Raw genomic sequence first — 141,865 nt, 5'->3', positions numbered from 1 at the left:
TTCCTCTGTAAAAGTTGAAGAAGCCCTCAAGCTACAATCATCCTTGCTATTATTTACGTTAGCGTAATTGCTCCCAGCTAAAAGTGGGTCGTTAGCGTTTGCGTTCTCCTTGTCACCCATTTGACAGGTGGACTTTTACGGCAGACGCTGCTTTGACAACTCGGTCACAAAGTTGGCAGGCCCGGAAGCCAAATTACACAGCAGCGCATCTTGATTGTCTACTTATGGTACGCACACATTCCAAACAACAGTCATCTTTAGTCATTAAAGGTGTCTTGGCAGTAAGCTAATGACTTGATCGCAAACAATCGTCTTAAAGGAGACAAACGCATTATTGGCAAAAATGGAAAATGATGACTTTTTATCAAAATATTGTTAACTTTAATCTGGTAAGATTGACTGTTATGTGATCTTTTTTTATTTTAAACAATAAGACTTTTTATTCTTTATAGACGTTTAAGACGTTTTGTTTTTGTATGATGACTTTTCTTCTGACAGATATTTAACTTAAATTTAATTTAAAAAATTCATACGTCAGCTTCACATTGCTCCCCAGATTGACTACTACTTTTGTATTTCTTTGGAAGAAAAGACATGAAGCTGGTAAAATTCCAACTTTTTTATAAAAAAAAGCTGCGTCATTTCCCGCCATGGTCAACAGGCTGCGACAGGCCCCGTGCGAGGAATCGCAGATGGGAAGATGCGTGGCTATGGAAAACTGCTGGTAAAAAAAAAAAAATTGAAAGAAAAGCCAGACAGGTTCCTGCACGCGGCCCTCGAGCCCTAACCCTCCTCACTTAACACCTTTACAAAAAGGAACCATTGAAGTTGTTTAGTTTAGAAAAAAATGGTCACTTTATTTTAATAAAAATGCGAATTATTTTTCTCAAATTATTTACAAAAAAATACGCTTTTTAAGTTGAAAACACTTTGTCTTACTTGTAAGCAATATAATAGCAAGTAAATTTGCATAAACACACACTCGCTCGCAGCTTTCATACACACTGAAGCATCGACTCACTGCCTGGATTCAAAAACTGAACAAACTGTTCCTCTGGGAAGCAAGCATACACACACACACACACACACACACACACACACACACACACACACACACACACACACACGCACATGCACACGCGCACACTTGTATATGTGACGTCAAGTTTGAGTTGCATTTGTTTAGCATTTGTGGCCTCCTGCTTTGATGTTGCTTACATCGGAGTGCAAAAGGCCGCCATTTGCTAGCAACAGAAAGAGACAAGCCAAAGACAACATCCGGGGACGGTGTTTAGTCCAACGCGGCCACCTATAGATCTTTTCTGCAATGACAAATGCTCGCAATTGGTGACATTTTGTCGTTAATGTATATGCCATATACGTATGTCTTGGGTATATAATGTAACGAAGTCAGTAGCTAAGCTACTAGCTAGCTAAATAGCGACTTAATCCACTTGGCTTTTGGCTCCGCTGAGTTTTTGGAGAGGTTTTTTTTCCACGTATCGGCTGTAACTTTACGTGACCTACTTGGCCTTCACGTTGCCTGCGTGCACACTTTGTACTCAGCAAACCCACAGCTGTTTTTCTTTTGGCTTCCTGCTCGTCACTTGTTGCATGTGTCAAAAGTCAAATGTACTCTACGGTCACACCGCAACGCCGCGCTTTGTTTCCGCAGAATTTCCTGCGCGTATTGTAGGTGAGAACGACAACTGTGGTGTTCACATCCAGATTCATGTTATTTGTGAGAACCTGTTCTCAAAATTCAAGCTTTGCTTAGGATTTGAAGTTAAGGTTTCAAGCCTTGGTTAAGATTTGAGTAAAGATTTCAAATGAGGATTCCTCACCTGGGACTGGTTTTTCGTTGATGGTTTTAAGCAGTGGGTTCCAAATGAGGTTTCAATTGGAAGCAATGTCGTTATTTTGAGGTAGGGTTTTAAATTAGGGTTTCAAGCTCAGTTTAAGGTTTCGTACAAGTGTAAGAATGGTGGTGAACCAGCGAGGTCTGTGGGTCTTGTTTGCGTGAGATTTATTCCCCCCTCGGACGGAGCGAGAGTTTCTTTTCTCCTGCTGCGTTTGGTGCCGTAACGGTGAAGATGTTTTAGAAATTAAGGTCTTGGGCCAGCTGGACCAGGCCGGCGTCCCTAAAGCGCCGTGAGTCAGTCTTTCCGCAGTTCTTTCCACCAGCCGTCCAGTCGTGATTCACTTTAATTGCGCAAGCAAACTTTCTGCCTTGGCTTTCCAAGGGAAGCGAAGAAACAGATTGGTGCTGCTGCCTTCACATTTCTTTCTTTTTTTTTTCTGCCACAACCTCCATCGAGTAGGGCCACCTACAGGCAAGGAGGACTTAGCTTAGGTTTTTAAGTATACTATATATTTCACCAAAAACAAAACCATTGTAGGGGGAGGCTTGGTCTGTGTGTGTGTATGTAGGGGGTGGGGGCTCATGATGGTTGGGGTCTTGTTTACCCCGGCCACCCCTCAGAGAGCGTCTCCTGGGCCGCTTCCCACTTCCTGCTGCCTGTCTGGTCGGCCACCTCGGCCTGACACCAGGAGCGCATGCCAAAAGACTTATTGGCCCACTTTAGAGGAGCGATGGGAGGGGAGGTGCAAAGTTTGGGCAGGGGGGGGAGGGGCTGCTCTAGGTGGGGCTAGAACTGGTTTTAAAGGGCAATAAGGAGGTCAGGATTGTTTTTTTTTTTTTTTTTTTTAATAAAGCTCTCAGCCTTCCCGTTCATCACCCCCCACCCCCTCACTCCCATCCATCCACTCTCCCCTGAGTGCTTACAGCTGCATGGATGGAGTTTGAAGGGAGGGAGAGGGAGGTGGGGGTGTTGGGGGGAGGGCGTTTGGGAGGAGGGGGGCTTCTTGTAGCGGAACAGACCCAGCACAGAGAGCCCCCTTCATGAAGTCACATCTGGACCTTTCCCAGAGAGCTCAATGGAGCGCGCAGTCTAATGAAAGTCTTAAGTTATGTAATCGAGCTCTTCCACGATGCACGCCAGACGGCACTGTTGTCGGCACAGCAGCATGTTGGTGAGGTGGGTTGGGGGTGGATGGGGAGCAAGAGTATTTGAAACCAGATCCGCCTGTTGTGTTGACTCTTGGCTAAAACCATCGAGGTGTTAACTGAACTGTTAGGTAGTTCAGTCCAGAATTGAACACCACAAAATCCAGAAACATCCACTTGTTATACAACTTTTAGTTTTTACTTTTTGCCTCGGTCATGATGACCTAACTTGAAGTGTCATACAATTGTAAAGAGAAGTAAAGCAACGTTTGTTTGGGGCCTGCATCTGCAGATGTGCTGCGGGGAGGAGGGGTGTTACGCAAGACTCAAAACTGGGGCTGGAGGAGTGATGACTTGAGGGGCGAGCCGCCCCCTCTGCGTCCATATGCTCCGACTTTGCTTCTTGTGTCTAATTGCCAGCTAATGTATATTTGTTTTTATCGGGCTTGTCCATCTCCTTTATGGACGGAAAGGCCAGGCGGCTGATGGGTGGCATTTGGCATGGCGCCACAAAGTGGGGGCCGCCAACCACGACACTTTATACGCCAACAGGTTTGGGCAAGGTGTTCATTTCAGGAGCCTGCTTCCTCGCGGAAGGTAAATCAAAGCTGCGAAACAGATGGATGAGCATGAGGTGAAATAATCGGATAATTCGACATGAAAACAATAAAATGACTTACGGTTAGCCAATTTTTAAATATAATAAAAAGAAATCAAAATAATTTCAAGAATCAAACAGTTTGTGCATCATATTTTCCTGCTTTAATTCAGTACCTGCTATGCTTGCTTTGGCCACCAGGGGCAATGTTGAGTTCTTTCCACACCAACTGGGCAAATTTTGGTTAGTTTTGTAACTTGTGATTTGATTCACATTATTCAACCTGGATTGGCGATGCATCCCGTCAAGCAAGATGGTGATATATTTTTGTAACATGTTGTAATTGGACAATTTTCAAAAAAGGTGTGTTGCTGAGATTTTCTATGACAAGCAAGCTATCTCATTTACATTCGTTAACAATGGTGATTAAGTCATTAAGCATAGCAAAGCATTTTCGCTTCTGCCTTTAATCGGGCCACTCGCGCACACACAAGCGCTTGGCGAGCTGTTGATTTAATAAAGCCGCTGACGTGACGCAAAGGCCTTTTGTGCGCTCAAATTCTTTCGGTGTGGCGTTTGTGGCCCGGTTCAGCATGTTGCAGCAGGAGAGGAGCAGCAGGCCCGACGGGTTTGCTCCTCTTATCTGACATCCGTAAGAGCATGGATGAGCATGACTACGAGGAGGCCTTGAGAAATCTCAGCAGTGAAAGAAAAGAAAATCTAGGCCGAAAAAAACTAATTAAAAAGAGTGGGAGGAAAAAGGCTTCTGATGAAATTGCTTCTTTGCTAAAAAAAAAAATATACAGGTGAAATGATTTTTTCTGTTAGAAAAATCAAACAAAAATCTTTCTTAATTTTCTTTAGATTTTATTTTTTTTCCCCGCAAATATTTTTTCTTTTTTAAATTTGAATTTTATGCTGGTACAGTTGACTTTTTTTCTCAAAAAGATTTTGACCGAGTCTACTTTTTTTCCCCTCCCAAAAAAAACACCTCGGTTTATTTTTTTATTTTTTACTATGATACTTGTTTGGGAGATTAGCGTCAAATGGCAACTTTCTACAGCAATATCCTCCCCCGAGGGAACCCGACATGGACCGTTAACGTGCCTGTCCTGTGCACGCTTCCTCAGGTGCAGGCTTGTGTTCTTGAGTGTGTGTGAGTGTGTGTGTTAGTTGTGTTTCCTTGTGAGTGAGTGTGAGATCTGCGGTTTCTCTCGGTCCTTATCTTCGTCTCTCGCTCTCTGAGGCTCATCCAGCAGATCATTGTGAAATACACACACACACTCACACACACACAGACAGGAGGGATACAAAGTGTGCTTTGACCCCCCCCCCCCTCCTCACCAAGGACACACTGGTGGGTTGTTGTCAAGCCAAAAGCATCAAATGCATCCTTCTGGTTTGTGTGTGTGACTTGTCTTCCTGCTTCCCTCCAATTCCACAGTGACGATGTTCTGCAGAATCTTGTGTGATGTCATCAATCACAACGGACAAAATGGCCGAGTGCAGATCAGTTGTGGTCATATTAAGATGTTTATCCGGGGAAGGGAAATCCTCCAAAAGTTACCTGCGGTCCATGAGCAGCAGCCTTGAGCCACTGTGCATTTGTTTACAGAACTTTGTGTTTCCGCAACCTGTCAAAGGCCCATCGTGCCCCCCACACACACACACACACACACATACCCGCTACGACCGCCCTTCACATATGTTTTGCCTTCCTTTCTTGCGCAGGTCAAGGGTTGCCAATTAGCCGCGGGGAAGAAAAGCACACGTGACACCGGATCCCCGGCAGGGACTTAATGGCGGTTAACGCGAGGCCCGCTTGGGCGGGCGGAGGGCCACGTCGGCTTTTGAGCCCCGAGGATCAGGGAGCGGTCGGCGCTTGTCTTGGTGCTGATCTGCAATCAGTCTGCCGATGATAACGGCTGACATTTATTGCCCGCAGACCCAATTGTAGCCGTGGGGTTATTGCACCCTAGGATAGGGAACAGGTCAGAGGTCAGAGCAAAGGCGGCGCAGTTTGCGTGCTTGTCATTCGCTTGTACAGACTACTTTCATCAGATTTTCTTGCCGCCATGTTCTTTGCATCTGTACCGTCTTTTTCTTAGGAATAGTCTTTTGCCTCCCTGGCTGTCACGGGCCTCCCGCACAGCTGCCACTAGCCTTGAGTCGCTAATGCCACCGACTGGTGCCGTATTCTAATTTTTAATACTGTCCACACGTATGTGCATGCGCTCATGAATAAAGTACGTACGGCGTACATCATCATGTTGGAAAGTGACGGGAAGTAGTCGTGCAAGTTTTGTGTTTTTGATGCTTCTCAAGGCGAGATGTAGACAAAAAGCCACTTCCTGGTGTCAAGGTGCACCTCGCAAACAGGAAGCAGGCGTCTTTTATGTCCCACGCGGCGACCCAGACAAGTCACGTGACAATATGAACATTACTTCGATGTCATCACGGGTACACGTAAATATTTTTCTTCAGTTTTTGCGTTTTTATTTTTTTTTACCTTATTTTGAAAGGCTTGTTTAACATGGCTGTCCTGTGAAGTATTTTTTTCCATTTTGTTTATTTAAAAAAAAATATTTTTATTATATTGCTGTATTGTGGATGCCGTGAGGTTAGCGTGACAACGTAGGAATTCCTGGGAGACAGGCAATGATTATGAGACATGTGTGTGCGTGTGTGAGGAGGCATGCAGGCAACAAGGACAGGCCTTCATGGGTCAGCTGTGCCGGGTCAGCACCCTCCATTGTGCAAAGGGGAAGGGAGCGTTCCTGTTGCTGCTCTTTTGCCGCAATCCGAGAGAAGATAAACACGCGCCAGCGGATGGGAAACCAAAGTGGAGAGATGAGTGGGAATACGGCCTTAGGTACACCTAAGCAAACCCATTTCAATTAACCAATTTGAGTAACAGGAATAGGAACGGGCCTTACGTGGCCCCTGAGCCACACTTTGCCCACCCCAATGATCAAGTGTCCCGTGCGTGTCGAGTGATGTTTGAGTTAAGAATCAATAGTGTCCATGTTGATTCGATGCTTACTGGGAACACCGTTAGCTAAACTGGGCTAAACTCGCCATCATTGATCGCCGATCAATATGCTAACGTGTACTTTAGAGTCGAGAGTTTATCAACAGACGGGTCAGTCGCCTCCACACCACTCGCCAATCAACTAGCGTCACTGTGAAACACCCTACAAAGTCTTGTCACAAACTTAATCATAGTATGTTTTAATGAGATGTGTTAGCATGTCGGTTTCATGGTGTTAGCATATGTTGCAGTCATGTTGGGAGTTGGCGTACATTGTGAATATTAAGCACATTTTTGTGAGATGTCAGCCAAGAACATTTTAATTGGATATGTTAGCATCGGTCTGTGTCAAGAAATAATCAAACCTGGAACTCGAGATGAGCTGTTGGCATGTCGCCGACCGTCTGAGCACATTTACATGCTAGCTGTCTTTTATGCGAAACATTTTCATGGAAATATTTCACATTTCACTAAGTCTCAGACTATTGGCACACATCTTTATCATGTAAAATTTTATGCAAATCCAGTTTTGGTCCAAAAGTCCCATCATTTTTAAGATCTTGCTTTATTTGTCCCACACGGGGAAATTCCATTTTCAGCATTCCAAAACAACGCTACCACACCCTTTCAAATTTTTCCAAAAATTACGGGGTTTATTGACTTTGAACTGCAATCAATACTTTACAAAAAAGAAACAGGCGACAGCACAGGACTGTAGTGACAAACATGGCTGGAAAAAATTACATTCAACATTTTTTGTCATTTAACTTTGTTTTGCCCCCCAAATCTGCTTTTCTTTACAAAACGTGAAGGCAACATCAAACTTGTTTTTTTCCACAAAATGTGTGAAGGCAATGGGGAAAAAAAACAAGTCCTCCACCGTCCTTAGCTACCTGGAATGTACGCAAACGAGGCACTTGAACTCAATCTCCCTCATGCTATTTGGTCACAGCAGACTGGGTGAAGAGGAGGAACGTTACCCCCAAAAAACAAAACATAAAACAAAGCCAAAAACTCTGAAAAGCACCCGAGTTACTTCTCGAAAGCACTCTAAACGTGTGTGGGTTGGGGAAAAAAAAATTCTATGGATTTATTCCGGTGGAAATGCAGTTACAAGGGAAGACGTAAAATAAATAATCAAAACGGCATTTTTTTCCTTGTCGCAGTTTAAACTTATTTTGACCAAAAAACAAAAAAGTGTTGTTGCAGAAGAAGTACAATATATTAAACTGTGGAGAAAACAAAAGAAAAAAACAAAACCGACAAAATGTCTTCACAATCTTTAGATTAATATGGAAGATCATAATTTAACATAAAAGAAAATATATTCTATTGTTCATTATCCAGATAAATACAAAAATTAAACAAAAAACAAGGAAAAAAACGCATATGATCACCAATAAATATGTTCTGATAAGTTAAATAAGCAGTGACAAGCAAAAAAAAAAAAACAACCTTCGGTTTGGAAAGTTCTCAAATAATAATAATAATAATAACCATAATAATAACATTAATAAAAAATAATTATCAAAAGGAAGAAAAGAGAGCTTGGAGATCTTGTCAAGTGAGGTGGCAAATGATGATCAGCTTAATAAAGATAAAGGAAAAAAAAGCCAGTGACCAGCAACAGGATGAGAAAAAAAGGGGGAGGGAGGGGCGGGGGTGAGGGTGGGTGGAGACCAACTTCCAGTTCAAAAGTCCTTCCTGCAGACTCACCCTACATCACAATTACATAAGCACAGTAGTCCATTCACCCCCACGCAAAACACACAAACCCTGTCCCCGAGGCACTTTTCCTTTGTATTGATTCTTTTTTAACAACTATTCAGGGTTGTGTGTTTTTTTGTTTGTTCTGTTATTTAGGTGGTGTGATAGGGGGAGGGAGGGGGGTGGCTAGTGCAATACAGTCCCCCGGTTTTGTTTCCCAAGGCCACTTGTGCTGCTACACATTCAAGAGCAAAAAATATTCAAAAAAAAGGTGGCGGAAGAGGAACAAAAAATATCGAGGAGTTAAATCTCATGATTTTCGGCTCAATTCCTTTCAGGTGTTTTTTGCTAAATTTATTTGGCACAGTGACACATGGCAGGGCACTTTTTTTCTTTACTCCCCTCAAACTGGCTGTGTGGAGATAAGCAGGAATGAAATGATTTGTTGACGGTCCTTAACCTTTTGGGGGTTTCCAAACTGAGGCTCGGGGAGCTGGAATTGGTTTGTAATGGTTATTTTTTTGGGAGTTCGCTGGTTTTCTAAAAATTATTCTTGATTTACCTATGGGGGGGCTTTGTTTTCCAAATTGAAGGAGGCTACCAAAATGGGTCGTAAGTCACTAGATCTCCCAAACTGAAGTCGAGGGTGTTCAAAATGAATCTCTGGGGTCTCAAATGGTTTGTTGTGTTTCAGGGGCCCAAACTTGGTTGATTGGTGTGCTTTAAGGCTTCCCCAAACTGAGGCCTGGGGCCAATTTTTCCTGGATCGTAGATTGTCAGAGTAAAATGATGAAAATGTTTTGGGGCGCGAGTCTCGGGTGTTTAACTTCCCACCCCCTGTCGCGGCTGACTGCGTTCCGCCTGTGAATTCCGAAATTCCCGGGGCAACTTCAAACCCCCCGTCCCGCATACCTTACACACAGGACAGCAAGCCGTTAAAAAGGCAGGAAAAAGACAGCCTCGATGGCCGGTGTGTAAGGAGGCAAACGTTGAAGCGGGGGGATCCTGTCTTGACTAACTTCATCCTTGCGGCGGAGCGACACCAAGGAAATGGCGTCGCCTGGGGCCTTAAGTCCCGGTTTCCTCGTGTCAAAAAATATAAAGGGGCAAGATGAGGCGTGCCGTCTAGTCGTCAGAGATGGAGAGGCGGCTGAAGATGGGGAGTCGACGGGTGGTGTCGAGCGTGGGTGACTCGGAGCCGCTCAGGCTGCCGCCGGAGCTGCTCTGGTAGCCCTCCTGGTCCGAGAGGGAGTCCTGCGGGCTGGACGGGGACTCAAACATCTGGGGCGACTCCAGCATGGGTCGGAAGTAGTAAGGCCCGTTGGTGGGGGAAGGGGGTGCCCCGTTGCTGGCCTCGGGGGCCAGGGGGACGCCACCCAAGCTGGGGCCGAACAGGTTGGCCAGCTCCTGGCTGGAGTAGGTGAAGGGGTTGCTACTGGGCCAGTCGGACACGTCGTCAGGGAAGAAGATGGGCGGCGGGGTGACGGATGTCGGACTGTCGCGGAGCCCCGCCGAGCTAGGAAAGCCCGCGAAACTGTAGCTGTGCTGCAGCCGGGGCCGCTCCATCTCGCCCGAGGAAGACGAGGAGGAGGAGCAGGTCGATGGCGACGAGCCGTTGCTGGACTTGAGCGGCGGCCCGCGGCGCTCGTCGGCGTTGTGGATGAAATGGCAACGGGGCCCGTAGGGGCAGAAGCCGATGGTGTGGAAGGTGCGGCACAGCTCCGTCTTGTACTTGGGGTGGCGGCTCAGGCTGCGCAGTTCGTGGATGCCGTGCGCAAACTGGCACTTGTCGCCGTACTTGCACGCGCCGTTCTCCTCGAAGGGCCGGCACAGCTCCGTCTTGTAGCGGCTGGAGTTCACCTGGCTGCCTGTGGGACTGGCCGGGCCCAGGCACTTATGCAGGAGCCGCTCGCCCGTCTCGGAGAAAGACCGGTCGCGCAGCCGCAGGTGGTTCTCCTTGTTGCCACCGCTGAGCCCCGTGATGAGCGGCGAGTGCTCGGCCACCTTCAGGCTGTTGAGGAACTGGTTCTGGTTAAACTTTGCGCTGCCGCTGCTGACAGAGTGTCGTCGCTGGTACACCCCCGGCGAGCCCACCGCCTTCCTGTCCAGCAGGGCGCCGGAGACGTGGCCATGTGGGGCCGCCAGGTTGCCGTTGTAGCTCAGCAGTTTATTGTTCTGAGAAGACAAACACCAACTTCCATTAGCCAATTTTTGTTTTGCTACATGTCAAATTTGGCCATAGCTTATTATTCAACCAGCGTGAAAGTTTGGTCTGATTTTTAACTGCAATTGTGGCACTAGCCCACAAGGGCGGGGTAGCGCTATATCATGCGCCAAAGTCATTACTAAAACCCTCGAAGAAGAGGACTCCAAAACTAAGTGATATTAAATGCATTGTCATAAGTCCATAATAGTAGAAGAATTACATAACATTCCAGTCTACGAAGTACACAAAAAACTAATTTAAAACATTCATTTTTTTCCAATTTGTGTTTTGACTTTTTAGGGAGAGCGCTGCACTGATCTAGTGTGAACGAGTACATTACACCAAATGAAAATCGGAAGGCCTAAATGTTCTTAAATGTGTCAATGAAACAGCTGGAGACAACATTCAACGACCATTTAACAGGCGAGTCACGTTCAAGTTGTTTCACTTGGCTGCTGAACTGCACACACGTGCACTTTTGTTCAATTTAGAAGCTTCCTGGACTTCTAGTTTATGTTACTTTGTAATAGAAGAGCTAAAACGGGGAAAAAATAACAAAATGCATGAACTATATCACGTTTTTCTTCGATTTGAACAAGCAAAAAAACAGTTAGCGCTCTTCTTCTTTTTTTTTTTTTTTTTTGCTCCGGACGAAGCAGAGCGGATGCAGGCCCGTATAGAAGAACGGCAGCTGGTTTGGCTGCTTGCCCTGGTTAGGAATGTGTGGCTGCTCTCAGTAGAATAGAACACGAGAGCTGAGAGAGGAGGCCAGCAGGCAGGCCCACAAAAGAGGCGGCAGCGCTTTACAAAGACAAAAGTGGCCATCCCGCTGCAATTCTCTATACACTCAGACAAGCACGGGGGGGGGGGAGCTTAGGAGGGGAAATTGGAGGGAAATCTCACACACACACGAAACTAGACACGTTCCTAACTTTCTTGCGGTGGTGGACACATGCTAAAACAGTTTAATCCACGCCAGACAAATCTGAGGAATGATTACGCGAGCATGTGGCCGACTGCTCAACCCAAGTGCTCGTTCATGTGTAACGAGCACGCCTAGCTCTACTTTTTAGGTTTAAAAACCATCCATGGGACTGGAAAACAAAACAAGAATACTCCAGAACAGGGAAAGCACGCGTCAAATCGGTTTTAAAGTAGAGCACGAATAATGAAATCACAACGAGGGCGGTGAGCAATGCATTCCTCCACACAAACAAGCAGGGAATGGGGGAAAAAAGTTACCTTATTGATTGCTTCGAAGTCGAAGAAAGGCGACACCACGGCTGTGGTCATCTTTGCAGCGACTAACTCCCCCAAAAGTTGCTAAACCAACACAAAAAGCCAACCAAACCCGACTGTTTGGAAGTTGCGCACACGACTTGTTGCCCGACCGAGCGCGTGTGCGTGATTTGCAGATCCCCTGCGTGTGCGTCCGTGCGTGTATGTGCGTGTTATTGACCCTGCACAACTTCCCCCAGTGGCCCGCGCTCGCTCCGAATTTGCTTTATAACACTGCAGCAGGAGGAGCCTCGGGTGCGGGGCGTCAACTTTCTGTTTAACTTTTTTCCCCCCTCGCGTCTCCTCCTTTCTTTTTCGTCGCCACCCTTCTTCGTCTTCCTTAACTACGAGCTTTAAATTTAGATCTGCACGCATTCGTGAATGCAACGGAAACATGTTTACGGTACGCCGTGAGACAAACTACAAATCACCGTAGTTACACACAGCATATCCACTTATTTTAATTGGTGGTGTTTATTTGTGTTTGTCAACTTTTTGAACATGAGAAGTTTGTCTGAATGGAGTTGCCGTACTCCTCTCCCAACAGACTTTTCTCCTCTTCAGTTTTTCTTTCACTTCCTGTTTGTACACGAGTGAGTTCATTTTCTGCGCATGCGTGAATAACGGAGGACGTATTTACCATAAACCAAACTGTTCATGAGAAAATTATAATCTAAACTAAATAAAATCTAAATATAAACAAAATATAAAAGCAATACTAATAAAACTAATAACCAAGATAACAAATAGATGTAATTAGAAAATCAAATATCATACCATCAAGGCTTGCTGTTTTAATCCCGTTTCAAAACTCAATTTCCTTTTAATAAACGAAACGGTGCTTGACATTTTGTAAGAGAGTATTTCAGATGTCAAGTAAGCCAAGGAACTCTTGTGAGAAACTTAATAGTCAGTAAAAAGTTAAATAAATCTGCACACTGTGCAAATGTGAGTATAGTATTAAATTAAACCACGCAGTCGGTGCAAATAATGGATTTATGGTGAGCTTTAGCTGTTGTTTACTCTTGTGTGGGGACCCACAGTGCTTGTCCTCCCCCATCACCCACAGCTCTCTCTGTAATTAATTTACTCTTAATTGGCGGACTCCAACATCACTGCTGGGACTTTCCAGCCAAGCCGGTTGGCGGTTAACTCATTTTCAACTTCTCTACTTCCCATTTCCCACCTTTCTACCAAGCATCCAAACAGTCCTTAAGAAAAGTGGATAAAGGTTTTGAAGTATAAAGTCACAATATTACCAGAATAAAGATTTGAAAATTAAAATATCAAAACAATCAAATTATTTTCCCCTCCTCCTAATATAAACAAAATAACGTTGTCTTTTCCCTCTCCGCAGGCATTTTGTGACCCTGCTGACACGTGACATGGGTGTCATTCCATCAGACAGGAGAACCTGATCCATGAATGAGCTCACCTGATTCAACCGCAGTCACACAAGAACACTTTTAATAAGATACCAAGACTGTGAGTGAAACCTACACAATTCTACCGCGGTCCTTCACACCCCCTCCCATCCTGCCCCCCCCCCCCCCCTTCTATGACGACGCAGCCAGCGGCCATGTGCAGAGTCAATGGCAGGATTTAGTTACAGCATAAAAAAATGGAAAGGGGGGTGAGGAGAATGTGGGGGGATGGATTTATGGGGGTTGTATCTGACTACACTGGATTGTCCTGAGGACGTGAGCAACGAGGGGTGGGCAAAAGGTTCCCTTTTCGTTGCCCACACAGGAGCGACAGAGGGAGAGGGGGCACAAGAGCTTTGTGGACTTTGTTGTTCTCCCCCAGCTCCCTCCAACATCCTTCCTTGATTTCCACAAAGGTGGTAGCTACTGAACGGCCATTGCTAGCAAGTGTTAGAGAACGTAGCACATTGCTTTTTGACCAAGGCTGGTTGTGCGCGCGCACTCTTGTGTGTGAACTTTAGCAGACGAAAAGGCTTTTACGAGCCGGCCCAGAGTGTTGCCGCAGTCGAGCGTCTTACCAGAAACCACGTCTGCACTTCAAAGGCCCACTCGGCCATTGACTGGGTGCCATCCGGCCCCTTTTGAAATACCAGCGTTGTGCACTTTACACAGAAGTGTATTCATTTATTTAATTAGATTTATATTTGTATAATTTTTATATATATAATTATCATAATTATAATTATATAATTTTTATAATGTCTTTATAAAGCAATTTATCTCTTTCCATACACTCTACCTCGAGCTAATTTTCGACCCGGTTTTCGAGAATTTTGCGTATTGTTGCAAGGGAGTGCACCAACGACGGAAACTTTGCACGTTTTTGACCCAGCGCTTTTGTTTACGTGTGGTGTCGTGCTTTCTTGATTCTGTGCGACTCCCTCCCGAGGTTTGGGAGGAGGCACCTGTTTCCTGACTCAAAGTAACACACACCAAAAAAAAAAGAACAAATCCGCCATCTCTCTTCGGGCATTGCGTCAGATGTCCTCTTCCAAAACGCCATTGACGCACAACAACAAGCGGCACGTTTAGACTTGAGAAACTTTCTGCAAAATCCGACAACTCCGCGGCTAATCCATTTGCGGGACGCCCTGAGGCAAAACTTGGAATGATTGATGACTCCTGTCAAAGGGAAAAAAAGCTTACAGTAATGAAGGCGTGTTAGGATCACAGTGAAGACGATTCTTAAAATTACACCAGGAAGTCGTAAAAATGCAAAATCTAAAGTCAGAATATTCAAAGAAAACAATCAAAATATTTTGAATGGAGTTGCAACGATTAATCGACAACTAATGACTAATCCAATCGATCGATAAATATTTTTAATGAGCAATTAATCCTGACATAATGCAGTGTATGAGGATTAAATAATGTCTGATAGCTTTTACATGGTTGGTTACAATAAAAAGTTCTCCTAATCAATGTGTTTTTTTATACCCTTTAAGATTTTCTGGAGCATGGCATCAATTTGACACGCTAATCGGACTCACTATCGCCGTCCAGATTTGTCTTTTTCTATGGCTTTACGCCTCGTGAACTCCTTGCCCTTCGACTAGCAGCCCCAGCAAAATGTGGCGCAAGCATTTTCCCGCCAAATCGTATCGGACCGAGCACCCGGGACCAACTTGTGTTGTCGCTATTCAACTGCACTGGCTCGCGTTCAATGCCAGCTCCCGCTGTTTGCCGGGAGGGCTCGGCCCTGGGTTGTTGATAAATGACGGAAGTGGAATGACAGGCTTTTTATCTTGGCGAGCTGTAGATGAAAGAGGGGTGGGGGTTGAAGCGGTAACACCTGGCTGCTTTGCACTGAGCGCTCAACAGAGGGCAGCTTTCTGCCTGTGAGGTGTTTTCTCTTTACACTCTTCAAGTCTTCCAACATCTCATTTCTTTCAATGGTCCAAAAAGTATGACTAATTCTTATTTATTATTAAGAATAAGTTAAATAATTGGATGAAATACATTTGAAAATTATCAACTGATAGACTCCAGGTAGTGTAATTACACAGAGGTGGGCCAGGGGAAAGCACGGAGCGTGCCGTCCGTGGCTCTCGGGCCGTACTTTGCCCACCGCTCGCTTAGATGCTCATAAGTAGCAGACGGCCGCCAAGATTAGACATGCGGGTCAAAGTGGCGTTTTTTTTTAACTGCTTGCGTAACGGCGACACACCAAATTAGTGGCCCTGCGTGACGCACACACACACACACACACATCATCTCCAAAGTGCACCTCGCCAGATCCCACTTTGGGCAAAGCGCAGGCTCATTAAAGAGCGTCTTGAAGAAGAAATACGACCGTGCAGAAGATAAAATATACTTTGCGATGCGCTGATACAGATGGAACACACAAACAAGCCGCCGCCATGGATTAGTTCAGCGTTACTTCATCTTCTATTAAAAGTTGTGTTTATATAACTTCCACCTTTTTACCCAGCATGTGAGCGTCTTTCGAAACACTCCCCAGTACAGCTGAGTGTTCAACACTAAATACGCTGATTTGACACATTTGGCCGCGCTGGTGACGTCAATGTGTTGTCCATATTTTTATTTTATTTAACATTGCAGTGGTGCCTTGAGATACAACTGACCTGAGATTCACATTTTTTCCAAGTACGAGCCAATTTTGGGCAGACTTTTTTTGGGCTTTGATACAAGCACCGCATGGTGGCAACTTACTTAACTCACTTCACAATGAGCAGCAGCTTGGCAGACGTTCAACAATTCTTGAAAAAAAAAAGGCTTCAAGCTGTTTAACACCACGCCCAGTTGAAGTTTGCTGCCAAACTAAACATACAAGGAGAATTACATGTTGTGTCATTTAAAACACATTCCATTGCGATTCTCCCACTAGCTTAATGTTGCTAACACTTGATGGAAAAATTATTAAGCAGCAAACATATGAACAGAAGCAGACAATTCTCAAAGGAACATATTCTTTATCCTCAGTAGAAAACATTTTATCCCATTTACTGAGTCAATGAGAGTAGTGGAGACACTTCTGTGTTTGTATGTGTATGTAGCTTCAACTGCTCCCCCTGGTGGCCGAGGCAGGCACAACATAAGGAACAGCATAATGAATTGGTTGAAGAAAAAGCTGATTGAAATCCATTATCTAGACTAGATCAAATAGTCACAAAATGTGACCGGGAATTTCCAAGCTGAGTTTTGTGGGTGGTGTGAGCAGCGTAGCGGGGGAACGGCAATACTTCCATCCATCACTGTCGAAAAGATGTGGCGATAAAGTGGTCAGCGGTCTCGGGTCCATGTGTCCGACTCATGTGTAACTCAAATCTCAGAGTGACCACACAGAGCCAGTTGTGAGGCCGCGGAGAATGGGAGACAGATGGACAGGCCGGGAGAATGCTCTCCACTGTTCCCACGTCGCACAAAGCCCATTGATCATCTCATTCGCAGAGCGAGGAGTCGGGGACTATCCCGTTTCAGCCGAATGGTCCAGACACCTGGACCGACGCTCAGGTCTGGCCGGTTCCCAGCGGAGGGAGCCCAAAGCTGTGGCGGGGGGGAGAACTGGACATTTGGCTCTTGGAGCTTAACTATCGTGTCTCATACTTTTTGTTTCGCTAGCTCAACGATACTGACTAGTTTCGTGTGGTTGGGGGCAATCGTCAGGTTTGGCGAGCTTCGTGGGAACGCCGTCCGCAAGAGCGCTCGGCGGGTGACCACTAACAATGCTGCGGCCGGCCGTATGGACAATTAATGATGGTTTGCCCGCATTCTCTGACTCGCAAACCCCCTGCGTCCTCCGGGGCCGATGTGACTCGATGACCACAAGACTCCCGAAGGAGTGTTGTGAAAACACCAGGCGAGGATAAAGGCAGCCGTGACAAAAACAAAAACGATAAATGCACAAAACTTGGACACTCACGTCTGAGATTGTTGCTAGCACCGATCACAACGTCGGTCCGGTAATCTCCTGATTTCTGTCAGAGCTTTTAGGACCAGAATTCGACACCTTATTCCTGTTCACCTGCCACAAAAAGTCCAGTTAGGAAACATCTGATCTTAAGGCTCCCCCGTCTGCTCCCAGACGGCCACGTGATCCCAAGAAAGCGCACCAGTTTTCCATTCAGCCAGGAACAATCAGGAAATGAGCAAAAACTCCAGCTGGTGAATCGAGATCATGGCGAACGGCCGAGTAATTTCCTCCCTGGGACAGACTTCATTTTAGGAATAACTTTCTGGATCGTGTTTGTTTACCAAACATCAGCTGAGTTTATCACGTAAATAATAGCACTGTGATGTCACGAGACTGCAGAACACCAGCACAGTCGTGTTTATGTTTGAAGCGGGTAAGCTAACCTTGTCACAGATCCTAGCAAGCTAGCTAATCAGCTAGCCGCACATGTCTTCAGTACATAGACTTTTTCACGACATTCGGGTTAACCTATCGAGAACATGAAAATAAATATTTATTACATCAATGAGATCAATGACACAGTAATAAAGTAATGATGCATTGTGCTAAAAATGTGAAGATTTGACGGAAATATCACCATTTATGGAGGCGGCTTTTCTCCACCCATGTTCTTAATTACGGTTCTCGACCAGCCGTGAAAACGACAAGGCTAATTCATCATTGTAGAACAATGACCGTGTTTTTGTCAACACTCGCCATTTCCAATGCATCAAGGCTGCGAAACAAAACAAGTTTTAATTGAGAACAAGTGTTATGATCGGATATGTCGTTTAATAGTGGTAATGAAGGAATGTATTCGCAAAAACAAAAAGAAGCTTGAACACGCACGCAAACTGTACATGGGATGAACTGTCGCTCTGTGATCATGACTAGCAAGGATGCGTTTTACCGGTGTTCATTTCCGCAGATCACACAGTGGCAGAATATGGAAACACTTCTTTATGCTTGTTAAACCTTCTCTGGTTTGGCTTCTCCCTTTTTTTGCCTCATACAATCTACAAAGGCCAATAAAAAAATCAATGGCTTTCCCAGAAATTACAGTTTTTATTCACCCCAACCCCTCCTCGTAAACAACGGCATGCTTAGCAAAGACTCGACCAGCCCGAAGCCGCAAAGCCAAGTTACTTGCCAGCCCATCGTGATTCGCCCTCAACCCAATTGGAAGCAGCAGCTCCTCGTGTTTTCTTTCTGTCGCTGCCATAAAAACAAAAAAATACCCCCTTACAAGGGCATGACAATTTTTTTTTGTTACCCTTGCAAAATTAGCCGAGCCATCCCGTCCGTAATCAAACGTCAGGAAAAACAGGAAAAGATCAAGCCTAATTTTCAACAGGAGCTCGCAAGTACCTGTATGAGTCAAAAACAAAGCAATGAAATGGATAATAGGATTTGTATTTACTTTGTGGAGGCTGATGTTAGTTTAGTTTTAAGTTTAGTTTTAAGATGGCATCAAAGCGTTCGGCACATGATCATGTGTTTTAGGCTTAAAATAGATTCAAGGCAATTATCTGCAATTTTAAAGAGTCACAAGTTTTTGAGGCTCTTCACTAAGTTCTGATGAAATGTCAAGCAGCCTCCTTGCCCGCCGCTTTACTGGGAATTCACCTGCTTCAAATACGTCCCGTGCCGCATACACGCACACATGAAAGAATCATGGCGGCTGTTTTGATGTGAGTGGGTCACACAGTGGGTGGAGACAGACAATGTCGTCTCGGAGCGGCGCTTCCACCGTGGGCAGCTCATTTAAATAAAGACTGTAATGACAGTACAGTACGCCGCCCACCCGGAAAAAGTTTCACTTCCAATATGACGCCCAGAAAAATTTCCTCTGCAAAACAATGGCCCCGCCCCCACCGAAAAGTTAGCTTATAACTAAAAAACAGTGAAATTCTACGCGAGCGACACAGATGCAGCCGCGAGGTAACATCGAGGTCTGCTAGTCAACATGATAGATGAGGAAAGGCTTCCATTTTGTTTGTGCAACCCGACACCGGGCATCTGCCGTTAGACGGCGGGATTAACGCGGCCGTTTTGGATACGGCCCATAGAATACAGCGTGGCGGAAAATTATCGGCGCTCCTCGGGGGGCTAGTATTTTTTGAAACGCGCTACGCAGTCAAGCTAAAATTGATTATGGAAATTGGTAAAGGACATCAAATGGAATCTTTTAATTTCGGGCCGACCAAGGTCAAGCAAGCCCGATTTATTTCCATTATTGCCATTCGTGGTTATCGATTGGAATATTTGACAAATTTAATGAACAACTGATTGTACACCATGACAGCAAGTTTGCCGATCAAGTAATCGATAAAACAATCAATCACGACATAGACACGATTTCTAAACTACTTAGACTGCTTCCACCGAGTACGCCAAACAACTGATTCACCTCTCGTCAACTGACAAAGAACAAGATCCGTTTCCGGAGTTTCCCACTCTATTTTCTGACCCAAATGGACCAGATTGGTCAAAAGAAAAAAATATATACTGACCACGACTTTAAACATAAGTGGCGAGACACTACATTTATTTTGACTGGATGTTATTGTTAACGTTGTCGTTCTCAAGCACCTCGTTTCTTCATCCGTCACAATCACAACGCAAGTTTCCATCCAACTTGAGTTTCATGTCGGTGTCGTTTATGTTTTCTGGGCACACTGGCCTAGTTTTCCTTAGAACAAGACGAGGGCACGAGAGTGCGATGGAGGTGGGAAGCTTGGCAAAGCCTTGCAGTCGGGAATACAAGCCAAACTGATGTTCTTAAAACTCTACGGCAAAACCTGCCAAAACATTTGTTGCTCGGTGGACGCGAGTATAAACTTCGGTGCTTGTTTTTCAAGACGGGACAGCTGAGGAAAGACAGAGTGTTGGCGTGGGGGGGGGTGGATTGAGGCGGCGACGGGCCCATGCAGCACCAGTTGGGAGAAAGTGCGGAGTCACGCTGCAGGAATGTTGTGGGGGCGGTGGGGTGGGGGGGAGGATTATTGGAGTGACTGCCCCATTTTTCACAGCCGTAATCAGAGCCAGCTGTCAGTGAGAGGGCCCGGAATATGAAGGCCTTTGGAGCGGGGGGGGGGGGTAGTATAGATGAAGGATTGGGAGGGGGAGGAGGCGAAGTGAGAACTTTGCAAAGAATCTGGCGCTCGATCAGACCAAGATGCGCTTTTTCAGATGCTAATTTCGGCAGAGTCGCGTGCGTATGCCAGAAATTCAGCAAAATAGGAAAGACACGAAAGTGATCACGTGATCATGGCAAAAACGCGAGCCAGGTTACGGGGAGGATGTTGGAGGAGGGTGGGGCTTCCTGTCTTTCCGATGCTCCTCAGACTGATGTCAAGATTGCACAAGTTTGTGTGTTTTGTTTGGGTCGGCTGGAAACATTTGAAAACGATACTGTTATTGTTTCCGTCTGAACGCTTAAAACCCTGTGAAAATATGCTCAAGTGGTACTTTGTCACTCTAAACATGTTTAGAAATGGGCATGACTGTTCCAGGCCTGAAAACATAAACTTTTGTAAGTAATACAGATGAGGTGAGTTTTTCAGCAGTTGACATTTTAGCAACATACACTTTGTTTTTTGATGAAAAAGTCACGAATTTGCGATTTTTGCACTCAAGCCGTAGCCACGTCTAATATAAAAATATTGCTTTGGCGCCATCTTGGGCCAAAGAACTGTTGATTAAGGGTAGCCACTTTATTTCCGCCATAGCCTTGTCTAATGAAAAAAAACATCTTTACTGCCATCTTGTGGCCGCTACAGGCAAAAACGAATCTTTCTGGGCACCCTCTGCGAATAGCGGCGGTTCTCTGGATGCGGACAATTTAGCTGCTTGAGTCCATTAAAAATGACAAGTAAATTGTTCCATTGTGTTGGTTATAAACTGCAAACTCAATTTGAATGGGTTGTCACGGCAACAGGGATTTTGCTAATCCAGATTTTTTCAGTCCCGCCGTGGTTTCCGCACATGTGCGAGCATGTTAATGTTGCCGCTAGCAGCCATGCGGCGCGTTCACACTCCTCCGAGCCCCCAATGTAAGCTGCTGACGGCATGTTTATGTTTAGTCTGCCCGTAGGCACGGGCCCACTTGCGGACGGACTCGCTCGAAGGTAACGTTAGGACGTAGGACCTCACCTTTCATCGTCTCGAAAACATCGGCACTTGGCAGGGAGGTTTATAAATAGCCGAGCTGTGCGTTTTATGACCTCTTTTCGAAGCCGCTCCGTGTCACCCGTGCGCGGATTATGGAAAAAGACTCCGGTGGGAGTGGGCCGTGCTTGTTGATTTTTGCCTGATTCATGGTGCGCTAAGGACTTGACCTCGTCCAAGTTAGAGTTCTGCTTTTCACGTCGCTCTCCTGCGTAACGTCCCCACGGCCGAGAGGCTTCCGCAAAATTTGTGTCACAGGCTAATGAACTTTGCAGCCTTGACGCGCCGCATTTCTTCAAATAAATCACGCGGATGGCCGATCGAGGTTGTCGTCGGCCGGCCACTTTGGTAGAAACGAATCATTCGAACTTTTACTGTATTTTAGCGCTGACGAGGGAGTACAAACAAGTGTTTCACGGTGACCCATGAATGGTATAAAAGTCAAGCTTCAACGCTCAATTAGTTGTCCGAGACGACGCCATTTAAGCTAAGCTACAAGTCTATAAGTCAGAGAGCAATGTTGCTTTCTGGTGGCCGCTTCTGGATTCATCAAGCCGTACTTTGTCCAGCAGAAGCTAACTGGAAGAAAGTGTCTTCTTCATCTTCCCAGTACAAGCAATTCATTAGCCAATACATCGAGCCTCATTGCAACACGGCTTTTTCCATGAAAGTATTAATGACTGTTAGCCTCGATGCCCCCGTTCCCCCCCCCCACTGTTGTTTACCAGCCTGTCCGCAAGTGGCCTGTCACCTCTTTGAGCACCAGCCAGCCGAGTTCAAAGTCCAACGGGTTCAAACGGCGGATGATTGTTGTTCGTTATCGGAACGTTGAGGGTCACCCTGACCTAATGCCAAAGTGGCAGACCTCAGAAGTTTGTAAAAGGTGCGTTCTTAGTCCGGCCCAGAGTCTTGGATTCCTCCTGGGGGCCCTTTTCCCTGCTTCTTTGGTTGCCTGGCATGACCTTCTGTGTGGGTTTCGGCGTTGGCTTCCAATCAGCATTGCTCAACTCCCAAGGGTCCGAGGTCAGATTGCAAAGATCACTTTTTATTTAGTCAATCATAAATCTGAGCCGGATGTTTACAAGTATTTGTTAGGAATTACTGATTCATGTATGTCTTAAAAACGTCCTAAGTTTGGCTTGCTGATTTAAAAAAAAAAAAAAGAAAACGTCTTTGTGGTTTCCTTTATGGGCTCTAAGGACAGTGACTGACGTGAATAGCAAACAATGATAAAAAATGGACGCCCCCAGACTTCCATTAAATCATCAATCAGCCTTACAATATTACAGAGAAGCATATTTGCAGATGGGCGGGGCTTGATTAGTCCAGAATCTGCTCCCACCTCTGCTTGAAATGAGCTTTAAGGGCAGCAGTGGCCATCATGTGCTCCCTTCCTTCGCGTGGACATTTTTGCAAGCAGGACGTGAGCTCATTTCCTGTCTTATCTCGTGCATGTTAGAAGAGGAAGCTCGATTTTTACTTTCCCTGAGACCCGCGTTCTTGCGGGTATTTTCACTTTTCCGACTGCTTTTAGTTCAAAGAGCACTTTTTTTGCACTCGGTGAAGGCGTTGCACCGAGCAGCCGCAGCGGGCCGCTTTTCGCGTGTTCACCGCCGACTGTATGGAACATGCAGAGGAGGCGAGGAATGTGCCGCACTTCATGCTTTCACCCCCTCCACACACAATAAGTTCCCCTTCCACTTGGAAAAAAATAATCCCCCTTTGTAGTTTTGTTTACTTTTTAAAGCTTCAACTTCATTCAAAAAGTACTCAACTCTTGCGTCGTCACGATACCAAGTAGCAATACAACTCGTACTTTTGTAACCGAAAAAAACAACAACAACAACACCAATGCCCCTCAAACCCTTTGCAAACGACTGCTCATGGACAGGAAGGGGAGGGGCTTGATTTAAAATAAAAAATGGCGAGAGTCATGTTTTTTTTTTTGACGTCTTCCCATGTCCTGATTGGGACATGGACACGGTCCCGCTCCGACATCTCAAAACATCTGGAACCGGGCGTCGGCAGTGTCAGGGGGGCCTTCGCTTCTTCCCAAAACGCTCTCGTATCTTTTTGTATAATCCCCCCCGAATCCCTGACGGATGTGAGAAAAAAGGGGACGAGATTAAATCTCGCTGGGTGATGCAAGGTGTGTTTTTCTTTTCTTTTTCTGTTCTCTTGTAAAAAGACAGATGTTGTTGTAACATTGCGACTTGTTGTGCGAGATCCAAGCGCCTCTTCCGAGCGTGACTCATCCATCCAGCTTGTTTACTGCATAACACTAATAACCAAACGACCGGCTCCAAATCAACTATTTGAACGCAAATTGGACTCCAATCTCCACCGGGTGGATAAAAATGTCCTGGAATAATTTCAACAACATCAAAGAACTAATGGAAAATTTCTTGTTACGATTACAGGACAAAGATGACTTTGGAAATATAAATGCTTGGTGGACTGGATTACAAAAAATAAAAACATTTTACGATCTAATACTTAGCAGGATCAATCCAATTAATAAAGTAATTCTTTTAAATCGTATTATTTAGGAGTACCGATACTTTGACCGATACCGTTTTTGAGAAACTGGTGCTCGTAGAGGCTGCCGATACCAGCCGCCGATAGTTAAGGCCTTTGCCTTAAATCAGACATGGAGTGCTCCTCAGCAGTAGTTGGCGCTATTTTGGGGCACATCGATCAATCATGCCATCGTGCGCTTCCCAATTCCATCTTGGTTCCGCCGTGGCTAAAAGACACTGGAACCTGAAGCGGTGCACGTATAGAGGGGAATGGAGAAACAGGATCCTTCCACGGGGGAATAGCCCAAAATAAACCCCGTCTGTTCTCTCTCGTTCTCTTGTGTAAATAAGATAGCGCAGCGGGCCCAGCGCGCCGCGGGAATCGGCCAATCGGCTCGTGTAAACATCAGCCATTGACTTTTGGCAGGCCGGCGGGCCGCTCGGCTCTCCGGAGGCCGTCTTGTGCACTGGAATTCATAAATAAATCACTTTTTTTTTTCTTTCTGGGAGGATTATGTGTCCGCAAATCTCTCGTCCTGCCGGCCATCTCCCCTGAAAAACAAACAGGCCAAATAGCCTCCAAGCGCCGCCGTACAGGAAATGAGCCCCGCTCGCAGGGTTGGAGCTGAGTCGCTGTTTTACGACGCCACCTTGCCATCATAGCCAATGAGCGGTAATCATGGCACACAATAATTAATCGTCTGACAATCGAAAAACGGCCCCTCAAACATCATCATCGTCCAAATGACCAATTAGTTTGCCGGTTGCATTTATTTATTTATTTATTTATCTCTGTTTAAGTTGACTTTTGGTCTTGCGTGTGATGTCGTGCTTTTGTTTTGGTTTTGCGTCACACGCCCTTTAATTTCTCCTTTGCACCAAATAACTCACAGCCGTGAAGGGTTTAGCGCTGAGGAAGGTGATTCACAACCGGGTGACTCACTCAGCACCTCCAAATGTCCAAAGAAGTCTTGAACAAAATATTCTAAACACACTCCAACTTTTATGTTTTGAGTGGAAGTCAGACATGGATAGTTTTTTTTTTCATGAATGACTTCACAAATGCATTGCATGTTGACAAAAAAAAGTCACCAAAAAAAAGTCACCACCCCTCACCCCTTTTTCCTCCTCCGCTTCTTTAGGTCTCTTTCGGGAAACGTAGTCGATGATTCACGATTTAAAAAAAAAAGCACACACACGTACACACAAGCTTATGACACACGCTTGATCTTGGCCTCCTCTGGTTTTGATTTGTAGCCATTCAGGAGCCCCACCCCCCCTTTAAGCCCACCCTCAATGGCTTCCAGCTGGATGTTCTCCTGGGTGAGGAGGAAGAGGAGGAGGAGGAGGAAGGCTCGGCTGGCAGCAAGCCTCGACTTGCTCAATACCGCCCCTCCCCTCCCTGTCTTTATTTATTTAATTGGTGGAAAAAGCCATAAAGTTGAACTGTTTAATTTGTGGCTGATGTCCAGTGTCTTTAATGACCACGCAAGGTTAGGAGGTGAGGAACGCAAGCGCTCCCAAAAGACGCTTGGGAAGCCAAATGTCGTCCTAAAATACCCTCTCACGTTTCCTCCGCAGATATTTCCTCCTTGCAGATGCCAAAACAGCCCTTTTGAAATCAGCCTCCAACAGATCAAGGTCAATATGCAGCGCTTTCTTTTTATAAATCTTTGTTTACATTTTCAAATGATCACTCGGACAACATTTAATCTCGGCCTTTCCCGTTATCTCTCTGAGCGCAGCACTTTTTGCGCTTGTGGCGAGCGGCTAACTCGAAATGCTTCGCAAAATCTTTCTTTTCAGGGTAACACTTGCGTATCCACTTTTTCCCGAACGTTCAGCAGAATAGTGGAAGAGGGTCGGCCGTGGCAACTGACTAAGAAGCGGGACAAAGGACAAACGGAAAACAAATTGGAGACGGGTGAGGCTTCGTTGCCTTTGTGTCATTGTGCGAAACCTTGAAAAGTGACGTTGAGCCTAAAGAGATTGCGACGGCTAGCTAAAAAAAAAAAAATGCGCCAAACTTGAAATAAACCACATTGTCGCACCTTCAATATGTTTTTTGCGGGATCATCAATTGCCTTTAATTGTCTCAAAAGTCAACAGTGTGTCAGGTGAACTTTGGACAGGCCAACATGAGTTTTTAAGTGACGCCAAAAAAGTCCTTAAAGTGAGCCTACATTGGCACAAAGGCTCTTAGTTGACTTTGTGTGTGTGTGTGTGTGTGTGTGTGTGTGTGTGTGTGTGTGTGTGTGTGTGTGTGTGTGTGTGTGTGTGTGTGTGTGTGTGTGTGTGTGTGTGTGTGTGTGTGTGTGTGTGTGTGTGTGTGTGTGTGTGTGTGTGTGTGCGTGTGTGCGTGTGTGCGTGCGTGCGTGTGTTTACCTTGCAAGAGTGACGGTGATGACAGTCTGATGTCATCGAGGTCAGGGTTGAAAGCGGGGAGGGAGGGGCTGAGGGTGCCTGCAGCCTGCCGACGGGAGGACGTGACGCTTTGTTACTCATGAACACTGTGTGTGTACGTGCGTGTGTGTGTGTGCAAGGAAATCAGGTTGACGTTTGATGGAAGGCGCTTTGTGTCTTTGTAATTAGAACGGCGATGAAGAAACTTGTTTGACACCTTGCACAATGATGCGACTTCTGCGTTTGAGCCATGTGTTTAGTTTATGCAAGGCCCCAAAAAAGGCCCAAATCGGCAAAAAAGGGATCGCTAAAAAATCCACTCTGGTCCCGTTTGATGAGGCCGTAAGAAGGATCAATGACACACACTGTTATCTGCAAGTCACACAGCATACCATTGAATCAATTGCGTCGATTAGATAGCGTGGTTGCTTGTGATGCAACGTTTGAGCACTTAGTCACATGGCCGCCGCTCAAACGACCGGCCTTAAGTGAACTTGTCTTTTTACAAGCTTCTTTTGATTTTTGTTATTTTTTTTCCAGACATCATATGCCTCTCCTCGTTAAACAAATATGTAGGTTAGCCGCCACGATAGCCGCCGGAGCGACTTTACGAGCACACGGGGCAAGACCTGGCGCGTATGTGCGACTATCTTCACACATTTCTAACGGTGTCCTCAGGCAAACCTTTGGAGCTCACTCAGGTGAACTCGCTCAGGTTGTTTTAATCGGTGCACAGTCAAAAGTTAATTTTCAAGAGATAAATTCTAAGATTGAATTTGTATGTACTTTAAAGAAAAGTCAGATATTGGCTGAAACAAAAATGGATCCTCGTCGCATGTTTTTGAAAAATTTTCAAAATATTTTTGTGGCTCGTTGCACTTTAGAGAAAATAAATCTAAGAAAAGCCATATTTTTGAGAAAAGTAGTATTCACAAATTTGTTTTAATTTTTCTTTATTTTTGCATTTTTCTAAGGCACAAATCCAATAAAAAAATAGATATTAAAAAGGAGTATATTGTAAATGAAAAAAATAGTCCTTGTTTATGAGAAAAAAAATGAAGAAAAAAAGATTAAAAAAAAAAGTCAAGGTCTGAGAAAAATATCTGACATATTTAATTTTAAAAAGTTGTACAATTAATGGCAAAGGTTATGTTTATAAATTTTGGTCCCCGATTGACTGACGAGTCACTAGTCAACTAGGCTAGAGCACCTCTACTCTCCTTTTCTGGATGAACTTGGTCGGGCATTGGTGACAAGGGACAGGTGTTGGTCCTACCGGTTGCTCTGTCTTCCGAGGTCAGAAGGTTAATGGAGCAAAGTGGCGCCATGCGGCCCTGCCCCAAATCCTGGCAGGATTTGGTAAACAGCAAAACTGTCACTGCAGATTAATACACTGAGGAGTCAGAACAGGCCCACGGTGGGTTCGGGGGGGGGTAATGGCCCCCAAGTCAGCCATGAAAGTGTCTGTCTTCCCCATTCTTCTCTCCCTCATCTCCAAAGATATGAAGCGCCGGAGAAGCCCAACCGTTGGCTCTCCTCTGCAGGGGATCTTTGGGGATTCTTTTTCGTGTCGCCAAAGAGGCCCGACTGTTGGGGGGGGCGGAAGGGATGCCCCCAAAGTAATGAAAGTCTATCGACAGCGCATCCGCAAATCGTGGTTGGCTCCAATCCAATCTCGGGGCTCAATTTTCAGCCTGTGAATACTTTGTTTGGGATTGGGCTGTAACATCTCAAATGTTCAAAATGTGACTCATTTCCGGCTGCACTTGAGCTCCTTGACTGCATGATTTGAACGCAGGCAAACAAAGAGACGAGTGTGAGTCAAAATGGCAACAGACCTCCGCTTTCACTTCCTTTGCCCTTGCGACATTGGTGGCCTTTAGTAACCTCTCGCTCGCCTCACATCACAACATGTGGAAATAAAATCCAATCACCCTTCAAAGCAAATTTTGCATATTCTTGTGTGTTTTTAGTGAGGTAGTCTGGGGCAAGCAAGAAAAAAAAAATATCTCGAACGTATATATATTTTTAGGGTTATTTTCCCGCCCCCGCCTCGAAGCAGGTGCTAGCAGGATTCTTGAGGCACGCTGGTGGAATCATTTCAGGCCCGAATGATGGCAACCTTCAGGCAAGCCTGTGCGTCCCTTCATGGAGTCTGTCAGATCAATATTTTCTATAGCAAGTGACTGGTCTCCCACCCCTCCCATTTCCCTCTCCTCCTCAATAGGCTGATGCGTCCATACAAGTCTGGATCCTCACAGGGTTTCCATTGTCCACTGATCTGGCCCTCTGCCAAGAACACAGCCAGAAAACTTTAGCGCCATCTCATCTTTTCTTTTGCTCAGCTCATCCCCTCCTTCCTTTTCTTCCTCACGCTTGCGGTTATTTACTCGCCATTGAGAGAGATCTGCAGAGGGCGGGGTGAGCGGTGTGTGCTTGCTGAATCACGAATGTTGAGCGGAGGTAGTTTTATAGTTGAGTGACAAGCATTCACACAGAACACAGCACATTCTGGGCTCCAACTTTCAATTGTCAAAATAATTCCACGATCGGAAATAATGGAGGGGGAGGGGGGGGGGGGGGTAAATCCAACTCTGTGTCACTGCTGTGCTTTGTTGCTGCCCCCAGTCCATGATTTGTGTTTTCTTGGAGGACTCTTCCAGTCCTCACTTCACTGCAGACTTCCATGTTTCTGGTGCCCACAGTCTCCATTTTGCTGCGACCTAAAAAATATCCCGGCCCAGGTTCACTCCCAAAGCGAAACTATCTTTTTATTCTTTTTCTTAAAAAATGCCATCCCGTCGTCAGCCCTGCTTCCCGGCTGCGCGGGGCGAGGTGTGTAAATCCCGGCCCCTCAGAGCGAGCGAGTGAGCGTCGGGCCCCGGAGAAAATAAATCTGTCCGGGGTTCACGGTGAGTTCAGCCAAGCCGCAACGCTCCCGCTCGCTCTCCTCTTCGCTTCGATCTCATAGCCGTCACTCGGCAGATCGCAAAATCCGACGCCGCTGATGTCTTCAACGACGCTTGCTCGAGTGATGTCATCGATAGCAAACGTGGGAAGCGAGTGGGATGGTCGCCTCTAAGCATATGTTGTGAGTCTTCAGAGAGCCGTCCAGTTTCTCCGGGTTTGATTCAAGACCTAATCCAGAAACCAGAACGCTCCCCTTCAACTCGAAGCAAGAACTCAAAAGTTGCTAAAAGTCATTGCTCAGTAACTTAGCGTCAACATTTTAACTGAACCTAGGATGGTGTCTGGTCTGCCTTCATTCTTGCTCCCTCAACGTCAAGAGTTCTGGACCAGTTAAGTGGAATTAGATCATTTCCAGAAGTGGGTGGGAACATTCAAAAGTACATTCTTTTTAATAAAATGTCCTTTTTATAATAAATCTGATTCGCTGTGAAATGCTGAAGTGAGGTAGAATGGGCGTGTCGAGGCTTGGCCGCTCGTTTCAGCTCTCAGGAGATGCTGTCATCATTGGTCATTTGCGATGATGCAAGTGTTGCTGGGAAAAAATATACGCACACAGGCCAAAAAAAAACGTCCTGCCTCCTGTGAATGAGCAGCAAGAGGGTGTCTGACGGGTGGACGGTGTCATCGTGAGTGTGTTGACAAATCCTTGCCTCTGATCTGGCTGTTTATCAGGAATGGACAGATAGTTTTGAGAAGGAGGAGGAGGAGGAGGATAGACGCTCACTGAGTACTTCCAGACACTGGAAATTTCTCCCCAATCCAAAATGGACCAGAGTGCAAAAGGGGTGCGAGGCCCACCACGACAAACACAATCAAACAGGCTTGAGCCCATTTGCTCATCCAACCGGCGCTAATTTCACCTCGCATCCTCCGATGGTGAATGCCCGACTGTGTTGGGCCCGGCGTGGCCCCTTGACCCGCGTCATTCATCCCTGCCCCCCCCCCACCACCACCACCACGCAACAGGCCCCCCTAATCAGCTCATTGGGAGCAGATCAATGGCACTGATGACAAGCGCCCGAGCCCGGATTGCGGCCCAAATGAGGTCCAAACAAAACGCCCTTATTAAGCGATGGCCTTGGAGCAAATAACCCCCACCCAAACCCCCGGGTGAAAAGGTCAGGAGGTTGGTGACCCGAGGCGGGGGCGGTTAGGAGGTGTCCGAGGTGGAGAGGGCGGCGGAGGTCGAGAGGGGGGAGGGGACGGGAGGAGGGGGGGGGGACGTCTCTGGTGACCCTGCTGGTGGGCCAGCTGAACAAACAGGCAAGAGGGGAACAAGGCCGGACTTGAGAAGCGCGAGCCGTGCGGGCCGCCTTTCAGAAGAGCCCGAACAGAACGACGCACATACCAGAGTGCCACTGAACCCACACACACAGAGTTGTAAACAAGCCCGTGGAGGAGTCGCACATGCGTGCGCAGAAAGTTCGGTGTCACAATGTTCTCACGGGGCCATCCGACGACATCCATCCAGTGTCAGAGAAGAATTGAAAGAACAAGACGTCCATTATTGTCATTGGTGACGACATCATCAAGCTTCAGACTCCCTGAAAATTGACCATACGACAATATTTAAAGTTTTGCAGTTGTGAAAATTGCTTTTTCTGCATTTCATAACAAAAACAATTACGGGTCAAAAACAACTTTGTGACTTGTTTTGGAGCAAATACTGTAAATGTCCCTCTGCATCGCCACAACCGAGATCCACCAGACCCCCACCGGCAGGGACTTCCTTCACTTGACAAGAAGAAGAAGAAGAAGAAGAAGGCCTCTTGTGGCCGTCTGTCTTCAATCAGCCCACCAAAACACGAGCCCCCCACCCCAACCACCACCCTCCGCCCTTCTAATCCGCACCACATGGATGACAAAACCGGGAGGAATTACCGGGAAATGATTTGGACTGGAACTAAAGCTGTGCAGAAACACGCACTCCAAGCTTTTTGCCCCCCCAACGTCCATTGTTTGTCCATCTTCTAAGTCATCCACGCCGAGACCTGATACCTGGGCCCATTTGTCACTCGTGTTTACGTCTGGGACGGGGCGCTAACCCCCAGGGGGGTGGGTGCGGGGTTGAGGTTGGGGGTGGGGCGGGGGTGACCGAGCCTCAGTTTTATCGCATCCCTCAGAGAGTCAGCAGAATATTCATTTCAAGTCGGAGAACGACAACATAGCTCTGAACTTACACGATGTGTGCACCGTCTGGGCTGATATTGGAAATTCTGACGTGGGACATCATGAAATATTTTGAAAAGCTCTCAGGTGGCCGTTCGTCAACGGCATGAAATGTTTTAAAAAGCGCTCATGCCGAGCATTTCAAAATGTTTTCAAAAGCTCTCATGTAGGGTATAATTAAAAAATTAACACATTTATCTTGTGTTATTATTAAATGGAAAAACTAACATGGACATGATTCATTCATTCATTCATTCATTCATTCATTCATTCATTCATTCATTCATTCATTCATTCATTTATGTATTTATGTATTTATTTATTTTAAAAGCTGGTTCTCATGAGGACATTATTAAACAATTGCATCCTTCTGTGAGCGACATTATTAAACGTTTAAATAAAACAATCTGAATTGTATTGGAAAAAAATCATGACAAAAATAAAATATAAATATCAAACTACGAGTATTCTTAGGAAATGTTCCTTCTTTCTGTTCAGCAAAACAAAAAAGTGCCAAATGTGTAGTTTCATTTCCAGTTCTGCAGTTCAAACTAAGTGAAAAGGAAGTCAAATGCGGGCCTCTGTCATCATGGTTACGTGCTTATTGACAAGAGGCTGGTTGGGGGGGGGGTGTTATGAAAAGCCAGCATTGCTTGTCTTGGACGGATGAGCCGGCAATGACCTCAAAACCATCACGAGCTGTGCAAGCATAACAAAAGTGGCGCCTGGAAGACACAAAGCCACAAAGTCTCAGTTGATTAGCGATGATGCTAACCGTGACTGCTGATTGCCTTTCGCGCAGAACCGCACCCGCGTGAAAGCGGCCACCAATGCAAAATGTTTGAAATTTCCAAATGAATTGAAATTTCCAGGTCGACTTTGTCCCACCACTTCCGACACAGACTTCGGCATGCATTCCAGCACAGTGGAGAACCAGATCAAAGTCTGTGTTTGGATGTGTGTGTGGGTGTGTGTGGGCGGGGGGGCGACCACCTCCACCTAAACACGGGGATCTCCTTACCACAAACAAAGAGGCTGCGGCGGAACAGGGGCTGTATTTGTCACGGAAAACATGTAACCTGGGCGGAAAACGTAGAGCCAAAAACATTCATTAACTCTTAATTACAAACTATGCTCACTTTTTATTTTTCAAAACAAGACACACACGCACCGCTGGAGTGCACGTAACTTTGCCTGACGTCATGGGCTGCCGGATAAAAAGTTTGAGTCTATGATTCAGGCTATAAGCTAAGCTAATAACTTATTAACTAAAATTGTGACATTCTCTTCTCGCCCCACCATAAAGCTAAAGAAAAAGCATCTCATTTAAGTTACGTGTGACTCGTTAATGGCAACATGTGTTGATAATTTGAGATATAATAACTTGATAAAACATTTTGTGTATTGTGATTTTTTTAGCTGTTAGCACGCAGAGGCTGACCTCCTTTGCGGGCCTCACCTGAGGAGTCCATCACAGAGCACAAGTGACTCCTAGTGGAAGTAAGGAGAACTACACCACGTTGTGACTTGGATTTATTTTTAGGGCTGTTGTTTGTTGTTCAATAATGTGGAATTATCATTTATTTCCTTGCAATTAGGCTGAAATATTTAAAATTTTTCTACCTTTTTATTTTTTAGGATTTTTGTTTTAGAATTGTCATTCCATGTTCCTCAAATTACCCGAACAATTTCATTTAATCATTTAGGGATTAACACAAAAAGACGGGCGGATGAAGTGCACTGATTTCTGGACCATAACCTCGAGATAAATGAGTGGCATACTAGACTGTATTTTGTTTTTAAACAACACAGTGCTATCTTTTTTTCATAAAAACGCATACGTAAAAAAATTGGTGCACATCTGCGATCCAGATGTGTACTGTTCTACATGCTACCCGGCTCAGGATGTTTTGGATTCCTGTCCGGGGAACATGTGGGCCGGGCCGGATCGGCCTCCGTTGGGATCCCGAGCTGAAGATGTTTACCTCCCAGTGTTGAGGGGGGGGCTTGGGCACGTCCGCTGTTGTGCTAACTCAGGCCAGATGTGCAGGAGCTGAATCAGGTGGTGGGAGGGAAAAAAATTTTTTTTGTATGCGGCATTTGGACACTTCCAACCTGGGCACCTCTTTGATGGACTGCGAGCGCTCAAGATTAACTTAGACCTCCAAGTCTTTTTGGGGTAACATGGTTTCTGATCGCAGTTCTCACGAGAAACGTCCTACCGTTGACCCGCCTTGTCCACAGCTGGCCAAGTCCGAACTGATTTCTAGCGGACGCAGTCTGCCACCTGCTCCTGCGAGTTCCTGGACCCTCTTGAGATGCTTTAACACACACATAACTGACACAGGACGGGGGGGCTCCATTGTCTTCCAATCAGTCTTGAGAACCAGGACGCCCTCCGAGCCTTCAGTCCGGTTGAGGGGATATCGACTGACCGTGGGGGTGGGTGGCGGCTTTGATCACAACGGCCGTTGCTGAATGGGACGTGGCATTGGAGGGCGAGGGTCCGGCTGGGGGTTGCCACGCTGGTGAGAGTGCTGGATTGTCTTGGGCCCCTTCTGCCGCTTACCCTCACCAAAAGGTTGATGGCGAGGTTGCAACCTTTCGCCCGCTTGGTCGATGGGGGTGGGGGGGGCTGGTTGTTCGTGCAGGCGTGGACAGAGGATGATCTAGGGAGGGGTTAATACAGGCCCAAATCATTCTTTAATATTGCCCATCTAATATTATACAAGTTGAAAATATGTGACATATGTTTCTACATGTGTTGCGCCACTGTTTTTGTTCCAATATCTTCTGCTTATAGGGTTGTAACAGCTATGTGGTAGATTTAAACGCACAACCTGTTCTTGACTGTTTTCTCTTTGGACAGAGGAAGTAAAAGATAAATGTTTCCTAAGGACATTTGTTTAAATGAGTTTATCAATAAGAAAACGTGCTTTTATTACTTTACTACTTAGAAATTTACTTTTGTTTTGCAATTTGCTGAGATGGTTGACTGACATTTTTTTTTTCAACTGGTTTTCAACGGTTAGTTTGTTCTGTTCATCTTGCTCTTTCTGCTCTGGCGGCCTCTGGTGCTCAACTTGAAAATGACGGATGCTTCCCATGTTGTCCAGTAGAGAGCAGCATGGGATAGAAGATAACTAAACACAGGATAATACAATAACGATAACTGAATTACTCAATATATTTGAAATATATTTTCAATGATATCGAGTAGGATATTTGACGAGCACCCAGATGACTTTTTTGTTAAAACTGTTTTATGGCGGAAAAAAGGCCTGAGTGTTTCTTTCGTCACCCCCCCCCAAGCTAACAGGACTTGTTAACTCCCTTTTGCTTCTCTTTTCCCTTTCAGCTTCCTCCGTGTGTGGTCCACTTTGACGAGCAGCACCACAATGAAAAACCGCAACGAAGGTCAGCCCGCTTCCTCTCCTCCTCCTCATCTTTAGACAGCAAACTTGTGAGAGTCTCTTGGTGACACCACTTTTTTTTTCCTTTATGGAAGGACACATGTAAAGGACATTAAAGGAGGTTCGCGTGTGTGTGCACATATGTGTGTGTGTATGTGTGTGTGTGTATAACTCATGGTGTGTTGTGGTTGTGTGTGAATCAAGCTTCTGACAGAAGCGTTGCAGGCTTATGCTTAAATCACAAAGTCCACCAAGTGATGACTGCTGAGCTGACCAATATATGAACACAAACGGTGCAGCTACACATGTAGACATTCAACAAGACAGTTCTCACAGTCATATCCTTGGTGAGCCGATACTGATGCATAGATACTAGGTACAGATGCGCATGTGCAGTCGGCGTTAACCTACATAACGTCGCACGGGTAATTGCGTTGAACTGTAACCGTCCGCGGTTTGCGGGTGAAACAAAGTGTGTGTTTACATCCCGTGGGAGCAGCCAGCCTCTCATGCAATATCCTAGAGTGGGAGGGGAGGGGCCAAGACCGCGAAGAAGAGGGTGAGGGGTGACTCCTTGCAGAAACCTGATGCCGCTTCGGGCCCTTTAAAGGAGGAAGATGGTCCTCTCATTGAAGGCCGGGAGGAGCGTGTGTGTGTGTGTGTGTGTGTGTATGTGTGTGCGTGTGTTAGTGTGTGTGTGTGTGACTGCATGATGTGTGCTTGCACGCGGCGGGCTCACACAGTCAGCAGAGCACGGCCAGGCAGGAGCTGCTTCAGGAAGAAGAATAATGAATGAATGAGTGGACGAAGGAGAGCGCTGTGGACGCCGTGAGCGTGGCCCTGTGGGTGGAGTCGACCAGCAAAAAGGTAAAAAAAATAACAGGGAAGAACTATTTTCTCACAGGTCAGTTTGCTACCGGTGTGTTGCACATGCTCAGTGTTTATTTCTTGTGGCCGTGGAAATAGGAGTTCAGAACTTTGGACAGATTCTTCGAGCGCTTATTGTAGCGTTTTATCGTTTTTCTATGCAGCACGCCCCAATAAGACAAGATTCTTTTCTTAAAAAAATAAAATTAAATGAAGAGAAAAAAGTGTGTGAAAGGTGGTCCGAGGTGTGTGTTTACACCTCACAAGAGAGGTATGTCAAGGGGCCAGTAGGTTTTTGGCTAAAGCCTGTCATTATTAACCTAGAAAGAGATGCATGCTGGGAAAGGTGCAACGAGCGGCAGGTCACGGAGGTGACGGAACAGATAAGAGAAACGGGACGAAATAGAATATACTCAGTATTTTTTAATGGCTTGCGTTCTAATAATTGGTCGTGAAATTAAACAACAAGCCTTGAGATAAGTTTCATTCATTCTTGTTTATTTCTTAAATCATTTTTCTTCATTAAAACAAATGGGAATGTCAATAATCCGTTCCGGCCCGACAACAAACAGCAAATTTTTTTTATTGTGATTTATATTTTTTGAATATTTGTCACTTTTTGGACAAATCCAAATATATACTGTATATATCATCATGAAAAAAAATGAAAAGCATCTAAATGTTTCACTTTTCCGCATTTCATGTTACAATCTTCTCAAAAACAATCTGACTTTGTTTTGTCCCTTGGAAGCCAAAATGTAGTTTTGCACATGTGCCGTGGCGACCCACATCTGCAGCCTCCGAGGCCTCGGGCGGGATGGGGGGTGATGCGAGGCGGGATGTGGGAACGTCTGCTGGGGATGATGTCATCTCCAGCAACTAATCACTGACATCAGCGCAGCTGCAAGCTCGGCAGCGTGTCGTCGCTTGTGCGTGTGTACAGGCGTGTCTGTTTTAAATAAGTGTGTGTCTATTGTCACATTTTCTGCCTTTTTATGGATTGTTGGGAATTTGTCAGCCAAGTTAGCATCTCAGTACATGTACGGAATTAGCTGGTAATCCTCCGTTATTATTTTGACCTCTTTTCTGGAACTCCAATCTGTCTGTCTGGCTGCAGCCATCCGAGGCAACCTCCTCCTGTGGATCCTCCCATCCTCTCTGGGTGGCCCGACGCAAATCCAGATCCCTGGAAGCTCAAACGTAAAGTGTACACCAACTCGAGTGATGTAGCATGCCCACGTGTCAAATGTTTGTTGATACACGGCACAGTCGGCAAAAGCGACGCTCCTCGCCTCACTTCCAAGGTGGCCTTTGGGGCAGCTCAGCTTGACTTTTCCACTCAGTGGAAAGTTTACTCCGGCGTTTGGCTCAAGTTGCGACACCCTTGCGATTGCTCAGGCCATTTGTTTTCCTGACCTGGCATGTTGTCGCCGAGGATGTCCAACGTGGCAAATGGGGCCTTCTGTGACGTGACAACCTTTGTAATCCAAGATGTGTTGTTTTTGTTGTCAGAATTCTTTTTTTTATCAAAAAATGGTTTCAACTGGAGACATCTCAGTTTACTACCCAACCAAACAAATATCATATTGTTGATTCAACGAAAGCACACAACTTTGCGTTAGAAATGCCCTTGCTAGCCCTTATACCAGTGGTGTAAATAGAAGAATGATCAGCTGCTGACTCTAAATTTGAGTAAATATAAAGATGAGAAGTTGATTGTCGTCTGTTGTCTGTGAAATTTCCTAAGCTTCGCTGACTGTATACGCTCAAGAACAATTAGTTTTCCGTTCCTCCCCAAGTGCACGACTTTACATCAAGGCCGCCAGCCAGTCGAGCACCAAGTGGTCATCTCGGGTCCAAAAGCCTCCGCATGCATGACTTCTGTAATTTGTACGGCCAAAGCCTGCATTTACGAGCAGGCTAATTGCAGGGAGCACTTTCGACCGCCGGACTTTGAACGTCTCGTCTGTCGCACTCGCTTTTCTGTCTGTTACTGCTTAACTTTTCTTTCGTTTTCGCCACGTTTGGCTTTGTCATGCTTTGTTTTATATTGAGGTTGAAGTTTGGTAGCCATGCCTATAATGAGTAGACCCACAAAAAAGTCTCCAGAAGCCATGCCTGAAAAAAAGAACAGGGACACAGCCATTTTGCTTTGAAGTCGCAATTTTTACAGAGTCCAACATATAAAGGCTTCTTCTAAAATCAAAGTCAGCCCCTGAATTCTGTTTCACAAAGCATCATGAAATCCGGTAGCCATGTCTATTATGAAAACATGCACAAAAAAGCCTCCGGAAGCGCTATCTAGCTAGCTTGCTATAGCTAGCTCATATTTGTAGCTAGCTAGGTAACCATACTTCACGTTGCTAAGTGAACAAAAGGTCTTCATTCTGATATCACAAAAGGCCTTAAACCTTCTCAACTTGCTTCCTTCATGTGTCCTTCTCTTTGAGGTAAAACAAAAACAAGTGAAGTGCCCCATCAGTTTCCTGCTCCAAGGCCTTTGTCCATTCATCCTCAAACATTCTTGCCTCTTTTCTCTGTGCCCCCACACCCCCACTTGCCCTCTTATGGGACTGTCATGCAGAAAGACACCATTGTGCCAGACCGGAGCAGCATCCAGTTTCAGCCCTGCCTTGTAATTAAGAAGGGATTGCATGTGGAAGGGAGGTTTGGGGGTTAGTAGGCAGAGCTGACCCGCTTTGGCCTGGGAGCCAGTGAAGCCTCCCCCGCTGACACAACCTCCCCGCTGAGGTTTTGTGTGTGGCCAAGCGAGGCGAGGGAATGGAAAGAAAGTTTTGAACTTCACTCCATCCAGCTGTTTTGTTCATTTGCGCTCGTTTCCCGTGCGGCGTGTGTCACAGGGAGGAAGTTTTTCAAATTTATCCGCCACACTTTTTTTTTTGCTCACTGAATCACCAGGATGGAAGTGAAATGACTCGTCTTGGAAATGAAAACAGACTCTAAGTGTCCCGTGACTCCACCCAAGGACGATCTGCGAAAAACGGCATCTTGCGCAATACAAACAGACCGAATGACCTGAAAAAAAAGTCAACTGTCATAAACAGCAATGAGGGCAGTGGCTCCTCTCGCCAGTTCTTCACCATAACCGCCACCTTGCACAATAGAAATAAACACAGCTCTCGCGCTCTCGTTTCAGTCCGAGAAAATCGTGGACATGGCTGACGTGATGGAGAGCGGCAGCGGCGGCGGTGTCGCGGGAGCTCCCGGCGTGGATTGGCAGAAGCGCTGTGCGGCTCTGGAGATGCAGCTGCTGAGGTTCCGGATCCAAGCCGGGAAAATCCGGGAGCTGCTGGGCGAGAAGGTACAAGAGACTGAAAGACTTCTCGGCTTGTATTTGGATGGAATTATGTTAATAAATTTAACAAAAACTATTTTCAAGCTAAGATGTTCTTTTCTGAACTATAGTAATGTATACATTTGAGATGAACCCCAAAATAGCATGTATGACATTAATCCACAGATGAAAGAAACTCAGTCTGGCTCAACTTGAAGCCTTTTTTATTTTTCCGTCACGAGCAAGTCAAAACGCCGCACAGACCGCAACAGCGCTTTTAATTGTGCACAAGGAAACGCTTAAAGCGCCTGAGTCAGCGATCATCTCAGCTAAACGCGCAGCGTCCGGTCATGGTGTCTCACCGGAGGTTGGCTGCACGCTTTTAATATTCAACATCTGAGTCATGGTGGTGCTTCACCTCGAAAGTCAGGTGGGGAATACTAGCAAGGAAAACGCTGACTAAGGGAAATGCAAACTTTGCCCAGCTTGTATATTTAGTCGTCCTCTCTATTTTTATTATACTTCATCAATGTTAAAAAAAATGCGATTCCAATGTGTGCGTGTGGTGGTCTGCTGAGTGACGACCGTTGTGCCATGTTATTGCTTTTTTCTTCATCTTCATCTGGTCTCTGTTGCCAAGTTAGGAGTGTTTTACACATTGACCCACTTTGGTGTGGAAAAAAAAAGCGAGCTTAAGAGCGAGAGTGAAAAAAGAAAATGTGACATGGAGTTTATCTCCCTAGTGAGCAAGGCAGAAGGCCATGTGAGGAGTTCGCTGAATAGAGTGATGACATTCTTACACACACATACACACACTCGTGCCATAATTTGACTTTTATTTATATATATAAAAAAATACACAACTACCACGAGGATACATGACTGTAGTATATTTTGTGTTGTACATAGTAGTGTGTGATATAGTTTGTGTGTCTGGAGCGTGTGTGTGTGCGTTACAAAAAAACTGTTAAACACTTAAGTTTGCACTCTGATCAGCAGCAGTCACGTAGCAGAACATCTCCGACGGGCAACAATATGCGATTAATTACTATTGATGAGGTCATTTTCACGTCTGTTGAACTTTCCCACACGCTTCCCAATGGAGAGAAAGAGGGTGGAGGGGGAATCGTGCTGGGTTTCTACCCCGACACGTGAAACCATGGTAACGGACTCTTTTGTCTCGTTGACAGATGCAGGAGCTGGAGCAGCGGGCGATCGAGGCCGACCAACGAGCAGAGAGCGCCGAGAAACAGGTAGGACATCTTTTAACGAGCTTTTCAAAACAGCTCGCAAATTTATTTCAACTATCTCGGCCATCTCAGATCCACACCATGGAAGAAAAGCTCAAGTCATCAAACATCCATAGCTGCGAGTCCGAAAGCTTAGTGTACAGGAAGTACCAAGACCTGATGGCCCGGGTCCAAGAAAAAGATGCCACCATCAAGAAATTAAAGATCCAGCTGGAAAAGCAGGTCTTGGAGCCTCCCCATGGAGCCGTGCTTCACAAACCGAGGTCAACGCGTCCACGCGTAATGTCATGTTTTCTCTTTCTCCAGATCTTAGTCAGAACCCAGGAGGCCAAAATAATTGAGGAGAAGGCAGCCAAGATTAAAGACTGGGTGAAGATGAAGCTCCAAGAGGTAAGTGAGAACGGCAGAGTCCCGCTCTGGACATGAGAGGTCGAGTTCTAAAGGCCCTGATTTATAAAGATTCCAAAAACCGCTGCTAAGTTGGCATCAGATGGAAACGGAAGTGTTAGTGGAGACCGCTCGGAGCGGGTCTAAGTTGTGGCGCAGATGATGTAATGCCATTCAGATGAATTTCATGGAGGTGCTTTGCTGCTTATTTTTTGTAACTGAATAATGTTTTTTTCACGATGTGTTTTCTCTCCAGATGGAGCAAAAGAACGAACACCTTAAACAGGCCAAGTCGAAGCAGATGGAGGAGATCGCGATGCTGCACGACAAACTAAAAGGTCGGCAAAGAGATCTCACCCCTCGCTTTGTTTTGCCCGCAAAGCTGACGAGCGTCGTGTCGTCCCTCAGCTCTTTTAGAGAAACCGGCCACCAGTCCCGCCGGATCCCCAAAGTCTCAGCTCAGACTCGCACCTAAAAGCCCAGCGGTGCCTCGCTCGCCCTCCACCAACAACCCCTTTCCCAGTCCCGCCCAGTCGGGCGCCAGCATGACCTTACCCAAGATCCGGACACCACTCACCCCCAGGGACAGCATCCAGCTGGTGAAGAAGCATTTGAGCCAGCCCCAGCACAACCTGGATCGACTCCACCAGCTGGTCAGCATCGACATTATGACGCCCTCGTCCACTTGCTCCACCCTCACCACCAGCGCGTCGCCCGTCTCCCAGCCAGTCGAGGAAACGGACATTGACGACACGCTCCTGGACAGCATGGACGGCGTGGTAGAAGGATCCGAATCAGAGCATGACGGAGTCCCCCTTGTGGGTCTCGCAGAGGAACTGGAGAGACTGGATCCTGATGTTGTGAAACCACCGACGCCTCCCTTGCGTCGCTTCCCTTCCTGGGTAGGCAGATCGGTCAGCACTTTGCAGCTTGAAGTGGGCGTGATAATAGAACTGATTGACCACCTGTAGGAAAGTCGAATCTATGCCGTGGCCAAGGCTGGAATGAGAGTATCTGAGGCATCACCTGGAGCCAGGTGCCAAGGGCGAGGTGAGTCCTAGCTCCTGATCAATTACTAATGTTTTTACAAACCCCCAGAATTCTTCAGAAAATACCGATAAAACGCTATTTTACGTTACCGACGAGGGTCGGGTGGAAATGTGGAAAACGTTATCGGAAAAAATAGAAAATTCCCTAAAAGTCAATATCTGGCGTGGCACAAGCATATTGCCTGGGGGACAGCGGCCCCGTGGCCCCCCCTCTAGCTCTGCCAGTGAACCACTGGCAAGTTAGCCAACCATCTGACGCACGACCTGCCGCTGTCCAAACTTTGTCAAGCAAACAGATCACTACCACTCCTCCAAGTGAGTTTGTTCACTCAGAACACGCTGTGAGTTCTGATCCATGGGTGGCCGGCCAGTCACGCGTCATTCAGCAGCCAGTCCAGATCCGTCGTCAGGGCCTTTAATGTGACTTCCTGCGGCCTGGGAACTGACACACCTGTGCAGGTGTGGGCTCATCTTTGGCCGGAGACACTCCCTTCCTCAAAGGCAATGAGATAGCTACTTTTTAATCACGCTCGATGAAAGCAACAAGGCCTGGCTGTAATTAGGCTCCTCATTGCGACGTCCTTCCTTGTATTTAGCGGCTTGCGTGATCCCCGGCGAGGCTTGCCAGCGCTGCTGTTGGGGTTTATGCCAATGCTGACTCGGCACATTTGTTTTTTATTTGGTCCCAACTGGAGCCTGAAAATCAGATTCATTTCTGGCTGTCCTATTTCGATTTAATGTCAGTTTTGTGGTCCCCATTGGCATCAGCATGCTTTATTTCCGATGGTAACAAAGAACAATCGAAAACTCATCTGAGTGGGTGATGTCACGTCACTGCCTACAAGCACACATGGTCGATATTCCCCTTCCGTAGGGTTATCTGTATAAAAGGCGCAGGTGGCGGATTAAAAGTTATTTTCTCTTCCAGACACAACAGAGCTGCGTATCACATTGAAGGGTGTTTACGGTGTTGCTTTATGTAAGCCACAGTCAGCTGCTTTGCGTCACATTTAAACCAGACAGACTTTAAAACTGCTGTTTATCTCGGCACACTGTCTGATTATGCTAAAAACAAATGTAGGGGATTTGTGATCAAGATTAAAATAGAAAAATCCACATTTGAAATGGCTTCAGGAAGTCAGCAATGAATCAGCCACTACAACTCATTTTTCTCTTCAGAAATGCAAATAAATTTGACATCTTAACTTGTCTTAACTTATCTTAACATCTTAAAAAATATTTGTGTATTTTATTATTTTTAATTAATTGAAGACAATTGTACATTTGAAACTTGACGGCTAAGAAAAACAATATTTTAGCATTAAAAACATCCATTGTGTCTATTGTTCTAATCAACTTTGATTTTCCTTCAGGTTCCATTTTGCCCCAGTGTCCAGCGGCCAGTCCTTTTGCGCAGTTGATTTACAAGAACATCAGCGTTCCGGTCTACACCACACTGAAAGGGGTGAGTCAGCCCTTCTGCCTTTTAATAGCACAAATAATTGTGCCTCCATCTAGTGGCCAACAGTGGAATTACACTCAACATAAAGGCTGAACTAAATAGTTACATTAACTATATTAGAATTATATAAAAAATACAGAGTTGTGGAAACTTGGCACAGACAAATTGAATGAATAACAATTTCAGAGAAAATGTAATAATATTGTCACTTTTGTGTGTGCTTAGAAAGCCACTCAGATCAGCGCTGTGCCTCTGCGGGACAACGACGACTCGGGTTCAGAGGACGACAGCGGCTCCCTGGCCAGCTTGCGGACCTCTGTGCTGAGTCCAGACAAGCGGGCCGGCGTTCCCGGCAGCCCTCGTGCTGTCAAGAGAGGTACGAGGAGTCCTGCTTCATCACGCCGAGCGATGCATTTCATTGGACATTCCTTCCAGGTGTCTCCATGTCCTCCATCAGCTCGGAGAGTGACTACGCTATCCCGCCTGACGCCTGCTCCCTGGACAGCGACTACTCGGAACCAGAGCACAAAGTCCAGAGGACCTCTTCTTACTCTTGTGAGAGCACCGGGCCCGTGAGTATCCTATCTTGTTTTTCTTTCATTACTCAGTTTGGTGTCTTGCTACATGTTAGCCAATCAACTACTCACGTGTTAGCATTCAGCAAAACACGTACTTGAATGATGTGTTGCGTTCAGGAGACCCTGGAGAAATCTGGCTACCTGTTGAAGATGAGCAGTCAGGTGAACGCGTGGAAGCGGCGCTGGTTCATCCTCAGGAACGGCGAGATTCTCTACTACAAGACACCCGTGAGTAGGCATCTCTGCGTACTCAAAACCTTACTCAAGACCTTTCATATGAATATCTGTGCATGTGTGACGCTTCTAGAGCGACGTCATCAGGAAACCTCAAGGTCAGATTGAGCTCAACTCGTCTTGCCGAATCGTCCGTGGAGAAGGAGCGCAAACCTTTCAAGTAAGCTTCCTCGCGCTACTTCGTTTCCGGATTGTGTACTGTACATTTGTTTGCATTTCGGTCCTAAGGTGCCCCAAAACATGCCACATTTTTTCCCCCTGACATTTTTTTAGTTGATCACAGAGAAAAAGACTTTCTACCTGACGGCGGATTCGCCTAACATCCTGGAGGAGTGGATCCGGGTCTTGCAGAACATCTTGAAAGTTCAGGCCAGCAGCCCAGTCAGCGTGGGGCCCACCTATGACAAGCCCACTGTGACAGGCTGGCTCACTAAGGTAAGCGCCACCACGACGCTGTACAATGCTTTTGAACGGGAAATAAGTCCTTCATGCGCTCACATAGAAAAGTTGGGGGGAGAAAAAATTAAAATTTAAATGAAATTTATTATTTCTTCTTTCTCCCCAGGTCAAACATGGGCGTTCCAAGCTGGTGTGGTGTTCTTTGGTCGGAAAGGTCTTCTACTACTATCGCAACCAAGAAGATAAAGTAAATGATAAGCACTTTATTTACAATTAAGCTAGTTAGCAACTAGCAAGCTAAGCTAACAGTCCTCAGTGACTAGAAATGGTGAAACTAACAGCAGCATATGGTTGGTTTTGAACTTGTAAGGGCCACGCTAGTTTGCTAACATGCTAACAATCTTTTGGCTAAACTTGTGTGGTTCTTGGGCAACTTGTGGTTGTTGGTCTTGAAAATGCTAAACTAGCTAGGAGTTAATATGCTAGGAGTATAATTTTATTGAGTTAAATATTGAAATAATGGCGTCCACTTCTCAGCTGCCACTGGGCCAGCTGCAGCTGCGCTCGGCGTCCGTCCAGGAAGTGGACCGCTCGTGCGACTCGGATGAGGACTACGAGGCAGGCCTTGGCGGCGGCTTCCTTTCGTCACATTGCACCCTGGTGGTGAAGCCCGGCGACCAGAGCCCCTCATACCTCCTCGTCGGCACCAAACAGGAAAAGGTCAGTTAGCCAATTCTAAGAAGCTTCCTAATGCTAACGCCGACTTCATGGACAGGATGCGTGGCTGTACCACTTGAGCGTGGCAGCGGGAAGCGGCGCCAACCTGAAGGTGGGCACAGAGTGCGAGCAGCTTATCGGTAGACTGTTGGATGCAGATGGAGACACAGGTGACTGACACGCAAATTGATAAGCTATCGCATTGGAGGTTTGGGATTTGTTTTTCAGACTACAACCTTTGTAAATGTTTGGTCTTGTTCCATCAAATCGTCTTGAAGCCGAGCAGATCGCGTTGCTTGAGTAACACAAAATACTTTGCACAATTCTCACTTGTTGCTATAAATGGAGAGACGTTGAGTCAGCACCGAGCTATTTTGACGTGTGTGTCTAAAGCCGGTAGACGGTGTTAACAACCGTCTCTCACTCGCTCGTCCCATCAGCTGCTGAGTGTTGACGGCCGATTGTTGTTTTTGTTTCGTTTTCCCAGAAAGCAGCCTGTGGCAGAGTGACGCTTTGAGCTTCTCCAAGGAAGGTCTCCGCTCGCCGCTCACCACGCTGCCCTCGGACGCCCTACAGACGGAAGCTCTCAAGCTCTTCAAGGTCCAGCTTCTCGCACATATCAATTATTATGTTCATCAAGTTAAAACACACAAAAAATATATAAAATCAATTCACAATACATATCAATAAAGCTGCTAATATATGTTTATGTATATATATATGTACGTATAGTTTTTCTCTAGCAAGATACTCCTGCTACATAAAAAAATGGCTGCACTTTGCTGCTCCCTGCTGGAGGCAGCAATCCTTATTTCATCTTGCGTGTGCAGTCATGCCAGCTGTTCATCAACGTGCTGGTGGAGTCTCCGTGCGTGGACTACCACACGTCGTTGGCACAGAACGCCCTGCAAGTGTGCCTGTCGCACCAGGAGCTCCACAACGAGATGTTCTGCCAGCTCATCAAGCAGACCAACCGCCGCACGACGCACGACTACTCTGTCACGCAGGTTTGACAATTTATCGTCGCCATCTTCTTCTTCTCCTCCTCAGATATTCACCAGTTTTGTTTGTTTTGTCAGTGCTGGCAGCTGCTGTCGTTGTGTGTGGCGCTCTTCCTCCCCCAGCAGCACTTCCTGTGGTACCTCAGGCAGCACCTGCACCGAAACGCTGACCCCAGGTGAGCCCGTCCTTCCTTTCGCCGCCATCCGATGGAAGCAACTCTGAGAGATTGTTCTCCATTCCGTCTCCCCCGCTCGTAGTAGCGACGTGGGCAAGTACGCCGTGTACTGTCAGCGCTCAGTCGAGCGGACGCTGCGCAACGGCGAGCGGGAGGCCAGACCATCACGCATGGAGATCGTCTCCATCCTGCTGAGGAACCCCTACCACCATTCCCTGCCCTTCAGCATCCCGGTGCACTTTATGAACAACACGTACCAAGTTGTGGGTTTTGATGGCTCCACCACCGTGGACGAGTTCCTCAACACGCTGAACCAGAGGATCGGCATGCGGAGCCCTCAGCTGTCCGGCTTTGCGCTCTTTACCGACGACCCGTCCGGAAAAGACCTGGAGCACTGCTTGCTGCCCCCCGCTAAGGCATGCTCAACTTCCTGAAAATACAACAGCTTCAAATGGATCTTGTTAAACCACATTCTTTTTTTTTCTTCCAGATTTGTGATGTTATTTCCAAGTGGGAGCAGGCCCTGAAGGAGCAACACCCAGCGAAGAACGAGGGAACGCGGATTGTACGGTTGACTTACAAGAACAGGTAGCACATTTCCAATACAAAGGTCGTATCATGTACAGTGAATGCTATTGGTAACAAATTAATAGAATGTAATATGTTAAAAAAGAAAAAAACTGAATTTATTTTAAATAAATACAAGTGAAAATGATTTTTTTTTTTTAAATTCATAGCTAAATAGAATCAAATTATATAATTTTCCAAGATAAGAAATATGTAGCTCTAGAATCTTGACCTTGCATCCAGTTGTGGATGTAAACATGGCCGTGGCATGGAAACAGAAGTTCCGAACCTTCAGGGTTGTGCCCTCCCCTCCCCTGCAGGCTTTGCTTCCGCTCTCAAGTCAAAGGCGAGACGGAGCGCGAGCGCCTCCTGTTGGCTTACCAGGTGAATGACAACGTGCAGCAGGGCTATTTCCCCGTCAACAAGGAACTGGCGCTGGAGGTGGCTGCCCTCATGGCGCAGGTACACCCATACTCATCACGTCTTTTTGAATGATGCCTGAATAAGGAAGAAACTTTTGGCAAATGATATTTTAAAGGTTGAGCACGGCGATCTGGAGCGAGCGCCCTCCTCACCCGCCTCCTCCCCTCAAGCCAAGTCTCAGTTGATGCTCCTGCAGGCATTGGAGCGCTTCTACCCCAAACGCTACAAACACAACTGCAGCGCCGAGCAGCTCAGGTCAGTCTGACACATCACCGGACACTTCATTAGCTACACCAATTTAAAATGAAATATAAAACAATTGAGTAAAAGTAATCGCATTTAAGACTTTTTATACCAAGCATGCACATATTCTTAGTTATCAGTGATTTGTTTCCAGCTTTCCTCTCGGTGCCGGTTTAATAAATTAGTCATGATTTGAGTGTGCATATCACAACGTTGTTTTCAGGGAGCTGAGCGAGCATCTGTCGGCCAAGTGGTCCGCGCTACGCGGCTGCAGCGCGACCGAGTGTGTGAGAATTTACCTGACGGTGGCGCGCAGGTGGCTGTTGTTTGGGGCCAAACTCTTCAACGTCAGGGTAGCGCTGGCACATACTTTTAAAACAAAACATTTTGGGTTTAGCTCGCTTTTAACGATTTTTTTTTTTTGCAGGCCGTGCCGCCCGCCCCTCACGAACAAGGCCCGGCCTGGGTGGCGGTCAACGAGGACGGGCTATGCGTGCTGGACTACGCTATGGTCACTTTCTAATATCGGGAAAATCACCAGCCGGACGGAGGAGCTCGCAAATTAACACCACTGTTTTTATTTCTATTTTTATATTAGCACACACTGTCCTCATACGCCTACCAGTCGATAATCACCTTTGGCGGCTGCTGTGACGACTTCATGGTGGTCGCCAGCCAGCAGAAGGAGCCGGGAGGCGGGACCAAGGGCGTGACCAAGCTGCTGTTCGCCATGACCAGACCAAAGGTAACCTGTTATGACGTAGACAGTGGCGCCGCTTCCAAACAATATCCGTGACAGCTTCTTTAACCGCCCTCAGATCCTGGAACTGACTCTGCTCATGGCCAGCTATATGAACCACCGGACCCCGGCTGCCCCTTCCGTCTCAAAGCAGCAGTGGGACGTCGACGCTCGCCACTTTCCCGCCATGAACTACACCACCCAGGTCCCCACGCTACTCTGACCACCGTGGCGAAGAGTGCCTCGCTCAAATGGCTTTTCTTTGTTTTTAACCAGATACCTAATGAAGATATGTCACAAAGGTACAATCATTAGGTAAGCTAGCTAGCTAGCTTGGATTAATTAACATTTTTCTCACTGCACGGTATCAACTTAGCTTGAAATTCTGATACAAAAGTAGCTTCTATGAGGTACTATTTCTTTGTCTATGTTCTTTCTTAGTCACCCGTGGTATGGGGGGCTTAGACTGAGAAAATGTGTGCCATTCTCAAAAACGCAAAACTTTTTGAATTAATGTCGTAATTTAAGAACACTTGTTTGTCATAAATTGTCAGTTACTGTTTGTGTGTCCCATGAAAATAAAGCGGTACAGTTGGCAAAATACGCTCTCATTTTGTGTGTCCAGTTTCAGCTCAGTCATTTACAGATAGATGTACTTTAAAAAAATGATGTCATCCACCTGACGCATTGTCTTTTATGGAGTTTTATTTTCCACTGTCAGATGTTACACCAAAGAGTGATTTCTATGCGATTTAGTTGGATTAGGGGGCCAAATTAACGTAGACATGAAAAACCTTATCCATGTGCGTTTGTTTATAGCATCCTGGTTTTCACATCTAGCTTTAGAATAGAATAGATCTTTATTGTCACTGTCACACATGTACAACGAAATTTAAAAAGTGCCAACCGATCAGTGCAAAAAAATTAAAATAAATAAATAGAATAAAAAGATAAAAAATACAAGCTAAAAACCACACAGAAGAACATATTTTTCTGACTTTCAACTTGCCAGTGTTACGGCATGTAACCTTTTATTTATTTTTATTTCAAGAGACACGTTTCCGCTATTGCTGTGTTTTCACATGTAACAACCCGTATGCATTCTCCAAAACAGGACCTACGGGCGATAGAAGGATTAATGTTTTAACTATTAATTACTGCCTTATGATTAGTTGGCTGACTCTCTCGTGATAAAAAAGTAATTCACAAAAAGGGGTGATAAGTGTTATCTTATGGTCATGTTTGTCAAGTATTGATCACTGGGGTTCGGTGTGGGGATGTGGGACTGGGTCGGGGGGTGGGAATCCAAAGTTGAACTACAGACTTGCAGCAAAAGGAGGTCCAACAGGACACGAGAGGCGTTCTGGTGCTAAATCCAAACAGGCCCACATCCCGCCCTGCGTGCGGGAGTGAGTGTGAAGCAAAACGAAAACAGATCCACGCGAGGCGACACATCCACGAGTCAGGTTAGTGTGCCTCGCTAAAAAGTGACGGCTATGACGTCATCGCTCCGAAACCTGATCATAGCCTAGCTAACTAGCTAGTTGCTAACGCCGAGCGTGTTCGCCTTTGCAGATCAAGCGGGGGAGAAAGCAGCCGACATGACTACGACAAGCCCCAAACCGCGCGGCTTGGTCCGGGAAGCCACCCACCAGATTATCGCTGGAGGCTCTGCAGGTAGGAGAGTTTTTAACAAAAGTTTTTATAACTATTATGTAACTAGGCTTTGCTAACTTTGCTCTTGCTCGTGACCTGTTGCACATGGAGTGACGTTACAAGTCGGCTTTGACCACAAAGTGTTAATACTTTAAAAAGCACACAATTATCATAGAATTGCCCCAGGGCGTCTGAGTCGTCGTGCCGAAGATGAGGCATCCAAGCCAGGATAGTTCTTTTCCGTTTCCTAACTGTAGCATACCGACGTCACTTTAGCGTCATCATGCATGCGTGCGGCTATTTGTTTAATTGAAAAACTTTATTGTTAGACGTGGTTAAGGTCATAACTTATTTAGTTTCTGTTTGTTAATGGAAACGCTATTTAAACAGGCAATTTGAAAGTATCATTAGGACAAAATAAGCACATAAGGACAATGATATCTTGAATACATAGTAATATTCATTGTCATTTCGTTTGTTTGTTTGTACGAAATAACTAAGTAATCATTTCGCCGGAATTCTAATCATAACCAATCTATAATTACTTCACACATTTAGTTCCATTGTTTTACGGCTGCAGGACAAAAAGGAGTCACATGGCTTGAAAAGCATAAAAAAATAAAAATTAAGTCGTCGCCCCAAACCAACTAGAACGTCAGCACAAGTGTATTATCTTGCTCTCTTTTTGAACCCAGCGCACAAAAATTCCGTGTTTCTCCCAGAAGGCCTGTTTAAAGAAAGATATTGCGCAACTTGGTCATCTTGAGATATTGAAAACATGTGCTCGTGCTGACCCGGAGCAAAGCGGGGTGGGATCCTGGTGCAGGAATGGCGTACTGTACATGGACGCACTCACGACCCAGCGGGCAAAACCTTGAAATGCATTCAAACAAAGACGATTGAAGGTTAACGTCCCTGAGGTTCATTTTTCAGTGGCACAAAGTCAGAGTTCAAACTGTCATCACGCATGACAGTAGTATAATAAAGCTTAGAACTTTACTTTGGGATTTTTCGTGTTAGTTGCTGTTTGTTTCATTTGGACTTTTTCAAAGTTCAGTTTAAATGACTTTTTAGAGCAAGTGTGTTGGTTAAGCAGCGCTGCATGTCTGAGATAATGCACCGTTTATCAGCAAAGCCTCGCTGCCACTTTGGGGGGGTGTTGCGAAATCTGTCTGTGTCATCAACAACGGAAACTGACTGAAAGAGAAGAGAAAAACAAAATATCAACTTCTAAAAAATAAACCAACTGGGCAGGACTGAGCCTTGCTGCAAATTGAACCAAAAAAGTATCTACCGTAGCGCATTTGCGCTTCTGTCTTTGCGCCACAAGATGGCGGCAAAGACAGAAAGGAAAAATGAAGTTTGCGTTTCACCTCTCAGCCCAATATCTCAAAAGTGTTTTTCGAATAGTGTATATGAAATTTGTTGCCAGCTTCGCTGCCTTTTGATTGTATTTGGCCATTAGATTCGTTTTACATTTTGCAGATAGAATTTGCGACATTTGCTAAGCCTACAAATACTGAGTTTTCCCTGTGAAAAAAGGCTCTATAGTGAACTAAAGCGGGCGAGCCTATAATTAATTAATATATATAATATTTATCAGCATTAATCAAAAAAGGTGGGTTGTGAAAAATAATAAAAAGTAATGTTTTGTTGATCCCATGAAATATTCTTGTCCCCCAATGGCTCGGTTTAGCTTTGTGAATTTTTACTTTGTTGCTTTGTCTAAGAGGCCTATTTGGAAAAAAGTCAGATCCACTGAACAAAAATGCAAATCTATGTTGCCTTTGGTGAGCATTAGCAGTGCTAACATGATTGACCAGTTTTAAGTCACTTTCAGTGTCTTCATGAGAAATGACTTGCAAGGATTATCATTACAAATGTTACTGTTTTACTTTTGCTTTGAAAAAAAGATTGATAAAGCAACAAAGGTTTTTGCTAGCTTGAAAGTAGCTCACCTTGTCTCCTTGGACAGGTGAGCTGACTGCATAATATAATAATGGGGCCTGTGGTGGCCATTTTGAGGCCTGTTTTGCAAAGCGGTTGTTTCCTTGCTTGCACAGATTTTTTTTGCGTTCATCTGCTTCGTTGTATTCACATAATAAGACAATCTGTAAGCTTCACTATGAAAAAATGTTATGTATTTTATAAGGCTTAACGACCAAAGAGCATTACAGCATTTTACAATGGTACATTGTGTGTGCCATCTCAGTGGCCTAGTGGTAGAGTGTCCGCCCTGAGACTGGAAGGTTGTGGGTTCAAACCCCGGCCGGGTCATACCAAAGACTGTAAAAATGGGACCCATTGCCTCCCTGCTTGGCACTCAGCATTAAGGGTTGGAATTGGGGGGTTAGATCACCAACTGATTCCCGAGCGCGGCACCGCTGCTGCTCACTGCTCCCCTCTCCCCCAGGGGATGGATTAAAATCACACGGGGATGGGTTAAATGCAGAGGACAAATTTCACCACACCCAGGTGTGTGTGTGACGATCATTGGGACTTTAATCTTTAATCTTAATCTTGTGTTGCATCTTTGTGTTTTGGTTAGTTTGGCTTCCTCTTTTTGGACTTCACCCTTTTTGTTTGAAGTTCGTTTTTATCCATCGTATGTAATGTAGCATGAAATGTATTCAAAAGACTTTTGTTTGCTTGTGGTGTTCTTTTCCAAACTGGTACCTGCATATTAGAGAAGTCCTCTTTTAGTTGACTTTTACTGAAAAAAAAAATGTTTTTTAAATATGTGTATATACAGTGATCCCTTGCTACTTCGCGTTTCGTTTATCGTGGCTTCACTACATCGCGGATTTTTTTTCCAAATTAAAAAAACATTTAAAAGTTAAAATAAAACTTCTAAATTGAGGAAACATATGTCTACCCTTTAGGACAACGTAGTATTGCTCCAAATGTTCGTTTACATTCCTTTAGAAGTCCGTTTTCGCGTGTTAGCACGATCGCGAATCAGCATCTTTCCGCTAACTCGTTAGCCTGCCCAGTACTTCTTGTTGGTGACCGTACTTCGCGGATTTCACTTATCGCGGGTGGATTTTGGAACCAATTATCCGCGATAAACGAGGGATTACTGTGTGTGTGTGTGTGTGTGTGTGTGTGTGTGTATGTATATATATATATATATATATATATATATTTTTTTTTATTGGCCATAGTGTCTCTTTGCTTTTTTTACGTTTCTTCGTGATAGTTATTTATGTCAATTGTAAAGGCGTTTTTTATTTTTTAATGTACTTGACTTCATTCCCCAAATGTCCATAAGGTGGTGGTAGATTCACAGCAGTCGAAGTTGCTGTTTTGTAGAGGTTCGATGCTTTGGGTCACGCTCATAATAATATCCTGGTGATATCACAGCCGTGTACTTGTTAAAACAAAACAAGTGCTCTTATTTGTCGCAGGGTCTTGAAAAGCTTCCAGCGCTAAACCTAACATACCGTAGAACTACTTCTGAAGTCTGTAGTTTAACATACGTAACGGGATCCTGAATAAATTTACATTTTTAAATTTGTAAAGATTTAGCCGTCAAATTGCCTGTTGCCAGCAGGTTCTCTTTTCATTTCGCGGTAAATCATGTCTCGGCATCATTTCTTCAGAAATAAAGCTTATTCATCACTTTTTTGGGGAAAAACTCACTAAAGGGGCTCGCTTTAACAAAACAAAAAACAAAATAAAAAACAATAATGGTGTCTGAAAAGTCCCAATTACTTGATTAGCTGAAGGGAATGCTTTTGTAAACAAATTCATCTTTGTTCACTGCCGTGTTGTTTGTGTGTGTAGCGGACACTACGAAAAATCGACTTCAAAAATCCAAAATAATTCTGACAAAAACATTTAAAATAATTGATTAATCTGGATCATCTCTCAGCCCTAGAGTGTGTGCGTGCGCGCAAGAGTGTGTGTGTGTATGTGTGTGTGTTCCCCTCAACTGCCAGGAAGCGCCGAGCGCCAATCACAGGGCGAATTAGGGCTAATATTTATTTCCAGAAACAATCGTGTGCGTGTTTGGCTCGGCCGTGATTGAACTCCCGGCGGACATGTTGGAGACAGATGTGCGCAGTGATGACCTCATATTTTGGAAGCCAGGTTGATTTTTTTTTTTTTTTTTTTTTCTTAATCTGAACCGGGGACCACTATATCCTCTTCATAATAATGATGACGGAGAGGACGTGTATACACAATATTTTGTCCATCTTTTGACAGATGCACAACTATACGTGCATCTGTTGAGGCCTGGCTAAAAATGGCCGATATGGTGCTGCACCCGCTCCCCACTCACCTTCATCAGAGTCCCTCATCACAAGCGGCTTGTTATTGGAGTAAGCGCTCATTGCATGTGCAATAATAAACCCGCAAGATTTATCATCTCATTACGAGTTCCCGGGGAAATGTGAACAATCGTTGTCGTCAGAAATTAGCAGAGAATGTTCAACAAATGAACGCGCATGACTTCATGAAAAAGAAGCCTAAAAAGGATAAAATATGCTATCTGTTTGTTCTGGCTTCTGTGTGAAGCTGATTAGAAATGACCAGATTTAATTTATATTTATTTTGAGTTTTGGCCGCTATATGTAATTTCATATTGATTTTTATCATTCTCAGATTGATCAACATGAATCATAAAGTACAGTAAATTAAGGCTATTTTAACATACTTGTCCTACAACTATAATTTTATAAAATTGAAGTACTTTAAAAAGGTAATAACAAAAAATATATACATTACAATCCTGGCATTTGAAGATATTTCAGTCGAATTTTCATGAATTGTTTACAAGGCATTAAACAAAAAAATAACATAAAAAAATAATAAACATTCAAATGTATTTTTCCACAGCGTACAAGTGCACGTCGGGTTCAGCATTAGTCCGACTTTAAGTTGCTCCCAGTGGCGTCGTGTCAAACGAGCGCTCGCGCACTTCAAAGTGAAGCATGTAAAGACGCACTTGATTCTTACCTGACAGCCATTAGTGTCAGCAAAATCTAAAACATACCAAGGCCTATTTTATTTATTGACAGACTCTCGGTCCAATGAGCCTGTGAGCTGACAGAAAACGCCCCTCTCTCTCAGTTCACTTGCTTTTAAAAGTGAATCTGCTACAGATGGATCCCGTGATGATAAAGTACAGTAACTTACGACCGGCGTGGCCGATAAGGACGTTGACTCTTTGAATGAAACCTGCTCTGTGCACGCGGGCGCGCGTGGGAACATCTGCTTCTTTTCATTCTGAGATCATTACACGGACCACTACTGGGTCTTCTTGCTTGTCACGCCGGACATGATGAAAACATCTCAGTTTAGCGAGAGAGGTTCTCGCGAGTGCGCGAGTGTGTCATCTTTTTTCAAATTGATGATTCATGTCAGCAGTGAAGCGGCGTCATGGAGTCCAGTCCGGTGAATGTTTATTTGCCGGAGAGGGCTTGGCCTGGTTTAGCACTCATTCAACAAGACCCGGTACGGCAAAAGCCAGTCACTCAAATGTATGTAGCGTCACCTTTACGAGTACTTAATTCTCTAGTAGATATCGATACCAAGTACCGATACCGCTCCAATACATTTGATACATAAAATATCACCCCCGAAAAACAATAACAGATCACTTTATAGACTTACATATCCCAATGGAGCAATTTACCTTAAAATCGCACAGAATTATTAGCAATTTTATCCATCCATCCATCCATCCATCTTCTTCCGCTTATCCGGGGTCGGGTCGCGGGGGCAGCAGCTTCAGGAGGGACTCCCAGACTTCCCTCTCCCCAGCCACTTCATCTAGCTCATCCCGGGGGATCCCAAGGCGTTCCCAGGCCAGCCGAGAGACATAGTCTCTCCAGCGCGTCCTGGGTCGTCCCCGGGGTCTCCTACCGGTGGGACATGCCCGGAACACCTCCCCAGGGAGGCGTCCAGGAGGCATCCTGATGAGATGCCCGAGCCACCTCATCTGGCTCCTCTCAACGTGGAGGAGTAGCGACTCTACTCCGAGTCTCTCCCGGATGACCGAACTCCTCACCCTATCTCTAAGGGAGAGCCCGGACATCCTGCGGAGAAAACTCATTTCGGCCGCTTGTATCCGGGATCTCGTTCTTTCGGTCACGACCCATAGCTCGTGACCATAGGTGAGGGTAGGAGCGTAAATCGACCGGTAAATTGAGAGCTTTGCCTTTTGGCTCAGCTCTCTCTTTACCACGACGGACCGGTACAGAGTCCGCATTACTGCCGACGCTGCACCGATCCGCCTGTCGATCTCGCGCTCCATCCTCCCCTCACTCGTGAACAAGACCCCAAGATACTTAAACTCCTCCACTTGGGGCAGGATCTCATCCCCGATCCGGAGAGGGCATTCCACCCTTTTCCGATCGAGGACCATGGACTCGGATTTGGAGGTGCTGACCCTCATCCCGACCGCTTCACACTCGGCTGCGAACCGCTCCAGTGAGAGCTGGAGATCACGGCCTGAAGAAGCCAACAGCACCACGTCGTCTGCAAAAAGCAGAGACGCGATGCTGAGGTCCCCAAACCGGACACCCTCAACGCCTCGGCTGCGCCTAGAAATTCTGTCCATAAAAATTATGAACAGAATCGGTGACAAAGGGCAGCCTTGGCGGAGTCCAACCCTCACTGGGAACGAATCCGACTTACTGCCGGAAATGCGGACCACACTCTGGCATCGGTGATACAGGGACCGAACCGCCCTTATCAGTTGGCTCGGTACCCCGTACTCCCGAAGCACCCCCCACAGAACCTCCCGAGGGACACGGTCGAACGCCTTCTCCAAGTCCACAAAACACATGTGGACTGGTTGGGCGAACTCCCATGCACCCTCGAGGATCCTGTTGAGGGTGAAGAGCTGGTCCACTGTTCCACGGCCAGGACGAAAGCCACACTGTTCCTCCTGAATCCGAGGTTCGACCTCCCGACGGACCCTCCTCTCCAGCACCCCTGAATAGACCTTACCAGGGAGGCTGAGGAGTGTAATTCCCCTGTAATTGGAACACACCCTCCGGTCCCCCTTCTTAAAGAGGGGAACCACCACCCCAGTCTGCCAATCCAGAGGCACTGTCCCCGATGTCCACGCGATGCTGTAGAGACGTGTCAGCCATGACAGCCCCACAACATCCAGAGCCCTTAAGAAATCCGGGCGGATCTCATCCACCCCCGGGGCCTTGCCACCGAGGAGTTTTTTAACTACCTCAGTGACTTCAACCCCAGAGATTGGAGAGTCCGCCTCAGAGTCCCCAGGCCCTGCTTCCACAATGGAAGGCGTGTCGGTGGAATTGAGGAGGTCTTCGAAGTATTCTCCCCACCGACACACGACGTCCCGAGTCGAGGTCAGCAGCACGCCATCTCCACTGTAAACAGTGTTGACGTTGCACTGCTTCCCCCTCCTGAGACGCCGGATGGTGGACCAGAATTTCCTCGAAGCCGTCCGGAAGTCATTCTCCATGGCCTCGCCGAACTCCTCCCACGCCCGGGTTTTTGCCTCAGCAACCGCCGAAGCCGCGTTCCGCTTGGCCATCCGGTACCTGTCAGCTGCCTCCGGAGTCCCGCAGGCCAAAACGGCCCGATAGGACTCCTTCTTCAGCTTGACGGCATCCCTTACCGCCGGTGTCCACCAGCGGGTTCGGGGATTGCCGCCACGACAGGCACCAATGACCTTACGGCCACAGCTCCGGTCGGCCGCCTCAACAATGGAGGCGCGGAACAAGGTCCACTCGGACTCAATGTCCCCCGCCTCCCCCGGGACGTGGGAAAAGCTCTGCCGGAGGTGGGAGTTGAAGCTCTTCCTGACAGGGGATTCCGCCAGACGTTCCCAGCAGACCCTCACAGAACGTTTGGGTCTGCCAGGTCGGACCGGCATCTTCCCCCACCATCGGAGCCAACCCACCACCAGGTGGTGATCAGTTGACAGCTCCGCCCCTCTCTTCGCCCGAGTGTCCAAAACATGCGGCCGCAAATCCGATGACACGACTACAAAGTCGATCATCGAACTGCGGCCTAGGGTGTCCTGGTGCCAAGTGCACACATGGACACCCTTATGTTTGAACATGGTGTTCATTATTGAAAATCCGTGTCGAGCACAGAAGTCCAACAATAGAACACCGCTCGGGTTCAGATCGGGGGGGCCGTTCCTCCCAATCACGCCCTTCCAGGTCTCACTGTCATTGCCCACGTGAGCATTGAAGTCACCCAGTAGAACGACGGAGTCCCCAGAAGGAGCGCTCTCCAGCACTTCCTCCAGGGACTCCAAGAAGGGTGGGTACTCTGAGCTGCCGTTTGGTGCATAGACACAAACAACAGTCAGGACCCGTCCCCCCACCCGAAGGCGGAGGGAGGCTACCCTCTCGTTCACCGGGGTGAACCCCAATGTGCAGGCGCCCAGCCGGGGGGCAATAAGTATACCCACACCTGCCCGACGCCTCTCACCGTGGGCAACTCCAGAGTGGAAGAGAGTCCAGCCCCTCTCGAGAGGGCTTGTACCGGAACCCAAACTGTGCGTGGAGGCAAGTCCGACTATATCTAGTCGGAACTTTTCTGCCTCGCACACCAGCTCGGGCTCCTTTCCAGCCAGAGAGGTGACATTCCATGTCCCAAGAGCCAGCTTCTGCAGCCGGGGATCAGACCGCCAAGGTCCCTGCCTTTGGCCGCCGCCCAGCTTGCAATGCACCCGACCCCTTTGGCCCCTCCCACAGGTGGTGAGCCCATGGGAAGGGGGACCCACGTTTCCTTTTCGGGCTGAGCCCGGCCGGGCCCCATGGGCGAAGGCCCGGCCACCAGACGCTCGCCTTCGAGCCCCGCCTCCAGGCCTGGCTCCAGAGGGGGGCCCCGGTGATCCGCGTCCGGGCGAGGGAAAACGTGATCCATTCATTTTTATCATCATAAGGGGCTGATGAGCCGTGCTTTGTCTGGCCCCTCACCTTCTAATTTCTACGGCCTGTTTGTAAAACGGCCACAAGAGGGTGCTCATTACTGATGCAGCCACACTGAAATACCAGTACTTTAATGTAAGGTTGGTATTGCCGTCGACCTTTAGTCCCCTTTAGACTCACCCCCGTCACTACTTAGAACTCACAAAAAAAAAAAAAAGTCAAATCCAAATAAACTACAATGAAAAGTCCCAAACTATTCTAAACCTGGTACTGACATTGCACTTGTTTGTGTGACCAGGCATTATGCAATGTAATGAAATACTACAATTTTCTCTTTGTATTTTTGGTTAGTTGAGGCTTCAAGTGTCAGAAGTGGTGGCTGCTTATTCTCCGGCAACTTGTTCCTCACGAGCGCTGACGTACATGTTGAGAACTCCCGAATTGGCAGTTTAACCCCGCGCCCCTCACGTGGCGACCAGGCCGCCGCTGCCGCCTACGACCCTTCCGACTCTCTCTCCCGAACCTCTCCGCTCAAGCTGAAGGAACCGTTCAACGCAACTCGATCCGGCGTCGGCTAAGAGTTCACATACGCTAATTACAAAGGCGGCGTGCTGCGCGCCGACGTATAAATAAACATAATAAGTAGTGTCAATAAGGCGAAGGGACAAGCGAAAAGCCCGGAATGACATGGCAGTTTCCATCTGTATGCGTGTGTTCTACGGGGTTCTGGATGAGACACACACACACACAAAAACACACACACACACACAGACTGGAAGCCTCCCCTCAGTAGCTGTGCCCGTTCTGGAAGCGCGCCCGCCCACTTTTGGGATAACTCTATCAAGTCATTTGTCTTGCGTGGGTCCCGCGGGAGAATCTTTTCTTTCTCTCTTGCCCGGTGGCCACGCTCAAGGCTTCAATTAGGGAGGCTCAAATTTATAGACACTTTGGATTATTTCGGATCTCCCGCGGTCAAGTGGATGACATACCGGAGAACACGCTGGCGGCGCACCATCCAGGCGAAGACGAGTAGCCCGTGAGAAACTGAATGGAAGGTCGCGTTAGGGGAATGTTGAAAATGCGTTAAAATGTGGTGTTGGGTTTCAGACCTCAAATGATCTTATCAACCGGCCAAATAGTATGAAAATGCTAGGTAACTATTAGCTTCAATATAGCAGTTCACCTTCAATATTTATTGACTAATATGCCAAAAACGGTAATTCTTTTATGCCGATAGAGCATCTTAAATCAAGTATGGGTATTTTTTTACGTGCAAATAACTTTTTATTCTCAAGAGTATCGAACATTGGCATTGAAGTGTTGAACAATAAGAGCTAAATTAAAATTGGAAGTATAACAGACTCGACCGGCCTTGAAATGGACTGGCTGTTCGGGAATCGTTCCGGAATTCCGAAAACCACCACGCCCCTGCATGGGACATTGGCAACATTGGGGAGTTGGCCTTAAATTTAATTCTAAATAAAAAAAAAGTCTAGGATTTATTTCACTCGAATGTGAAAACATGTTTCTGTCCTATGGACAGAAGGATTTGTTCCATTCATAAACGCTGTGACTTGTAAAGTTCATTTTTAGACAAAAATGATACGCGTCAAACGTCCAAGGACAGATTTTTCTCACATGTGTTAAATATAAACTCCAGCACAAATGCTAATTTTGGTTTTAATTTCTCTCGCTGAGGTTCAAAACATCTGCGACTTGTCGTACACAGTCCACCCCCTCCCCTTCCCCCCTGTCAAATATTGGCAGCCATTTGCCGCATAGCTATTTAATGCAGATTCAAATGTTTTTGCCCTTAGAGGCGCATGTGATCCAAATATGTCAGGAAGATAATTATCGTAGCGCTGATATATCGCGCTAAGCGTTTCCGCTGGTCCCAGTAGCACCCTGAGCGGTAAATTCGATGATGATGTTGGGTTTTAGGGTAACTCTGAGATGGATAACTTTCCTGATGCGCTGCACGGCTTCTTTCAACACCCCCGATGTGCCGTTTAAAAAGCGAGGAGACGCTCCAACATCTGTTTGCCACAAATGTCAATGGAAATGTAAAAAAAAAAAAGAATAAATATTAGCCTCTCTGCAGACATTTATTCTGAAAGACTTCCAAACCCCGCCCCTCCCAATGAAACCTTTCCAGAACTTCGCTTCTTAAAAACTCTTCACAGCGACGTCCAAGCAGTGACTAACCGACGCTCAGTCGCTCGCTGCGTTTTCTACCGAGCGTTCACGCCGAGTAAAACCAAGACCACACACGGGCCCGTTCTGCGGCCTTTGAAGCCGCTCCAGCACGAGCGGGTCGGAGGAAGGTTAAGTTGTAAGCACTCTGTAATCACCGGATTTTACGATAAGAAAACGCACCATTGTTTCCATAGCAACGTTCAGAAACAAGATCCGTGGCAGATTTTTTTTATTTTTATTTTTTTCTCTCTCTGCGTTGTCTTTGCTCTCGCCACACAAGACGAAACCCTCGGCGGGCCCGCGTTGGTGTTCTGGTCTTTGCCGGACCCTCGGGTGGCTTTCATAACGCTACATGAAGCGTTACACTCTGACGTACATCACCCAAGGGGAAAGTCTGAAGTCTGCGAAGATTCATCCCCAAAACAGATGAAAAACGACACGCCTGGCTTTAAATGCGACTGGCGTGAACTCAATGGGAGCATTGATGGTGCCCGCGGGCGCCGCCTGCACACGTATTTTTAGTATCGCGGTTATCTCATCGATCATCAAGTAATTGCATTCAAATGGATTTTGCTACAAAAAGTTGCAGGTATTACTTTTGTCCATTTGGGGTCGCCATCCTCACATTCCACATGTTTGTTGTGTCTTTGTGTGTGTGTGGCTTTAAAAACTTTAGCCTGAACTGGTGAATGATGTGGGTGTCAGCATGTGAGTTGATAAATCAAGAATTTCTTTGTTGATGTTAAAACTACTTAGCGGATTTCCAAGACACTATTTTTTGAAGGGTGTGGAATGAAAAGGATCCCTCATGACTTTTTTTGGGGTTGGCCATCCAACAATATTCTGTCATTTTCTTGACTTTGTCGTTAAGGTGTATAATTCGCCACAGTCTCGGTTATTATTGCCTCGCTCGTGACTATTAGTCATGCGGATTTTTGGCCCACCCGATACAATAACACTGCAGCTCCGATTTGTACTTAAGTGGAGAGGAGACAAGGTAATTACCCTCGGGCCAATTAGCGAAAGGGGGCCAAGGGACCAGCAGCAGCAGCAGCAGCAGTCATTTTCTAACCCAAACATCCTGGTCGGTTCCGAAGGGGGAGGCGGTTGTCGTGGGGTAGGTGGGGTGGGGGGAACCCCCCCCCCCTTTCTCTTGATGATTCGGGCCTGTGGAACTTTTGCCAGATGAGCAGCACAACTGGCAGATAGAGCATGTTAAATATGATCACGAGTGGGAAATTATGAAAAGCCAGAACATTGGACACAAGTTAATGTAGACTGAACAGTTTTCGTTACTAACGTTGATTCGATCAATGTTACATTTAAATAGATTTTAAAAATGCATCAACCAGTACTTTGATTTACTATAGTGCAAAATAATCTACAAGTGGAAATAATTTTATTTATTTTCATTCAATAATGAAATACAAAAAAAACATGTCCTGCAATATTCATCCTGGTAGCAGTTTTTTTTCAGATATATGTTCATTATAATAATATTGAGATATCAGTGAAAATGAAAGATCTGCAAAACTTTCTAAGTCAGTATAGTTATTTCTATTTAGTGATCTGTTTTATTACATCAATTACATTTTTATGTTATAATGGAAAATGTACAGAACAATTAATCAATTTACAAAATGGATTCAATAACACTGAGTTTGATTCTGAGTAGTATGCATTGATTAATGTACTTTTAAAAAGTGGATTCTAGAATTTTATTTAGAGTGCACATTTTTAAACTGTATACAAGAACTAGAAACTGTATAAATTTTTTTTAGGAACATTTCATTTAATGCAAGTAGATTTTTCCATATATTTATTGATCTTATTTGAAAAAATGCAAACAATAAAATAATTAATAATACGATGGATTTCCTGCAAAACATTCTGCATAGAACTGTCTAAGACTTGGCAAAACTTTCCCAAATTCAAATTTCAATTCAACAAAAATATGTTTGATTTAAAAACAAAAATAATTTTTAAAATTACACTTAAAAACTATACACTGAAAAAATATGCACATTCTAGCCATAGTACATTTATAACATGTGGACTACAAAGTTCCCACTTTTAGACGGACCTTTTAAGACCACAAGCGGGTCTAAAATGCCAAGCGTGAGAGTCTTTGTGTCGATTTTGCGATTACACGGCATTGGATTAGAGAGTTTTTGAGTGACACTTTAGTCCCTTCGGGAGTTTAACGGCTTGTGAGCGATACCCATCAGCGAGGAAACGGGCTGGAAAAACAGCTTGGTAAAATCAAAGTGAGCTTTGTGGGAAACTTTTTGGGGCATTTTTTTTCACATGAAAGTGAATCAAATTTTGGACTCCTGACAAGAATCCATAATGAACAAACACAGTGACATCATTGGAAGGTTTGGGGAGAATTCTCCTGATTGGAATAACGCCTCCGCGTGACTCTCGGTTAAAACATCCATTGAGGTCTCTGAAGGATTTTGGATGATTTAACTTCGGGGGCGGTTAATTAAATTGTATGGTCGGATAGTTTGTGGCAGCGAATCTGTGGTAACCTACGCATCAAATTATTGTTATTCCTGGACGTTTGGGTCAGCAAATTAAGTGCACCTTCTCTTGAAACAGTGTGGCAGACAGATACCATCCTTGACGTGCTATTGAAGTATCTGCGACTTTAAAAGGCGGGGCTTGATCTGGTGAGTGACATGGGTGCCAAGCTTGCTGTGATAATTGGTGAAAATTTTGTCTAGTCAGTTTTGGTAAAGTCATACGTATTTAATGACAAATTGTGAACGGCTTACGCAATCCTATGAAGCAACCACCGCAAATCCCGACTGCGATACACTCGAGACTCCAACACATGTCTTCAATTTCATTTGAGCGCCATTTCCCCAGATGGCCTGCAGGGGGAAGTGTGTTTTGTTTTTTTTGTTTTTGGGATGGCGGGAAATCTGTGTTTTGCTTGAGGACTCGCTTGAGTTTTTATGTAAGAATAATTTGCACTAAGTAGCCGGGCGACCGGTTTGTTACGCTAGAGCTGACACTTTGTTTATGTTTCTTGAGGAGCATGATGGATGTGCCCGCGGTTGATGCTAATTAGAGCAAATTGGAGCAAAGAATGCTGAGAGCCTGCAGCGTGCCGTTCAGACCGTTGTTCTCCGGACCCTCGTCCGTCCACGATGCGTCTTCGCCGCTGCGCTGGCCGAGATGTCCCTGCCGCCAATTAGACGTCGACACAACCTGAGTCCAAGTGGCCGTGAAATTGTTGTTTACTTAGCGAGGGATCGACAGAGAAGATTAGCGGCTGTCATAATCCACAAAGGATTAGGGGATGTCCGAAAATATGCACAAAAATTAATCTAGACAAGGTTATGAGTAAAAATATGTTGATATTACAAGAGGGATATTTTTATAAATAAAAGTACCCCGCCCTAAAAAAGAGAAATTGGTGCTGCATTTGTTTGAGAGCTTGCCTGCGAGCATGTGAAACGCCGGCCTTGTTTGCAGTCATCATGCTCGACATTTGGCCAGCATTGCTCCACGTTTATGACTGTAAAATGAATGAAATCATTGCATCCTTTGGCCACTTCCTCCTGCTCTAATTTCTTTCCACCAGCCCCTCCCCCTCCCTCACTTCACATGCATTTGTCCTCATCTGCCGTTCCTAATCTTTTGGGAAAGAACAGGGAAATGAGCTTAGTCAAGCCCGCCAGCTTCGCTTTGGCGCTCGCCTCCAAATGGCGGATGACCCAAACGAAGCTCTTTTTGAGAAGAAGGAAGTAAACTCGTACGAATCGTTGACCTTTGCTCTCTCTCTTTTGGGCGATATTATAGCCATGCTATCCTCATAGATCATCTGTAGCTTTTTTTCCCCCCCCGATCAGCAGACCCAAAGGTTTCCCTAACGGCCGGTTCGCAGGTTGAATTCCAAATAGGATTTCAAGAGGGAATAATTTTTCCCTGCTGAGAAACAAGTCTCGCTAGTTTCACGAACCAAATATTTTATTACGCAGCTCAATCCAAACATACAAAAGGCTCTGAATTTTTGACAAGAATCAAACCCTGCGTTTCTTTTTTTGTTTTTTGTTCTGCTTTTTTGGTGCATTTCTGTTCAGGTCTGTCGGGAATCCATCTGGAGGCAACTTTTTGCTCTTCAGGCCGGGAGGTTGGACGTCGTAAACTAGCCGAAAACGTTTCTTCGTAAACTTGGCAGCCATCTTTTTTGCTCAATTTTATTGCGGCGCTGGATGGAAGATGTTCCGCGGGACCTGACTTGTGTGATAATTTGGCCGGGCCGCTGGAACACGGGGAAAATATACAACCAAACAATGAAGCGGAGAGAAAAGTGCAAGGAGCCGCTGCCAAGGCTTGTTTTTTTTTTCGCAGCCTCAAAATGATTTAGGGCGGATTTTTCCTTTCGCTGTTTTCACGGAGGATTAAATGTTTAGGGCTTCTGTCTGTAAAGCCACTTTTGTGTCTTTGTTGGCTTTGGACCGATTTCTTGCAGAATGTTTTCCCTCCTTGTCATCTGTCTGAAACAATACAAGGAACTGCAGCATGGACGCTGTGTTCCAAATTATTTTGCAAGCAAGCTTTAGTTGAAACACACATTTGCAAGCTTTAGTTGAAACACACATTTGAAAAATCCAACGGTCAAAATGACGACTAGGCCGATAATGGACGCCGATACCAAATGAGTTTCCTGTCACTATAACTATTACACAATGCTATCTCATTTTTTAGTAAAAAAAAAAAGTTAAAACATCCGTCTTGACAAAACACGCGTTAGGTCACTCGTATCGCAAGTCCTAGCGAAGCTTCAGTATCACTTTTATTGGCCGTGTCAGATCCCGGAAAGGTCCTCGCTTTGCCTGCCAAGACCTGATTTCCAACCATGTTTGTATAACCTTCATCTCGGGAAGAATGAGGAGGACGGCGTGAGTACATTTCCACCAACAAGGAACCGGTGGCGGGCGGCTGAGTAATGTGGCTGGCACCGCGCAAGCGTACACACAGACTAATGGCGGCTGGCTGCTCTTGTGTATACAACAAGATGACAAGGCCTCTTCAGGCGCGGGCCAGATAACTCCATCAGCATTGCGACAGGCCAACAGGGCGGCATGACAAGAGGCGGGCCTTGTATACACAACTTGGCCATCCGACTGGCCCTGCCCGGCCCGAAGGCTCCCGTCCGTCTCCTTTCCCACTACTAACTCAATCATGCTCGGGTTTCACTCTCGCCCATCCGAGGCTAACTCGCTTCCTCTAGCCGTCCCCTTACAATGCCCCCCCCAACCCTTCCATCTCAAAATCCTTATCCAAATCCCACCCATACTGTAGGTTTTTAGTATGTTACGGTTTGAACCCCCCCCCAAAGAAAACTACAGCAAAAAAAACAAAATAGAACACATAATGGTAAAGATAAAAGCTAGCGCTAATCTTCTTAATTCCTACCAGGCTAGCCTCGCAAATTTTGCTAGCACTGATCTTTTGGGAGTCGCAAACACCTTTCACTTTCATTTCTCAGTTGTGACTGCACGAACAAGCAAGTTGCCACATAGCTGTCGATGAGTTCAATCCATCTACAAAAGCTAATCATTGGAATTTGTTAAATCCTGCGAATTTTGAACTCAGCATGCCTGATTGTATTAATCAGCATAAAAACGTAACTCAACGTTTTCTTTTACAAAATGTTCCTTTGTAACCTGACAAGGTGAATGAAATCAACGCTTCGTTAATATCGTTTTTGTACTCGATGAGAACATCTCTCTCGAACAAAGTCCCGACTGGGAGCGCCCCCCCGGCGCCTTGACGTTGCTAAGCAGAAGCAGATGCCGTAAAGTTTACAGAAATCGGAACATTATTTTCCTGTTTCCATCGCATTCTTCTAAACACTTAGCCCAACGCGCTTTGAAGTCACCCAAGAAATCCAAAGTCTGCCGCAGTGACGATACCATCTCCTAGAGCAACGGAGCCAGGAAAAGGCAGGGCGGGGGGCTCGGGCTAAACGAGGGAGGGAGTGGCTCGGAGAGGAAGCGTGCTCGTCGTACCTTCAGCCGTACCTGGCATGGTTGTGATCTTGATTTGTAAGGCTTAGCGGGAGCTCCGCTGTGGGTCCGATGGCAACTGCCGATAAAGCCCGCATTAGGCCCGCGTAATGCACGGCCAATTTTAGAAGCAGCCTTCCATGTGCATAATACCCAGCAGGCATGCCCCCTCCCCCTCGGCCCCTCCTATCTGACGCCCCTATCTTGCACCTTTCCTTTATCCATTAGCACCGCTTTACAAAATGACTAACAATTCTCATAATGTAAACGGCCTGCGTCTTGATCAAAGTGTTTTGTGCCGCCGTTCCCCGTAGTCCAAGATAAACAGATACGGTTCTCTCTGTCTCTAAACATCGTACAGCCCAGAGAGAGGTAAGAAAGCAGAAGCGCCTTCAGTCCAAGTGGCACTTCTAAGCGAGGGGCCACATCTGCGCCGCATTAGGGCCAGAGCCCGCTCTCGGCAGGTTAACTCTGCCTTCGAGATGCCTACAAACGGATTGTCGTGAATTAAGCGCATGAGGACAAGTGGTCTGGTCATGTGAAGATGCTTTGTGTTTTGATTTAGGAACCTTCCAGTCCTGGTCGTCCAAGTGGTGGCCCTGCCTCCCCTCAGCCCTTCTTGTCCGCTAATGCGATGTGGCACACGCCATGTCTTCATCAGACCTCACAGGACCAGCGTGGCTGCTCCCCCCCCCCCACTTCGCCTCTTGCCCTACTCTTTAACATAATCCAATAGAAAGCTTGACAATCACAATTAAGGGGAAAGGCAGGCCAGCCTGCCTGCTCGCCCGCCTTCCTGCCATAATATGGAATTACAAAACCGTGCCCACTTAGCCACCCAGCGCGATGATGCATCTTTCGTTGGGAGGCGTCCAAACTCACTCCCACCCCCTCGCCGCCGCCATCTCCTCTCTGCAAAACAAAGTGCCTGAGGAACCATGTTGGGAGATTGCCAGGTTGCCGGGTCTTAAAGACCAGCTCATAGTCGACGGATCTACCTCGGATGGTGTATAGTATGTCGAAAGTAGACCCGCAGGTATTTCCGTTGCTTTTTTTCTTCTTCTTCTTCTCTGCATGCTTCCATTCTTCTTGCACACACTCCAGTGTTGTGATTGGCCGGAGCGGAGCGACGATGCCGTAACGCTGGAAGACGGCCCGTGTGATTTTTACAGGAGGCCGGGGAACATGGACCGTAAAACTCACCGCCATTTTCCACAGCCAGGAACAAAAAAATAGACGCCCCCCACTACCTCCCCCCCAGCCCTCCCTTTTGAAAATCCTGCTCGGGGAAGTGTGACTTCAAAAGGGCGTTCGTGGGTCGACACATATTTCTGTCATGGAGGCCTTCGATTTGTGGGAATCTGGAGGATGTGAACACTTTCATACCCTTTAAATGGGAAACAGTCCAAAATCTTGTTTTTTTTCTCCGTCAAATAAATATTGAAATCTCTAAATCTGTCACCAGTCCAACTCGCAATTCAACGTTTTTGCATCTCAGCGTCATCTGGATTTGCGAGTGAAGCAGGCCCGAATGCCGTTGGCACTTGGTGACCCCGCCTCAGTGGGGTTTTCCTCCGTCATGTGCGCTACTTCCGCTACATGTTATCCTTTGGGTGCGAAGGAGGAAAAACACCAGGTGAACGATGGTCCTGAAGGACCCTAGCCAGACCGTGAAAGTTTAGACAAACATGAACGGGGAGGATAGTCCTGGTGGTCCAACGACCCCCATCCCCCTCCCCCCCTTCCACCTTGCTTTCTCAGTTGATGTTTTCTCTGCCCTTTCGGCTTCTTTGGATAACTCTGCTCATTGATGCGTGACCCCGTCTTGTAGTTTGTAATTTAGGAGCATAACGGAAAAAAAAAACGTCTCAACAAAAAAATTGTGCGGAACTCCCAGCCAGGAGTTTTGCTATCGTCGTGAAAACTCTGCAAAGACTTTTTCGCCACCTACAAGGACGCAGATGTTTGGCCTCCGAGCAGTGGAGATGTTTCACTGAGAGGAAAAATAATTTGGTTTCTTAAGGAACAAAATTGGGGAGATTTCTTTTGAGGAAGTCATATTTTTCAAGAAAAATATGTTTGTTTGAGGAAGGAAAGAGTAAGTTAAGGAAATAGTCACTTTTATGTATTTATATTTTTAGAAAGACCTTCTTCAGGGAAATTTTCAATTGTCTGTTTTTTAACAAAGATTTTTGCAAACAATGCTTTGTTCTCATTGGAATATTTTTTAGCTGATCCCAGCAACGTTATCGTAAAAGTTGCGTCGTTTGAATCGTTCTTGTCCACTCCGCTGTGGAAACACCAATATTGCTTTCCTCCGGACTTTGCAACTTTTTCAAGTGCTCTCATGCGTGGCGAACATCTGCCATTGGTTGCTACTGAAGAATCTTTGCACTCGCCGCATTCCAGGAGACGCGTCCAACTGGCGTGCTGCATAATTAAAAGCAGAGCAATTTGCGTCCCTGAGAAGTTCACACCATGTTCTTTGGTCTGCGTAATTGGTCCGGCCGGGGAGGCTTGGCGCGTACGCCGGCCGTCCCGCCTGTCAACAAATCCGACACGCTTCTCCACGTCCTGTCTCCCTGTTTGGATAAACGCAACAGGAATCATCTTGTACGTCTCTCAAAATGATTTTTGGGGGAAAATAGAGTTGTGTTGATGTTTTTTTTCAAGAAAGTGACTTTAATCAAAGTTGGTCTTGATTTTGTTTTGGCAGGTAATTTCTTTTCGCTATCCTTTTCCGACACAGTTATGGTAGCATGTTAGCTTATGCTATTGTTTACGCGGTTAGGCCCCCTTCTTGATTTTTACAACTTGTGTTTTTGATGGCTTGGCGGCATGATTAGAATTCATGGTCGCACTCGCTTAATGAGGCATCCCATATGGAGCGAGACGGCGAGGCAGGTGTGCGCTTGATTCTTTTCACGACGGACTTGCTACGCTCGAGGTTATGATGTCATTTTTGGCACGCTGCCGCTATGAAACTCGTGTACGCCGCCATAGACACCACTTTCAAACTTGCTTTCAAGTTTGTTTTGTTTTCAGTTGAGAGAAGCTTGAGGCCCAAAATAGATGTCTGGACTTCACATGTGAAATTTGATTGTTTTGAGGATCGGAATTAGTATTACGCCTTAGAATTGTAAAAATTGGAAAACGCCGCATTGTAATTCGTATTTCATGACTTCTGAGTCAAAAGCTGCGGCCCTCAAATCCCAACAGTTGAGTTTGTCATTGGCGCTCACGCAAAAAAAAAAAAAAAAGTCTCCCCCTCCTGTGTAGTTTCCAGCCCGTGGGAGCATCCCTGCCCAAACCGCAGCAGGGCAATACTCACTTAACCCAAATCAAGCGCAATCAGGACGGGCCTGGATGCAGCTGGGAGGCACAAGGCTGTCGGGTGGCAGCGAGTGACTCAAGGTAGGGGGAGGGGGGGTGATTGGTTGAAATGACACTCAGGAAGGATGATCAAGACGTCCACCCTTTTTGTTGTATCATCTTGTTTGTCATCACCAGATGGCCATGTTTGATTTGATCCACTGAGTCACTCAAAGTGATCCGGCCCATCCGGTCGATCCCCGGGGCGTGGCTTCAACTCATTCAGCGGCCACGACTTCAAGTCCTGCCCGGTGACTTCCAAATGTCATCCGGGAGGTCCCTCCCAAGATGCTCTGAAATTCCAGAGCCTGACACCTCGCCTCTTACCTGAATTCTTTGATGACATGATTGAGGGGGAGATGGGTCGAGAGTTTAGTCCGAAGGTGTTGAAGCGGATCCACCCTCCCCAAAGCCTCCTCAGCCCATCGGATCACCTGTGCCTGCAAGCGAATTACCCTGAACACCCCCCCAGTCCCCGCCCCCAACTTCTCATCCTGTCCATCAAACCACAAGAACACGGAGCTTGGATTTACTTGTCTTGCAAATCTCACTTTTCGGGGTCCTGGGCCAGCTTCTTCTGTTTTGCTTCCTTCTTTCCATTTTTGTTTTGATAGGATAATTGAAGAGAAGTCGCAGGTGAAGTCGACCCCCTTTCTTTTTTAAAATAGGTGCTGAGTGGAAGGTTCGAGGCGTGCTTCTGCTCTGTTGACTTAAGCGCTGCGACCCAACCATCAATCATCCCGCCGTGACGGCTCGGGTCACCCCCACGCCACCCTTCCACTCGCTGACACCTCCCCAATGTCGTTTATCTACCAGGAAGTAGACGTAAATTTGATTGCTCAAAGTATCTTTTTAATTCACTTTGCTTTGACCTCATTTCTTTTGGGAAGGAAAGTCCATGAATCGTTTTTTGTTGGATTACAGGCCAATGCGTCTCTTCTACTATTTTGAAAAAGTTCCAAGCGAATTGATGGTATTCATCAAAACTAGCTTAGTTAGCCCTACACTAAAATGCCTTAACTAATTTTCACAAAGCTTTCTAGAAGTGAACCGCATGCCCAAAGGAAGATAATACTAAACAATTTTAATGTCCTGAATTTATCGCGGGGAGAATGTAAGTTTAGTCATGTCAATCAATTTGAAGTTCCTATCGTAAAGAAAGATCGGAATTAAGCACTTGTAAAAGCTAGCACGGTTACGCTAAAACGTTTTTTGCTAAACTTTTTAGCATAAGAAGATCTCTGAGTATCTTGAACTTGTAATTCACTTGTTTCTGCCTCTGGTTTCTTTTGGGGGAAAAAAGCCTGGGAAACGGTTTTAAATCCTTCCGTTGGACTCCCCCCACGCCAGCCCCCCATCCTCCAAAACCGCTGCAGCATTTGGAAAGCGGTCCTTTGCAATTATCTTTAATCATATGCGGCCATCCCAATCAAGGCCGGCTCTTGTGATCACATTTGCACGGTTTCAGGTTCTGCCCCCTTACGGCACTGCTGGCATATCCAGAAATGGGGGGGTGGCTTGGGGGGGGCACTTGGTACGGACCTCCTGGACCCATTGCGACTCTTTCTGTCCCTTTCCTCCAAACATGGCATAAAACTTTCTCCAAGATGAGGCATGTTGTGAGGAGAAAGTGTGCGTTTCCGGGTGACTTGCAAAGCGTTTAAGCAGAATTCCCCGTCCAGCTGAAGCGGCCCACCCAGCCTGTGTGTGAGTGCGCTTCCATTTGTCTTCTCTCAGCACACTGGAGCGTCACTTCTGCTTCTGTCGTGCAGGTGAGACATTTGAAAGGCTAAATAACAAAATAAAGGCTTTGTGGCTTTTTAGGACTCCCTAGAAGTGTCCTAGTGGAGGTATAACGGAAGACGTTTGTCGTTTTTAGTGTGTCGAAGCCGCCGGTCTCCCACATAGCTGAAAGCGGAGCTCGCGGACTCGCCTTCCTCAATGGAAAACGCAGCTGTTGGCCACAATGTCATAACAATCCAAGGTAGAAGCCGCAAAAGCTGCTACCGCCGCCTTGGGTCATTAAGGACTTCACTTCCCACAATCCACCGCAAATCACGAACAATTGCCGTTGGTCTGCCGAGGTGCCGACAGTCCTCGTTTGCAATGCTTTATGGGGATTGGAGTTTGGTCCTTCGCTTGAGCAATAATTTCCAGTTTTACAAACGTTGTTTATGATTGTAGGCTGAGGATCTTTATAAAAATCAGAAGTGTGAATTGCTACTGGGCACTGGAAACAATTTGTATCGTTTTTTTGTATTTCTTTAACTAATTTGAAGAAGTTCTGAGCAAAATTGATATAGTTTTGTCAAAACTTGATCAATTGCGCCAAAACGGCTAAGCCGATTTTTACAAAGCTACGATAATGCTAAAATACAAAAAGGGCTAGTGACATTACACACAAGATAGCAATAAGCCAATTAGGTTTAGATGCGTACAGCAGGTGAAAAAGGAAGATTCTTTTCATTTTTCATACCCGTTGAACAGTTCAAGATATTTTTCGGTTTTTGGTGCCTTCCGTGAGCGCGTACAGATTGTCGGACGTCGACGGAATGATGTCTTCATTCCCGCCCAGCTGCGCTATCACAGGAGTTAACCTTGCGTCTGTTCTGCCGACTTGTCTTCCGCCCGGCTTGAAAGGCGGCTTTATAAGCGCTTTCCATGACCTCAAGCCAGTACCTTCACTCCCTTGTGTGTCTTACATACATTTGTGTGTGTGTGTGTGTGTGTGTGCGCGTGCGTGTGTGCGCGTGTGTGTGTGCGTGTGTGTGTGCGTGTGTGTGTTTGTGTGTGTGTGTGTGTGTGTGTGTGTGTGTGTGTGTGTGTGTGCGCGCGCGCGCGTGTGTGTGCGTGCATTATGAGTGCTTTCCATGACCTCCAGCCAGGACCCTCCTCGACGTCCCGGCTGGCTTTCGCAGCGCTTGTTTAGACAACAGTGGCGCACATGTTGGCTGAAATATGGCCGGCTCGGGTGAATTAAGCTACGGCATGTGTGTGTGCTTAAGAAGCGGCTCGCTGATCCATCCATATATTTCAATGATTGATTTAGAGGTCGTCCGGCCAACATTTGTCGAAGCGGCGTGAGGCGGCTGAAGAAGGGACAGAATTCATATCTGCAAAGACTTCCATCCCGCCTGCTCCCGAAATGAATTATTCACGAGCGGGGGGCACAAGATGGATGCCTTTAACGACGTACTGATTGCTTTTTAACATGCTGCCTTTTCAAATGAACTCTGAAATGTTTTTTATTTTCATGGCCAGCAATCTGTTTTCTTTTTAGCGTGCGCGTCGGCAAAAGCCTGAAAGAGAACGCAGATTCGGTTGGGCAGCCGTGCGTCTTCGGTGGGGGTCTGTGCGAGGCCTTTGGGTGCCAGCGTGTTTTATCACCTGTCTCATTAAGTTGAAATGTGTTTAAAGGGATCATTTTTAACAAATCGTTTTTTTTAATCTATGTCTTTAGAACAAAAATAATAGCTCTCAAAAAAGTACATTTTCCTAAAATATCATGTGCAAACGAGCATTTTAATTTAACAAATTTTACAATAACCTCTAAATAAAAATTCATGTTGCTACAAAAGTTATTTTTTCCTTTTGATGTAATTTTGATCATCATTACAAAAAAATGGAATGAAAACTTCATGTTGGAAACTACACCACTTTTCACAAAGTTAAAATTTGTCAATCCTCAAATTTTCCACCCACTCATGAAATTCCCATTAGAATTGTTTTTGAATGAGTCTTTTTAAAGTGTACTGCCTCAAAATGGCGGCTTATGATTAATTTTACTCGTTGGTTGGGGCTTCGGAGAATTGCTTCCCTTGGGTACCCGGGAAATTGTTTTCGTCTATTTGCCGTAATCATTTCCTGTTTCGTTTTCCCCCCTCCGCCCGCTCGTCTTTCCGTGCCCCGGCGGCTCCGACGTCTCTTGCCGGCTCCAGTTTTTAGGCATAAGCGAATAATTAGGTAATTGCCTCTCTTGATTGAGCTCAATAGGAAACATTTCAATTAGGGCTCAAAGTGCGCAAGGAGGAAGTAGGCTCTTACAAAGGGAAACATTCCTTGTCATGCAACTGTCAGGCCACACCGGCAGCCGGGATTAACTGGATACTCGCGGAGGAAACGACGAGGAAGAGGGAGCTTGTGTTGAGGGGCGGAGGGGTGCTGAACGTCGGGCCGTTGGGAATGGCGAGGGGGCTGCGAGAAACGATTGCTGCAATTACAGCTATATTTAAACACGCCTTCCCGCTGATATGATTTTTTCTTCCCTGAATGATTCCCTGTCCAGATAAGACGGAGACTTTGCTCGGCTGCCCTGGCGGTTGCCTGTTGCAAATTACAGCCTAAGAGTATGTTTAGGAATAGGAGTGTCGATCAAAACTAAGCTTTAATTTTAGAATTTTTGCTCCATCTTGGTTTGTCTCGAACAGCTGCAGGTCGGTGGGTGATGAATATACAAAGAAACAACTCCCAAAATGAGTGTCTCCTAATGTCAGCCATGCTAGTTAACATGTTGGCTAGTTAGCTGCTGTAGGAAGTCCTGTCATATTTCGCCAATGGTCAGAGATGGGGGACTCGATTCATATGACTTGACTTGAGTCAGACTTGCGGTGTTGATGGCTGATCGCCCTTCTTTAGCTGCCATTTTGCATATCATTGCTCTACCGAGATAAAAGTATCCAAGTACACATGTAGCTGACAAAATATAAACAGCTTGTAGTGCTAATGGAGAGTTTTAGCAGTTTTGAAACCACAACTTTTTTGAAAGCGTGACGTATTCAAAATGCAGTATACCTTAAGAAACGGTAACCAGCCATGCCTAGAAGAGGTTGACTGTAATTTATCACTTTGAACACGACAAAAGGCCAAATATGTCCAGTTGTTGTAATTCCACCAAACCCGGACGAGGTTGCGCCAACATGCAGGCACCTTCTGTTGAGCACGCACGCACGCCTGGTAGAGCCGTCATGACAGCTCCCAGCGCTGACTTGATTTAGCCAAGGCACGACGCACACATCCGCTGTTCTAATTCACTAATTTGTGTTTGTGCATTGGGTGACAATTGTGACAAATGACCGGCCCGAAGTGAAACGCCAAACTCGGCCCCCCGCCCGCCCCCCCTTGCTTCCTGCTGGCATTCTCGCTCAGGTGTACGCCACAGAGAAGGCTTGGTCTGCCAAACGAACTGGCACAGGAGGACAAATGTTTGTTTAAACTTGGACTTTTATTGATGGAAGCTTGTGTGATCATAAAGCGAGTGGTTTAGCCTCCTGCCGCATCCCATCTAAGCAGCTCCCAGCCTTCCTAAACTAGCATGCTAATGTCTCTACTTGAGAGTGAGTTCCACTCCATTCGACGAGGACAGCATCCAATTTAGGATGTAATTCCCATATGGAGCAGATTATTTGGATTAAGCAGCATCCCGTCTCAGCAATTCCTGCCCACCCAAGAAAGACTGCTAATATCTCCATTTGGAGATGACTTCCATTCCCAGGTCTCCTGCCGCAACCCATCTAAGCAACTCCTGGCTCAAAAGCTCTTGCACCTGTGGCAGGTGTTGCCTGCATTTTAGTTTTTAGGGGTATCCTCCGCAAGGTAGCTAAGCGCGCAGTGGGCAAAGTGCTTCTTTGTTGCCGCTTGGCCTCTTTTCAAGTATTTCCACGTGGATTCTGCACCGGGCGCTCTGTGTACGTGTGTGGCTTTCGTCCGCCGTCCTCTCGGGGAAGGGAAAAGGGGGCTCGAGTTCGCTCTCTAACTCGTCCCGCTACGAGGTCAATTGCAACCAGTTGGCCACCAGTCTGCTCCAAAGTAAACATTTGCGGAGAGGCGACTGTACAGGCAGGTAGCTGGGGGGGCCAAAACCCTCCACCTCCGCCCCGCCATATGTATTCCTGCTTGGTGTGGTCCAGCTTGACATATTGCTCCGTTAGACGGAGCTCTCGTTCTCGTGTCTCCTCTGGATCATTGAAATACAGTAATCCCCGTCTAGATCGCAAAAACACGAATTTATTTATTCCAGCTTTTTTTTTGACAATAAGTTTTAAAATTGTGAGAAGGGAATGGAAAATTAACTGTACATCTGAGCTTTAATGTTTTGGTGAAAAAGCAAAAACGATCATTTTATTTTCATTTTAATTCCTTTAAAAATATTGTGCAGTTTTGTAACATTTGACTTTGAAAAAAGAAAAACAGAAAAATAGCCTTTACTTAACACTACTTGTAACACTGCTATTAGGCTAACAATTTTTGCTCTATTTTCAAAATCTTTTTTGAAATGCATGTAAAAAAAAAAAAGTGTGTTTGAAAACGCGAAGGTGTTTAGTAATGGCAAGTTGTTGTTGTTTTTTAGTTTATGGCCGCTCCTGAGTCTGAAATGTAATTTCCGCACACAAAAACTTTTCCCTGGTGGTGTAAGCTCTTGCTAATATGGTTTTCATTTGCTACAGATTCTTTTCAGCAGCGCGTCGGGGGTGTGCCGGGCGGGGGCCGAGGAGCCCTTTGAGGCTGATGGCAGGCGACTCGTTTAACTCGTGGAGCCCGCTGTCTGCCCAGCTCACTTTTGTCTGCATTAATCAAAGGCGCATTTCCTCGCGACGGCTATCACCGAGGCTAGCTCGTTAGCATAACGCGTGCAGATGGAAGGGTGGGGGGCAGTCCGGAAAGGAGTTTGTTGTGTCTGAGGAAGAGTTTCCCGGAGAGACTGTAGTAGAACCTTTTCTGGTATGTTTGAAAGTCAAAACCATACAGACACATGCAAATTCCAAAAGCATAATTTTACATTTTGAGTATCAAATAATTAAGATACGAAACAAGTCATCGCAAACTGCCCTCTAAAACAACAAAGCGATTCACCAAGGGCAGGGAACTGAAGATTTTAGACTCACAGAGTCCAGAGCCGCATAAAGGAAAGTCTGGACAGTCTTTGAAGTGACCGCAAAGCTCTGTCATTGGTCTGGATGCATGTCAAACGATTTATGGATGCCATGTTGTAACGTCTCTATTTCCGCCATGTTTATAGTACAGTCTTGCGGTAGCCTTGGTCACTTTTTGTGCTTTTGTGAGATGATTTGTTGTGAGGCGGTTGGCTGCTACATGCGGATGTATAGTTTCCTAAAGAAGGAACAAAAAGTCAGCGGGAGGTGAAAGCATACAAAAGCTAGCACCATCACTTTAATCAGATTGGCCTTGGTCAAAATAAGGTCTGGCCTCGACCTTATGATGATAATGTCAGGATAAAAAAAAAAATGCCTTACAGACAATACATTTTGGAAAGAACAACGAACAATGAGGTTTGGACCAAAGACCAAAAAAGTGGGACGCAAGCGTGCTAACCACTAGCCACCATGGCACAGTCAGATTGCCATTCCTAACCTAAACACAGAAAAGCAGACTTTTTTTAATGTGTAGGAGACATTCACTTTCAACCAGACTTCCTCTTATTTCAACCTAGGGGGGGTTGAGTATTATTTTTTTTTCGTCGGGGTGGGCTGCTTGTCTAATAGAGTGAAAGCATGCAGTCACCCAGTCGGTGGGCGGGTTCATTCATACAGGTGCTTATAATTTGCAGTGCGTGATTAATCATTGTTGTGTTTGGCGGTGACATCTTGTTTAACGGATCTGTCTATCTCCCCGCACTGTAGCAAGGGGTGGCGTGGGCAGGGGAGGGGGGGCACTCATCCCGATATGACGTCCACACGCACTGCACACCCTCATAGACGTCGCTGTGATTTAAAGCCTCTAAGAAAACAACATAAGGCGGCCTCGTAAGACGCTCATGTCCATTCCAAAAACTATCAAAGAACCTAACATATGTGCGAGGCCACCGCACAGACGCAGTCGTGTTTTGCCCTCGGTGTGTGTGTGTGCGTGTGTGTGTGTGTGTGTGTGTGTGTGTGTGTGTGTGTGTGTGTGTGTGTGTGTGTGTGTGTGTGTGTGTGTGTGTGTGTGAGAGTGTGTGAGTGTGTGAGTGTGTGTGTGTGTTTGCTTTGGGTGGAGGGCAACGGGCTGGTCAGTGTGGCTGTAAATCAGAGTCGTCCCTGATGGACGTCCGGCTAATCTGTCCCCAGTGTGTCATTACGCTCCACCTCCCAAATAGCCACAGATCCTCTCATCTCGTCTCTCGCTCTCTCTCTTTCACATACACACACTCGCACACACGCACACACACACACTTGGGTCGACAGTGAGGGCAGCTTTGTGGAAAGACAGTAACACAGACACACATGTTCAACATAAACCGGTCCGACCGGTGTCAAGAGTTCACAGTCGGCATCTGTCTAAGCAAAAAAAAAAAAGCCCCAAAAGCCAGCCTGAGCGGTTGAAGCACGTACAGTAAATGCCACGCAGCTACTCGGGCACAAAGTGGGCTTTTATTTTATTTATTTTTTACGACATGTCTGGGCTTATCCTTGGCCGTCTGGCGCGAGAGGCCTCACACGTCGTGATGATATCGCCAAAAGTGAAGGTGTCGTCTTCGTCGTTTGCCAACCCTGACGGACTATTTTTAAACACCGTTCGACCAGTTATTAACTCTTATTGACATTCTTTGGTTTGCTTACATTTTACGTAAAACAAATTCCAACCAGCGAGATCTTCCACAACCTATATTCGTTCTGGTGTGGGATAAAGCAACATTTAGCAGCGCTTTGCTAATTTTTATAGTATTGTCAGAGCGCAAGCAAACAGATGTTAGCCGTCCTATTAAGCTAAAGTCCGCTAACTGATGCTAGTTAACTAATATTCTGAATAGTAAGTCATTTCATCACTTGTAAACAAGCTCATAGTTGGTTGAAAATGTTTATTTCAAGACAACGTTGTTGTAATATAAGAACGTCAGTGCTGAATCTGATAACATTTTTATTAGCATTTTTAGTTGGGGATTTTTTTATGATTTATTTCTTCCCCTCTTTAAACTGTTGTCCCTGCGACCCAGTCACGGATAAGTGGAAGAAGATGGACGTAAAAAAAAAAGCCCAAAATAGCCCAAGTGTGGACTTGAACCAAACGTACTTCATTTCAGAAGTAAAACGATTTCCCGACATATTTTCGTAAGATTGCGACAGGCTGTAATGTATGCGTTTCAGGAAGTCACAAAGTCGAACGCTTGCCAAAAGACTTTTTTAAAATACTTTTATCAGTCAAACTGGCCGTCCGTCATGAGTTATTTCAGCTTTTCTGTAAGGCAACACCGGGATAAAAGCAAGCGCCGCAAACCGCGTGCAGTTCACTTGGAGTTAGTCCAACGTGGTCATCGTGACCTCGTAATTATAGGACGAGCGAGCCGTTTCTTTTCCGTGCCGCTGAATTCCATTAAAGGCTCCACAAATGACGCAGCGACGCTTTTAATTCTTGTGTCTCCTTGTGTGTATCAGCCAAAACGCGCTGGCTGCTGCGCAGCGTTGTGACAAGTCGGTTTAAGGCCAACGCGTCCGCTCCTCCTCGTCACGCCGGAACTCCAGAAACCGGAGAAGCCATCATCGGATGCCAGTAGAAGACTGAGAAATGCGGATTTACTCCGAGTCTGGCGAACTCCGGGAATGTTTGCTTGACCTCTTGGGTGTCACCTCGGACCTTGAAAGTCGAGCTGTCATTCATTGCCAGTGGAGCGGCTCCAGCTAAATTCTTTTTAATGGCCGCAAACATTGACTTAACGCTCCAAAACTGCGACAATAATGACTCGCGTAAGACTAAATGGGTTTTCTTTTTACATTTCTCTCAAATTCAGATAGTAGTTACAGCACTTCCTCCATACTTTTTTCAACTTTATCCCAAAGTGGTTGACATCAGTTTTTTTTTTAAATAATACATCATCTTATTGACAAACAATTACTGAGCACTTCCAGTACCACAATGTTGACCATCAGTTAACGGAAGTGTTGGCTATTCCCCAAAAATGCATTTAATATTATTGTAATATTTTATTGTGACATTGTGCACAGTTTGAACACTGGTGAAATATAGCAAGTTGAAAAAAATGTCTGCATAATGATTCAATTAAAAGGTATTACACATAAACTACATTAAAAAGTCAGTCCAAAATATTCAAAAACTTCAAGATGAAATGCAAGTACAACAAAACTGTATCTACATTTATTCATTCGGAGTCAGTGTGAAAAAAATATATCTTAGACTTTATTTGGATCTTTGATTAAAAAAAAAAAAAAAAAAGAAAAATGTTGAACAGTGTAATTAGTGAATACATTCTAATTTAATTTACTATACAGTCGATACCAATTTTTTAAAATGTAGTTATAGTATTTTATTGAAATGTAATTTTTTTTATGCACCTCAATTTCGATCGACTTGCAAGCACACTTTTGCGCAGGCCTGCTGAACGAAGCTGGATGGCCGCCTTTCAAAAAGTATCCATGCAAAACTGTCGGAGCCCCTCAATTTTCAACTTCAAGCTCCGTCACGTGTGCAAGTCTTGCTACATGTCGCCAAAGCCCCCCCACCGCCCTCCACTTCCATTTATTCAAGCAAAGTGGACTGTCTTTCACGCGTTCAGCGCGCGTTCACTCAGGCGCTCTTCATGACTTCATGCCTCAAAGTAAAACAAAAAAAACTAAAAAGCACTCCACGCTCCCTTTCTGGTTGTGCCACCTCGACTTGAACGTCACGCCTAAGCAGAAACTCCCACAAGGATGGACCACCATGTCGGATTGCGAGATGCGTCACCTCCCCGCTGTTATTTTCGTTTGCATTGATCTTTTTTGCGTGCGCTTGGGTGACGTCCCAACCGTCACGCATCCCAACATCACAAGAGTTTTCAAATCTGGACCCAAAGTCCCTCTCGGTAGTCCAAACGCTGATCCAGACTCAAACCTTGGGTCCGAGCCTGCTGACGAATCAGGGGTCGGGGATCTTAAGACGGCAGGCGTTAACAACTAATTAAACAATTTACAGCCTCACTAAAACAATTATTGCCTCTAAATATCCACTTTTATGGTCAAGCGTGGTGTTAAAATACTCAGATGCTTTTTTGGTGGGGGGCCTCAACAACCCCAATGTGGTTCATGCAGATTTGCCGTTAAAAAGCGGGAGCCAATGCTAACTAACAGCTAACATCAGTTTCAGCTTCTGCAAACTCACACTAGCTTGGCAAGTCAAAAGGTTTTTGAAAACAATTTTTAAATACAGCACAGTCAGTTTTTTTTCATATATATCCAGGTCATGCAAAAGGTAGAATTAAGGCCACTGGACTGACTCATCTTGTTTGTTGAATTTGTGGGTTTTTTTTTTTTTCTGTTTTCTTAACAGTCAGATGTGACTCGCTAAGCGATTATGCTAACGCTACGTAGCTTCCCAAAAGCACAACCACAAATGTGAAGAACTCTGTCCTGTGTAAAAAGTGCAAAAGAATTCAACTGGAATGGACTCCCAGTAGCATTCAAAGTTCTGCACCCGACGTGTATGTCCAATTTCCTACAAAATACAATTTGGGTTCCCGTTGCCGTACTCCAATGAGGACTTGGCACAAGACGACAAACTCGAGGCCGTGTGTCATGTGTACGGCTCTCGTTGCAGTGATGTGGTCACGCAGTGGCAAACATAATGATAGTGCAAAGCCTTTTTTTTCTTTTTTGGCTTAGCGCTCGTCACTTCGCAGCACGGACGGGCATAATGACTTAAAGATGACACTTGTTTTGTAGCGGAAAATCAATAGCGTGTTATTATCGTAGCCTTTCGAGTCTGTGGGATTTTTTCGACTGGCGTGCGGTTGTTTGACGGAAAGGTGGCGACAGCTTCAAGTACACGCAGCTCTTGACAGCGCCGTCCACATATTTACATTTGCTTTACTTTCTACATCATTTGCATGTCTGCAAAAATACAAAAACAAATCTTGGTGATGGATCCCATATTACGCGTCCTTTGTTGGCAACCATTTTGTTTTGGTTGATAGTGTCAATGGTGAGTGGGTCATTATTATTATTATTATTATTATTATGTCATTACTTTTGTCTGATGTGATTATGTGTTCATGTGTATTTAGATTGAAAAAAAACTTTTTGGGCCAATTTCCAAAGAGCTAATATTGGCCACCCGATTAATCGGCCTTGCCCTAGTTTAGATAATCGGAGCACACCACCCATGCGATAAAATCAAAACTTTTTTTTTAGTCTTGTAGTCTGTCACTGAAGAACAACCTTAAGATTTGGAGAAGAAATTCTGCGTAGGAGGCCCGAGTCGGCCTGACAGGTGTCCCAAAGGGGTTGCAGTCAATTTGTTTACAAGTCCACTTCGTTGAAAGAATGGGGCCGAGGCGACACGCCACACTTCCTCCCAATTATCAGTTGCGCCATGTTTTGCATCCACGTCGTCTCTTCGGCCTGCCGCTTCTATCACCGCTTCCGCGAGCGAGCGCCACCGCGCAGTCATTTGCATGCTGTGTCAAAAAATGTGACCACAGGTGTTAAGAAAACACCGACGGTGATGGAGGGAGGGACGGGCTGCCTGTCAATCTGTCGTTGGCTTGTCGTTAGTGTGTCAAGCTGACCCGGTCGGTCGGGAGCATCTCGCACACACCTACTTTGCGCACGCGCACACATCTTTTCGCTAGTAATTAGGGTTCATCTACAGTTTGACAGACGGTGGACATACCCGAGCTGTCTCAGCATGCAGCCGGTGGGCACAAATGGACCGTGACACGTTACGATAAATCAAAAGCACGCCCGATGAAGACGTCTCAATTTGTCATTGGCAGTGGAAAAGTACAATTTTAGTTCCACCGCCATTTTGGAAGTATCGCACATCTGTGTCCGAATTGAAGTGACTAACAATGAATTGTACTCCTGTCAACATATTCATTGTTCAATATTAATCTTCAAATTCAATGTATTCAGCTGTGAATTCAACTTTCTGCTACAAAATTGATCAATAAAAGTGGACCCTTTGACCTTGAACAAACAATTCCTCTTTTTGGGCTTACCTTTGGAAAATAGTCGTCGTTTGACTTGATTTCATAATAAATTGACTTGGACTTATTTCCCCACCGGGAAAAATGAGAAGAACTTTTCCGATGCCACCCATCTCCGACGTTATCTCGACGTTGGATCTGAACACGTCCGGTGATGGATATCGCGCCGGCAAGGTTGACAAATTGGCGGGTGAGCGACGAGCTTCTGCGGCTGTCCAATTCGGCATTCCAGCTGCGTTTGGAGAGGGATTAATAATGGAAAGTGCCAAAGAGCACCTGCGTGTCCCTTCAAAATGGGGATAAAAATGGCTGAATGATTAATCAAATTCAAATTGACTTTACAATGTATGCTACAAATTAAAATTACTGCTTTACTGCAGTCAATCAGTCAAATTTATTTTCGATATACGTAAATTATATTATGTATTTATGGTTGGTGACTATCTGCTGCAAAGTACAGTCATTTTGTGCGTGTGCGTGTGTTTGTGTGTGTTTATGCGTGCGTGCGTGTATACGTATGTGTGTGTGCGTGCGTGTATGTGTGTGCGTGTGTGTTTGTTGAATGATGGATGACACCTGCAGACATTGTGCAAACGCTCCTTCGAATGAGTGTGCGCGCGCTATTGTTTTGTTTTCACTTTTTTGCGTGGGAGCAACTGTGTACGTGTGTGTGTGCGTGTGTGCGTGCACGCGCATTCCCAAGCCAACAAGCAGCTCAGATAATCATCTGGCGTGATGTATGAGCTCCTCTTGACTTATCCGTTTCCCCAACCGGCTAAGTGGCAGGGCGACCAGCGACGCTACTTGCAGCTGCGCTTTCGCAAATGCACACATACACACCCGACCCGACTTCTCTGGAATATCTTTTAGCGTGAGTCACAAATTTATCATGAGAAACTCTCAATAAGATTTGACGCATACAACATGCAGTTTAGCTTCGTCCATCAGTAGAGGAAAACTGATTCGTCAGGGCTCAAATTGGCTGCTTCAGTCCAAAATGGTTGACCATTTCGGACTTTTTATTGCTGAATCATGTCCACAGCTCTGGAGCTGAAAAGCATTACGGACTTAAGTGGGTCCTAATGGCTGCGGCCCAGACAGCGTGAACTTTTTGTCTCAGCCTTGGCAAGAGATTTGGTGACAAGGCCTGTCACTGCTTTTGTGCTGGGCAAACAAAAGAAGATTCAAATGGCCGAATTGCGCCGCCGCAATGTCACTCACAACCTCGCATTGACGAGATGCATACCACTAAATCTTTATCTTATTGAACAAATGTGAGTGAGTTGCGTAAGGTGGTTCGTTCTTGTAAGACGAAAACTTGTGCGAGTGCATCTTTGGACTTTCCGTCAGGGAGGCCGACGCCCTTCTCTGCAGTTGTGTTAGCCTTGTTTGGACAACGAGGTTCAGTGCAATCGTGTTTGTTTTGTGTGCTGCGCCTGGAACAACTTCGGGTTCCTCATTCAAATAAACAATGTGCGGGCTAAAAGCAACTCAATGGCGAAAACTAATCGAGCTCTTTACTTCTGTCGGATACTTGAGCACAAGTGAACTAAGGTCACTGAAAAACAGGTTGTATCGTGTCCAAATAGCGTCTCGAAAGACCCGCCTGCGCTACGAGGCATTCAAGGTCACTTTGGATTTCTGACGTACGATTCTTGCTTTACTCTTAAGTTACATTTTTTTGAAGCATCACAAAATGTACATGTCCTACTGACATTTTTTATTTGAAAAAATTATTCTCACGAATGACTTTCTTCTGACTTGACAATTTGTTTTCTGCTGATTTGTATCTTCGTGTGGCGACCACACTGCTTTTACAACTTTTTACCGAATTTGCGTTCCATATTTGCATACAGGCATTTTTTTTTTTTGGAAGCGAGTCCTACGGAGAGGCATGCTCCTTGCAAAGAAGACAAAAGACTCGGAACAACCAGAGCGACGGTTGGCATTTGAAACAGCCCCAACGGTGATGAGCCAGATAAGCTTGTCTGCAAAGTTGACAGAGTTTAAAACAACAAATGCGTTCGGTGACCTTTTGGAACGGAAAGCAAAAATGAAACAAAAAATCAATTCAAATACAGATGTCACTTCTTGAGCGATTAATGCAGTGTAAATTTTATACTAAAAAAAATAACCTTTTGAACAAAAATCCCGAAAAATTTGGACTAACCGACCGAAGTGTACCTTCTTCCGTGATGAAACATTAAGAGGGTAAGAGAATGTTGAACAACTGAAAACTTGTTTCAAGGAAAATGTATAGACAAAAAAAACGTGCACAACTTTTTCATGCAAAATCCCACAGAATTCTTTGTGTCGTTTCTTGGCTGATAAGTGATTACAATGAGTGGAAAAAAAGTGTTGAATTGTGTTGAAAACTATTTGAAAAGTTTTTATCCCCCCCCAAAATGATAAAAAATTTCTACATAAAAAATTAACAACTGTAGTGTATAATCCTACAAAAATATATTTTTTCTATCTTCTTTTTAATTGTTTCGTGAAAAGTCCCACCAAATTCTCACAAAAAATGTCTTATTTCAGGTCTGGTGGAGATCTGCTTGATGCATCCTCTGGACGTGGTCAAGACCCGGTAAGCGCTCGTCTTTTTTTTTTTTTTTCTTGCTCAGCGCGTGTTGCTGCGTGAAGTGCGCAGAGGGCAGCCTCACACCCCGCCGGTGTCATAAACAGGTCGTGGGCCGCTACTAAAGCTTTATAGTCTTTCATAGGCCTCGCCGAGACCTCTGGCTTCACATCTTAGGCCCCCTGCCCCCTTGGCTGCCACTCAGTAAATCCTCGCGCCGCTTTCTGTCATTTACGGCCGCACTTTCGCTCATGGATAAATTGCTCGCCGCGCCTTTTAAAAAAAGGAAAAAAAATCAGCGAAAACGCTTGCACTTTAAAGGCCGCGCCGGCGCGCGAATAAAAGCTAACGGCCGATACTTGATCCTCTGAAGGGAGGCTGAGGATTTATGGTGACCCGGTGGGAAGGTATAAGGCTTTATTACAGGTGAGTGTAACGAAGGGGTGGGGGGTGTTATGGTTCAAGCCATCCGTCCTCACGCCGGGTCGAGGGGGGCAAATGTGCAACGGGTTAATGGGTTAACACTTGAGTTCCACAACGACAAATCACGTTCTTCGCATGTCCACTTCATTTATCTGTATCCATGCGTACCATTTTTTTATAACATGAATAGTGTTTTTACAATATTTTTGAAAAAAGTTTTTTTTATAAAAAAATAAATAATTAAATCACAGTACTATAAACTGTCAACTTTGTATCCTAATATTGCAACGTTTTTGGTTTTTTTGGGGGGGCTACAGCTTCATTTTCACAATAGTGCAACACACACACACACGAGGTACAAATCAGTCTTGCTAGTAGCTAATTGGGTCACGAGGAGGCTGAAGTCCATTAGTAAGTTCCTTGAAAAAGCGGTGAGTCGCCACCTCCGTCTCCCCACTGCCGTCGACCGGGCATGCGAGCGAGTGAGCGAGCGAGCATGGCTTCTATTAGGCTCCTCTGGCTCTTGCTTTAATGTCCAGTGGGCCAAATTGATCCCCAACTGGAGTGAATTAGAACCCCTCCCAAAACACAAAATCAAAGGAATTTGGGGGAGGGGGTGGGAGGCAGTAACACCCTCGTCAAGGCAAAGGTGACAAATTATGTTCTCGCCCAGCGGCTCTCGTTTGATTGGTTTCACTTTATTCTTGTAATATTGTTGTGACGTCTCGGACATTGAGTCTGACATTTTGTCCATAATTTTTTTGTTTTCTCATAAGTTGAATCTCATAACTCTCCAACTCTTCCCTCCTGTCTTTGCATTTTGACTTGAATTGATTGTCTGTCTTTGCACATTGCAGATAGTAGCGAAGTTTGCCAAAATCGCTGTGACTAACAAATGAACAAAAAAATTGACAAGGCACTTTGGCAGCTGACGTCCTTGAACAAATACTGATCCACCCTTTGGGATGACAGATGCACTTGGCAGACAAACAAGTCATCATGTTCCAGCGTCGTTTTTTTTTTTTTTTTTTTTTTGGGCGAACGGCGACACCCAACTTCCAATATAAATAGTTGCGCAGCCGATTGCCGTGAGAAATATGATCACAATATAAAAAAATGAAACTGCATTCTTGTTCGGTTCATAACCTGTCAGAAAATTGGCTGATGTGTTGATCATTGTTTGCCAAAGTTGAAGTTTTGCCAAAACCTCGGCATTCGCAGAGGACGACCGAAATATGGGAATGTTTACAGTTGAGAGGCCGAAATTGAATTCATTCTCTAAACAATTTATTGGTTGGAAAAAAATGCAGATTGATTTGGTACATTATTGGTTGTCGATTGTTGCTTTTCAATTTGAGTTCTTAAAACAGTCAGCAAATTGAACGAATTTATTTGGGGTCGTTGCCAATTATTCAATGAGGTCATAGACGTTTTCTTTGGTTTTCAACCGTCTGTACCCGCTTTCACTTGCAAAGCTTTTTTCTTCTCTTTGAGGCTCACTCTGGATCATAATCAGCCTCAAATGTCAATGTAGCATACTTCACACGAACTAAACCCTTAATTGGCTCTGGCCCTGCAAAAAGGTTGAAGGAGGTGTCAGTCAGTTGGGGGGGGCTAATGTGGAGGGGGGGGGGGGGGTAGTTGGCTAATGTGGTGGTGGGGGACAGTTAACCCAAGAGACAGCGAGACCAGTTACAGCTTTTCATTAACCTGGAAAGCACCTAGTTACATGGTTCACGGGCTGGTCTCAGCTCACTTGGAGGTAACAAAGGGTGTCGGGCGGCATTTTCTGCAGGGGGCCGGCCGTGCGCTTGCTGGCGGCGCTGCCGCCATCTGACTCTGATCAGGTGGCCCGTGCTCATTAGAGAGCCGAGTCTCCCCCTTCGCATGGGGATCCGGTTACGACCAACGCCCGTGCCGTGACTTTGGCATCGTCCCCTACAACGTCCACCTTTCGTGTTCAACGCTCTCTAAAAACTGCAAATTCGGCACAAATTTGTCAGTATTTTCAGAATTTCCTGTGTCACAACTTGAGATTTTTTAGGTCAACTAGGGGTCTGAGCACCGCGGACTGAAGACCCCAACAACAACAAAATCCGAAAACACCCGTCGGCTGCGCCCTAGTAGCATATTTCCAAGATGATTAAAAAAAGCTGCCAGGAGCCCCTGTAGCGGGCAGTGGTAACCACGGCAACCTTACCTCCGTTCGGGCACAGCACGCTTTAAAGTTTGTTCTTTCACGAGGCCTTTGACAGATGACGTCCTGCACTGTGCGCCCCCCCTCCCTCGGCCCCTCCCAACCCTTCTCTGCCTCAGCATCATTTTCCCCCCCGACTGCTTGGTGAACCCCGAGTCACTCCTGGAGGAATCCCTCACGCCAGCCCAACCCAGCAGGCCACAAAGCGGCGACCGCAGCCTGATAGGTGATCTTTCCTTGTAAAGTATCAGGGAGGTCAGCGGTCAGCAGCCCCCCTCCCCCCCTCCTCACTGCAATTAAATCCTACAAGGGAGGGGCGGGATTGCGTCAGAGCGTACAGCATGTTAGGTGCAGAGACTTCACGACTCGTGATAAAAAATGAACAAAACAAATGAAAATGGATCGAGGTTGACTGTTGATTTGCGACTTGTGTGATCTTGACTGGACCGTCGCCCGTCCTTTCCACTTTTGTGTTTTCATTGAGCGTTTCGGCTCAAAGCTCAAAAACAGGTGTGGCGCTCTCAGATGCTCTTCCAATGAGATGAGAATTTGTACTCTGAGCGCTTTCCCAGCAGCACAGCGCACCGATTGTGTCGCTGCAACATTTTCTCTACGTCTTTATGCCTGAAAAGTTGTGTTCTTTGTCATGTTTTGAGTCTTTGTAGATTTCATTGCAAACAGCAGATGTGCATGTCGGTGTTTTGCCACCGTGCCACCTATAATCATTATCAGTCAAGTTCACATTCCTCACTGCTAATTACAGACCGAGGCGCTTCGATTTGGGTCGAGCTAGAATGAGATGTGACGATTCCAGTTCTGCTCAGCTTTCATTAAACCTTTTTAGTGGGTCCCAAAAATCTCAACGTATTATTGAAGGAAATGTGATGTCAAACTAAATACTTGGCGTGAAATCCTTGGAGAAAATGTGATTTTTTTTTTCTATCTTCAAGTTGGCACCATGAGCGCGAGCCGTATTATTTTAACCTCGTCTTTGGTTCTGGTTTTTCACCATCTTCACCCGGCCGTGAAATTGAATTTAATTCCTGTGTTAAGAAAGAGAACCAGTTCTCTGCTCGTGTCCTTTTTTTTTTGTGTGTGTGTGTATCTCGCTACAATTCAAAGTTATTGCTCGGACATTAGCACCGTCATTTCAGTTAACAGCGTTTGGCCTGGTTCTGAAAAACCCCGATTTGAACACCCAAGAAATACTTTTTGGATGATGCAAGCAGTTACTGGAAATGTGAGTTTTAAAGTGCTCAGTTTTTCCAGGCGAGCAGCTAAGGGCCTTTTCAAGACGACGTGAAGAGCCATACATCAGGCGGCTGAAAACCTTTAGGTGTCAGTTTTGTCCTCGTCTCGGCTGGCGGGGGGGGGGGTTTCGACACACATCTTTTCCCTGTCTGCCGCGCCGCGATGGGTCACGCTACAAACATCTGGACTGCTAAACCTGCTCAACTAAGACTTTTGAGTGGTTCTGATCAGGCTGGTCCTGTTCTTGGTTTGGTCTTGGTTTCTCAATGTACCAGATCCGGTCATGACATAATGTCTGCCGTCAACGTCCCTCATCCTGAAAGCGGCGTCGACGGTCTTCCCCCGTTAGCGTGATTGAGTATCCGGAGTCTCGCTACGGAAGGCTCAGATTATTCATCTCCGACAAGTACTCTTAACCTCGGCGGAATGGCGCAATGGGCTTTTATACCATCTTTTATGATCCCGCCCGTTAAAATTAACTGTCTGGCTGTCAAAAAAATATAAAAAATAAAAACAAATGAAAAATAGACTTGCCATTGCAGCGCGCTGGCAGATAGTCTGTATGAGAATCTTCCTTCCAGTCAACATTTATTTATTTATTTATTTATTTATTTATTTATTCATTCATTTATTTATTCATTTATTTATGGTTTACACAAAACGACCTCCTAAAAAAAGATACTTGCAGCTCTCCAGGTTTCACCACCATCACTAAAATAAATGTGCACGGTTAAGTAGTTGATAGTTTTATTACCTCTCTCAGGGGTGTCAATCTCATTTTTGTCGCGGGCCACATCGTAGTCATTGTTCCTTCGGAGGGCCATTATGACTGTCAACGCCTTATATAGGCTACACGACAAACTGATGAATAACTTTTTGAAATCAGAGACGAGTAAAAACGTTATTTTAAAAAGATGAATGCTAATAAAAATTTCAAGCAATTTTTCAATTTTTTTATAAGTGAAGACAATTTGGAATTTTAGTACTGACACGTGAAGTCGATACACAATTTGTCTTTGCGGGCCACATAAAGTGATTTGGCGGGTCATAACCTGCCCCCGGGCTTCGAGTTTGACACCTATGCCTTAGATTGTTGTCTTTAAGAATTACCGGCAGGTCTCGGGAATGGCCATGACCTGGCGCCGACCTTCAACTTTCCCTCGTGTCGGCCATCTTGCTTGGTCTCATTTGGTGCGGATGAGGTCTTTTCTGCAGTTGCGTCTTCTCAACCCGCCCCCACCTTCACCCTCACCCGGGCAGCTCCGGGCCTGTAAAAGACAAACAAGGATGTGGGTGAGGAAAGGCGGGGGAGGAGGGGGGAGGTTCTCTTGATGAACTCTCAGATATCATCACCTCGGCGCGTACTTTATCTCTGCTCGCTTAGCCGGCCGATGATTGAAGGAGTCGCCGGCAGCTTCCCAAACGAGCCCCCGGGGGATGCGTGTGGAGCTTTCTGGGGTCTTCTTTCTGCTGAGTTTTACGATCAGCACAGCTGACTCGGAAGCCAAATGAATCTGCCAGAAGCACCGAGGCTGTTTTGTGTTCCTATGGAGTCTGTGCTCAACTCAAGCTTGCCATCATCATCCTTGCAACCTTTTAACAGCGAGCGTTTCAAGTCCTGGCTTCCACAATTGGTAGCTGTGAAAAGCGACATGAGTTGCTTCCTTGCCGGGGGCTTTCACTGACCCTCCCTCCCCCTCTCTTCTTTTGGTGCCCCCCTATTATCTTCCTCGGCCTGCTCCCTGGCTTTTTATGGCAGGGTAGCGGAGGGCCACGAGGAAATGAGGTGACCCTGAGGTCACCTGTGGAGTCAGAGGACTGCAAGCCGGACGGCAGGCCACTTTTGGGCCGGGTGAAGGAGACATTGGGAGATTGATCCCTGGCATCATGTGCCTTTCATTAAGCCTGATTTTGAATTTTTTTTTTTTACGAGCCCCTTGCAGTCTTAAATCTTTCAGTTCACAAAACAGTTTTATCTTGCTACCCTTGCCAGTTTTTGGGAAGTGACTTATTTATGAAACACCCTGTACCAAAATAATATATATGGAAAAAGTGGATTTCTTTTAGCGTATAAAAGAAATTCAAGGTGAAGAACGTCCATGACCTTTTTCTATCTGTAGGCCTCAGAAGAAAAAGTTTGCACACCTCTGATCTATGTGATATGAAAGAGCTCCCCCCTCCCACACTCCTTTAGTGGAACCTGGGGGCTCTTTATGGGCCCATCAGGCACCCGCGTGGACGACTTACTTGCTCACCCTGTTGACCTTGCAGTTGAAGATCCCCATGCGGAAATCTTTTCTTGTCACCTCGGCTTTCCTACCTTGAAATGGATCAATGTAAATATTGGACAGTTAGGTTTTAATTGTGTTCATTAATGGTCCAGAAAGTTGGGGAGGGTGGGGGTGTTCTGGGTTTATTGTCCAGGTTGTAGGGTCAAAGCGGCGCAGCTACGTTTAACGAGGTCTTATCGCCTCAATACGCTCAAGCCTTCATCTCTTAACGGCCGCCTTTAATTCATTCTGTGGCCCCCGGCCGGTTCCTCGCGTAAAAAAATTTGAAATGCTGCTCTCCGGCCTTTATTAGTGAGCGAGGCTGCCAAAGTGTGCCGCACAATAAAAAAAAAGGGAAAAAAGTTCTCCTGGAGCCGAGTGCGTCACATGAAACATTTTCGCGGCGCTTACCAGCGTGTTAGCGGCCTGGAAGCTTTGCTGGCTAATTGGATCGCTTGGGTTAAATAAACATTTGACTTCTTACCCTCCCCCACACTAGCCTGGTCTTGAAGGGGAGGGGGAGGCTGGTACCAACCAGCCCTCTCGTCCTGGCTCGCGGGAAATGAATGAAAGTGAGAGCGCCGGGAAAACGATTCCGTGTGACTCAATAGTTTGACTTCCAAAATGAATTCTGGTGCCACCTTATTTGTCATGGAACTTTTTTTTGCAGAATGTAGTTGATTTTGTGTGTGTGTGTGTGTGTCTGTGTGTGTGTGTGTGTGTGCGCGTGTGTGTGTGTGTGTGTGTATGTGTGTGTGTGTGTGTGTGTGTGTGTGTGTGTGTGTGTGTGTGTGTTTGTGCGTGCGTGCGTGCGTGCGCGCGCGTGCGTGCGTGCGTGCGTGCAGGTTTCAGATCCAGAGGGGCACCAGCGACCCCAACAGCTACAAAAGCCTGGGCGATTGCTTCCGTACCATTTTCCGCAACGAAGGGTAAGTCCTGTTTTCTTCATTCAATCGATTCAGAATTGATTTGGACATTTGGCCGTTTTGTGCTATCGTGCCGTGTCACAATAGAACAAAACGGTCAAATGTCCAATTCCGCGTGCAGTTGGGGATCCATTCCTCTTCTTTTTCTTCATCCTGTTCCTGCTGCAGTGACAGCTCGGTGAGACAGCGCAGGCGTGGGAGAAAGTGTCGACCGCCGCTTGTTTTTACGGCAAAACGACAGCTTTACAACAGATAGAAAAAAGAAAAAGCGCATCAGGTGGTGACGGCTCGGAAATCCCGTAAGCGGAGTCGCATCCTGACTTGAAAGTGTTGCAACGTGTCCTGAGTGACAGCGCCACTTCAATTATCTGCGGGCCAAACCACTTAGTGGGGATTTGTACAAATAGTCTTGCAGAATTGTTCTGGAAAGAAACATTTCCCGGAGGCGCGCCAGAGTCAACCTGAGCTCTGCTTTGTTCAAATACGCGCACATCAAACGACAGCGATTAATTTCCGATTTTTTTGTGTGCATGCGGCCCAGCTCCAGTTTCCGTCTGGAGGCCAAACAAAAAGTCTATTCGGCAGCATTATTTACACACGCTGGCCCGCAGCCCGAGGCGAGGAATATTGAAAAAAAATGCTCTCTCCTCTCGCCGTGGCAATTTCTTTTTGAATGAATTCTTTTTTTTTTTATTGCAGAAGCAAACTGACAACTGTAGACACAGTTCACGAGACACAAAATATGGTGGTCGGTGTCCTTGTGGTCGTATGCGTGCCGCTAATTAAGGCGGGAAAGAGCCGAGGCAGTGGGAAAGTGAAAATATTTGCAGATGAAGCACGTCGGCTTGTTTACATGTGTAAAGGTTCCCTCGAGGGCAGCTAGTCTACCTTTGCTGGGTTTCCTCAGGATTGGAACGAAGGTTGTACTGCTAAATTTGGTGTTATTAAGCAGCTATGGGGGGGGGGTTGACCTCAGCCCCCTTTTTGCTTTGCATCATTTGCGTAAAGAAAGCCAAAAAGTGTGTACTTTACATTGCAATGCAAACCAGCAGTCAAATGGCGGCGGCCATGTTTGTCCTGTAGCAAATTCTCACTCGCCTGGAGGTTTGACCACACCCGGGAAATCAGCGGCTTCCATTTGCATAGCCGTCCGTCGACCTTTATTTTCGTCTGTTTTCTTGAGAGGCGCAATCTGATTCAAAGCTCCTCTTTTGATTGTTTATTGCTTGAGCTGTTGATACGATTGGGCTGATTTTCACTGACCCCTGCAACGCAACCCGCTTCTTTTTCAAGATTGACGCCCACGGGCGGTCGTCCGGCATCATCTGTGTTGGTTGTAGCCAATGTTGCCACAACACGTCAACTTGTACTTACTGTCAATTCTAGCGGAACCACCAAGGTTTGACCTAATGATTGATTGTCTCCTTACAGAATCTTTGGCTTCTACAAGGGAATTTTGCCCCCCATCCTGGCCGAGACGCCTAAGAGGGCAGTCAAGGTGAGTCGTGTTGGCGCAACGTCGCCTTGCTAACCGCACACATCATGTCTGTCAAATTCAGAAGTGCCACCTGGACCGCCCGCTACTGTTTGTTCTGTTGGGCCAGCCCAAATATTGACTTACAAGCAGTTAGCGGACCGTCGCGCCGTCTTGTGACAACAGTGGGCGGCCATCTTGTGGCTAATTAAACCCAAGTCAAATACAGTGAACCCTCACTAATAGCAAAAAAAACAAATAGTGAACACTTAGTTAACTATACTTAATCAATGTTATGAAATGTCACTATCAATATTATATTGCATTCATTACTGCCACATTGTTATTTTGCATATACCAACAAACAGTACATCGAACTCTAATCTCAAGATTTATTTGAATTCCGCATCTTATCAATGGAAATGTTTAGGTATGACACTTGCTGCTGCAACAAATGAATTTGCCTCACAGGATGAATGACTTATCTGTCTGACTAGCAAGCTAACTCGCTATCTAGCTTGCTAGCTACCTATTTAGCATGATAGCGAGGCAGCTATTTTACACATCTGTATTTTTTAAAAATGCACCACAAGTTCGAGAGCGCTAGGATGTGTCACCACTTGGCAGCTGTAAAAAAAAAAAAACTCCTACTTTCCTATCAGACATTTTTTTTGGTGTTGGCTTCAGGGCCTTCCCTCATTTTTGAAATACATCCTGTTCAGTGAACCCTCGACTAGCCATTTTTTAGTTTGAGGATGATTACACGTTCACCTCCCAAGTCGCGACGTGCGCTACAGGTGTGGACGTTGCGGCCGTGTCAAGGCGTCAACACTCGTTTGTCTCAATTTCTCTCTTGCTCTCACTCCCCGCCCCTCCCCCCTGCAGTTTTTCACCTTTGAGCAGTACAAGAAGCTGCTGAATTTGACCCCTTTGTCTCCGGGCCTGGTGAGTCTTAACATACACACACAAGCACCTGAGTACACTCTCGCTGGAAAGATAAACACACACACGGAACAGGAAGAACATTGTACGCAGTGTCGATGTTTGGCCTCACCTGCTGACGGATGCCAAGAATAATTTGCAGCGTGTCGAATGCATAAGTGTTTGGCCTTCATGTTTGCGATGCGGTTTCTTATTCAAACGCACGACAATTTGCACCTGGTGGGGTGTTGCATTGTCAGAATGTGCACGTAAGTTTGCATTTTTTTTCACGGACATTTGGAGATGGAAAAATATTTTATAAAAAAAAAATTAAAAACTGTAAAGCAGATTCCTTACTCAATGACAAAAGGCTTAAAATGGCAAATATTTTTCTTGTGTACCGTCGTCGCCATTTTGCAAGAGGGAGGGGCTTCTCAGGTGGCGGCCAGGTGTCAGCCGTGATGGATGGCGTACCTGCAGCACCGACGTCCGCCCCGGCACATCGTATATCCTCCTCATGCGTGCGGGCGGGCGTTTTTATTTTTTGCAGTCATTGTTTACTGGGCCCATCCATCATGCATCATCCCCCCCCCCCCATATTTGAACAAATACTGTCATCACTGAAGAATGGCGCTCTCTCTTTCTCAGGCAAGTTTCTAACAAATATTTTTTAAATTGGTAATATTCTGGGATCAAGTCAGCAATTTCCAAAAGCGTACGACCTTTGCTTACCTGCCCACTTGTTGACGGTTGTGCGGCGGGTGCAGCTGAATGCCTTCAGCGTGATTAAGGAGGACGCAGCAGGCCCATAAGACCAATGCAGAATGCAAAAACGACGGCGGCGGCTGCCTGTGTAAATACACCGACATGTCTGAGGAGGATGGCTCCCGGCCGACCGGCCGGGGCACTGACAGCGGGATAAAAAGGGCAGGAAGAGTAATGAGCTATAGACACGTTCTTGACATGTTCCCATTACGCCAGCATGTGCGCACACACATGCGCTGTCTTCGTGCAAATACATGCAGCATTGCGACATCGTTTAATTTCAGGTGTGGCGTTAGGATGTTGTGTAACCAGCAATAATGACAGCTTTTAATAGGCGTGATATGATTTAGATGTCAATTTTCAACTTGATTTATTTTCTATTCCCACATTTGTGAAAATTACTCAGCTGGGGGGCAGCTGATGTCTATTGGGTAACATTTGGGATAATAGTACACGCCAAGAAAAATGCTCTGATGTTTTTTTGACTCGGTGTCTGGGTGAATGTGAGTTTTGAGCAGATTGTTTTTTGTTGTTTTTGTTGTTTAAGTATCAGTGGCTGGTATCGGCATACTTGATAACTCAAATAACACTGCTATCAGCCCGCTAGCGGTACAGTATCGGTAATAAAACACCAGCCGACATCTCGCAGGCGCTGTCGGCAGCGGGACTCGGCGCGGGTTTGACCGAAGCGGTCGTGGTCAATCCGTTCGAGGTGGTCAAAGTCAGCCTGCAGGCCAACAGAGACTCCTTCAAGCAGGTACGTCAAACACGAGCATGCCTCGGTTTCCGTGCGGGCTCCTTCCATTCTGACGGCTTTGGGTTTGGTGGTCGGCAGCAACCGTCCTCGTTCGGTCAGGCGAGACACATCATCAAGACAGACGGCTTCGGACTGAAGGGTCTGAACAAAGGGCTGACGTCCACCCTGGGACGCCACGGAGTCTTCAACATGATCTACTTTGGGTTCTACTTCAATGTCAAGGATGCCATCCCGGCTAACCCGGTAAGGTACCGGTCCAGACTGCTCGCCCTCAATGTTTGCATTTAGTCTTGTTGCATGCTCAAAGGTTTTGCGTTACGTGTTGGAGATGAGCTGTTCATTTGGGCGGGCTCTCGGGGGGTGCTGCTGTCATTTGTAAAAACTCTCCTAGCCAATTAGCTGTCAGAGCTCTCTTGAGTCTGGCCCCTTTTTGTTGAAGGGAGGTGTGCGGCGGGGGTACAGTAACACGCCTGTGTGCCGAGTCGCAGTCCAATTACGCAAATTGTCCCCATATGCCTCCCCGAGTCTGTCTGCTTGAGCCCTGTTTATAAATCCTCGCTGAGAACACGTGCCTCTGCTCAGCCAATCGGGAAGCACTCATCTAGCGCCCCTACTACCACCACACTAGCTACCATACAATGCTAGCGGCTTTTTCATGGCAGCATTGCAATCATATTTCCTCTCGCCACTACCATGTTAAGGTGTCCATGTTTTTAGCGACCCGTAGAACTTCAAAAGTAACGCACAGTGTGATCATCTTTAATTGAACTTTAAGAAAAACATTTTTGAAGGGGGGGTTGGATACCCACAATTGACGTGATCAACTGTGTGTCCGCTAGGACCCAACCTTGGAATTCCTGAGGAAGTTCGCCATCGGCTTGGTGTCGGGCACCATCTCCTCCTGCGTCAACATTCCCTGGGACGTGGCCAAGAGCCGCATCCAGGGCCCGCAGCCGGTCCCTGGACAGATCAAGTACCGCACCTGCTTCCAGACCATGGTGCTGGTTTACCGTGAGGAAGGGTAAGGCTCAACCTTCCGACCGACTTTTTGTCAACATTGTGGAGCATTGCACTGATAGATTGAAACATGGTGACTTTACCGTTGACGATAACAATGGGTCAGACCAAAAGTGACCTTAGTGATTGACCTTTTGTCAGCTCAGACAATGCTGTACCTGACCAAAAAAATGGCAAAACCCGTCATTGCCCTTTTTTTTTGTTTCAAGTATGTTGACAAACGGATCTCTATCCAAAAGTTCACCTGCGGTTACATAGTGATAGACCTTTTGCGTATATCAAAAAGTTATCACATGGTTGCAGCAGAATCATGCCCCTATCGCCCCCCCCCCCCCTCCCTCCCCCCAATCCAGTAACACAACACAGTCCCTGCTAATTAGTGGTCCCTGTGGGGGACGTCGTTAAGCGCACCCTAACGAGGCGCGCCGCGCTCCTCGGGTCAATCTAATCAGACACAGGGGCAAGGGAGGAAGTGGCTCCAGCCTTATTAACGCCGTCGGGGGGGCGGCGGCAGGCCAGGCTAGGCCAGGCCAGGCCAGGGTTGGGAAGGGAAGGGGTGCGCCAGGCCGCAGGTCACCTTGAATACATCAAGCAGCGGGCCGGAACATCACGAGTGCTCCCCGCCGAGCAGCCGACAGAGACCCTTGAACATCTCCACCGAGATGACACACTCTCGAACAGCAAGCTAAATCAGATGCTGTTGTGTTTGCACAGGTACTTGGCTCTCTACAAGGGCTTGGTGCCAAAGGTCATGAGACTTGGCCCAGGTAACATTTGCCCTTATTTATTTTTCCATTTTTTTTCCCCATATCAGTCAATGTAAATGTCTGTCTTCATTTGACCACAGGTGGCGCTGTGATGCTGCTGGTGTACGAGTACGTGTCCGGGTGGCTCCAGAGGAACTGGTAAAGACCCGGCAGCCGCAAAGACCACGAGTGCCTTTTGGGATGTAGTCCTTCCCTTTCATACCTCGAAAGAAAAAGGTATTTTTCTATAATGAAGTCGCTTCAAAATAAGTTGCAAATGCTAAAAAACAGACATGCAGTAGGTGAGGTCCAAATCAATATTTGCTGAATGCGCCATTCGATATTTTTGCAAAAATACTCTGAAGCTTTATTTCGAGTGCTCAAGCTTTAACGTTCACTTGTAGTGAAACATCTCAAATGGAGACAGCCATATTTTGTAGACGCTATGAAAATGTTGACATTTGCACTGAAAAACACACAAGGACATGAAAACTGGGGACCCGTTAAAAAAAAAACCTTGATCGGCTCTTTGCAGCCGTCAACGCATATCTTGCCATGCATATCAAGAACACAGTACTGGCTTTTATCTATTGCATGACTGATTTTTTTTCTATATATATTCCAAATGTGAATTGAATCATTTGTATTCTTTTATTTTCTTGTTATAAAACTGACGTGTATCTGCAGGTATTAACAGTTAACTTTTTTTTTTTAACCGATTTTCGCTGACTTGTTTCCTTCACCCAATTGGGTGTTTAGGGAGCACTTTTTCACGCTGTCGGTTTGGATGTTTGATTTTCACTCATGAAACTCCAGTCACCTTGATTTGAGCAATAAAGGGGTTTTTTTTCCAAGAAAGAAAGCAAACATTTCACCTATCCTGTTGCATCTCCTTTTTCCATGTGCCAAATGTGAAATGAATAGATTGTGCCTCGTTTTTAAATGAAACACACTGACGTGTGGATGCATCTCCTGCCAAAACAATAAAAAAAACAGTTTTGATCACTTGTTTCCTTCAAAGTATGTTTGGAACACTTTTTTCACATTGCTGGCTTTGTTTGTTTTTGCACGCGAGATTTCACCCCCCCCCCGTCTGTTACTGGTGGTACGGGACAGCAAGCACCGTAAAACGAGTCGCACTATCAGTCCGATCTCCGTTACAGAAGCACTGTGAATATAATAAACCAAAAAAATCGTTGACTAAGAGAGTCGTCGTTAAAAGTTTTTCACCTTATTTTCGATTAATGTTTGCGCCTCGGTGCTGCCGAAACTTTGAAGGACATTCGGATGAGGCGACTGCTGAGGTCGTAAACCCGCCGTCGTCTTTGCGATGTGGCGCCGTTCATTCGACATTCCCTGCGCACCTTCGCTCCGCCGTAAATCTCACACTTTTCTTTCTCCACGCCTCATCCGCTGTCTCGGTAATATTTCACCCGCGTGCACGGTGACAGGCTTTGACACGTGCGCTTTTAACCATTAATATTATTGATGTGCGCAGCGTATTTAGGCAAATGCCTGGCAGCTATAGTGGGCTGACATGTTATTGGGATCACCTCAAATTCTGCTCCCCTTGAGACCACACGACTTGTTACATTGACCGTATCCGGAATTCTACAAGGTTGCTCTCACTCTCCAGATTTTCGCCAAAGGTTTTCACGGTTGATCTTGTTGCATGACAGTTTGAAAATCTTCCAAATTCCCTAAAATGGAGAAGTGATGGTACCCCACACTGCAACCCCCCCCCCCCCCCCACCACCACCACCACCCGCCCCTGTCAGAAAAGGGTACAAAAGAATTTATAAGGCGTTGAACGTGCAAGCAGGGAACCCAGTGAAGACAGCGAGCCGAAGAAGCTGAAGGAATTTCTGGCAAATAGTGCAGTACACATGACAACAATCTCCCATCTTCAAACGCTATGCGACAGTGTCAGCTGGCAAACCAATACGAAGCCTTAGCCTTGTGTTCTTTTTTGACATTCTTCCTTATATGTCGATTGTCCCCCCCCCCCCCCCAAAAAAAGGGAAATGTTCCGATTTTTTTTTTTATGTCTGCTTTGAAAGGCTGTACAACAAGGCATGTCAGTACTTTTTCACACGGTCACGTCCCCTGTGATGCGGTTGAGGTATAGTCAAAAGAAACATAACAAGGACCCCACCCCGCCCTGCGCCCCTTCGCCCAGGCCCTGAGCAACGGTCCGTGACCACTGCATGCGGGGACGAGCACTTTCCAAGTCAAATCCGACTGTTGACACTGTGGCAGCCGCCATCCGTCTGTTTATGCGGCAACAAAAAAAAACGCCCGCCTCTGCAGGTAAAGTCGGCAGCAGGTGAGCGTGTTGGGGTTTTTTTCTTCTTAAATATTCATCACCCCCCCCCCCCCACTCCTTGTTTCAACATGCTGTGTGGGATTATTTATTAAACTTGATGCCTCCTCTCTAAGTGTCCTCCAAAGTGTTTTTACATCTTTTTTTGGCTCACGTCTGAAAAGCTTGGCCTCCTGGTGTCCCGATTTACTGCGTTTTGCACGCCCCCGAATGAAACATTAGGTTTGAAGACTTTCAAAATGGATGGAAAATTGTATTTGCACGTTTTTATGATGTATTTGCTCTGAAAGTGGAATATAATAATACTGATAATAATAATAATAATAATAATAACAATGATAATAATAATAATAATAATACCCTTCAAAATAAGCTGCAGATTCACTAGGTTGTAACTTTGAAAATAAAATTTAGGGAAAGTATAGGCATTTGTATCTTCTCCCCTGGCTTCAAACTAAAATAATTCGTAGATCATTTAACGGGTCGCTGTAGCATGTGCTCCCCTTCTAATATAACAAATAGTTGACCACACAGTTATCTACTCTCTTTCAAAATAAACATACTTAAATTTGCGGAAACAGTAGAATAAACTATTTGAACAATTAAATTACATTTTATATAAACCATACACAACTTTAAGAAAATTGTTGCGTGGTTAAAAAACAGATAAATAATAATGTTTGTAAACAATATTTTCATTCGTCCCATTTATCTTTTTGCCTTCACAATAAAGTTCAACATTTCCAAGGTCTGTAACAGCCAAACAATTTAATAAGATACATTCAATTTCATTGTGCAACATCATGTGTCAATTGTCACCACTGAGAAGTCTGGCAACAACATTACGTACAAACGCCAATTGTAAGATATTATGGCTAATTGCACTTGATTCTAACGTACCTTTAATCTAATAAATAATAACAAACACAAAGGGGCACTAGATTTTCCTTTTTTTTTTTTTCTTCTTCCAAGTGGGGGAAAACATGCTCCGTTACTTTGATTCCCACCAATGCGGCAAATTGGTGTGCTGTGGGGGGGGGGAAAAAAAATCAAATTTCCTTTTTTTTACTGCATAGTATGTGCCTTGCTTTGGAATCACTGCCGTAATACAAAATAATCATATAAAAGTAGAAAATACAATTGAGAAGCACCCTGAATGCAACATTTCCCCCTTTTCCATTTGTAGCGTTGAATGAAGTTCTACGCATGCGCGTTGAATGCAGCGTTTGGTCCACCTGCGTCGGAGTATTCCGTGATGCGTATGCGTCCATGTCGGAAGTTCAATAAATCAAAAACAGCAAAAATAAAATCCTGTAGTCCTTCATTTAAGAAAAATAGTCAGCGAATGTCTTGGCCGCCGGGTGGACGGTGTCGCGTTCAGGCGGGTCCGGTATCCGGTGGGCCGCTGTCACAGCTGCCACTGGCCGGCAGCGGCGGCGGCAGCGGCGGCCGCCATATGCGAACGGTCACAGAGGCCGACGTGATGCCGCTGTACGCCGTGGAGGCTGACGCTCGGGTGGTGGGCCGTCGGGAGACCAGGATGCTGGGTGCTGTGACATAGCTGCTCGCTGTGGGCAAGCCACTCGGCGTCTGGTCGGGTGGATGAAGAAAAAAAAAAAAACATCAAGAAAGGGCGCCGTTAAATCCAATGAAATGCTCCTACAAAAAAAAAAAAAAATAGCGGTTGTGCTACTTGAGCGAATTTTACAATCACTTTGTGTGCAGCAAAAAGACTCACTTGCTGCACTTAAGTAGGAGAACAAACACGTAGAAGTACAGATACTTGAAAAAAGACTAACAGTATTCATTCAACTCGTATGCTAACTGGCCAAAGTCATTGGAAACACCTGCACGCCTCTAATGAGTTCCGTATGAATATTTTATGAAGTTTTTTTACATTTGTACATTATGTCCATTTTTACTTTTGCCAGCTGTTATTTTTGCCCTCGTCTCAGCGACATACAACCACGCCGGCTTATATGGGGGAGGGAGAGTTGTTCTTAATTTAGGACGCGGTATCAATCACCTAAACATCACTCGACGTGTTGTTTCTAATATTTTGGTCATTTCGACCTCGCTTAGGAACAGCCTCTTGACGTCACCTTGCCCGGTCAGGTCAGACGTCGGACAATAACCGCTGGCAAGTGTAAAACAATTTTTTCATACGGCTGAAGTCTCGCATCTCATTATAGGGGTGTAGGTGTCCTTAATGTAGTGTCGAGTGTTATTACATTTGAATGAGAAATAATGCAGATATCAAAACAAAATAAACATATGCCATCAATTTATTACGTTCTTGGACACATTAAATGCCCCAAAAATCGCATATTCACTATGAATTATTTTGCCCACCCCCCAAGAAAATGAATGAGTTGTGTGGCATGGAGGCAGGAGCGGACTTGTTGAGTTTAGAGCATGGGGCCCATTATGGATGTGTGTGGGGGGTGGGGGGCTCCCTGGCCCAGCATCATTTATTTATTGAATGGCCCCCACTCACACCCGCCCACCCACCTCCCTTTCTGACAATGTACTTTTTGATTAAAACGTCTGATAAATGGGTTGACAGTGTTTGCGCCTGTAGCTGCGTGGTGTCAGAATGATGAAGGATGATGTTTTCAAATAGCGCGTCTTTGATTAAAATGTGGCTGCACGCGAGCCAACCAAATATTACTAGAATAAAAATAGCATTTCATTAATAGCATGACACTTTAATTGGGCCAAGTCACGCCAACGCAAGCCCAATGTCGTCATCTGCCATCCCGTTATTTACGTTCGGAGAAAATAGGTTTCGATGACAATATTAAATCCTATTAGCTTGGTTTAATGCATCCACATATTAGAGTTGACTGTTATTTTTTTATATAGTCATATTTAATTGATCCGAATTTCAAAATTCCGTCTCCCTCATTTGTCTCAGGCATTTTGAAATTTCAACTAAACAGATCCCATTTTTAAACGTATTCTGACTACACTTTTTGTTAATATTTCTTTTTATTTTACACACATTTAAAATGTTTTGGGGGATTACAATTTTATTTTCTCTCATAAATGAGTTTTTCTCGATTTATTGTATTTATAACCCCATGCATGCATTTCACTGAAGTCACACTTAAAATGTATTTTTTTTTATTCGTTTGTTTTGGGACCATATTTGATTTTACAGATGCAAAATTCCCTTAAATTTTGTTTAATTTCTCTTATAACGTCCTTGTTGCTTACTCCATTTTATTTGAAGTCACACATTTTGTTCATATGTTATATTAAAATGCAAGCAATTACAACACACACACTTCCCCGCAAGCTATAACTATTAAAACGTCGATAGAAATTTCTGAAAGTTGTTGAAATCGTATTTTCACCATGTTACATCCAAGAAAATTCAATTTAAATAAAAACTGTATATCAAATTACTTTTAATAAAAATTAAATGATCACGCGGGTCATAACGTCACCACGCCTCTAAAAGTTTTTTTTTTTACATCTTATTTGTATGGTGACATATTATGGGATGTCTTTAGTATAATTACATCCTTCTTAAAATTGTCTTAAAGTTAAATTAAAATCTATAAACTGCTTCTCAGAAAACTGGAGTGTGTGTGTGTGTGTGTGTGTGTGTGTGTGTGTGTGTGTGTGTGTGTGTGTGTGTGTGTGTGTGTGTGTGTGTGCGTGCGCGCGTGTGCATGTGTGTGCGTGCGTGTGTGCGTGCGCGTGTGTGTGTGCCTCCATATCGTGCGCGTGTACGCATGTCAATCAAAGCTGTCTTTTCAAATTAAAATTTCTATTTGCTCATCTTTAAGCCTGAGTAAACGTCAGTTCAAACAGTGCAAGAAGGGAATAGATTGTGCAACATTGCAGCATTCAATCTGATGAGTGACCCAAAGATCACGTGACGTGACCAGGTCTTTACTTTTTATTTTTTTTTATTTTTTATAAACCGCTTGACACCGAGTTCTCTGGACAGTACATATTATTTTTTTATATTCCAACGTCAAATCTATATTTACATAAAAATATGTATGCTTGTATTTTTAATGATTTGGTTATTTACACTTGGGCGACAGGAATCATTTGTTGTTTTTATCTGAAAATAGATTTCCCCTCCTATTACAGATTAAAAATATGCATTCGCAAATATAACATCTTTACATTTTGGTCAACATAAGTTGCAAATTTCAGAAAACCCACAATATATATTACGGGCTAATTAAATATGCAAACGAGAAGTTAATATCAATCGAAGATTATACACACGAGATCTGTGTCACATGAATTTCATATATGATTATTATCGTTTTATTATATAGCTCTGTGTAATATTTAAAATATTTGTCCTTACTTGCTAATAATATACGTATTGATTTGCCTGAATGTATTTGTCTTAGGAAATGGAAATTAAACCCAATTCTCACTGTCACAAGAGGAAGAGTGTGACGTCAGCAGCTCGTCTCACCCCTTTTTTCCATTGTCGTCAAATTTGCGCCATAAACGTCCTCCTGTTTTAAATTCTGCAATGTGAGGCCCTTTGTTTTTATTTTCAATTATCTTTTTTTTGGTACTCGTCTAGTAGAGCTTCTATCTAAAGTTTCACATTTTATCGCAAGCACATCTGCTGATCGTTTGCACGCGCGAATTCATCTTCTACAATAAATCCCTTCGCGAGCCGCAGCTGTGTACGAAGCCGAGAAAGAGAGTCTGGCAGCGGCCTGACACCACTCCTTTCTCCCGCCTCCTCGGAGAACCAAAACAGTGTAAACAAACCCCATGTTGACAATGCGTATTAATTCTGATTGACATCTTTCCTGGGGGGCACCCCAAAAGTGATCACTTTTATAGCTAAAAAATGAAATAAGATGCCCCAATACACGCGCGCGCACAAGTGCAGAGGGAAAGGCACATGCAGCATGCACCCAGCTTACTTTGTTGCTCGGTAATGGATCGGATCCCCAGAATGTCCGTGACCGAGTGCGACGAGGGCCATATCCGGTGCATGGCCATGTGTCCGGGGAGCGCGGGCATGCCGGGCGGCGTGGCCACTTTGGAGCTGGGGTACGAGTACAGGTGGTTGTAGGACAGCGCGGCGGGCTGCGGCGGCGGGTGCGTCTGCGGCGGCTGTTTGGCGGACTCGTAGGGGCCCTGCTGGGCCAGGTTGCCGATCTTGTTGCGCAGGATACGGCTGATGGAGCTGACGGACGGCAGATTGAATTTGTCGCACACGCCGTCGGCGAGCAGTCGGTCGCGGATCTCCCAGGCGAAAATGCCCGGGTCTCGCTGCTTGTACGTCCGTATGTGCTTGACCACGGTAGGCGTGGTGACGCGCGGCTTGCTGCCGCCGATGGCGCCGGGCAGGATGGAGCCGGTCTCGTTGTAGCGCGCCAGGATCTTGCTGACGCAGCCGTGGGAGACGCGCAGCTGGCGACTGATGTCGCACGGCCGAATGCCAAGCTGCGCCAGCTCCACGATGCGCAGCCGGATGGCGTTGGGCAGCGGCCGGCCGTTGACGAACACGCCGCCCAGTTGGTTGACCTCGCCGAAGGCGGGTTCTGAAAGTCGAAGGCGAGAGCGAGCTGTTAGTCGCCGCTGGGGCACAACCGAACCTCGCGGAGGCTCTTTTAACGCGGTTCCAAAGCGACTTTTGTTGGGCGCTGCGTGTGCGTGCATGCTGAGCTCAAACCGTAACCATATCTGTAGCCATTAGCATGAATGCGTGAGTCAAAGTAATCGGACAAGACCCAGATATATTGCATTTATTTCTATATTTGCACACCGCAACCCAATTAAGCATGACAAATATCAAAGGATTTTTTTACGTGCATGTCACACTTGCACGCATCATGCTGAGACTCGAATGTAAAGATTAGATGGTATAGCGAGCACCTCGGTGCTGGAACTCAAGCGAATCAAGGGCACGTCCAAGATCAAATGGATTTATTTATTCATGTTGGCCCTTATGCTGAAAGCCAAGCGCGTCAAATATAAAATATGACTTCTGGTGGTAGTTGTGCCACGCTGCATGGCATAAATCATGCTGAAACACGAGGATTGCAAATATGAAAGTACTTCTTTCTGCATGCATGCATGTATGGATTCTGAATCCCAAGTGCAATATCATTTTTTCGTTGTTTCGATATTTATGCTTCACTTGCCTGCATCAGGCTGAGACTCTCAAAGTTGAAAATTAAACTATTTTATGTCTTTCTCCACAGATGCTTGCATGTTGGTGCTGAGACTCAAGTTGATCAATTGTAAGTCCAAGATGAGACTCCCTTGCATGTGTTTCTTGTGCTGAATCCAAGTTGAACCAAAAGTACGACTAGTATATGTCCAAAATACAGCTTCAGTGTTGATGGGAAAATAGAGCACGTTGTTGGTCATGCTGAAACTCACTCAAGTATTTTGTATGTATCAAAGGCAACTGCTGTGTAAAACATTTTAGACGATTTTGATAAATACACAATTTTGATATTACGGAGCATTGTACGGATTTGCATCCATTGTGGTGCCTTGACCGTAAAAAGGCCAGTCTATCATAAATGACTGTATTTCTGCTGAGATTATGGCGCAGAATTAAAAGTTTCAACATATCGACATTGCTGAGTGTTTTTCTTTATTTGCTCTATTGACATATTACACGAAAGCTTCTTTACGTGTCGTCCAAACCTTTTGTAACACACATGATAAAACTCATTCTTACAGATGCATCTCAATGTATCATCCTGAAACTCAAGTGTGTTAAAAGTTCAAATTAGGCATCAATTTTGGTGCATGTTGAGACTTGATCTTTTTATCCTACTGTAGACAGACTTGACACGATGCACGTTGTTTACAAATAATGTTGAGATTCGAGTGTTCGTACACTGAAGTCCAAAATAAATTCCGTTTACTAAATAGGCCTGGATGCACCATGTCGAGATTGTTCAAATCTGACTATAAAAGTCTAACGCTGAGATTCAAGTGTAGCAAAATAAAGTAAAAAAAAAATCAGTGCAGGCAGTCAAATGCAGAAACTTCAGCGCATCCAACGTAACTCGAACATAAAAATCAGTTTCTATAGGCGCCATAGGTTTCTTTTGCCTCGAGTTTCTTTTTTGGGGGAGGGGGGTAACTTAAAAAAATAAATAAAGACGTATATTGTTCTGCTATAGTCTTGATTGAAATCCGTGTGGACGTCCAAGTAAGAATTTTATAGCACACACAATCACGTCGCTCACCTTTACGCATCATGCTGAAACGTGAGCAATGTTTTGAAAGTTGGCTGCTGACAACTTTCCAGTGCCCCCCCCCCTTTTTTTTTTTAATCGCATAAACCTTCGCCCCCCACACACGCACAACATCACCCCCAAAACCTCACCACGCAACAGTCTTTCAAGCTTGCGACTTACCCATGGCGTTGAAGCCGCAAAGCAGGAACACGGCGGCGTCCGCTTGCTGCTGCTGCCGCTGCTGCAGGGCCCCGCTGCCTCTGCTGCTGCTGCCGCTGCCGCTGCCGCTGCTTCTGCTGCTACCGCGAGGCTCCTGCTCCGCGTCCAGCGTGTCAAAAACAATCGACTCCCTCCTCCTCCCCCAAACAGTGACCACCAGCCTACTGTCTGCTCCGGCACCGAGAGCGAAGCCTTCAGAAGACGGACAAGACGAGGCGAGGCTGCCTGGCGGGCGGACGGACGCGAAGCTCGTATGCGTTTCGCAACTGAAGACGCGCGGCACTCGGAGCAGCTTTTTTACATTTCCATCCGCTCCGCACAGATCGAAGGCTGGACGTACGCATACGTCCTCGCTCTGTCATTGGCTGGATGCGAGGAAAGCACGCCGCTATTGGTCGCCAAGTTTGACATGACACCTGACCACCCCCCTCCCCCTCCCTTCCCACCAACATCCCCAACCATCACTCTGACTGCATGTCACCGCCAATGTGTTTGTTATTGAGACTGATAGTACACTAGCGGCCACATCCACGCTGCGTGGGTGCGGATCTCCCATCCACCCACCCAGGAAGAAAATCCTACTTCAAAAATCTGAATTCACATATTTACGCCAAAGTAGCAAGCAATTTCTTTGTTTTCGCGCTAAAGTTGCCCTCCAAAAAAACAAATGTAACTTTCGTGGCAGTTTTTCGTGCGTTCAAACACGGTTTTGACACGCCACGTGCACACAATCTGCTCTCATATTTGCATCATCTTCATGGACGAGACCGTCCTGGTGCGCGACTTTTTCGCATGCAGGCCTTCGCACGCACGCGAATCACCTACAACGTTGTTTTTGCGTGTCTGTTAAACAAGCGAACAAAATAGTTTATTTTATTTTATTTAATAAACCCATTAAAAATATCAAACATTTTCGCCGTTTTGAAGTTACCTTCCTGCAGAAAAACGCGCAATTCGGCGTGGAAGCATACCCTCACGCGCCACGGTATTAAAGAAAAAAAAGTGAACCAGAACCTGACCGCAAAATTTGCTACCATTATCGTGTTCTTAATAGCATATGATACATTTTTGGCCAAGAAAATGTGGAAGACAATAGGGACTAATTGTTTAAAATTACTTTTTTGTTTTTGTTTTTAAATTAAACGCTTGACTATAGTTTGATTTTTGATGACTCTCTGTTTACGCTTTTATTGATTATATTCCATTGATTTATATTTTAAAATGTAACTTGTTATAGGCCAACTGCATAATGAGCAAATAAGGAACTAAATATAATATAGTACAGTATATTTAAAAAAACAAAGGACGTCTAGTCACGGAAATTCCGTGCACAAAGCATGCATGTAGTATTTAAAAATGCTAAGTGCATACACAATGCTGATGTGTGATGCGTATGCGGGCTCACTCCACATTTTCTCTCTTTCCTTTTGTGGGCGCGCATACTAGTACTTGTAACACGCGTGATTTGCCGCTTGTTGCACGGCCTTCACGCGGCTCATGATGGATGGAGGCCTCAACGGCTCCACGCAAGCTCGGCTCGCGCATGACGCGATGCTGCATAAAATAATTTCAAGGGGAGGAAAATAACACTGACTGAAAAATAGACTTGCAATGCAAGTGAATAACTTTGGTCACCATAAGAAATAGTAAATGTCCAACTGTGTGACGAGTGTTATCATGTAGTAAATATTACACCAGCCTTATTTCCGTAATGGACAAGTGTATCTTGAATAGCTGCATGAGAAGCAATATCCTCAAAAGTCCGCCCCCCCCCCCCCCCCCCCCACACACACACCGGCCTTAAAAAAACACTCGACTGATTTGCTGGCGCGTCCAAATTTACATGTGCAGCTTAATCACCACTGGCGCCATTTTACCTCCTTCTACTGTGTGGATGGATGTACCAGCTTGTTACACACACAACCACGCGCCCAAGCACGCGGACGCATCATTTCATGTTGACACCTGACATGTGTAACATTTTTACATAGTGCAATTTTTACAGCCCGGTAAAACCAAACGTGACGTCGAACAATGTACAATGATGAATTAAATTTTCCTTATTTCAAAGGAAGTTATTTTAATATATTTGTTGTTTTTATTTTTATTTTTACATATTTAATTCATTTAGGTTATTGATATGACTATTTTTTATTTGTTTCTACATGATCATTCATTAAAGTATCCATCCATTTATTTATTCATTCAATTCTATTCACTTAAGTGACTAATTAGTTCAGGCACTGGCAGTTTCCTACAACGGCAACAAATAAGACCAGCAAGCTTAATAGTTTTTGCCAGCAAAAAAAGTGGGAACAAGAAAATGTGAATAGTAATGAATAGTTGTTGTTGGTGTATTGCTACTTTTATTGCTATTGATATTCATATTATTATGTCGTTTATAGAGTAACATCCATCGCCACACCCACAAAAAAGCGCCCTTTCCATCTAGTGTGAACTTTGACACAACAAAAGTGGTATTGTCAAACGTTTTTTGTCAATAATGTGGCATAATCATTTATATAATTGTTTTTTGTGTGCTCCGAGCGGCACGGCTGCTGTGAGATGCTATGGCGCCTCCTGGTGGCTGATTGCAAGTACAACGTGACTACGTTTGCCTGACGAGTGTTGATCTCAGTAAATACAAGTGTCCTGCAGAGGGCAGCAAAGGTACACATATTGCAAGCAAGACATCAAACTGCACTAAATGTACTCTGCTTTGATACTGACTACGAATTTAAGAAAATATTTATGCTTTGATCAACGGAAAATTAGGTGAAATAGAAACTAATACAGACATGGGAATCATAATTTTACTTTTCAACACCACACTTTTTTTTATATTACAGTTTGTCACGTGCCCGTGCCACCTGCCATCCAGCTGGTGACTATTCCTTGCCGTCATTCGTTCTCAGCCACGCACGCCCATGTAATTGAGCTGATCACCGGCGCCTGTTCCCGCTTGTTAAACAGCCTATTTAAACTCCGGGCTCCCGTTTACACGCTGTCGGTTCGTCCTCTTGTACTTCCCTGTGATACAACTCGTGTGCTCACTGTGCCCGCCCGCCTGATAACACAGTGCCAACATTGCCCGTGTACTGACCCGACTCTCCTTGCTCGCCGCTCGTCCTGACCACTTGCCGGTTCTTGACCACGTTCTGATCGCCCGTCCCGACCGCCCGCCCGCTTGGCCCTGACCAAGACTACGCGCTGCGCTCCGCTGCCCTGCGCACTCGCTCTTCTGCACTCTCCGTCAGGTTGGTTCCTGCTCCTTGCCTCCGCAGTCTGCAACCAGCTTCGCCTCCTACTCTGTCCTCGACTGGTCCCACCTAAAGAAGAAAAACAAATTGATTTACTGGAATAAATATATTTTAAAAAATAAAGTAACAGGGACCATACCACCGAAACAGTGCACTCAGTCGCCCAGCTACATCAGCCAAGCCAGCAATCCAGCTTTCCACCTCCCCTTTCCCCAATTCAATAAAGTCCGTTCAGCACATGGTCGTTCGGTCTCTGCTCGTGACACTGTTCACTTGTATTTATTGAAGCCCAACTGTTTGCATTTGATCTTTGTTTTTGTATGCATTCAAGTACTTATTCAAAAGTACAGTTTTGATGAAAGCAAAAACACAAAGGTTTTTCAGTGAATAAAAAAATAGCTCACCGGCAAATACATTAATTCTGAAACGACAAATGTGTGCGTGTACTTGCAGGATTTGATATCGATACAGGCGCGCGCACGTGGGCTCCGCCACCCAACTCCTCTTGGGTGGTCGTTCCAGCCAAGGGAGGGCGGGGGTCTTACAAAGGAGGAAGATGTCGAGGCCCGTTCAAGTATTTGTTCCACGCGGTCACCATTTTGCATTTGATTGACGCCCAATGAGCGCCACAATGTGCGTCACGTTGGCAGGATAAGTCCCGACTTGTTCCGTGTTGTCATGGCTCTCAATGGGTGACCCGCACCGCGACGGGGAAGCCCCCCCACCCCCAACACACACACACACACACACACACACACACACACACACACACACACACACACACACACACACACATACATACACACACATACGCACGCACGCACACACGCACGCACGCACGCACACACACACACACACACACACACACACACACACACACACACACACTCTCTCTCTCTCTATTCCTTCCCCTAAGCTAAATTTTCACTCGTGTGATGCCAGCAGTAGGCCTTAAAATAGTTAACGCTCATTTAAACAGTGCGTCACTAGATTGAAAATCGATGCGTGGTGACGTCACATCGTATTGCATCAAAAAATAACAAATGAATATTTCAAAACTGTCCTTCCGTGGGATTCGACCTGAATCCAACAAACCCATGAAGTGTCTGCCGTCATCGTCGTCACGCCTGCGTGCGTAATTGCGTTTTGCGCACATTAGCTGAAAATAACTTGTACATTTAGTTGAACCAACTCGCTAATTGCTCACTTTGTATGCTAATTTTTGACACCTTGTTTGGGCTGAAAAGGAAGGAGGGCTAGTGTCTTTGGGGGGGGGCTCTGTGTGTCCTAATAGCACGTTTGGGGCTCTTGTTATCACTCGCCACCCAAGACGGTGATTCATGGGGGGCGGCAATTGTCGTGATGTGTTTGGACGAGCGACGCTAAACGTCTAAACGATGACTTGTGGCTTCCCCGCTCGCATTGTGCCGCCGCCTAGCCGCTCATTCGTCAACACCTCCCCGCATCGAGTGACACCAGTGTCGGCATATTTAGCCGCCAAAGAGCGCCCGGGGGGGGGGGGGGGGGTCGTTATATATAAGCGTGGATGTGTTTGTGTAAACACTGTTGCACCAGCCCGTCAAGTGGACTTGTTGGAATCCCCTCAAGTGCTTACTTTTTTTTCTCTCCTGATTATTTATTTGCGCCGAGCAAACACACTGTGGAGCTGGATTTTTTTTCCTATCTTTTTTTTTTTTTTTCTTTTATGGGTGTGCGCGTTCATGGCGGTGCCCACCAAGTTCAGTTTTTCCGTCCGGAGCATCCTAGACCTGCCCGAGTGCCATCCGAAGGCTTTTCCCGCGTCCTCATCAACTTTCTCGGCCGCGCAGTCGCCCTTCGCACCCCTCAACTCCATCTCCTCCTCTTGCATCTCCTCATCTTCCTCCTCCTCCTCCTCCTCGTCGTGGATGCTCGACTCGGACCCGAGCTCCTGCATGTGTGAGTGCACCTTTTTCTATCTTCATCCAAGGGATGGGGGGGATTGATGATGCAGGAAACTTAGTCCGTACTTCCATGTCACTCGCCAGGGTGTAGAAAACATTTTATGCATAACGACACAAAAAGATTCGAAATGAATAATGGTCATTATTTCTATGAGTAATAATGATATATAATTTAATGGCACTTTTTCATCATTTAATTTATATGTGTCGTTAATCTGTATCAGTTGTTTGATTTTGCTTAATGCTTACCTTGCACCTCTGTAATTTAGAAATATATTTGACCACTGTTTTCAATTGACACAAGCATCGTTTTCACTCTAAGATAGTCCACGTTTTCTAAAAAAAACAAATGGAAAAATTAATTTAATTAATTTCTTATTTATTTGCCAATATGTAGTGGACCGCTATGGATTTAGTTGCGTAAATGACATGACGCAGACAGTCACGCACACGTTTTAAATTGAAAGCTGACATGCGTGCGCCCCTTTTTGCAGCCTGGGATGAAGGCAGCAGCCTAGAGGCGTCTCCGGACTCTACCAAGCCGGACGAACCGTCGGCGGACGCCGAGCTTCCGTGCGAGGCGGTTTCGGCGGCTGCGGCGGCAGCCAAAAAGAGCAAGAAGCGTCGCGTGCTGTTCTCCAAGTCGCAGACGCTGGCGCTGGAGCAGCGCTTCCGCCAGCAGCGCTACTTGTCCGGCCCCGAGCGAGAGCAGCTGGCCCGCCTGCTCAGCCTGACGCCCACCCAAGTCAAGATCTGGTTCCAGAACCACCGTTACAAGATGAAGAGGGGCCGGGGGCCGTCGGCGGCGGACGATCCGCAGCAGATGCTGCACCCTCCACTGCTGCGCAGGCTGGTGGTGCCGATGCCTATGCCGTTGCCGGTACCGGTGCTGCTCGGCGACGGGAAACCCTTTCATACCGCCTACAGCTTACTGGACGGTTCGGGCGGCTGCGCGCAGCCGAGGACGCTCCGCCTACCCCTGGCCGCCTACCCAGGCCTCCAAGGCCTGGTGGGCCTTCAGCCGCCCGCAGCTGTGGCCCTGCCACCCCGCCAGCAGCACTTTGAAAACCCGGCGGCCTCCAGGCTCGCTTGGACGGACTTATGGGGTGACCCGGTCCACTTTGCTCCGTTCAAGTGACATGCACGGACTTCACCGCCTCCCTCCCACGCAACTTATAAGATCTCTTTGCACATTTTGTTTTTGAAATGCAGTTAATACTTTTGCCTGCAGAGTAATTCGACATCTCTGTAGGCTGCTGTTGACTTTGCTGAATGTGAGCGTCAGTATTATGCAAATTAGAAGCCAATATATTGTTAGGGAAAACGTATTTTTAGGGAATATGTTCCTTAAAATGCTAAATTGTATTATTTCTTTTGTAAAGGAATGCATAAATAAACGATTTTAAATACATGTAAAAAAAATTTTTTTTTGAGAGGCGCCTAAACAGCAATTTAAGGTGGAACAACTTTAAAATATTTTTCAATTAGGTTATTGACGTTGGCACAGGTTATTTGCGCCAAAATAATTTTATGCTATGTTGTTTATATAATATTATTATTTGGGGGACAATAGGGAGTCTTGAAAATGCGGGAAAGACCATTTTTACGTTCGCAAAACTAGCTTGTTGAATCGTCCAACTTTTTTGCTTTACAAAATGATTGTTTATTATTATTATTATTATTACTATTATTATCATTTTGTTTTGCAAAACACACCAAAGCCTGACGTAATGCGTGTTACTCCAAAAATATCATGATCACACCCCCGCCTGAAAAATTGGGTTAAGAGCCTTCAATGTGGTCTACTACAGCAGCGCCCGAGTTGCTTTTCTGATGTTGAAAAAAGTCATTATGCGGTTTAAAAGCTGTGCAAACATTTTTTTTTAATTTAAAGTAAAAAGGGAGCTTCGGCTTTGCTTCAGCATGAGAATAGCACCCCCCCCCCCCCCCCCCCAAGCATCCCCGCTTCCTTCAGTAAGGAGGAGGCGAGGCACGAGCTGTTGACGTCTGAGCAGAGTCGGATACATAAAACTCGACTCCTTTTCAGACTTTTAAATGCTCAGAGTTTGAAGAGGTTGACTTCTCTTGAGCAGCGCTACAAAATTGCCTGAGAACTGAAGAGAAGCCGCATGCGCTCGATTGAAAACTACTTTTCTGCTTACAGAATCGTAAAAAAACAAAATGTTCATTATGAACAAGCTGAGAAATCAAATGTTGAAAGTTGAGTTAAAAACAACTCAATTGAGCCAACTTTCTGGGTCGGTCCAATTTTTAACCCAGCACTTTTGAGGATGAACTGCTACTTGTTAAACAATTTTCAATATGAGGCTTAAAGTAGAGAAAAGTGTGATGAAAATGTCGAAGAGAATCGGCGGTTGGATGAAAATCTGCTTTTGGAATCGCCGGGTCATAAATAACCCATAACTTTCCCCGAGAGCAGAATTAAGAGAAGCAAGGATCGGAAGACATCTTTGTGCATCTTTCATCACCAGGAGACTGGAAAGGTCTTTTGTAACCGCGTGGAATGGGTGTTTAAAATGACGTGGGCGTTAATGCTGGGGGCTAGTGTTTCGGGGGTTCGGGTGGTCTCGTGTTTTCCCGCCCCCCAATAATGTTGTTTGCTCGTCCTGTGACCTCGCAGCCCATCGTCCCTGTCACCTGGTCCTTTGTGGCCCTCGCTGGGGCCACCTTGCATCACATATGGAGGGAGGGGCCCCTCTTTTTGTGCCCCCCCCCCTCCTGAATGCACCATTGTCCCCCCTCCCCTTTCCACCCAGGAGGGGGATCTGCAGAGGGAACAGACAAAATGTTTAGTGTTTCAATTTGCGCGATGTTTAATCAGTGGCTGCCTGCGAGCAATTTATGAGCGTGGCGGCCACAATGCCGTTGTGGGTGTGAGCATGATGGGGGCGGACAAAGACAAGCTTTCAGGGGTTGCCATTGGTGTCTTCCAGGAATTGGCGACGGCTCGCCGGCTCATCCCGTCCGGCTGTTGACTCGCTCCAGCACCCTCTTTTCACGCCACTTCATTAGACGGGAGTGATGTGCCGAGTCGGTCCTTGTAATGTTCCTCGAGAGCCGAAGACTGGTGGTTTGAGAAGTTTATAAGAGCTGAATCATGCGTTTTTCAGCTTTACACTGATAATTATCGGCATGTATATGCATTGGCGGTCTAATTTCTCATGAAACATGAGTCATTTTGGTAGCTGTTTTGTCTAACCCGCAAGTAAGACGCCTGGTTCACTCAAACCCCCGTTCGTTGATCAGCTTAAGGAGTGTTCAATGACCGCTTACAAAGTAGGACATCTCAACTTCAGAGCTGAGAAGAACCAGGGAGATAAAAGTACTGTTGCTTGAGCTTTTTATTCGCAGGTGGGCGCACGTCCCTCTTTGCCCACCAGATAGAGCCCTAACACCTTCTTTGGTAGCGGGAAACGTCAACGGTCTGCAATGGCGCTTTTCTCCACTAGGGGGCACACGTTTAACGCAAATTTACTACACTAAATCATCGTGTGACGCAGGGCTGTTTGGTGTGACGTCACTGATATGCTTGACCCGTTTTGAGCCATTTGAGTTTCGAGCGACTCCAGTTGAGAAAATAGAAGACAACATTTTCTTTCTTCATGAACAGAAATAGCATTTTGTAAAATATAAAAATAGAATATAAAACATCCTAACATCCTAAAAAAAAGGAAATATATTTTAGCATTTTTTTTCTACTGGAAAATAAAATTTGAAAATACAAGGTAATACATGTTTGTTGCTTACAAATAGAAAATAATGTTTTAAAATAGAAACTATTTCTGATACTCAAAAAATAAAAATGCTAAAAAAATATATACAATGATAAAATAAAAATGTTTTTTGTAATATGGAGATATGGAATAAAACAGTTTAACTCCTCATTATTGCCATTCCAAAATATAAACGGGAGTTTTATTATTCAAAATGGTATGACGAAACACATTTTTAATCATGCGTTTTTCCATATCAAATAAAAAATCGCATTCAAAATTACTTGACTAATATAGAAGACAAATCTTATTATTCTCAAGAGAAGTTTATATATATTTACAATGCAAGAATACAGTGTGAAAAATACTAGAAAATGGAAAACATTTTCAAACTCAATTGTAAATTAAACAATATTATTGTCAAAAACTGGAAAATTAAACGTTATCATAAAAATGGCAACTTTCTGTCCTCGGTTGGACCCACTGTCACGCGTGCACGTGGGCGGTCTATTAAAACAGACCGTGAAAGGAGTGAGTGGTTCTGTTCTCAAGTCTGCGGAAGACGAAGAAGTGGTCCACGCAAGACAGCCCACTGTGGCTGCGTGTCTCGTGCTGCTCATCAAGAGGCCCTCAGCAGTCAGCGCAGGTAATAAAGTGCCGCGCTGACGTCACCACAGCCCCCGCCCCCACCCTCCTCCGCCTTAAACGTGTGCTGCGTGGACCCCCCGAGCCAGCCACGGCCAGCTCCCACTCCACCCAATTAACAACAACCAGAAGGACTTGCAACAACCACTACAAGACGAGGAACATTAAAAAAAGGGGGAAAAAAGAAAAGAGAAAAACACAAGTAGAAGAGAAAGAGGAGACCCCCCAGGACAAATAATGTCGATGAGCCCCAAGCATACGACCCCCTTTTCCGTGTCCGACATCCTGAGTCCACTGGAGGAGAGCTACAAGAAGGCGGCCGCCGCCGCCGCCGCCATGGAAGCCGCCGGCGTTGGAGCGGCGGTGGCGGCCAACAACAGCGGCAACAACCTGGGGGGCTACCGGCAGCTGCAGGGGTCCCAGGCGGCCATGCAGCAACAGCAGCAGCAACAACAGCAGCAGCAACAACAGCAGCAGCAACAGCAGCCCCACCATCATCATCATCACCATCACCACCACCTGGGGCCCAACGCCGGTGGTGGCGGCGGCGCTGGCGGCACCGTGTCTTACCACATGAGCGCCGCCGGGGTGCCGCAGTTGTCCCATGCCGCCGCTGTCAGCGCGGTGGGCGGCTACTGCAACGGCAGCGTGGCCGGTGACCTGGCGCCCTACCAGGACGGAGTCAGGGCGGCCGCCGCCACCGGATGGTACCCGGCCAACCCCGCCGCTGACCCACGCTTCTCTACGAGTGAGTTCACGCGCACATGCGCGCCACCTGACATTTAAACAGGTTGTTTTTTTTACGGAACATTTCAAGGATCAAAAACTTCTATACTTGGTCAAAATGAAAAATAATACACTTTCATTGAAAATTACATTTATTTAAATTGCAAAATTTTAATATTTGTACCCTTTATTCTTATTCAAAACTAGAAAATATTGCAGTTTTTATTCACAACTACGTCTTAATAAAAATAAATAAAATAACTGCAAATTAACCGATTTTTATCATTTAAGACTGCATTTTTATCATTGAAACATTTTAGACGTCTATATTTTACGATGTGAAAATAGAAAATGATACCGTTTTTCCAATTTATAGTAAAAGAAAAATTATTGTCAAGTTATATTTATCATTTTATATAGATATAAACTGCCTTCAAAATTTTAATTCATATACTAACAGATTTGAAATGATGATTATGGAACTAATTGCAAAAATCTAACGGAAGTAGAAAACTATAGTTATTTACCATGTTAACTTTTCAAACCTAAAGACAAATAAATTTTTATTTTTTACAGCTGCAACAAAACATTTTCATTTGCTAGTTTTTGATTATTTGAGAGGTTTTTTATAATTATTGTTCAATAATACCTCTATTGTTAAAGATTGATAGTACATACTGTAATACAACAAAATTGAAGAGGAAAAAATTATTTTTTGTGATTTTCTAATAAAAATAGTGTTTATGATTGAAAACTACGAAATAAAACAAAGTATTTATTCATTCAAAAATAAAAAGTATACATTTATTTACATTATTTATTTTATTTACAACTACAATATACAATCAAGCAATTTATATAGAATATTTACCAAGTAAAAATATAAAATACATATTTTACACCATGAAAAAATATTTTTCATACTTATATTTTTTTAAAACAGCCACATTTCCATGACAGCACAAAATTATGTGACGATTAAATTAAACTAATTACTTATTATTGAAACAACAAAAAACAGTGAATTGACGTTTTTGAAAGGGGGGGTGCTTCACGGGGGCCCAAAACTTGGCCCACTGACAAGGCTTCTCATACCTCTCATGTCCACCCCCATGTACGCACCTGTCTATGTCTATAGGATTATTATTGCTATTATTATTATTGGTGGTGGTGTGCTTTTAAAACGTCTATAGTTTAATCGGTTCATTACACACACATAATTAGATTGTGGTAAAATGAGGTCCATCTTTAAAATAATCAGTGTTAATATAACATAATTTAATCAAATGCAACCAATGTACATTTTTTAATCAAATTCTATCAAAATGCTTTTTTCAGCCATAGACGTGAATTGAACTTTGTTGCTAAAAGTGGATTTATACTCCCCCCTGTAAAATATTGAACCTAATCCCAAACAAATTTACTGTTAAATTGAATATGGTTTTTTTTGTTTGTTTGTTCGTTTGTTTGTTTTAACAAATGAGGTTTTCTTATAATTGTGAAATCTGAGTACTTTTTTGATATATGTGCAAATTTGCTACTCAAAGTGTAATATGTGAACTGGAAAAACGAGTCTGTTGGATTTAGAGTAAAAAAAAAAAACAATACCAGCAACATGGGCTTTGGTTGCACGCTTTAAAATCTGCCCCCAACTTAAATATTACACTAAATAAAATTAAGTTGGTGGAACTTGATTTTATTGTTGTCGTTTTATTTTTTTTAAACAGGTAAATCCAACAACTTTTTTCCAGTGTGTGCATGTTTTGAGTTGTTTGAACTGACGAGCGCGCGCGTGTGTCTGTGTGTGCGCGTGCCCCTCACAGTCTCCCGCTTCATGCACGGCTCGTCGTCGGCCATGAGCATGGGCGCCATGGGCGGGCTGAGCTCCCTGGCGGAGGCCCACGCCAAGGGCATGCATGGCTCGCTGAGCGCCGCGGTGCCGCGCCGGAAGCGCCGCGTGCTCTTCTCGCAGGCCCAAGTGTACGAACTGGAGCGCCGCTTCAAGCAGCAGAAGTACCTGTCGGCCCCCGAGCGCGAGCACCTGGCCAGCATGATCCACCTGACGCCCACCCAGGTCAAAATCTGGTTCCAGAACCATCGCTACAAGATGAAGAGGCAAGCCAAGGACAAGGTGTCGCAGCAGCAGATGCACCAGCAGGAGGGCGGCTCAGCGTCGGCTTGCCAGCAATCACAGCAGCAGCAGCAATCGCCCCGCAGGGTGGCGGTTCCGGTTCTGGTTAACGACGGCAAGCCGTGTCAAGGGAGCGGGCCGACGGCGGGGCAGCAGCAGCAACAGCACCACCACCATCAACATCATCACAACCACGCCCACAACCAGCACCCGCACGGGCATCCGCAACAGCAGCAGCAGCAAGCCGCCAACGTGATCCTCATGTCCGGCCAGCAGCAGGCGGGCAGCGCCGGCCACTCTCCGGAGTTGGTGGCCGCCGGTGCACCGCCGCTGTCTGCCAGCCCGCCGGCGCTGCACGGCGGCCAAGTGGGCGGACTGTCGCACCTCAATTCGCCCGCCGCTGAGTACGGAAGCGCGTTGCAGTGCTCGGCGCTCTTGTACGGCAGGACGTGGTGACCAAAAAGGGGGCGCAAATGCGACTTCCTCAAGTAATCGCACATTTTCAAAAACAAACTTTTTGAGGAAAGGATTTTTTCCGGACTCGCTTTTTCTACCGCAACTTGTGGGATTTATTTATGTAAATTATATTAGCTCCAACATAGATTTACATTAGCTGCCTTTTTTTTTCTCCCTTGTCGCGCCCCTTCCTTATGTAAAAAGTTGGGATTTTCAGCTCTATTGTACAGTTTTTTTCTGTTGGGACAATCTTGCTGTCATTTGGTTTGGTATTTGTACGTTTATATGTAAATTATCATAGATATTTGACTTAACACGGAAAAAATAGTCTTATTAATAAATTATGGAAAGGTGACCTTCCCCTACACCTCTCTCCCTCATTTGTGGAATGTGCTGCCAAAGTGGACCTTACAATCTGTTTAAAAAAAAGAAATAGTAAATACAAATAGTACTGCAATAAAAAAAAAAACATGATGACGAAATCATAAATGAAACTAAACTTAACAAAATAGTATCTTCATTCGTGTTAGAATTCAAAATTCACTTGTATTTATTTGTAATTCATTTGAACTGGCCCTTAACAGTTGCCACACTTTAATTTATTAAAGTTGAATGTTACATTTTTGTATTACTAAACATGTATTTTGTTTTGTAACCAGTAAAAACAATATTGTAAGGGACATACGTAACATATCAATGATTTTATATTGTATGTTGTTTCCGTCCTGTTTTTCATATAATTAGGATGACAACTCGAGCTTGAAAAACACGTTTCTAGTATTACTACTAGAATACAGTACATCTTTATTCGGATAGCACATTCACAACAACTGTCACAAACATTAATGAAATATTTTCTAACAAAAAAATTCAAAATAATAGGCCAGCATCTTATCAGTACTGTAATTCATTTTTAAGTATTTGTTATTAAAACAGAAAACTCCAAGTGCTTTGACAGAACGTTTTTTTTAAAGTCCTTTCATTTCTTCGGCACAGATTGACGTGTTGACGGCAAACTCACGTGAAACGTTTCATCACGGAGGAGCAAACAGCAAGTCCATTCTTGGGCTTTTGTGTTCGGGCGGGTCCGTTTGCTCGGTCAACTCGAGCTTTTTGTTGCCTTTGTCTTTCAATGTTACTTTTTTGGGTGCGTGAGTCGACGCACATCAAACAGCAGTTTATCGCAGGCCAAACGCCATCTTATCACCAATCAATCAATGCTGGGAGAGATCACTAGCAAAGCAAATATTTGTTTTCTTTTTTATATACTTTGAATCGGACCCTGTTTTTTATAAAAAAAATTTCAAGGCGTTTGAGAAAAAAAGTCTAAAAAGATTTATTCGTCATTAAGGGCAAGGGGAACTGGCGAATGGGCGGGGTGGGGGTCAGCCACTCTCCCGCCACCTAACAATGTGGTTGCCAGGCAACGCGGCTCGCTGCAGGTCGTCTAATTTCAGGGTCGAAATAGCTTTTCAATTCCGTGTTGACACATACAATCGTTACAAAATGATCCGTGGAACAAGCACGCGTATAATGTCAAACGTGTTCGCGTGATATGATCTATATATCCTTTTACTGCGTTGCCCTTTGACTTAAAGCTGAATTTATACGCTCATTTTCACAATAATAGAGACATAGGCTTTGGAATCTTGCCTTATTTTGGTCAATTTGTTTATTTATTTGTTTGTTTGTTTGTTTGTTTGTTTGTTTGTTTGTTTGTTTGTTTGTTTCATTACATCATTTTTGTTACTCTATTGAACTGCTTAGAACAGGGTGAATTGTAATCCACGCTTTGCATTATATTTGGATTTTTCATATTTGCGATATGTTACCCCCTTCCCCCGTTTGGTGGCCCTAAAGAAAACACACACACGCACATACACGCACACACACACACACACACACACACACACACACACACACACACACACACACACACACACACACACACACACACCTAAACATAACTGCAAAAAAAATCCACAAAAACAAAGAATTAAAGAAAATTAAATCCAACAAAAACCAAAAATGTTGGGGCAAAAATGTAGTAAAACCTACCATTTTTTTGGAATAAGTGGTTCTTAAGTTATGGTGATGTAGCATATTCTTGTCAACAGTCATCAGTAATGTGTGATTCACAATTTTTGTGTCAGGTCCCTAAAAAACATCGTTTTTTGTGTCAGTTTTTCCCAATTCGTTGCAAAAATGATTTTTCGATGCTTGACTCCTTGTTATACATCTGTAATTGTTTATTACCAAGTAGCAGAGATGGGGACTCGAGTCACTGTGACTTGGACTCGAGTCGACTTGAGTCGCTGTTTTGATGACTTGTGACTTGACTTGACAAAAATAAAAAAACTTGAGACTCGATTTGGACTTGGAAGTTAAAGGCTCGGGACTTGACTTGACTTGAGACACGATGACTTGAATGACTTCCGTGTTATTTAGTTTAAGTTTTCAGTTTGAATATAAAATTAATAATACATTTAAAAAAGTAATATCGATAACACGGTAGGAGCGCAGGCTGAGAATGGCGTTGTCATGATTGGATCGCTACCCTGTCAATCAATCGTGCCCTCTCTACCTACCTAACGTGTTCATTGGAGAATCACGCCCCTTTATATCAGACATGCACAAACATGTCAGCGGGAGCGGTACCTTCGGCTATCGTAATTACCTTTATGACGGCAAAAGACGGACAGCACAGTGCAGAAACATTTCAGACAGCCAGACGACTTTGTCCGTTTGAAGTTTATAGAGCTCTGGTGTCTCCAGATGTTACAGATGAAACGTAAAATGTTTCTAATGTTCTTTAATGTGTTTCTTCTTTCAGATTTTTTTCAGATTATTTTTTCATAATTGCAACTCAAATGTGTCAGACACTGTCGGCAGAGGTTCATTTGTTTAGATTGAGCTGTCAATAATTGTATGAGGTAATTTCTTTTTTGTTTGATTCCCTGGTGTATTTTACTGAATATCAGTAATTACAGTGCAAATCCAAATTATTGTCATATTTTTTAAACAGGTTAGACACATTGGACAATGATGGTTACTTAAAGTTAGTTATATCTTGTCTTTCCACGTTACTAAGATCAGATTCTGCGGGTAAAATTGCAATAATAAGGTGACTTGACTTGGACTTGACTTGACCTATTTAAGGACTTGACTTGGACTTGAGTTGACCTATTTAAGGACTTGACTTGCCCAAGAAAAAAATGACTTGGGACTTACTTGAGACTTGAAGGTTAAGACTTGAGACTCACTTGAGACTTGCATATGTGTGACTTGGTCCCATCTCTGGTGATGCTACTTGGATTCATTTTATTGCAAAATTGTAGCATAACCTACAACGTTGTTGCCCCAACTTGCTTTTTTGAAACTTGACGTTATGCTTTTGTTTGGTCCAAGGTGACAGCAATGTGACTGGTGGAGAAAGAGCGGGAGCAAATTCCCAAGGCTGTTTCATTCCTTCTGGGGTCAGCAATCAAATATTAGAGCCACTCGGTGCTGGCGACCTTTTGTTCAACGTCGGCAAATATGTAAATTTGCCAATTGAAGGCGGTGGAAAGGGCAACGACGCATTGGCTTTGCCGTTTACGTCTTTAACTTGAATGAAGTGAGCAAAAGTAGAGGATGAATGTAGCGGATTACAAATGAAGCCTCCAAATATGTAATCTTTTCTTTTCATTGCAAACTCGTGGAATCCTTCAAACATAGATTGCAACAAGTGGCCCTATAAATTTAGCTTATTCCGCTTGCATGCAGCAAAGCAGCAAAATGCCACGTCACCATGTTTGGTTTGAAACCCAGGTTCAACTAATTGACATCAAACCACCTTTTTTCACGTTGCCGTTGCTGGCTGGCTTGTTTCAACCAGCAAAGGTTTTTGGCTGGCTCTATCAGAGCAGCACGTACGAGCGCTACCTGCTAGCTTAAACAAGCGAAGGAAGGAAGGAGGTCTGCATCAGCATGTCTGGTGAATAACATATTTTATTTCAAGTTTTTCTTAAAAAAAACAAAAAACAAGAGTGGGCATAACGTAGTTGACATGTGAAAATTGTTCAAATAATGTTTGCGCACGCTAACTGTGGTGAACTGCTAGTGCTCCAAGCGATTCAAGTGCTGTTTTTTTATTCTCAACTAAGCCAACGCAAGTGTTTGCATTGTTGTGGCACCATTGTGTGTGTGTGTGTTTGTGTGTGTGTGTGTGTGTGTTGCACCTGTTGCGCAGCTGTCCTTCAGATTAACGTCATTGTTGCATACGTCTTTTGCGTTACGGCTCATGAACGTACAGTTGCTTATATTAATTCAGTTTTATTTTGAAATGTAACCATCCATTCCATAGGCTATAGTGAGTTAGCTTTCCAGGGTACATGCTATACTTTTTGTTAGCAAGGGGGTTGAGCAATTATTTGTGGTGAATTGAGGCTGTTCGCTTCCGAGCTTGGTTCCTAAAGCCGACAATAAGCGAGTGTTGACTGTATTGTGTTCCATTATTGGTTTCATTGTCAAACAGAGCCGTACAGATTGCCGCCCTCTCATCCCAATGCACAAGTGCGCTCTCCAAATTCCGCAAGGGCTCGCCGCGCATTTGCATCCCATCAGCCTACAAGCTCATTCAGCTCATGGCCGCCCGCTTTGCAGCGGGAATGCCTTCCATCGCTCTGCGCAGCTTTTATTGGGAGAAATGCAGGCTGGGCCCAAAAGGAGGTGGGCTCCAATTTTCACGAAGGAAGGACGGTACGAAGGGAGCGAAGTAGGTGGTGGCAGGAAACAACGGAGGGATTAAGAAAGGATGAAGGAAGGATGGAAAGGACAAAGGATCTATGGAATGTATGTTGAAAGGAAGAAATAAAGGAATGGGAGAACCAAGGAAGTATGAATGGAAAGAAGGAAGCAATGGAGGAATGATAAAGTGAAAGTCAAAATGATAGGATGTAAGAAAGATAAGAAAAGAAAAGATATGACCAAGGAAGGAGGAAAGGAAAGTTGGAAGAAAGGGATGGATGGAAGGAATGATAAAAAGACATAAGAAGTAGAAAGAATGAAAAGAAGGAAGGAAGGAAGGCAGGAAGGAAGGAAGGGAGAAAGGCGTTCACAAGACAAGTTTCATAGCCTAACACTAACTTCAAACCCTAATTTGAAACCCTGTCTTCAAACCCTACCCTTCCACTTGAAACCCAAACTACTTCAAGAAAAGCAATCAGATTGAGACCCTTCTCCCAAGCAGATGCCGCAAGTCTGCGTTCTGCCAGTGAACACCTCACAATCAAGCATGTGGCCCCCATGGGTCTGTGTACAGTATCGCCCGGGGGTCCTTTGGGGGTTTATTGGGGGCTAACGAGGCATGACTAAACAGGTTAAGGCCACACTTTCTCTGTCAGCACCTCGCTGAGATAACTGGAGATTAAATGAGCCCGTCAATGGCCTGGCGAGGGCATCAGTCAAAGGGTCAAAGGGAATTGACGCACGCACCGCCTCCCGATAAACAAGAATTGTGTCAGGATCCAGATGTTTTAATTTTCTTCAACCACTTCACCAAATCAAATTGAGTAAATTCAAGACAGCATTTTTTTTCAGTGTATGAAAATGAACGATCCTCACTTTTGAGTTTCCTGATTCTCGCAGGGGCTGCCAAGTGTCCCACGTTCCGCATGTTGCTCACCCCCCCAAAGTGAATGATAGGTTGCAGCACCCAAAGAAGCCTTGAATGTTGCCAGACAATACGCAATCAAGATCCCCAAAATGTGACAGCTCAATGGCGTCCGTCTTGGCCGCCGCTATGATCCCAGCTGAGAAAAGGCACAAATGTCCATTTAACCCCCAGCCAGGACCACCCCCCGAGGTTCGAGGTAAATAGGACCTGTTGAGACTTAACATATTTTCTTCTACAGCCTGTGAGGGGATTAGCCGGGAGGGTGGTGGTGATATTTGCCCACCGCCCCCCCTCCCACTCTTCCTCCTCCCTTCTCTTTCTTAATGAAATATGTCATTAGGAGGAATTCATGTGACACAAAAGGGGCGACAGTCAAAAAAAAAAAGGTTGACTAATTATATAGTTTGCCCTGGCAGAGGCTGCGGGCAGGTGGCTGGTCCATCATGCAAATGGCTGCGCCGACGCAATTAGCCTCTGGCAGCCGCCTCAATTAACAATTAGCTAACATGCAATTCTGTGGCGCGTCGCCCCTGCCGGCTCCTTTTAGGCGCAATTGTCACCGTGTATTTTTCAATTGCTCAGTTGGAGACGTGCTTTTCTTAATGTGGTCAATTTACAGGCTCGGCGAACGGAAGTCGACCGCGAGGGGGGGCCGCCGGGGTAATGCTTCCCTTTCAAAAAGAAAGAAGAACTTTTTTTTTGAGGGGAGCAAGCGGAGTTAACTTTGAACTGCCAAAAAGGATTCTACCAGAAAATTTGGTGGAATCTCTGAAGTTGAACACCCTTGGAGTTGTAATTTGGGGTGAAACTATCGCTCTAAAAACCACAGCTGTCAAACTGCGTTCTTCGAGGGCCTCCATCTTGCCTGCCCGCCTCTTTTAGATGTCTGCCTCCTCCAACACACCTGATCACATGATCAGCAAGCTCAGCAGGATTCGATAACCATCCAGATCATTTGAATCAGGTGTGTTGGAGGAGGCATCATTCTAAAACAGGCAGGATACAAGGGAGGACCCGAGTTTGACACCTGGGGCGGGGGGAATCCCCAAATATGGAGATACTTTGTACGTTAGCATAGCATCAGGTCCGACTGGCACTGAAATGGCTGCCGACAGTTTAGCAGACCGACTACATGCTGCGTCTCGAGGTTCTGCTTTTCTAACCCGTTCCACCGATCCCCACTGATGGCCCACCGCCCCTCACGGGGGGCCCCCCTCCTCGCCGGGCCCACCCACACGCTCTTATTATTCCCGCTGGCCCCCGACATGACACGGGAACAAAGTAGACATTAAGCGACATTAAAGCCGGGGATGGAAGTAATCAGGAAGCCGTTATCTCTTAATGAAGCCAAACACATGCGCGGCGATACACACAGGCACTAATCAATAGAGGCTCCCCCGGACAAAGAGGGAGGCGGGTTGGGCTTGGCTCGAGGTCGCGCTCTGCGCCCCCCCCCCTCCCACAAATCAATTAGAAGGCTTGTTTGCTTTGACAGTCTACTTCCATTAATTACGTCTTCATTAAAAGTAATTTGTCAAGACAACATTAAGAAGACCTGTCCTGTCAGGAGGGAAGATTACGAGATTAGGGGCGAGCTATAGGCTGCCCCTATATGTATGTTCTTCTTCACAATCCCCCAAGCAGCCCATTTTCAAACAAAATAGCACACTTGGAACTAAATGCATTCCAGCTTTGTGTCATCCACAAAAATAAAATTTCCGTCGTCACATCAACACAAGCTGTGATTTTTTTATTGACACAAACAAATTGTTGCTCATCACCAAAGAATAACGTACCCACTTCCAAGTAGCAGTCAATGTAAGCGCAAAATCCTTATTTTCTGCTTGGAAAAGAGATGTCAGGGAAAGCCTACTAGAACAACTGAACTTCAGTCAGATGTGCTTCAAATGGTGGCAGGTATGTGCTGACTCGCTTTTGAATGCGATGAGTTCATTCTGAATGTGGCCACGTCTCCATTTATAAGATGGTGTACACTTGTGCAACTACATTATTGCAGTATCAGTACAGATAGGTTACATTAATAGTAGGGAAAAAGGTTTAGAAATGATCTTGGTGTCAGTTTTTTTTAGGTTCACAAAGTGTGTAGGGGTGTGTAGACTTTTGAGGTGCCACTACTGAAATATTTTAGTCTAAAATGAAACAATTAGAACTTTCATGTAAGCTAATTGCATCTGCATGGGAAAGGAGCTAATTTGTTTTAAAGCTCTTTTACTCCGCCATGATCTGCATGTCTGGTGTCCTTTTTCTTTTTTCTTTTTCTTTTTTTTGTCCAACTCCAGCAGCACAGTTGCTTTTACCAAAGGTCCCCTTGTTGGTTGCTATAGCATTCTCGAGCACCACTCTGCTAAATCCCCTCCCCCACACCGACCTGCTCTGCACACTTGTAATAAATTATCCTCAAGTGAAGTGAAAGAATAAAATATATTGGTTAAAAAAAAATGCAGCCGGCCCGGCGCACTTTCGCGAATCACCCCCTCGTAAACACTTTTGTGCGACGTGACCCTTTTGACAGTCTGCTGACTCTTTTCATATCAACACATATCAGATTGTGTTGTTACGCAATGTTTCGCGCAATCTTTAGGATGCGCCTCATGCCGAGCGTGAAGTGCAAACACATGCGAGCGGGAGTAGGGGGAGGAAAGTAGCGATTTGTTGATTAATTAAACGTGGCTTCTCCAAAAGATACCCCCCCCCCGCTCTCCCCCTCACAATGCGCCGGCGGCAAGTTTGCGGCAGCGTGAATCGCACTCCTCCTTGCTGTCATCTTTGCCAAATTGAATGCAGATTGAAAATATATTTTTGGCTCTTGACTGGGCCTATTCACGGCCTGTTGAATCGACGGCGCATCAATAAAAGGCTCCCCCCGTTTGGGAACTTGGAGTGATTGCGCGCGTATATTTTGAGGAATGGCGTTATAAATGGTTGCGCATGGGCTGAAGCAGCGAGCGCACAACTTGACAATCATTTCACGCACCTGCAGCGAAGAGGAAATTTTTGGGCAGTCATCGAATTTGTGTAAGCGTGCACTGGTATGAATTTGAGGCCATTGAATGTGCTGGAGTGAAAATGAATAGAGTGGAAACGCTCGACGTGCGGACGGACATTTACCAGCAAGATGACTTGTGCACCTTGCTAAATGTAGCCTATAGATGACCCATGTCTTTCCGCTTCATGCGGGCTCCCAGCACCACCCGGGATCGGTTGCCTGCTGAGTTCTGGCAAGAAATCAATAGTGCCGTGGGGGCGGGGGAAGGGTGACGTGGTCACGTGTCCTAATCATCTGTACATTTACCATCACAATCAACAATCAAAGCCAGGACGCGTACCTTTCTTTTGGGGGGCCTCCCGAGCACAACAATTTCCCGGCTGACTGCATGGTGGCGGCAAATTAGAAGCCTCGGCTCCCGTGAGCGGCGCCTAATGGCTCTGATTTGTGAACTGCTAAACGAGGTTATGTAAATGAGGATTGAATAGAGGCAGCGGGACCCCAGGTGACAGGTGCAGGCGCTTTTTTAAAAAATGTATCTAAAAGAAAGTGTGTGTGTGGGGGGGGGGATGAAATCAAGGCAACACGCAATATGCGTAAAATTGTGCTTGTATCGTTTGAACTGCATACTGTTTTTAACAATTATCAGCGCTGTACACAATGAAAAAGGGACAAATAATTTGTTTAAAAAAATGAAACCGAATATTGGAAATATCAGGATAGTCGTTTTGCAGTTCATTTAAAAATTGACAACATGTAGACCACATGCATGAGATACACCTCGCTCCATCGATGTATTCAAATTAGTCAGTTTTAGTGGGTGGCAACGTAAGATGGCCACCAGGGGTTTAAATTCTTCCGCGGCATGTTAAGTCCATTCAAATATAAGTCCGTAGGGAGAACGTAGGCTCAGTGTGTCAAACCATTAAAGTTCCGCTCCCGTTTCAGGGGGTAGAACACGGACAAATGAAACCAAGGAACTTGTCCTCAGACCATTTTTTTCCTAAAATGATTAACCCACGAAAAGAGATTTGAGGCGCGTGAGTGCCGCGGTGCTTTCTCGTTTGCCAGCAACTGTCATTTTCCTGTTGTTGTCCTCATCAGTCTCTCTCGCCATCAAGTGAATAGACGGCAAAATGAATAGAGCAGCCAGATTTTCCCACAGTCACTCAACGTGCGCACGCACACTCACACGAAAATCACCATTGTGGTCGATGCTACTGCTGCACAGGCTGCTCTGCACTCAACAACAATGTTCTCATTAGAGCATGACTGTTCCTTAGTATGAATTGTCAAGTGTAATGTTAACTGCTAAGTATGTCATTATAAACCTGGTTTTATAATTTTTAACTACGTTATAATGCGTGATTTTTCATCTAATGCAATTAACACATTCTGTATTATCAAATGTGTTTTTACATGCCAAAGCATCATTGTTTACAGTTATAGAGAAGTGACGAATTGAGGTATTTAAAACATGGTTTGAGAGCGAAAATTTAAAGCCTGAGATTAATTATAAGTTTGAAAGTGTGGACTCGATTAAAGAAAATAGAAAAATCTGCATAATGAGCAAATTAGGGTGTAAATGCTGGTGAAAATGCATCTCACTGACTCCACCCACACTATGGTGACCATTTCTAAAATAATTATGGAATTTATAATCAGGATTTTATTTTTTGGTTTTATGTGAAGTGGGCGCTCTTGGCTGCACGCGCGCGCCCACGCAGTGACGCGTACGCTCCGCCCTCCATGTTTTTCTTCCAACCAATCGGCGTGCACGTCTTCTGCTGACGTAAAACAGCAATGGCGGAAACAATGATGCTAACCGGTGAGAGTTTCCCTTCCGCGAAGGAGTCCACTTGTAGCAAATTGTCCAGCTACACGGACTGCATGAGTGCCCTGCTCAAGCTGCTGGCCGACCTCGTCAGCGAGGTTGGTTCGGTATTTTTTTAAGCGCGGAAGCCAGCCAAGTCTGTGTTGTTTGCTAGCTCACATGCTAATGCACGTCGCTGCTGCACGACAGCATTTCACAACGTAAACACCCGACATCCTCGCAGAAGTAAAAGCCTTTTTAAACTGTGAGATTTTGTTCACCACAGACAATCGTAGATGCTTCATTGAGCGGATTAGCGCCCCCCCCCCCCCGTGTTTTGTTAGCCAGGCCGCCATATTGGATGGGGCAGGTATAATCATACACCACTGCAAACACATGAATAGAACTTCGTAAAGCGACACGCTACAGTGCTCAAAATGTTTCTTTCCTATAGATTTCTGTGACGGATAAGAACCAAGTCATCGATTATTTTTAATGTTTTCACGAGTTTAGTTTATTAGTTATTTTATGAGTGCCGCAACCTTGCGAAAATTTAGTAATTGTTGCCAATGTTGGAGTTTTTTTAATGCAAAACTTTTTCTTTCCTTTTTCTTTCTCATTTTAGAAATTAAAGCAAGAAATCCCCCATTTATTAAATGAAGAATAAAAATACACAAAATGAAAACTTATGTTCACTACAATCATTTGAGGTAAGTTAATTGAGTGAAAAAATACTAAACATTTCTTGCTTTTCTTGTGCGTGTCTCAGCTCAAATTAGGTGACGCCGCTTTGAGGATGGAAGTCAACCTGGATGCCTTGAATCCACAGCCGTCGGACGCCGCTCACACTTACGACTGTCTACAACGGCACATCATTAAGCTACAGGTACACTACATGTCCTCTCAACATTTCACTGGGATTTTTGTAAAATTTTCTCAGGTTGTGGTAGTAAGACTTGGATGCCAAGATTCAAAACAAATTTGATGACTTTTTTTTTTTTACTATAGCGCTAAACATCTTAGTGGGCAAAATTGCTTTATTGACTCCCATTAAAACCCCAGTTTTTCATTACCATATAAACGCTTGTATTCACTAAACTTGTTGCTGAACATTACATTTTGTATTATTATTATTATTTTCAAATTTGACTTGCGTTATTGTCATTCAAAATAGTAAACAGAATGAAATCTCATTACATGGCACAAGCAAAACAAAACCAACAGCTACGACCAGCAGCGAATAATGTTGACGTGGAATAAATAGTGATGAAAAATAGAATAAAGGATTGGAAAAGTATTTGTATTCACTCCAGGCCATGTCGGAGAACCTCAAAACGCTGGCAGAGGCTCCAACTCGTGAGTCACTTGAGACCGAGAAAGAAATGCCGCATGACACCGCGTCCTCATCCGCCCTCCGCCGCAGCCCGTCAACGCCGCCCCTCCCTGACGCGTCCGATGACGTTTTGGTGCAAATCCGTGCCGGCAAGTCTGAGGTGGGTTACGCTTATGAATAATCATCACATCATTAAAGGGCTCGTTGCAGGCCCGAGATCTGGCAACAGGGGGAGGGGCGGGGGTCCTTTAGCGGCGCGGTCTGCTGTGAGAGACCGCGGAGCTTGGAGGACTTTGAGAGCGGGGCCTGGTCCTTGATGGATTATGAAGTGGATGCTCATTACTCTCAGATTGGATGTGGATGGAGGACAAGAGGCCCCATTTTGTTGTGCATTTATTTTGCTAGCCAAGCAAACAGTATTCATATTCTATCACGCCACAGTGGCCAGCCGGCCCGCAAGATGCGCCTACCTGGAATAGCAATTGTCATTCCTCATCATGTAAATTGTGACGCCCACAAACCCAGCGAGGTTCCCCTACCCCCCGCCCTCCCCTCCTGTTTGCCTCGTTACATTCTCATCACAGCGGCGACACAATTTTGCTTTGCGGATGGCCGATCAATCCATCGCCTGTCATTACGCGTGTCGTCCCTCCAGATCGAGCGCAGGATATCTGCATTTATGGAGCGCAAGCAGATGGAGATCAATGAAAACAACGTGCGCGAGTTCTGCAACGTGATCGACTGCAATCAAGGTGAGCGAGGTGGGGGTGGGGGGATTGAATGCGGCGTGGTGTGGAGTGGGAGCCCGCGCACAGATTGCCAATGTTTGGGAGAGAGCTGATTTCCAGCGGGCGAGAGGTCACGCCGGACTGAGCTGGAGTAGCTAACGGCCTTGGAAAACACGGCGGCCGTGATGTTATTGCACTTTTATTCATGTGATTTTCTTGTTCTTCCTCACCAGGGGAGAGCTGCGCCAGAACAGACGCCGTGTTCACGCCGTTCCCCGGATTTAAAAGCCACGTCAAAGGTGCAACTGGAACATAAAGTAGCAATCATTGTGCATTTACACACTAATTGTGTGTATAAAAAAAAACACAGACAACCGTTATTAAATTGTCAAAACTAATTCTTGAGATGAATTAAGGAAGCACGATGCATCTTGCCCATCTCATTTTAAACAAACATTGCTGCAAGTTCAACAAACATGAAAAGGAATTAACTGCTTTTTTTTTTTTTTGTAAATGTTTGTCACAGTCACGCGGGTGGTGAACACATACGGACCTCAGACCCACTCCGGAGGCCAAGGAGAAGCTGGCGAACAGGCACGAAGCCTTGCCACACAAGACTGCGGCAACCCAGCCATCGAGGAACGCCTCAACAACATTGAGGCTCACCTCAGACTCCCGACAGGTAATAGGAAAGCTCACCTCCTGACTGGAATTCTTTAGAACCCTGATGGATCACCACACACACATTTTTTATGGGTTTAATATGTGATTTTGGATGTTTTTTTCCTGCAGCGGGCCCAGTTCCTGTGAGTGTCTACCAGAGGCTAAAGAAGCTGGAGGACCGCATCTTACAGCTGGAGGGACTCTCGCCAGAGTATTTCCAATCCACGGTGAGGACATGCACGCTTTATTTCTCAAGAACCAGCCGGCATAGTCAAAGCTGTAAGCGGCTAATTGAAGTTGCTAGCTAGTTCCGCTGCTATTACTAGTAGCAAAGTCACCTGTGAGGCACCATTAGCCGCTTGGAGCAAAAATGGAGACTCCAGCAGAAAAGTTTGAGCTGGCAGAGGGAAAAGTGTGAACAAAAAAATATTGCCAGCGGGTCACTCCTTTAGTGAAGAGGGAGAGGTGCCATGTCACCGGCCATTGTGTGGGCCCAGGTGACAACAAAGGTGTGGGACTTGAGTCACATGACTCGAGGCAGACTTCAATATTCAGTTTTAGGACTTGGTAACATGCTCGGCTGAAACTTAGGAAAGGTTCAAGGTTCGTCTCTAGGTAGAGCCCGGCAATGAATCCAAAATTAATCGTAATTTTGATTTTGGCCTCTCACAATCTTAAACGTAATCAAAGTGAAACGATGAATGTGCCAAATGCCGTGGAGAAATTGACATGAGGCTATGAGGGCAGTTTCGGTGGTTAAATCATTACAAAGTTTTAAAATCAACGAATAATTGTCTTCATTAATTGTTTCACACGATTCATTGTCTTGTGTACAATAGTTTTTCTTTTCCTCTTTTAAGACCACATTGTCTTTCATAGTTAAATAGATCATCGTAATGATAGCGATAAATAGGTAACAATATTGTTAAAAAGGCAGAAACATTGAGGAATACTCGATTACATGTCTGATATTTTCGGGACTTCACGTGCTGTCAAAAGCACATGAGCAGAATGCGACGTGGTTTGATGGAAGACGTAGTTCCGCCGTGTGTGTGTCTGTGTGCGTGTGTCTGTGTGTGTGTGTGTGTGTGTGTGTGTGTGTGTGTGTGTGTGTGTGTGTGTGTGTGTGTGTGTGTGTGTGTGTGTGTGTGTGTGTGTGTGTGTGTGTGTGTGTGTGTGTGTGTGTGTGTGTGTGTGTGTGTGTGTGTGTGTGTGTGTGTGTGTGTGTGTGTGTGTGTGTGTAGAGACGTTTTCAAAGTGTGCTCGAGATGAGCCGCATCATGTCTCTCCGTCTCGTGATGCCGCCATCGCACAGCACAGCACGCTGCGCTCTTCAACCCCTTTTGACTCGCTGCATGTTTGTGCCAGCGCACATGTCGAGTGTTTCTGAATAAATCCGCGGGGTCTTTTCCAGTCCAAGTACCACTTTTTGGGGGGAGGGGTAGGGATAAAATGTATTTTGGGGGTTTGCTCAAGCAGCTACATGTAGTTGCTCCCACAAAAACGTCACAAAATGGCACTCAAATGAAGTTATTGCTGAAAAACAGTAGAGGGCGTCCTTTTGGTATGACGTCAACAAAAAACAGAAACGATTTTGGACTGGACAAGTCCTCAGACTTAAACCCTATAGTGCATGCATTTTACTTGAGACTTAGGAGGAGGCCGTGACTTTTTGGCTAATCGTCAAGGTGTCTACTTCTTTGTAGAACCTCCCACACAAGAGACCCAAGACCTCCCCTGCTCAGGTACACATTTTCTTTTTTGTTCTTTTTGGGATGCTTTCATCTCCTTGCTGCCAGGCTGACTTTGCTGTTGACGTTTTCCTTCAGGCCTGCAGTCTGACCGAGCTGGATGAGAAGATTAGCGCCGTCAAAGCAGCCCTGCTCAAGAAGGCCAATGACTTCCAGCCTGCATATGGACCCGAGTTCCCACTTTGACACGATTTGGTGGAATTGTGAAATTAGCTGTAGCAATGGACCCAGATGATAATGTTTTGGCTGACATAGAAAACTTACATGAGGAAACCAAGGCCTGTTTTGTCTGCGTTGTTTCAGTGCATCCCCAGTCAGGTATAATGCTCCCCTGCGTAAATAAATGTAAATTTAGCGCTTTGAACGTTGGACTTCTGCTGCATTTCAAATTCCTTTAATTGTTATTCTCTGATCATTTACATGGTTGTCGTTAGCCATCCTACATGCTATGTACGTACTTTAGCATCCACTTCATTAGCCACTTGTTCTTGTTTTTTATTTTTTTATTTAGGGGAAGTCATTTCTTGCTAGTCATTAGCTTAGCATAGGCTCCATGCTATATATTGTACCTTCAAATGGAGTGAGCAGCCAGACATGCTGCCATGGTGCTGTAGTTAACATTTAAAATTGTTCAATTTCATTGTTGGTATTTTTTTTTATTGTTGATTTGCTTGCCAGTTCAAATTAATAGTTGGAATTAGTGTATATTATTGATCATATCCATGACCATTATCAGGTTAGCATCTGATTGATCAAATTAACTTTTTTGTGTGTGTACTCTTAACTGAATTGCACTGCACATGCTGAAGTTTTTACATCTCTAAGTTATTTTTGACGCAAAAAAAAAAAAAAACTGCTCGAAATCAGCGTGGCTGGTTATCAGCGATGTGTCGAACAGACAAGCAGACAAATCAAACAACCTGCTAACAGCGAGAGTGCGCACATGTGTGTACACGCGCGTGTGCAGGCGCCACGGCGCGTAATTGGGAGGAAGCTGAGCGAGGCCACCTGATTTCTTTGCCTGACTGCTGCGTTGCTGATGATCCACGCTAATGGTTGTCATTATGACAAATGACCTGATTATGGCACCTCTTGTTTGCGAAACATCTCGCAGACCCAACAAAGCAGCGCCGCCGTCGCCGTTTAAACGGGCTGCCGCTGCGCTCGCTCGACGATGCCGCCGCCGCCGTTCTCATAAATGACTAAAGCGACAATTACGTTCTCCTTTTTGTCGAGCGATTGCAATGAAACAGGCTCGTTTTGCATTAGTGCTATTCAATTTCATTTACGTTGGTTCCAAACTGTTCCAGATCCAGAAGCACTAAATGAAATTCTGCACATTCAAACTTAAAAAACACACGTTTGGAAGTATTTGAGCGCCAGATTGCACTTTCTCACTTAGAGGCAAAGCGTGCTTGCTTCAAGCTCATAAAAAATGGTAGTTAAAGAGCCAGGACTAGAATGTGTGTGTACATAAATATACATATATACGTATTTATTTTTATTTTGAGCTCTGTACTCCTAATCAATTACAGGCCATTTAGTTGATTTAGTTAAATCAAAATAATCACCACAGTGGTGCAAAAACTGCCAAGTCATAAAACGTCAGCGGCAAACAGGTGTCACATTCTTCCGTGATTGCATTTACTGTAAGCGGTTTTATTCTTCGGTTACGTTCTTTGTCTGTCATGTCACTACTCTTTTCCCTTTGATTGATGGAGTGACCTCGGTACAATAAAACTTGCGTTCTTGCGTCTTTTTTGTCAGGATATATTATTGTTAACACGGAAATGGGGATTTCTTTTTGTGTTTCTTTCAGGTGTACCCCTCTGTTTCCTTTATTATTTCTTTGGCTCGGATCCTTCTGCGGATGTTAGACAAGGGGGTCGAAATGTGCAGGGACCACTTGAGCTGCTGCAACGTTGACAAATGGATTTGGGTTTGGGGCTCTGCTCTCTGGAGGTTTTTATTGTTCCCCTGGAGCTTTTGTCTCGCACGCGGTCCCCTCGTGAGGGTTAATGAGGACAAATTGCTCCGAGGGTAACAAATGGATTATGCGGCGGGACAAAAGGTTATACGCGACGGCCGGGATCTGCCCATCATGCGCCCATTGAGCCCGGCGTCCTCCTCAAGTGGCTCGCCAAATATCTCATTATCTTCATCCTGCCTGTTTTTTAGTTCGTGGCAAGGGTTGCGGCCTCCTGCGGGGAACTTCGGCTAACTGCAACGTTCTACAAATGGTGGCCCGCCGTTGTCAAAGTCAAAGCTCCAGAGGTGAGTGTGATTAAGAAAGTAAATACATCAAAACTCTAGATAGATTACGCAATTTACCAAAAATATATTGTAGGAAATCGTTGTGCTGAAAAGGTTTGCCGGCGATACTGGCCGTGTCCCAATTGCATTCATTTCTGTTTTTACGTCGATGTGATCTTCATCGTCAGTTCCGGCCCAAGTTCCAATCCAAAGTACAAATAAACCAAGAACTCAGAGGAATACCCGATGTGAGCTAGCTTAAATCGAAGCCGCATCGCCGGTCCGATACTTGTGAAGGCTTGACTGGGAAAATATCCCAAGATGTAGTTTGTGCTCAGCCGTTCCAATTTCGTTCTCGCGTACATTCTTCGAAGTCCGCGCTTGGCCAATTTACGTTCCATGCGTTCCTCGTGTCGAGAAGCGGCCATTTTGTCTTTCGTCTCGGCCAAGCTGGGACGTAGCATGACTTGGGACTCATCCAACTTCAACGCCATTAATTTGTCAATCGCTCGCTTGTCTTTGAAAACAACATTTTTTTTATTTCAATTCCTGCAAGCGTGGAACTTGAGCATGGCTGCGAGGTCACGCGGGCGACGTTTGTCCTTTCACGCTAACAAAGCGTCCACTTCCGCATTGACTCGGGACTAATTCCCACCTGTCAATCACCCCCCGTGTCTCACCGAGTCTTTTGGGAGCCCGGCTCAAAAGACACAGAGGTGTTCCTTGTCTACACCCCCCCTCTTCTTTCCGCCTGTCTTTTGGAGTTCATAATTTTTTTTTCCTCCCTCTGGTGAGGTCGCCAGAGAGGATTCATATCTATTCATATCTCGGCAACTCTTAATGGGCTCCAAGCCCTCCAGGAAGAAAGCTCTTTCCTGTGACTAGTCAGCTCCAGTCTTTATTCAGCCGGTGGCTCGGTGTCAAAAAAGACTGTTGCTCGTTTGAGCCCGCGAACAATGAGGAACAAGGCTGAATCTCGAGCGAGGGGGGGGGGGACAAAGGAGCGAAAACAGGCTTTTCACTCTGCAGAACATTAGATTCTGACACATTTTGCCATGGCAGTTTTTCAGCCAGCACCACCACCAGCCCTTTTTCCTTCCCCATCATGTGAGTGCCGTGGCTCTTTTTTAAAGAGACCACCTGTTGGCAACAAGCCCGTTCTTCATTACAGCCGGAGCCATTATCGCAAGGTGACGAGCGCCACAGGCTAACTTTTTTAGCTTAACCCTGCAGAGGCTTCTTTCTGTTGCTGCTGGAAAATCATTTTTCTTACCCCCCCTCCACCCGGTTGGTAATTTTCAGGGCTTTGGTTTCTGTGAGAGGAAGTGATTCATTTGTGCTCTTGTTCATTACAAAATGATGCAAAACAAAAGGACTGTTAAAGAGCTCACACGCACCGTCGATAATTAAGATTGTATGACAATTTGGAGTAGGCTGTTTAATTTTGATTTTGGTCTTAATATTTTCTCCCGAAACGTTTTTCAACAAAAATATTATATTTTGCAATTGTTTTTATTTGTTGTAAAAATATCAATTATCAATGTAAAAACAAAAATCCTTTTGCGAAAGCGAACTACGTATATGTTTGTCTATGAATTTTTACATATATGAGCACTTTATTTAGGGTCTTAACTTTTACCAATTTGATACTTCATAAAATGGGGCAAAAATGATTCCACTCTGGATGCTTGGGTTCATATGAGAGTTTATTGTGAGAGGAAATTAGACAAAAAAGTCATTTTTAATAATCTGCCATTCATTTATTAGCAAAATTTAAATCATAACTGACATAAAATATCAATGGAAAAAAATACCCAGAATTAGATATTTGACAAAAAATACGTTGCGGCTGTTTAATTTGTTGTAATTGTTAAAATTATTTATAATCAATAATTTAAAAAAAGTTGACCCAAAACTAAAGCTTTGGCGGCATTGCGACAATAACGAGAGTACAGAAGTTTCCAATTTTCCCCAACATCTTTGTGGGCACAAGTCCCACTTTTTGCTCACGCTTCTTGTCAAGTGTCTTTTTGGGCTTTCACATCGTAACCTCAAGACGAAATACGTCTGCCATGCCATCACTGTGGGGACACATGTAAGAAGGGGCGACGGTGAACTTATTGTCATGCACCTGTGACCCCCCACTAGAGATGGGGCGAAGGGGAGCATCCCCTCGGAGCCCTCAACAAGTCAGCTGCTCCACGCCAGCCAGCGCCGGGCTGTGTGGAGTTAAAAGTGGCAGCAGGGAAGCAGCGGGAGTGGAATTCAGGCAATTACAATCAAGTCGGGGTATAGTTAGAGCGCGGGCCACGGCAGCACCTGAGCTGGATGCTGATGAGACACTTAGCCCCCGACAAGCAACCCCCAGCTCCCCTCCTGCCCTACGCCGGTGGAGTACAAATACTTCCTAACTGTACTTCATTTCAGAGCGGTTCTCTTTGCTGCGCTGCGTCCAGTGTGTGGACTTTAGATTTTTTTTTTAATCCAGTCAGCCATGGTGAGTTTTTTTAAGCAATTCAAATTTCGAATTTGTCAGCATTTTCCATCCTCTGATTGGTAGGTCAGAGCCAACTTGGTTTAGCAAAACACATCTGTGGCGTGCTGGATGCCGATGAGATCCTTAGCCCCACCCCCACCGACACCCCCAAGCTCCCCTCGTGCCTTCCACGAGTGCTAGGAAGTAACAAAGTACAAATTCTTTGTACTCCTCCTCCTCTGCGCTTCTGACCTACATTTACAACCTCAATTCTAATAATAAAAAATAAAAAATCCCAGCACACTATTGCATATATAGTCCTCCAAGTACATATATGTGTGCTTCAGTGGCGTAACTTTGCTTTGACACGGATGGCGGGGAGTCAATCGCCCTCCATCATCTGTAATTGACTCTCATCGGTCAAGCATCCCTGAAACCTTCCGGACATTGCCCAGAAAAAAAAAAGTTATTTGCGCCACGAGCCTCTTGGCCTTTATTATGTGCTACACGCTTCCTATGCGGAGCTGTTCAGGAATATCTACGATTCAGAGAATATGGAGGGGGGGGGCGTCACAATGACTCTTATAGCAACCCCACCCACCCCTGAAACGTTTTTTTTTTTTTTTTAAAAACCCTCGTTCTTGAATCTTTTCCGGGAGAAGAGGTGCAAGTGAGATGGGGCGCCCGCCTTCTCTCTTAGTCGCCGCCGGCGCCACCGCCGCACTCGGCTCAAGCATCATCAGGGTGCTGAAGGGGGCAGCACGCTGTGGATGCGCCACAAATCGACATGTTTTTCAATGTAAAGATGCCACTGGGCCCAGATGGTTCTCCTGATATGTTTGACACCGCCAGAACTACAGTAAAGGCATGTCTTTAGAGTCAAAATTATTAAGATAGGCAATTAGGAACATTTTTAGGGGCGCGTCTACATAT

The 141,865-nt window shown here is 45.3% G+C and overlaps 7 protein-coding genes across 9 annotated transcripts; 5 read left to right on the top strand and 2 right to left on the bottom strand.

Annotated features, from left to right (window-relative positions):
* Nucleotides 1-7,182: 7,182 nt before the first annotated feature.
* zfp36l1a (zinc finger protein 36, C3H type-like 1a) lies at nt 7,183-12,042 on the bottom strand. Its single transcript, XM_037240976.1, has 2 exons — nt 11,792-12,042; nt 7,183-10,518 (listed from the first exon to the last, which is right to left on the bottom strand). Exons 1-2 carry the CDS (start codon nt 11,840-11,842, stop codon nt 9,469-9,471), a joined length of 1,101 nt encoding a protein of 366 aa, XP_037096871.1. The 5' UTR covers nt 11,843-12,042; the 3' UTR covers nt 7,183-9,468.
* A 13,686-nt stretch (nt 12,043-25,728) lies between these two features.
* Nucleotides 25,729-48,866, top strand: plekhh1 (pleckstrin homology domain containing, family H (with MyTH4 domain) member 1). The gene is made up of 30 exons (XM_037241884.1): nt 25,729-25,837; nt 32,875-32,955; nt 34,814-35,735; nt 38,893-39,057; nt 40,221-40,283; nt 40,353-40,502; nt 40,587-40,670; nt 40,924-41,005; nt 41,076-41,569; nt 41,639-41,717; nt 43,090-43,181; nt 43,404-43,554; nt 43,614-43,750; nt 43,874-43,984; nt 44,064-44,150; nt 44,264-44,425; nt 44,556-44,636; nt 44,927-45,109; nt 45,165-45,276; nt 45,594-45,706; nt 45,937-46,113; nt 46,186-46,283; nt 46,366-46,699; nt 46,774-46,871; nt 47,171-47,312; nt 47,389-47,528; nt 47,740-47,869; nt 47,944-48,027; nt 48,115-48,261; nt 48,335-48,866. The coding sequence occupies exons 3-30, from the start codon at nt 35,661-35,663 to the stop codon at nt 48,476-48,478; spliced, it is 3,915 nt and encodes a 1,304-aa protein (XP_037097779.1). The 5' UTR covers nt 25,729-25,837; nt 32,875-32,955; nt 34,814-35,660; the 3' UTR covers nt 48,479-48,866.
* Nucleotides 48,867-49,562: 696 nt separating this feature from the next.
* On the top strand, nt 49,563-99,609 carry slc25a21 (solute carrier family 25 member 21). Its single transcript, XM_037241632.1, has 11 exons — nt 49,563-49,721; nt 49,831-49,932; nt 85,830-85,878; nt 92,856-92,939; nt 94,368-94,434; nt 95,296-95,355; nt 96,746-96,853; nt 96,932-97,096; nt 97,693-97,874; nt 98,585-98,637; nt 98,718-99,609. The coding sequence occupies exons 2-11, from the start codon at nt 49,857-49,859 to the stop codon at nt 98,777-98,779; spliced, it is 906 nt and encodes a 301-aa protein (XP_037097527.1). The 5' UTR covers nt 49,563-49,721; nt 49,831-49,856; the 3' UTR covers nt 98,780-99,609.
* Nucleotides 99,610-101,530: 1,921 nt separating this feature from the next.
* pax9 (paired box 9) lies at nt 101,531-108,628 on the bottom strand. 2 transcript variants are annotated; one of them, XM_037242057.1, is made up of 3 exons: nt 108,319-108,628; nt 105,856-106,479; nt 101,531-102,529 (listed from the first exon to the last, which is right to left on the bottom strand). In XM_037242057.1, the coding sequence occupies exons 1-3, from the start codon at nt 108,320-108,322 to the stop codon at nt 102,348-102,350; spliced, it is 810 nt and encodes a 269-aa protein (XP_037097952.1). In that variant the 5' UTR covers nt 108,323-108,628; the 3' UTR covers nt 101,531-102,347. The 2 variants fall into 2 exon arrangements, with proteins under 2 accessions (XP_037097952.1, XP_037097954.1); XM_037242059.1 differs by having other exon boundaries at nt 102,506-102,598.
* A 4,710-nt stretch (nt 108,629-113,338) lies between these two features.
* On the top strand, nt 113,339-114,698 carry nkx2.9 (NK2 transcription factor related, locus 9 (Drosophila)). Its single transcript, XM_037241651.1, has 2 exons — nt 113,339-113,555; nt 114,055-114,698. Exons 1-2 carry the CDS (start codon nt 113,339-113,341, stop codon nt 114,696-114,698), a joined length of 861 nt encoding a protein of 286 aa, XP_037097546.1.
* A 3,336-nt stretch (nt 114,699-118,034) lies between these two features.
* On the top strand, nt 118,035-122,195 carry nkx2.1 (NK2 homeobox 1). The gene is made up of 2 exons (XM_037242097.1): nt 118,035-118,687; nt 120,489-122,195. The coding sequence occupies exons 1-2, from the start codon at nt 118,177-118,179 to the stop codon at nt 121,250-121,252; spliced, it is 1,275 nt and encodes a 424-aa protein (XP_037097992.1). The 5' UTR covers nt 118,035-118,176; the 3' UTR covers nt 121,253-122,195.
* A 9,485-nt stretch (nt 122,196-131,680) lies between these two features.
* Nucleotides 131,681-136,567, top strand: LOC119116572 (MAP3K12 binding inhibitory protein 1). Of its 2 annotated transcripts, none has more exons than XM_037242043.1 (9): nt 131,681-131,743; nt 132,498-132,614; nt 133,042-133,221; nt 133,717-133,813; nt 134,023-134,088; nt 134,316-134,471; nt 134,582-134,679; nt 136,159-136,197; nt 136,282-136,567. In XM_037242043.1, the coding sequence occupies exons 2-9, from the start codon at nt 132,525-132,527 to the stop codon at nt 136,387-136,389; spliced, it is 834 nt and encodes a 277-aa protein (XP_037097938.1). In that variant the 5' UTR covers nt 131,681-131,743; nt 132,498-132,524; the 3' UTR covers nt 136,390-136,567. The 2 variants fall into 2 exon arrangements, with proteins under 2 accessions (XP_037097938.1, XP_037097937.1); XM_037242042.1 differs by having other exon boundaries at nt 131,686-131,847.
* The last annotated feature ends 5,298 nt before the right edge of the window (nt 136,568-141,865 follow it).

Source organism: Syngnathus acus, chromosome 22 (genome assembly GCF_901709675.1).
Source record: "Syngnathus acus chromosome 22, fSynAcu1.2, whole genome shotgun sequence".
Classification (NCBI taxonomy): Eukaryota; Metazoa; Chordata; class Actinopteri; order Syngnathiformes; family Syngnathidae; genus Syngnathus; species Syngnathus acus.
This window is presented reverse-complemented; position numbering and strand designations above follow the sequence as displayed.

Excerpts from the sequence above, each read along its gene's own strand:
- LOC119116572 (XM_037242042.1), top strand. The coding sequence starts at position 131,719 with ATGGCGGAAACAATGATGCTAACCGGTGAGAGTTTCCCTTCCGCGAAG. Across the intron at positions 133,222-133,716 it reads TCCGTGCCGGCAAGTCTGAG|ATCGAGCGCAGGATATCTGC; the intron begins GTGGGTTACGCT and ends TCGTCCCTCCAG. Across the intron at positions 134,680-136,158 it reads CAGAGTATTTCCAATCCACG|AACCTCCCACACAAGAGACC; the intron begins GTGAGGACATGC and ends ACTTCTTTGTAG.
- nkx2.1 (XM_037242097.1), top strand. The coding sequence starts at position 118,177 with ATGTCGATGAGCCCCAAGCATACGACCCCCTTTTCCGTGTCCGACATC. Across the intron at positions 118,688-120,488 it reads TGACCCACGCTTCTCTACGA|TCTCCCGCTTCATGCACGGC; the intron begins GTGAGTTCACGC and ends TGCCCCTCACAG.
- pax9 (XM_037242057.1), bottom strand. Across the intron at positions 102,530-105,855 it reads ATCCATTACCGAGCAACAAA|ACGCCGAGTGGCTTGCCCAC; the intron begins GTAAGCTGGGTG and ends CCACCCGACCAG.
- slc25a21 (XM_037241632.1), top strand. The coding sequence starts at position 49,857 with ATGACTACGACAAGCCCCAAACCGCGCGGCTTGGTCCGGGAAGCCACC. Across the intron at positions 95,356-96,745 it reads CCCCTTTGTCTCCGGGCCTG|GCGCTGTCGGCAGCGGGACT; the intron begins GTGAGTCTTAAC and ends GACATCTCGCAG. Across the intron at positions 98,638-98,717 it reads GGTCATGAGACTTGGCCCAG|GTGGCGCTGTGATGCTGCTG; the intron begins GTAACATTTGCC and ends ATTTGACCACAG.
- nkx2.9 (XM_037241651.1), top strand. The coding sequence starts at position 113,339 with ATGGCGGTGCCCACCAAGTTCAGTTTTTCCGTCCGGAGCATCCTAGAC. Across the intron at positions 113,556-114,054 it reads GGACCCGAGCTCCTGCATGT|CCTGGGATGAAGGCAGCAGC; the intron begins GTGAGTGCACCT and ends CCCTTTTTGCAG.
- zfp36l1a (XM_037240976.1), bottom strand. The coding sequence starts at position 11,842 with ATGACCACAGCCGTGGTGTCGCCTTTCTTCGACTTCGAAGCAATCAAT. Across the intron at positions 10,519-11,791 it reads ACTTCGAAGCAATCAATAAG|AACAATAAACTGCTGAGCTA; the intron begins GTAACTTTTTTC and ends TTGTCTTCTCAG.
- plekhh1 (XM_037241884.1), top strand. The coding sequence starts at position 35,661 with ATGAATGAGTGGACGAAGGAGAGCGCTGTGGACGCCGTGAGCGTGGCC. Across the intron at positions 43,182-43,403 it reads TCTACACCACACTGAAAGGG|AAAGCCACTCAGATCAGCGC; the intron begins GTGAGTCAGCCC and ends GTGTGTGCTTAG. Across the intron at positions 44,426-44,555 it reads TGACAGGCTGGCTCACTAAG|GTCAAACATGGGCGTTCCAA; the intron begins GTAAGCGCCACC and ends CTTTCTCCCCAG.